Source organism: Pogona vitticeps, chromosome 3 (genome assembly GCF_051106095.1).
Source record: "Pogona vitticeps strain Pit_001003342236 chromosome 3, PviZW2.1, whole genome shotgun sequence".
Taxonomy (NCBI): Eukaryota; Metazoa; Chordata; class Lepidosauria; order Squamata; family Agamidae; genus Pogona; species Pogona vitticeps.
Window position 1 is genome coordinate 177,020,033 of NC_135785.1, and position 144,179 is coordinate 177,164,211.

Below are 144,179 nucleotides of genomic sequence, written 5' to 3' on the forward strand. Positions count from 1 at the left end.
TTGTTTCTAAGAGCTAAAATTTGACAAATTAAGATTTTTTTAAAAACCCAAATGTCAGCAAAAGTAAAACAGAGATTTATCCATTCAGGCAAAAGTCTTTGAGTACTTGGCTCTTAAAAACCTAGCTTAAGTATTTGTCTGTTGCGACATGTTAGTGGTGCTAAATGGGCCGGCCCCTAGAGTCGAACACGACTGGATTAAATATCAAGGGGAACCTTTACCTTCTACTTCAGCCACTTGAATTAGTCTTTCACAGGAAGAAAGAAAGGCTTGTAGTAAGTAGAATGAGCAGCAGCAGCCGCCAACAATGCATATCCATGTAAGCGTCATATGCTACTAATACAGGCTGGCCTTGATGCTCACACCTGCTTACAATGGCATAACACAACGGGTGTAACGTTTGGAGGCAAACTGCTTTAATTTAAGATTATCTTTCTCATGCTAAGTTTTGTATCTCAGTCTGCAACTGATAATGTCTATGGTGATTTCTTAACTTGAGGCCGTTTGCTTCCAAAAATTAGGCTATTTGTGTATCTATGTACAAGCATTTTGGCCTCCACTTTTGTTGGGCTGTAACTCATAGTATCCCTGGCCTACAAAGTAAATGGTGCTGGCTTTTGCAGCATCTGGAGGGCCACAGCTGCTACACTCTATGCCAAAGAATCATGAGTTCTTTGTTCTAATATGAAAGACTATCAAACCAGTGTTTTTTCTTTAAAATGTTTCATTAGAAAACCAAAACAGGTTCTATCCTTCACTAACAGGCAAACATACTTGGAGCGTTTTTTGTCCATTATACTTACATTTTATTGCATATTTCCTTTTCATATAGGTACTTAGACTTAAGAAACTGAGAGAGTGATTACAAGGGCTCTTTAGCTTCCTCCCAGGAGCATAGCAGGTGCACTCTTAAAGATGTGATCAGACGGCATCTTTGCTAGAATATGCCAGCCTGCCTCCAAAGCCTTCCTATCTGCGTCTTTCTGGCTCCTGTCAAGTGGCTTATATTTTTCTGTTGTGGGTAGGATCTCTTTGTTCCAACATTTATTTACTGGTTTTATTTTTTAAAAAATTTTTGTAGCACCCATCTGGCTAAAGGAACACAACAAAACCTAACTTAAACATTCAGAATAAACACAAAACAGACAATACATTTAGAAATACATAAAGGCCAACTTCCCCTCTAACTTAGTAGCCATTCAGCCCTGCAGCACTGCATCGGTGGTGCTCACCCACAGCCAATGTTGCTGCCTATTTGGTTCTGGTTACAACTGGAACCCCATGCATGAAGGGTGCGGCCCATGCCCAGCACTGGCAGAAAATTAGAGGGAACATTGGTAAAGATATTTAAAAGTAGGTGGTAATATCACAATCTCTTGGTGTTTCCACATCATTAGATGCTGCAGGGAGGGAAATGTATGACTTAATAATGCTAACTCATATGGTAATTGTTCTCACATTTTTTTAAAGACTGGAAAAGCACTTGACATTTGGAATGCCATGTTAGGGAAGTAGCAGCATATCTCATGTCATGTGGAGGTCTACCCATAGTGGACAAGCTGACTTGTTGTTTAAGGGGTTTAGATTGTCCAACGACTTCTTCTGTTGTCTAATATTCATCCCGTGGAGCACAAAGGAGTTTTTCCATCTCATTTGAACCGTGTGTTAAAAGACACTTTCATGCCTTTGCAAACTAGGCCTGAGAACATCCATCCCTTCCACGTGTCCACTTGACATGGATCTTGCCGACACCGTCCTGGCAGAGAACACGCTCCCCCTTCTGTTTTCCAAAGTGTCACTGATTGACACCTTCTGGCCTATCACCTGCTTGAACTTCTTATAAAATTCTGTGGATGCAAAATAGTAAATGAACGGATCTATGCAGTTATTGAGGCAGCTAAGACACAGGGTGAGTTTGTAAATGTGATAGAACCCTTCCTTCCCTCGGAGACGGCTGACTATGTGCCCCAGCAGGACAAAGTTGTTGGGAGCAAAACAGATGACGAAAACCAAGACGACTATTATGGCCAAGGAGATCGAACGGGTCTTCTGCCCATTGCCTTGTTGGTTAGAAGCTTGGATGAGTTTCCGAATGATACAGATGTAGCAGGCAACTGTCACTATGAAGGGAATCAAAAAGAAGAAAATAAATGGCATTAAGAGGAAAGCTGCCCATGCCTCTATAGTGGGAAGCATTTCCCATTTAAGGACATCAAAACAAGTCGTAATTTCCAATTCTTTCACTTCATAAGTCAGGTCTGTTGCGGCCAGTGGCCACAGGGATAATAGTATAAGAAGCCACATTACAAGGCAGATGGCAACTGCATATCTTTTTCTTCTCCATTTGTAGAACTTCATTGGATAGACGACTCCTAGGTAGCGGTCAAAACTGATGCAGGTCATAGTAACCAGGGAGGAATACGTGTTGGCGTAAAACATCACGGTGACAAAGCTACAGAGGTCCTTGCTGTAAGTCCAGTGGTTCTGCCGAGCATGATACATGATCTGGAAAGGGAGGCAGGAGGCCAACGCAAGGTCTGTGAGGCTAAGATTAATCATGAAGATCACCGATGGTACTTTGGGCTTGATGTGAAAAAACAGAACCCAAAGGGAGAACGTATTTCCAGGAATGCTGATAAGCGCTATCAACCCATAAACAAATGGCAATGTCATCATAATGGCTGGATTCCTGAGCATGTCCAGTGTTGCATTATCCAATCTTGACACATTTTTATACATTTTGTATATGTGATTCCTTGGCACTTGAAAGTCTGTAAGCTTGAACCATGAAGCTTAGATCTGTATCCTAGAAAATGAGTAGAGGGAAAAAAAACAGATGAGTAAAATAAATAAATAAAACAGATGACAATAATTATGTTGACATTTTTAATTCATTTATTTTATTGCAGTTGTGCAAGCCCTCCTCAGAAGAAGGCACATTTAATAATAAGCATTATAGCTTTTTTCCTTTCCTTTGCCTATCACTCGTTTTTCTTCCAAATATCTGAATGTATAGATCAGTGTTCTGCATTCTGGCACCTTCCAGATGTGTTCAATTATTTAGTGCTCATTCTGTCTAAGGATGTGAATTGTAAGGTAAAAACATCTGGAGGACATTAGGCTGGATAGGGGTGACAAGTATTCAGCTGACTAGATAAAGAAAATTAGTAAAATAAATTATTTTACTTTATTAATGTAGTATATATTGAAATATTGAACATGATTATTCCAGTATGAATACAAATACAGTAATACTTAATTGGTAGTGTGATGTACCAGGTCTGTATATCAGAGGTAATACAATATGATGGAGGATTTACTATTTTATTATGGTTTTGCTATTACTAATAAATCATTCCTGTAATTTGAAGGTCAGATGTATGTGTGCTCAAACAGATATTTACCATAAACTGGCCCATTCACTATAAAGAATGAGGAAGTTGTTTCAGATAAAGGTGGGATTCTGTGTGTGCATGTGAATGTATGCGTATGTTTTGTCCTATTTAAAAATAATTTCATACTGGCTTTCAATTGTGGATTTCCAGAGCAGCTTACTTCATATTATGAAGCAATTATCTTTATGTATAAAAATAAAAAGAGAAAAAAATGAGTGAGATAGAGTCTGCCTCTCTCCGTCTCAACTTCTACCATAGTTCTTAGCCTGTGAAATTTGAAAGTCTTAAAATTTGAAAGTTGCCCTACAGAATAAGGGGTGTAACATCAGAGTTATTTTGTTTTTAAAACATATACCGTATCTGGGTTTTTTAAAAAAATATTTATCTATGTAGGTATGAACTACATTTATGTTCTGCCACTAGACAGTACGCCAAAAGCAGATTACAGTCTTCACACAAGAATGAAAAAAAAATAAAGCCAAATTTAGCTACACAATCATAAAATCAAGTAATCCAAACCTACTGTAAAACTGTTAAAATCAACTAAATGCATAAAATCTTTAAAATCAATGAAGGGTTGAGTAAAAAAACAACACAGCAAAGTATGGTAACTATTGTATGCCAGTCTAAAAAGATATATTTTTGCATGAATCAGAGTGGAAACTGATTGCAGTCTGAAGGGAGTACAGTATACAATATTCCACCATTTGGGAGCCACAGATACAATTGTCATAAAATATGAATGTTTCTCTAACCTGAACATTGAGCCACTGGGTGGCAGAGAGGAGCTTGGATCTCTGTAATGACACTAGGAGTTCGTGCTACTTTCCCACCATATGAATTTTGAGTTGTTTCAGCAAATACATAGTGATTTACAGAGAGAAATCAAAGTGCTGTATAGATATAATTTATTTGTTGATATTTATTCACTCTTTCGATATGTGTTGTATTAGGAGCAGTACTAAGTTTAAGAAACATGCAGTCTACTTTCCCAAGGTTTTCTTTGGTTTACTGTCAGTGCTGCAAAAGACTTGGCCTTTAGTCAGATAAAGGTGATTGTTTCTCAAGGAAGTTACAAATGGTTTGGTGGACATCAATGATGTTTGATCAATGCTTTAAAAGACCCTGGAGTTGATCTACAGATTTTTAGCAGAGTTATTTTGTTTTTAAAACATATATCTGGGTTTTTTTAAAAAAATATTTACAGTATCTATGTAGCTAGAGTTGATCTACAGATTGTTAGCAGATTGCCGCATTCTACTGTTTCATTTTGAAGCATTCCTAGGCACCGAGGGAAAATAAATGCTATTTTATTTAATTAATTAATTTGATATATATACCGCCCATCTGGCAGCCAAGGCCATCCTGGGCAGTTTACAATGAGTAACATAAAACGACAAAGTAACAAAATTGCAAATAACAACAGGGGAGGTAAGGAAGATAATGGAGAGATGAAGAGGATGATAAAAGAAATAAAATAATGGGCTTTCTGTATTTTTCCTGGGGTTTGATTTTTGATCTACTGTACTGTAATTGTTTTAGAACACCCAGTGTGGTGTAGATAGAGTGATACACTAGGGCTCAGGTTTCGAATCCCTTCTCAGCCATGGAAACTCACTTTGGGGGTTGTAGAACCAGTAAAACCATTCCTTAAATATATCATTCCTCTTAAAAGCCCTATTAGGGTTGCCATAAAGTTAGTTCCACTTTGACAGTACATAACAACAATATTATTTTAATTACTGTATATGGTATGTTTCTGCGTGTCACTCATTTACCTGCAGTGAAAAGAATATTTTGTCGTGTTTTGTGGGGGTAAGTATGTGATATGGCATTTGGGGCACAGATTTTATCCCTAACCTTTAACAGGTTTATTTGGCAAGTTACTTCTGTGCAAGCCTTAGCACTTTGTTGTCTGTGAAATGAATGTTGGAACACCAAACATTGGATTCCAAATACTGCAATATTTCTCTGCTTTGCAGCTCATACGCCTGCAACAACAACAATCTGAAAACTGCAGAGCTGGAAGGGACCCTATAAATCATCAGGTCCAGTGCCTCTCAGGGAGGCACAGTGGGGGAATGGACCTCCCAAGCTCTAGCTCCGCAGCCGGACACATAAACCACTGAGCTATCCGGCAGTTATTCTTGAGAAAGGAAATTCTCACAAAGATGATTGCTGTCTGAATTCGGAGTTTTCCAGCCCTCCTTTGCTGCAAGGCCACTCTCTTGTAGAACTTGCCCCCTTTCCACTGCTGGGGGGGGGGTGTCTGCTGACCTGGTGTCTCGCTGCCATCGCTCTGCCATTTGAATAGGACAACTCCGGCAGTTATTCTTCAGCAGGTTACTATTGTTTTCACTTCATTGGTATGCCTTCTGGGAGGAAGGGGTGTTTTTTTTTGTAATTAGCTACATCTAGTCCATGACAACCACTGATGTATGGCAACTGTTTTATAAGACTCCCCCAACAATTTCAAAATTCCAAATGTGCCCATCACAGGAATTATTATAAAATCACAGAATCTCAGAACTTGAAGAGATCCAGTGGGTTATTCAGCTGGAGACGTAGAGTTCTTGCAATTACATTTGGGAATTTTTTTGTTTTTCAATTGCTCAGGTGTTCTAGTAAATGTTCAGCAGCTTCTCTTTTTTAAAGAAAAACAAAAGGAGCCCATATAACTAATATTGAAGATGCCAGTGACTGTAACTGTATGTTGTTAATTGTTGAGACAGGAAGAGATGGAAGATATTAGAAGCAGACATTTCCATTCTGTATGGCTGACTTCAGATGACATCTAGGTTGATAAAGGCAAAATAAATGAAATGGGGACAGCAGAATAAAACCAGTGACACTCTACATTATCTACTCTGAGTAAAGAATAAGATTAGTACCACAGAGTGGATCTCCCAAAAAGGCATCATGTTTTTCTGTTACAATTTAGGTCTCACAAATGTTGATGTTACTAGAAATTATTGGGAAGTTGATATAGTATTTATGCAAATGATAAATAATATGGGACTTGCTCCAATTATTAAAAAGGTGAATTCAAAGTGTTTCTCATTGCATGATGCAAAAGCTGATTTGAATCAGTCCAGACGTTTTTGCTCCCAAATAAGTTTCCTCCCCTTTGCTGCTGGGGGGGGGGGGGGGCTTCTAGATGGAACAATTCCAACAGGGAATTCCCCATGGGGTTAGTTGTGATAAATTATTGTACAGATGAGGGGTGTGTGTGTCTGTAGGTGGTGTTTTGGTGAGGTAGGCAGTTGGGAGTGAGATTTCAGGACTGGAACAACATCACCCACTTTCTTTCCTCTCCCCTGATCATCCTCAAACATTTTTAATTTAAAACAATTTCTTACTTTTATGAGATGAGTGCTAGATCACCCTCTTTATCACTGGAGTATTGTTATCATTATTTATCATATCTACCCCTCCCCCGTTAGATCAGCAGAGGCAGGACCAGTGGAAGGGAGGGAAGGAGGGAAGGCTGGCTGTGGATTGGAATGCAAATTGCCTTGTATCCAGTATTAACAATGAATTGCTGAATCAATTTGCAGCCTCTGTGTGAGTACTGACCATGATTTCAGATTAATACAAATGAAATACCCTAAATGTCAAACCTTACTGAGAACAGGAATTTTAAAAAGCAGCTAAAGGTTTAGGATTTTGAGCTTTAAAAGGAAACGATGGACAAAAAGATCCTAAGAGAGCTTTGTGGTGCTCTGGGGAGATAAAGTGACAGAGACTCCACCACTCCCAAAGGCCCTTTCAGTTTTTGCAGAGGGTAGCAGGAAGCTGTGAAGCTCTAAAATCAACGGTAGTATATCTTTGTTTTGAATCATTTTCACCGCCACCACAAAAACCAACGGGAAAACAATTAACGACACAAGCTACAGACTGGCATAATTGATAGACCTACTCCATTCCCTCAGTGGGTTCAAGACTGTCTCCGAGAGACACGAGAGGGCAGAAACACCACAGAAGGAGCTTTCTGCCATCATAAACAAGTAACTGGGGCCTCTGCAGAGGCTGTGCCATCTCCTTGATGGCAGAGCTTCTCTCCCCTGCCAGCTGGGCACTTCAGCCTCATCACCCACCCACCACACTCAGCATTAGACCTGCAGCCTAAGATTGCAAGGTGATCTTAGATACAAACATAGAATGGCAGAAGCAGGGTTTCAGGATACGAGAGGGAGAAGCCGCCAAAGCTACCACTTCCTGTTTCTCCATACTTCAGATATACAGTATGTAGGAATATTCCTGTTTAAACGCTAAACTTTGCCACTGAAGCCAAATGATATTTTGCAGATAACACATCGCTGACAGCTTGAAATCATGTTAGTGTTCCAGGTCCATGATTCTGCAGAAATTTCTGTCTCAGAAATCATATTTGCAAAGCCCATATTTACCTCCCAAAGACCGATCACAAAATGAAGCAAAAATTAATTCATTGTATAATTTCTGCATCACACGAGATTTCGAATGCTTTCAGCACTTAAGGAATTCCTTCTTCAAACAAGGTGCTCTCTGTAAGAGGCAGTTCCACTCTGAAAAAAATCATTTCATTGTCACTGCTCAATTTTCCAACCAGAAAAGACAAAACGAAGATATACACAAGCCACAATTCATCACTGTTTTCACACAATATTGAAGGTTGTTCTGAAGGAGTTGTTGTTAGGATATAAGGTCCACAAGTAAATAAAACAAACAAACCCTGAAAAAAATTAACTGGAAAAAAAGTATGCGTAAGGGTGCCGCAGGTTTCCCCCCCCTGCCTGTTTCTCTTCACATGACCAATTGCAGAGCTAGCTACAAGCCTGATTGTGCAACCTAATGCTGGATCCAGGCATAGGAACGTGAACTTGTGGGGGAAATACTTACACAATCACCTTCACACAGTGTCACAATAAAACACAACTGTAGTCATCGCAACTGTAGCAAACACAAGATAACCTGATTGTAACCCTGATTGTGATGTTGCTCTGGCAGATTTGCAATCCACACTTAGGGAGAACAATATTGAAATTGGTTTGGCCCTGTTCTGGAGGTTTTTCTTCCTAACATTTCGCCAGTCTCTGTGGCCGGCATCTTCAGAGGACAGGAGTCAGAACTCTGTCTGTGTTGAGATCTCCAGAACCTCCAGAACACGGCTGAACAGCCGGAAAAACCCACAACAACCATAGGAGCCCAGCCATGAAAACTTTAAGAACACAGTATTGAAGTTGTTTCTGCAAATGAATCAGACCTTGTTGTTTTATAGGTGAATCTGTGCACCATCTACAAGGATAACCAGAGGGAGATAGTTGAACTGTTTCCGGCCAGACCTACTGAGATGTACATATATTCTGCATGCTTCTGAGAAACGAACACACACACACACACACAACTTGTGAAGGAAAACTTTGATCTGGTTTCCTCCATGGCAGCACACCCTAACAAGCCACCCCTTTTTACAGAAGTTGTTCACTCTGTATTTTAACTGATTTGGAATCAATGCATTGCTTTTTGTTGCCAATTTCCTTATTTATTACATTTATCTTGTTAATTATATCCGGTCTGCAATATTACAGTGAAAGACTGATACAAGAAAAACAAAATAGGTCAATAAAATGCAATTCAGCATGAAAAAAAATTACAGTGACTGTAATAGCAGATTTTGAATTAATAAAAATAATAAAATAGTTAAAATACCAAAGCAAATGGAAAATCTGTGGCAGGAAAACAGCCCAGAAGACAACATTCTAAAGCAAGGGGCCAGCTTCAGAGTCTTAGCAGGGGAAGGAAGCACATGCTGGGACCACAAGAGAGATGCCTTTGTGCCTGGACCATGGAATGCCTGTGTTCCCAAGGGCAGGGGGCCACCACTGAGAAATCCATGTCGTTTGTTTTTACCTTCTGACCCTCAAGCAATTGCAGGATAAGAATGCAAATGGGTTGGAGATGAGTAGCCTGGGACATATAGAACAGCACTCATTTTCCCTAATGTTCCAGCATCCTGAGGAGAACAATCCAAGACTTGTTGAAGCAAAGGTAGAGGTTTCAGAGTTGGGGGATGTGTTGATCACCTCACAGACATGGCTGTAGATATGCAGCCTAGTACTAAAGATGTAAGAGGAAGAAGAAAGCTGAAATGAAAGTGCAGATAAGGGAGCAGCAGACAAAGAAGACAGTGGTCCCAAGAGACCAAGAAGACAAGGTCTAAGGAAGGAAAGGGGAGAAGAAGGAAAGCTAGCTTTGCACTCACCCACTTATTCAGCTACAGTCCATCTTTCTGGCCACATTCCCACTATTTGATGAGCAATGAGCTAGTATATAGTAGTATATTAAATAAAGTGTTTATATCCCTGCAACAGGAAATATTTCTAAAGAGCCATCCATGGATATCACAAGACAAAGAGAGTGCTTTGACTGCTCAGCATGTATTTAACTTCCTTTTTATAGATCATATCATGTGCAGACTGTCTGGTGTGCTAGTATTTTTTTAAAATCAAACTCATAAACACCTGCTCGGGTCTGGAAGCACAAGATAGTGCCAAAATATTTGCCTTTTCATCGCATGATTGGTGGTGCAAAAATGCCATTTTTTGTATGCGTTGATGAAATTAAATTTACTCCTCATGAGACACTCCAGTTCATGTTCTTCTTAAGTACAGAATTCTTGTGGAAACACCAGCTCTATCAGTTTTACTCTCTGGCCAAATGGGGACCTGTAGGGACATTTAACTCTCAAATCTAGAAGTGAGTTAAAGTCTCATACCTTCCATACACAGATACGTACCCTATGTATCTTGAAGAGGAAGATCACTTTGCAGATGATTCCAGAGTTGTATATTCTTCCCAAGACCTTCCCTTTTCCAACTAGTATTCACCTGTGTGTGGTGGGGGGAGAGCCTGTGGGGATAAAATGGAAAAGTATATACTGACCTGAGATCCATTAAGGAATAGAGAAAGAGAGACAAATGTTATAAACACATTCGTCGTGTTGAATTATACAGTATATAAGCTGTCTTGAAATAAATAGCTTTGATTCCTGCTTTGAACCAGTATTTTCTTCCTTTGGCTGCAAACATTTTCAGTGAAAATGCAAGATTTTGCAGGTGCATTGCTATTACTTTCAGTCAAAACTACCCTTAATTTTTTTTTTGGACAAAATACAAACATCCAAAAAAGAAAAAAACAGGTGTCATGTTTGAAATGCATGCAACACAGAAACTGCTGAAGATGTATTTCTCCAGCATATGCCAATAGAAATACTTGCTCTGTTAAAATACCCTGAACACACCTGAACTTGACTGAGTTTGGAAGCTAACCAGGGTCAGGCCTGGTTAGTACTTGGATGGGGGACAGCCAGAAATTTCCAGATAGGGCTGGGAAAGAATCCTGTGTGAAACCTTGGACAGCTGCTGCAAATCAAAGCTGACAGTATTGGATTATATCAGTGATCCCCAGCCTTGGGCCTCCAGATGTTCTTGGACTTCAACTCCCAGAAATCCTGGCCAGCAGAGATGGTGGTGAAGGCTTCTGGGAGTTGTAGTCCAAGAACATCTGGAAGCCCAAGGTTGGAGACCATTGGATTATATGGAAAAATCAGATTATTTGCTACACACGCTGGTATTCCCATTTCAGCAAGTGGGAGGGGGTTGATCACATATATCCCACTGGCATGGGGCTGCCATACCCAACTTCTGCCTTTGTTGGAAGGTGCAATATGCTTTATTTGGTGAGCTAATCAAACTGAGGCTTGTTTAAAGATGAAGGTCCCTAAGAAGGAGTCTTGATCTTACTTGTCAACCTCGATCACATGGGCAGGCGCATCCCACTATGTTGATATTGCACTGTAATGTATGTAAATAACAATAATTGACCATAGATCTGACACTTTCCATATAAATTGCCAAATGCAAATGTGGGTTATACGAGAGCAATGTCCTAGCTCTCTGTGTCAATGTGTGTGTAAGTCTAACTAAAAGAGATCCCCACAGTGGTAAATAGTAGCAGGGCTGGCCCTACCATGAGGCCCAGTGAGGTAGTCTTCCTTAAGAGGCAGGAGCTGCTCCTCTTCCTTATCTAGTGGTTGGAATGAGCAAAACGGCCACTAGAATCACTGTCTTCTTCTCTGGTGCAGTGTAGCAAGGGTTTCCTAGGGATATTCATGGTAACTGAAGTGATGTGGAGGCAGTAGCATCCCTCATACCATATCTGGGGTCACCTCTTAGTTTCCTACTTCAAGCAGCAGGGGAGCTTCAGCCATTCCTGATTGGTAGACCCTTGAACACAATTTCAGAAGATGAAGTGAGAGGAAATGATGCTTCCATTTAACAGTGCTTTCAGGGCTATCAGATGGCTTTGCTTTCTGTCAGTGAATATGTGCAGCCTGTTTTCAGAGACCTGTATTTGCACTAGTTGTTTTCTTTTAACTTAATTTTATTTTGAAGGGGGTTAGGTGGAAGGAATCCTGTTACTTTTTGCCACAAAAGTCATTTACTGAAAAGGGACAGGTTTTTGTTTTACCGAGTGGCATGTTTGCAAACGTAGGTGACAGAAATTGCGGTCAGTCTTAGTGTTACCAGCCAGAAAAGTGTGAACAAGGAAAAATGCATTTAAGCAGAAGTTCCATTTTAAACATGTGTTTTAAGCTTGCATTGCTAACTTGCAGGCTTTGACAATTCCTGAAGGGAGTGACGAGATGTGGAGTGGATGAGGACGCCTGGCAAAGCCATTTATGAGACCTGTTAAGACTGCTTTGCACAGACTGGCGCAACAACTGATGCTGATTTGTTGTCAGTGGGAAACAGAAAAGATTAGATCAATAAGAAAAGGCAAAGCATTTTTGAAGCAAAAATAGAACCTCTTTTTCTTCCCCCCTTCCCAAATATGTCAATCACAAGATTTCCTGTGTGCTTCAATTGTCTTTTATTTTCTGTACTTCATTCTTTGAATTACTTGTGCTCAGTTTTCTGGGCACCTTTTTTCAATTCCCCTTTTCCTTTCAAAACATATGTAGATACATATGCCAGGTTCTGGAAATGAAGAAGTGTTTTGTTGTTGTTGTTGTTGTCAGTTTTTCGGGCTGTTTGGCCCTGTTCTGAAGGTTTTTCTTCCTAGCGTTTCACCAGTCTCTGTAGCTGGCATCTTGAGAGGACAGGAGTTAGAATTCTGTTTTTCTGTTTTTTTGGTTTATTTTGTTTGTTTTTTAAAGACTAACTAGAATGGCAAACTGTTTATTTTATTTATTTGCATTCCAATTAATTACATTGATTTATTTACATTCCAATTAATTATGTAGATCAATATGAAAGAGAAGTAGAATAATAGGAATATGAACATGGGACTGGACACATCAAATTCTAGCCCACAATCAAGCTGATTGATTTCCATTGTGTCTAGAATAGGTGAGGAGCCTGTTCCTCCAAATATTGCTGTACCACAACTCCCATCATTCTCAACCATTGCCCATGCAGGATGGGGAATCCAGCCTCGGGAATCCAGCAGTATCAGAAAAGCCACCAGTTTCCAGCCTCTGGTTTAGAACATCAGTAGCATTTAGGCAAACAGACCAAGGGCTTTCCCACCCCCTCATGGGAAAAAGCTTGGTCTCTTTGTGAGCTGACAGGCACATTAAAGACTTAGTATGGTGCAAGCCACACCCACACCTCTGTGTGTACTCAAGGAAGGCTGCTTCATGTTCTCACCAAGGGCTAGATGCAATGCAGCCTGCCTAACTAAGGCACAAGACAATTCTGTGGGAACTCTGCCTTCCTTTCCTACAAGGGAGCATCTATAGGGAGGGTGACTGTCCTCTAAGAAAACAGAAACTGTATTGGGGAGAGAAAAAGCATACAAAACTGAGCACCTTAGTTGGTTGGGAGACTTTTTGGTGAAAAAGAAGGGAGAAGGGATGCTTAATCCTCTTCTCCATCTACTGCTTCAGCTCCATGCTGCTTTCTTCTCTTATCTCCCCAGTTTCTTTATTCAGAAATCCCTCTGAAAGAGTGTGTGTGTGTGTTCCTTACAAAATTAGCACCAGGGCTCCCTTACACTTGACTGCATATAGCACGTAGCTTGCCTCAAAGTTGCACGCCCCATGGTTGATGCTGAGCTGGAGAGTGGTGAAGAAAAATGTGCAACAGTGTTACAAAACAAAGAATGTTCACCAAAATGAATGAGCCAACCGCTGTTTCCCTGCCCCTGTTATTATTATCAATGGTTCTCCATATGCTTTCCCTTTTTGATATGTGGGGGGAAATGTCAACCTGTTTTTCAGATTGTGTGACTTAAGAACATTGTTTTAAAGCCAAAATTAGAGGAGAAAAATCAGAATTTTCATTCTGAAAGGAAAGCCATTATGCATCCTGTAGCCTCCATCTCTGTGCAGTGAACCTTTTCTGTGCAAAAGCTGAGATTATTTCCTCCATAAACACCTATTTAAAGTATAGGGACTGTGGTGGCCTGGAGGAAAATGACCTGAATTGTAGAGTAGAGGGCATCACCCCCCCCACACACACACACATCACCACACACACATCACCACACACACACACACACACACAAACTGCTTGCTATGTAAAAGGAAGCACATCTGGAGCTTAGAAAAGCTACTTTTTGGGAGGATGACAAGTTCTCGGAATCCTTCAGACAGCAAGGCCCTGCTAGTTATGGAATTCTAGGAACTGTAGTCTGAAAGAAGCAAGCTCTTCAGACATGGCCATCATGCAGCCAAGGCATGGGCTCTAGGCCTTCAAATGCTGCTGTTGTGAAGGAAACATTTAAGCTCTGGAACAGAAGCCAGGAGAAATAAGGAAGTGGTTGGAAATGATTTGCATCAAAGAGTAGTGCAAATCAGAAGGCACATTACTGAAACTTAAAACAACATACAAAACGTGTGTAGCAGAAAGTTGAAAGTAATAGTCAAACTTTTAAAGCCTGACAGTTAACGGACAGATGTGTGAAACAACGGCAGCCATAAACTATACATAGCAGGAGCAGCAGTCCCTTACAGACACTGAATATCCTGCATCTGAAGCCAGAAGCAAATTCCATTGTGATCAACGGAGCTTTTCCCAATTTAAAGAGCATAAGATTGTAATCTGTGTTTACCCTTCCAAGCGTGCATGTTTGAAAGGAAACACAAGTCAATCTCCTGGATTCATTTCAAATCCAGTTTCAGGCTTAACTTGCCTAAGAACTTACAAGCTTCTGAAACTAGAAAACTGCTGTAGATTTTTAGTTGCCGTTATATAATTTCCACAAGCAGCCAGAAATGATAATGAGAGACATTATGGGAAAGGACATTAATCAAGGCTGCTTCCCCCCCCCCCCCCCCCGCATTCTGGGGCAAGCCCTAGAAAACACGTATCACCCATCCATAAGTTGCAGCAAATAAGCCCTGCATATGTACTAAACCTTATTTAAAAGAGCAAACAGATAAAACAGATTACCATTTAAATATTAAAGTATGGCAATATAATGTCTTACTGAGAAAGTTTATTGCCTGGAACATACTTTTTTAATAACAGGAAGTGCACAGCTTCCTTGCACATGAGTACCCTGATGCTCCCCTCTACCATCTTCGGTGATTTCTGACACTTTTGAAATGTACATCCGTTTACAGAGATGAGACAGATGAACAGATAACTGACACGTAAATGTTGCTTGTGTCAGCTAGCAGCTCCAGCAAGTGTGAGGGCAGGAGGGACAATTCCTCAATAAACAGTGAATACGTTTTTATGCAACCACTTTCTGCACCACAGCCACCACTCCCCATGCACTTCCACAATTCCCAATCATTCTGATTCATCCTCTTTGGAAAAAGCATCCCCTAATAAGATTATGCCTAATTTTTGTTACCTTTTAGGTGGTCTCTAAACCGGTAAGGTGAAGCTGAAATCCAGAAATATTTTTCCATTCACCCACCCATTTAATGCAGTCTCACAGTGTCATGATATAAATGTAAAGTATAAATGACAAAATATACACAGATGTGAAGCAACTGTGCCTGTAAAACACAGCTGCATCTTTCTTTCTTTCTTTCTCTCTCTCTCTCTCTCTCTCTCTCTTTCTCTCTTTCTCTCTTTCTCTCTTTCTTGTCAATTTAACCACTTTGGTCATTCAACCACCACTAGTATTACAATTAAAGCATAAATACAGGTAGAAATATGTACACTTGCCAAGTGTGAGCTTTGCAAACATAATACAGTACTAGCAAAACTAAAAATATAGATACAGATACATACATTCACAAAATACTAGTTTAAAAACAAAGAACAAACAAATTAAAATGCACAAACATTTTTTTAAAAAATTAAGTCCTTTCAGTTAACTATATGAGTCTTTCCATATTTTCCCCTCAACTTTCGGTTAGCTGCTGAAAATCTTGGTACTCTGTTACTGCTTTATCAGCATCAGATAACAAACAGATAATTTTATTTTGGTCACTTTTATCTGGTATATCCTCTAGAAAATTTTGATATAAACTTTGTTCTAGGTTCAGAATATAAGGAACAATCCAGTAACATAGTGTTGTATGTCCTCTACTACTTGGGTTTCACATATACAAAAAAGCTGTGATCTTGGTTTCTGGGTTTAAAGCCCTTCCATATATTGGCATAGTTTGAAATCTTAGTGCCAAAAAGGCTTCCCTAAGGGAAGGGTTGAGAGATCCTGTAAATAATTCACAAATCTATGAGCTAATTGCTGCATTTGCTCTGTTTCTATGTTGGCATCTGATAGTACAATAAAATGGAAGATGTTGGAAGTTGGATAACTACAATAATCAAATGCGTGAAAGTCAGGAGAAAACACTTGAGGACATAACAGGATATACAACAGATATCCAAGCAATTGTTGTATTTCTTATGATTTTTTTCAGATGTACATTTGCTACTTTTAAAAACTTTAGAACATGATTCTAGACCAGAGATGGGAAATGCTATTTTTTGGGTGGCCACAGCTCTCAAAATTCTACAGCCAGCATGGACACTAACTCTGCTGGCTACAATATTCTGGGAGTTCTAGTTCAAAAAGTTGCTTTTGCACAGTTGTACCAGTTTCATTCCACTCTAACTGCCATAGCTCTAGCCCATGAAATCCTGGGCTTTGTAATTGGACGAGCTACGTATCATTCTGTGTTACAGAGCTCTTCTTCATTTCAACAGCTGAAAAATTCTGAGTACTTAGTATACTGAGTACTTAGTACTGAGTGTATGTATCTCTCTCACAGATTTCTGTGAAAGTTGTGTTGTTTGGTTAACATTCTGTTTCCCACAGCCCTTAGCATGCTGTGGTATAAGATAATTCCAGCACTTCCCCACTACCTGGCCTGCTTTAGTGTCCATACATCACCCTGATACACAATGATAGTTGCTTATGGGTTGGTGGTAGCATCAGAGGCTACATCAGCAGTGCTGCTGGCAGGGGTATTGGTGCCAGTTTAGAGAATCTTGAAGTCAGTTTGGCTGAAAGTGAGATGCATGGATAGGGAGCAGAGTGCCAGGTTATCGTACAAGGCTTTGTCCTGTACCATGCCTCCTACCTGCTTTCTACCTGAGTACACTATATTTTACTTATTTTTGAATTTGTCTTATTCTGTTCTAGCCTTTTTCCAAGGGGTTCACACTTTCTATCCCACCCCACCCCCATATAACCCTTCCAACAACCCTGTGAGGAAGGTTACACTGAGCGATGGTTACTGCCCAAGAAGAGTGTTCACAGTGAAGTAGAGATCTGAAAAGAGATCTCCCTGCCCCAACATCTTAAACACCACATACCAAAGAAATTATAGAATGACAATCATGTGAAAGGCAGACTAGAAAGGTAGGTAAATTCCAAAACAAAACAAATATACAGTATAAAGAAAACAAGCTTTCCAATACCTGAACATTTCTACGAAGCAGCAAGTTTACATTTCAGCAGACGTGCTGAAGAGATGACAGTTGAGGCTGTCTTCATAGACTTTCTTGCCTTGTATAAGAGACCACAAGCATGATTTGCTTTCATGCGCTATGATTTTTAAGAATTACCCTTTGAAGCTGGCATCGGCCAAGTTCTGCTTTCATAGTGAAAGGAAACTGAAAACATTTTCTGACAAACATACCTGTTACCCATTTTTACAGCTATGTGTGATTTATCATCCTTTTCTTTTCACTCTTTTGTCTCCTCTAGATCAACGATTAAAAAATTATTCCAAAACATTTTATCGTATCTCCATCTCAACTGTAGAAAGTTTACGAAGGTATTCATGTGTATTTTACCTAAAAGGCAGTGTCACTTTAAAATAGTCATCTTATACACTATATCAGAAAGTCAGCCATCATATTTATATTAATTGTATTTATGACTGCTTACTAAACATCTTCCCCTAATGAGTAGAAGTATAGGGGTTGCTGCTTACAAGCTGCTGCATCAAACACTTTCAAATGCTTTGCTAGTAACTTACAGGTGATTATCAGTGACATTGCATCAATTGTATAATATAACTAATGATAGCAACATTAAGAAACAAACAACAAACATTCAAAAAGACTCATTTTTCCTATTTTCATAATAAAAGATGACAAAGAAGTAATCAAATACCTGTTTGGGTGTGTGTAATTCATAGCATGCAGAAACCACATGTGTCGGGCAGTTAGTTAGAAGTCAGATCTTTTGGCACCACTTTGTAGCTCAGGAAGTGACCAAATACACAAATATATTTTGCAACCGTTAACTAATTCCTCACTTGTGCACTGATATACGCAACCTGAGGACACCCCCCCCCCCGAGGTCTGCTAAGTTTGTTATCAAACAGGACCCTTGCTCACACAGCACCGTCTGCCCATAAATGACTGAATTTTGATTATCAGAGGCTGCCCAGAGGGTTTGGTATCCTTTCAAGCTAGAAGGAAGGAAGCTGATGAATGGATTAATATACTCTTCCTGTGCAAGAGTGTTGGAGCAAACCACATGTTTGATTTAAGGTCTGATTTAGGGCGCCTTCAGACATATGTGCCTGATCATTTACAGTGCAATTTGAGGGTCAGAGATTGGGTGGCTGATGGAATTGGGTCAGCTCCACCCCCACCTCCCAATGTTCTACCTACATAAGTTTTATGGCATGCAAAGCTGCTGTCCCAATCACTGTAGGGCACAGTACCCTGGCCCTCTGCCTCTGGTAAGGAGATAGTCAGAAGTGGACAAGCCAGGTAGTGCGAGCTGCAGTGGGATTTGCCTTATTTGCCTTAATGGATCACAAGCTGAATATGAGCCAACAGTGTGATGTGGCTGCAAAAAAGGCAAATGCGATTCTAGGCTGCGTTAACAAGGAAAGACTGAAAGAACTCAGCATGTTTAGCCTTGAGAAAAGAAGACTGAGGGGAGATATCATAGCACTTTTCAGATACTTGAAAGGCTGTCATACAGAGGAGGGGCAGGATCTGTTCTCAGCCATCCCAGAGTGCAGGACACATAATCATGGGCCCAAGCAACAGGAAGCCAGATTTAGGCTGAATATCAAGAAAAAACTCTTAACTGTTAGAGCAGTATGACAGTGGAACCATTTACCTTGGGAGGTGGTGAGTGTTCCACTGCTGGAGGCATTCAAGAGAAAATTGGACATCCATCTGTCAGATGTGCTTTGATTTAGATTCTTGCATTGATCAAGGGGTTGGACCTGATGGGCTTATAGGCTCTTTCTAACTCAATTATTCTGTGTTTTTATGATAAAGTTTTTTTTTGTTTCAAGTAAAAGAAAGATGTAGGTCCTTCTCCAGGGCCTCTAGAACAACCCAACTTGGGGCAGCCTAGGTGTCCTTGGATGGTCATTCCCAGAAGCTTTCACCACCAGGTGTGCTGGCCAGGGTTTCTGGGAGTTGCAGTCCAATAAGACCTAGGCTGCCCAAGGTTGGGAATCACTGCTCTAGAAGATGTAAGAGATGGCGATGTTACAAACTGTGCTTACTTATAAGTTCCCTTCCATGCACATACACTCCTTTAGTCTTCCAGGCTGAGGTCTAGGTAGGAAAGATCGTATGTCTAGACAAGCAAGGATGTTCAATCTTGTCATTATCTGTTATTACTTTCTCAAGCATCTATTCCTCATTGCTTTGCTGGAGGATCCCCCTGTGAGAAACAAAAGGATAAGTTGTAAGAAATCCTAGTCTGTGACAATGGACCCTTTCCTTCCTGATTCTCTGGCACGTCCATTTGGGCATCTGTAGTAGCTGATTTATGAAACTTTAATGAGATCGCCTTGACTTTGGTCTTTAACTGGCAGGCTTTCTAAATAAATAAATCCCCCATTCCTTTTTTTAAAAAAAGAAAGATTGTCATTACACTTTATTAATGCAAATTAACAGAGAATTGGAGCCATTTCCAGCCAAAGAAAGACTACCAGGACTTGCTGTTTTTGAGTTTAGGAAAAAGAGAACTGAAGAAGCTGAGGTATGAAGTATGAAAAGTTATGAAAAATGCAGAAAGAATACATCGAAATAGCACTCTCCCTCTCTCTTATTAGAACTCTAGCTTATCCAGTGAAATTGATTAGCAATAGTTTTGTATTCCTGCAAACAAAAATAATATGTATTTATTGGGGGCTACAATTCCCAGGAGGGAAGACAGGAGGGCCTGGCGTGCTCTGGTCATGGGGTCATGAAGAGTTGGACATGACTAAACAACTCAACAACAACAACAATTCCCAGCCTGGTGTAGTGGAAACTGTGATGGACCAAGACCCTGGAAAACAGGGCCCAAATCCCCACTTGGCCATGGAAACTGACTGGGAAAATGGAACTGGTAAAACCACTGCTTCAATATCTCACTTACCTTGAAAACTCTATTAAGGTTGCTATAAATTGGTTCTTTCTTGACAGCACAGAACACACACACACTATTCCCGGACTCCAGCCTGCATGATCAATAGCCATATGGAGGGGTTCTGGGTATTGCAATGCAAAAAGGAGTCTCCACGCGCTGTATACCCCATAATTTATACTGTGATTCAATCACATAGTTACGACTGATAACAGCTTTCCATGTTTTGTGCCCCATAGAAAAGGATGGACACTCTTTCTTTCTTTTTTTCCTACTGCTATCATCTGTTGATGCTGCAGTTCTACTTGTCAATCCTGCTGCTTTCTAAAAGTTTGCCGTTTTTACCTGTACTTTATGCCCAAATGGACAATGTAGAGTGGCAATTGTGAGGTGAAAACTGCTTTTCTTGGGCATGACTAGCTTTTTGTGGAATGCTTCTTACCCTGGAACATGTTCCCTGGTGGAAAATTTTGAGTAGCACACAAGCATCCTATGGGGACAGATTTATAAATAATACCTTGAAGTATGCAAGAACTTTCTCTGTAAGGCTTCAGTGGCAATTTGTAAAATAATGTAGTGTCCTTACAGGTCCAGCTAGAATAGTGGTTCCCAACTGGTGGTTTTGTTTGTTTGTTTGTTTGTTTTGGGGGGTTGAGTCACAACACACTTTTATAACAGCCAACTACCCTGCAAACCCCCCTGTGACGTTTGCATCTCAGAAGTAAAGACTTATTTCTCCCCCAAAGGGCACATTTCTTATACATATATATATGCATGTTAGCTGAAATGTCAAGGCAGAAATTATTGAATAAGGGCTTCAACAAATATAAGATGATGTGCAGCCCCCTTGGGATTGTGACTGCCAGGTTGGGAAACATTGAGCTAGAACTAACTGGGAGACAGTGATCAAGATGGTTCAGTGAGTGTAAGATGACTGGGTTTTCCTTAGAAATTCTGACAGAAGTGGCTTGAGGAAGTTGATCTACTTTCTACAGTGAATCTAAGGTTTAATGCTGCTGAGCAATTGAATGTTGCAGGTGACAGTTGTGTTATTTATACAGTGACTTTTAATGTTTTCCATTACAGTATTTGTTTAGTGAGGACAAGCTATCTTTTCCCAATATTGATGTCTATGACTTCTACATTTCAAAAAGCAGATACATTCCCAAAAAGAGAAAACCCTTATGTTCAAAGTGAAAAGTTAAGCTTGACACCATATTCCCGCTCCCGTACCCCAAGCAAAGAGGTTTAGGCTACAGCTCACCCACAGACTCATACCCTCAACACATGGATACATTTATATACCTGTATGGGACCATCAGTTTCGGCTTTAGGTTATAATAAATAATTTAGGTTATAATAAATAATTTAGGTTATAATAAATAATTTAATAAATAATTAAATGAAAAACCACTTTTGTAAAGTATAAGATTTACTGTTCCCTCTTTAATGTGAATTGTGCCAGCGATTGATATTAAAATAATCACTTGTGTTTTGATTTAAAACATGAAATAATATTTACTATTTATAAACATCTGTAAGATATAACACAACTAATGGTGGTTAGACATTTGGTAGGACAGACATATTTTCTCTGATAAATTAGGAACTCACTCTCATCGTAACACTGTTATATTTGTTAACCTTAACTGGCCCTATCACATATTGTCAGTTACATCTTTATTCCTGTCTGAGGTACATATTGTTTGAGACTCTGTCTTAGTTGCATGTTTTCCCCCATCCCTTATTGGACTTTGTCAGCCCTGTCTTAGTCTCACATTGTCTGGGTCCCGATCAGTCCTATCTAACAGACTTTTAATTGATACCTGATTCATATACTTTTCAGAAGAATTTTAGGAAGATATAGTGGGATGGGAGCTGAACAAATGAAAAGGCATTCTGGGGCATGTATGAGCTAGGCCATTACCTGACTAATGTCATTGGTCCGTGTACTTGTCACTATGGTGTGCTATCTTGTCATGCCCTTTGCTGCCACTTTGCTGTCTTAGTTACCCCATGAATATTTGTAAGGCCAAGGTGAGGAATCTTTTGCCCTTCAGATTCTTTGGATGAAAGTTCCCATGGCCCCATACCATTGCCCATGCTTTTTGTGGCTATTGAGTGCTGTAGCCCAAAACATCGGGCAAACCAAAGTTTCCCCATCCTTGCCCTATTGAGTTATAACTGAACCATGAAGAAAAGCTTGCTTGCTCAAGTAGGAGTAGGAAGTGCTATTACGATCAAAGAAACAAGTCATGCATATTACAGCAGAGGACATGACAGGAGACTACAAATGCCCTGTCACACATGTTTATTTCCTGGTTGTGACTTTGTGGTTTATGAAGGAGGATTCTTACTGCCTTTCCCGTGCCATTGTTGCTGGCAGAGCTCCCAGACCTTCTCACAAGGGTGCCTTCTGTCTTGAGGGAGTCACATTTCCTTTTTTTTCAAGAGTAGGAACTGAGTGCCATCACCTGTTGTTCAGCTGCCTTCCTTTTTGCCACCAAGCAAATTGTGGGAAAATGGGTTTTTGGGTAACAACACTGAGAATCTCCCAACAGGCGTGCCCAGAGGGGGACGCAGATGTCATCCATAAAAATAACACCTCCGAGTTCTGCTACTGACCCACTGCCCAAATCAAACAATTGCCCCTTACAGATTTGCTTTTGCTGTTGAATGCAGTCAGTCATCCATATCTGCATGGCTCACTTCCTTAATTTTTGTTCCATTTCCACTGACACCCCATTTAAAACACATGATGTAGAGAGTATTCTGAACACTGACTGTGTGGAGGAAATGTCTGCTCAATACGTTCTTGTTCTGGGAAGGCTGTGGCCTATGAGTTCTGTACTGATTCTCTTGATCCCTGACATAAGAACTAAGAATCTTAGACCTTCAAAACTGGATGGGACCCTCTGGATCATTGAGTCCAGTCCCTGTGAAGGACATTCAGCTGGGAACCCCCACCACTGAGCTATCTAGCAGTTCAAAATAGGTTATGCTAAAATAGGCTAGATTGAACTAGGATGGCACTGTCAAAGTTGGGCAATTCCAGACAGACGCCTTCTTGAGGAATCCATTCCTCCATATGCCACTTCCAAATAAATATTCCAGATGGTATCACCTAATAAGGGGGAAAGTGCTTTGCTGATTTCGCTGCACTCATGTTATGTTTCTTGGATGTTTCTTTGATCATCAACTCCCCCTTCTCTATAGCACTATCCATTAAGGGCATCTACACACAGCGTTAACTGCAACTCAATCCCACTCTAACCCCCATGGCTGCATCCTATGGAATCCTGGGATTTTAAATTTGACTAGAATTATCTGCTGCCTGGTCCCTTCCCCATCAGAGAATATCAAGGACCTTACCAAACTACAAACCCCATGATTCTGTACAATGCAGCTGTGGCACCCAAGTGCTCTAATTTTATTATAGATGCTAATGAAGCACCACTTTGTTTTCTGCACAGCATTAAACACTGGTGTTTTAAAAGGAAGAACCAAGGTGCTCATGATTAGAAAACCAGCAGAACACAAACTTGAGAAATATTGTCAGTATTTCACAACTAGAGTAGGCCCACTGAATCAGTGGCTTTTGGTGAGTCAAGTCTTCTGCAAGTTCCGTTGAGTCAATGAGCCTACTGTAGCTGTAATGTGCTACACTAAGTAACAGGATTTCAGCCATAATATGTAAACAAGATATTATTACACACTCTGGAGTGTGCAGTGGGGAGAGGCAAAAGAGCAGTGCAATGCCACCAAAGCAGCCTGGCTTGGAATCACCCTTTTGATACTAGTCTTTTATGCAAGATGGAACAAGATTTAATAGAATGGATTCTGTGACACATCTGATTATTTGAGGCCTCTTATGTGCGGTACATTTGGGACCTTTGTCACTGAGCATCATCATGCTTCCACATTGTTTATGAAAACACTGTTGTATGTCTCCCTTTTGCTGTTGCTACGTATTTTTCTGTTGCTATTTTGCTGGTGGCGCTAGGTAGAGCATGCTGTTATATAGCTTAATTATAGGACTGACCTTCCGACCCATTGCTCCTGTCATTAGATTGCATAAAGAGTTACTTTTTTTCTTTCCAGTTTCTGAAAACTGTCCACATCTCTTTCCTCTCAAGAGATTTCAATTTTTCAGTCTTTTACTCAGTTAGCTGGGAATGAACTACACCAAATTTAAGGGGAGCCACTTCTGAACGGATTCCCATGGTATTGTACAGTACTCTTAAAAGTAAAATAAATAATGCATACATTTATATAATTTTATTTCATTCTGTTTATGTCATTATTTGTTTCATTCATTTTTTTGCCATACAGGCACAGAGAAAGCACTGGTACTGTTGAAACATTTCCAGATATTATTTATTTATTTATTTATTTATTTATTTATTTATTTATTTATTTATTTATTTCACAAAAATGTGGACTGCCCTGCTTCAAGGGAGCAGAAGTCTCTATATAGGCGTAGCTATGTCCCATTTCATAGGATAACAAAATACATCATTGGTTTATGCATCAGTTCCACGGCCAGATCTGAACACTGTGGCCAACACTGTATATATTTAATTATTAACACTACGGTTCTCCAAATCGGAACACTATCATTCAGTAAGATGTGCCGGAGAAGATTGTGGGTTAAGACCACACTTTGTCAAATTTTCAAACATCTTAACCAATAAATTTGAACTACTACACACCCCTTGTCCGACTTGTTTCTTAACAAATCTTTTATGCATAATTGGTGGAACAAGATGTAATAGACTTAAGAAAGACAAGTCTTTCTTAACAGTTGAACGCAGTTATCAAAGAGAAAAAAAATAAGCAAGAGGAAGGAAATGCTCCACCCAGTAACCTAGCTGAGATTTCAATGTTTAAACTGCGTTGTGTATGGATTTTTTAATGTTTTAAGCAATGCCATCATCTATTGAATATATGTTAGTCCTTTCATTTGCCTTCTCTATAGTAAAGTAGTTAATTTCAAATTTCTAAATTTGAATTTTTTTATCAAGTAAAAACTCTATCTGAAAGAAAGAAACCCAAATTTTGAGATTTTAATTGTACATCATGCACTACTTGCTATGTTATGCCCTTTACGTGTGAATCTAAGATGTGAATATTGCTTGTTTTCAGTTGGCAGGACTATATCAGAAGAGAAACTGTAAGCTCAGAATGCTTACACAATGTATTTACACAGATATCTTTCAAAAATACATAGCTCCTGGAAAACATGTATGAGAAAGGGCTTAGTATACATTTTCTAGAAGTGCCATATAGAATCCTGCTGATGCCACCTTTCCAAAATATAACCCAGTTTAAGCTAACTTTCCCATATGGTCTGGATTTAGCCTAATTTGCCGTGTGTGAATACTGGGCCCTGTCAGGGTAATAAGCCGCCTAGAGTGGTCCGTTGGGCCAAATAGGCGGGGTATAAATCAACTAAACTAAACTAAACTAAACTTCTCTCTTCCTACTTTGGGGAGTAATTATCTTCACACTCAAAACAGGTAGCATGCAAGTTCTCTGTTAGTGAATGCTGAGCACAGCACTCCAACCATTGACTTCAAAGTTTTAATGCTTACTTATAAGGCCCTAAACGGTTTAGGACCTCGATATTTGGCGGAATGCCTGCTCCCACCAAGGTCTACCCGGATCACCCGCGCGAGTCAGGAGGTGAGGCTGAGGAGCCTGACGCCGAGAGAGGCCCAGAAGGAGAAGACACAAAACTGGGCCTTCTCGGCGGTGGTTCCTCACCTCTGGAACAGTCTCCCTCCAGAGATTTGCACGGACCCTACGCTGGGCATCTTTAAAACCCAATTAAAAACATGGTTGTTCATTCAGGCCTTCCCTCCAGCCAACTCTTGATTTTTTTTCTTTTCTTTCTCTTACTTTCCTATTTTTTTTTATTTTACTGTAGCTGTTACTGAATCAGCATGTATTTTTCTGTGTTTTATTGTCTGTTTCTGTATGGAAGCCGCCTAGAGTGGACTGGTAGCCCAGATAGGCAGGGTATAAATCAAATAAATAAATAAATAAATAAATAAATAAATAAATAAATAAATAAATAAATAAATAAATAAATAAATAAATAAATAAATAAATAAACAAACAAACAAACAAACAAACAAACAAATAAATAAATAAATAAATAAATAAATAAATAAATAAATAAATAAATAAATAAATAAATAAATAGACACTGCTGGCCAAACACTCATGAGCATGGTTGCCTTGTAGGATCAGCACCTTAATGGATGAAGTAAAATAGGCAGCCACGCTCTGCACATCCAGGGTTTCATTACAACCTTTAAGAGCACAGTAGGCTTGATCATTGCAATTTCCCTCTCCCCACAAGGCAGGGAGGCCAAGGAAAAGGCCTACGTTGGGGGCACTGGCAGTTATGGGGATGCTCTCAGATGTTTCTCCATGAGATTTTCAGTCTCCGTGCTTCAGGCAGGTTCCTCTACATCTGTGTGCCCCATGACAGGTAGTTATGTAAGAAAGGTTTGCCTGAAGTGGCACTGGTATCATAAGGGATACTATTGTCATGCTTTTTGTTGAGTCCCTGTCCCAGAAGTGCGAACCTTGACACTCCTGTCTGTCTGTCTGTCTCCTTCTACCCCAGCGTTTCTTCCATCCTGGGACACTGTCCAACAAAAGGCTCCTCTGACTTTCTTGAATATGTTGTGTTTCTTGTTGCTTTCTTATGATTACCTTTTATCCCAAACAAGGTCTGGCTCCCAGTGGCCTGAATCCAATGAACTGAGAGAACTGCATGGGCTTGCAGTGGTGGCCTCCCCTCACCCCCAAGTTTACTTGGGTTTCCTGCAAAGAAGTGGCAGGATTCTCGTGGTATACATGTGAGATAGGATCACTGCCAGATATGAGGAACTCAATCGGAAATGGCATAAAATGGTGGTGGTGGTGGTGGTGCTGAGAGGATGGGATAGGGAAGTAGATGGAATAGAGGAAATGAGTGCTGCTGAGATACTTCTTTATGCAGGCCTGGAGGGAGATATGTTGCATGATTTCCAAGGAACCAAAGGCCAGAAGGGCTGGTTGGCTGATGCAGTGAGTGAAGCCTATTGGTTCTTTGATGGATAGCTCAGTATCTGGCTGCAGAGCCAGAGGTTGGAGTTTGATTTCCCCACTGTGCCTCTTTTACCAGAGCTGGACTCAGTGACACATAGGGTCCTTTCCACCTCTGCAGTTCTAAAATTCTATGTTTCTGCCACTTTGCTCAGTTATGCCTGGATCTGGGGGTTCTTTCTGCATGGTGAATCTCTTACTCTCGTCCAAATCAGGCTGGATAGAGGAAGGTTCTTCTTTGTGGCCTCTGTGAATGCACACAATTGGGTTGTTCTGTGCCTGCACAGGACGTTTCGGAAGTTTCTAGAGCTTAAAAATATTTGACAATGAGACATCCCCCATGGAGCGCATACGCCGCCCTCCAAATGTCCCCTCAGTTGCTTTTTTCCGCCACGTTGGTAGGACGTATAGGAACACCTAGAGTGAGAAACAGCGAATATTAGATATCAAAATTATCTAATTCCTCAATTGATTCTCTTAGTCTTTAGTATAATTATTATGTTTTTACATCCCCCTGTGAATAGCCTTTGATTTTTCCCCAGCAACAACCTTTTTCCTGGTTCCTGCGTTTTTTTTTAACCCTTTTCCCCCACAATGGCGGTTTCTCATTTTCCCAGTTTTATGGCCCCTCAGGGACTGTTTAAGTGGTGCGTTCTCTGTGCGAGCAAAATTCCGCTTACAGATGGGCACGACAAATGCCTATTTTGTCTTGGGGACGAACACCAAACCCAATTGTGCCCTGAATGTAAGAAACTTACAAAACTAGCGATAAAACAAAAACTACAGTGTTTAAGATCACATTTGTGGGAAATATCTCTTCGCCTGGCTATGGAAACACTTACACCTTCAACATCCAAGGACTCAGCGTGTCCTGAACTAGCTCGAACCATATTGAGCCCGACAGCTCATTCGATGTTGAGCCCGATGCCAACTCCAACTAGTCAAAAAGAATCATCTAAGGCTCCATCAAGGTCACACTCAACGTCTGTATCAAAGACCGGGACTCACTCTGACGAATCCACTAAAAAGAAAATGGACAAAATTAAATCATCAAAATCGAAGAAACTATCAAAATAGACACATATTGAGTGGTCAAAAGCTATGCCTCCATCCCCAATCCTAGAGGAATCATCAAGAGATGCTCCTTTCTCTATATCAGACAAGGACGACCATACTCCAACTTCAGCTCAGGCTGCACTTTCAGTAGCTAGTCTTTTGCCCACCACATGCCATTCACAGGCTGAGATCCACTCCAGCCTGGCCTCAGCCCACTCTAGCCCTTGTTTATCAGGGTGGGCATTACTTGTGCAAGAATCAGAATCGGAGTGCTCCCAACACTCTCCACATAAACAAAAAGAAAAGAGACGGCACATTTCTCTGCCTCAATATATCCATCAACACAGAGAGAGGTATTATTACCCTGACCAACACCAATCCTTTAATAGGCATGACTATCATTACAGGCAGCAATATTATGACCCATATTATCCAGGAATGTATGCTGATGTATTACGATGAATCTAGGAGAGTACAGTATGCCTCTCCATCATGGCACTTGGCATCGAGAGCACCATCTCTTTCAAGGCTGCAACAAAGTTCAGCTCATATGTATCAACCACCGACTCATCTACCATCGAGATCTGTTCTTAAAAGACCTACCTCGATGCCAGAAGCACTGATACCGACCAAACGAACAAAACAATCAAAACACTCTTCTTTGCATGTATCCATGACCTATGCAGGTCCTCCTTTACACTCCGATATGAACTGCAACCGGCACCAACCAATTTATCCTGAGAACCAATACCAGTATCATCAACCTCCAGGTCACGTTGTTCACCTTCCACTTCTTACTCATCATCTGAAGATTCTGGCTCCATTGTATCCAAAGAATCACCTACTGTTACATACAGCACTGATGGTACCTGTCTGTCATGGGTTTGGAGGGAAAGTTCCATCCTATGGGGAGTGGAAGGCGGGACATCAGGGGGAGGAGCTGTACTGTATATATACTTGGAGCTTGTGTGGAGAAGGAGGAGTTGGAGTCTGTGTGTCAGACTGAGTACAACTGTGTGTCAGTTAGTACCTACCTGATAGGTTCAGGTTTCTTTATAGGTAGCCAGAACTGATAGGTTCAGGGTCTGTGCTTTACTTTAAAGGGTTCTGTGTGAACCAATCTGATGTATGTATGATTGAGACTAAGCCACGTTACAGTATCTTCTTTACCTGATCATTTTATTTTCCCTGTTTGTTATTTAAATAAACCTTGTTCTTTTGTTTGTTAAAAATCCATTCCTGGTCTGTGTGACTCCTTATAGGGAATGGTTGGTGGCAGCATAATTAGAGTGGGGCATACTCCAGTAGGTCTGGGGTTGTCACATTGATTGGTGGCAGCGGTGGGATACGACTAGTCCAGTTGTCCAGTGGTCCAGCAAAGCCTTGGCAAGTGTGCCCAGAGCAAGGGGGGTCTAGTCAGGGAAAATCTGAGAGCGCGTAGGTAATCTTCTAGGCTTACCTCACGGGGAGGTACGCTAGTGGAAGAACGTGCCAACTCAGATTGGGGACTAGATTAGGGAGCTCTGAGGCAACCCGTTTTGGCGGGAAAGAGCTGAGGCAAAGCTGTGTGAAGTAACAGTGATCTAGCCTGTCTGCTGAGAGGCCTAGCAGAGGGGGTGAATTCTGCCTGGCAACAGTTGCAAGTTAGTGCTGAAGGAACAGCAGCAATCTATAGAAGGCTGTTCCTGAGGCAAAAGAAAAAAAGTCGTCGCTTTATTTTGAGGCTTGACTTTTGAAGGCAGCCTGTTCTGGGGGGGGATTATGCCCTTGACTCGAAGCCAAATGGCAGAAATGGGGGAAGTAAGAGACCCACAGGTAGACCAAGGTTCTGAGGAGGAATTTGGCTCAGTGCAGGATGAGAGCACGGGAGAACAGAACCCAGAACTCAGAAAAATGCTCCTAGCCCAACAGCATGAACTGAGGGTGAGGGAAATGGAGGAAAGATTAGAGAGAGAAAGAAGGGAGGAAAGGGAGAAACAAAGACAATTTGAATTAGAGAGAGAGAGAGAGAGAATGGAAAGAGAAGAAAGATTGGAGAGAGAGAAAATTGCTCTGGAAAAAGAAAGGATGGCGTTTGAGTTAAGAAAATTGGAAATGATGAACCAGAATAATAATAACAATAGAGATTCTGAGGTGGGCCAATTGTCTAAAACTGACTTGAAGAAATTCCCTGTGTACCACAAGGGAGATTGCCCTGAGGTGTTCTTTTCCCTCGTGGAAAGAGCGTTTGTGGACTTCTCAGTAAGGGAAACTGAGAAGATGACTATTATGCGATCTTTGATCAGTGGCAGCCTGGCAGAAGTCTATGCGGAGATGCCAGTGGAACTGTTGAAAGACTTCGCTGAGTTTAAAAAACTGGTGTTTGCCAGACATGGGATAAATGCTGAACAGCTGAGGCAAAGATTCAGGTCACTCACAAAGAAACCAGAGCAGACTTTTACCCAAGTGGGGGCCCAACTGGTGAGGCTGCTAGAGAAATGGCTGTCTCAGGAGGGGACAGAGACCTTCCAGCAGCTCAAAGACCTGATAGCGCTGGAACAGTTTTATTCAGTCCTGCATGGGGAACTGAAGTTCCAGGTGAGGGAGAGGAAACCGAAATCTGTGACAGAGGCGGCAGAGATCGCAGATTTTATTTACCAAATAAGAAAGCCCTTAGGTGCTGAGGGGAAATCTGTAGGTAAACCCAAAGAAACCTACAGCAGGTACTCTCAGGGACCAGGGAAAAACCAGCAAGGGGGAGGGGCCCATGTTGAAGGGAAGCCCTCAGACATGAAACCACAAAGACCTCAGATTTTGGAGGGAAAACCAAAACCAGATGAGAAAGACTCAAAATACAGCAGAAAATGTTATTTCTGTCAAGGAAAGGGCCATCTAATCTCAGAGTGTGAGAAATTAAAGCAGCTAAAGGGAAATTTGCCTCATGATTTGAGTGGAACCAAGCCAAAAGCTGTGTTCTGTGTCCAGAAAGAGCAAAGCTCCTTGCCACTGAGGGAGCCTGTTGCCATGGCTACTCAGTCTGGAACAGTTACATCTGCTGATCAGGCTGGGGAAAATGGTCCTCTTGTAGAGGTCAAGCGCTGCTTACTAGTGAGGACAGATTCGCAATTGTTTGAGACCGCAGGGGTGGACGTAGGAATACTTGACCATCAGTATAGGGGGCTAAGGGATACTTGTTCCCAGGTGACCCTGTGCCATCCAGACATTATTCCTAGGGAGTATATAATCCCAAATGAGAGCCTGAAGGTGGCAGGGATTGAGGGACAGGTGATCTCACTGCCAGTAGCTGAGGTACCTGTTAGCTTTCAAGGCTGGAGGGGAGTTTGGCGGCTAGCGATTTCATCGACTCTGCCAGCAGCCGTGCTCGTGGGAAATGACCTGGCTGAACATGTGAAACGGGTGCTAGTGATTACACGCTCACAAGCCACCACGGGGACAGTTCAGGGGGGTACTGAAGGGCCCGAGGCTGGAGCAGATGAGGATAGTCCCGAAGCTGTGGTAGAAACCTTAACCACAGACAGCAAATTTGGCCAAGAGCAAAAGGCAGATGCCACTTCCGAAAGTGTTTTGAACAGGTGACAGACACCCAGCTAACACCTGAAACCACAGCGAGATTTCGTGAGAAAAAGGGAATTTTATATAGAGAGACTCTGATGAATATCTCAAAAGGGGGAGATGAGATCAGAAGTCAGCTAGTGGTACCTGAAAAGTATCACCCCATGATCTTACAAAGGGGGCACTCTGACATGTTTGCTGCGCACTTAGGGGTGAACAAAACACAGCAGAGAATCACACAGAATTTTTACTGGCCTGAAATAGGGAAGCAGATCAATGAGTTCAGTAAACAATGTGATGTGTGTCAGAGGCAGGGGAATAACCGTGACAGGACCAAAGCGAAGTTGTGCCCTTTGCCTGTGATTGACACCCCGTTCAAATGTATAGGAGTGGATATTGTGGGACCTTTGCCCAAGGCCACAAAGAGGGGGAACCGGTTCATTCTCACCATTGTGGACCATGCCACGAGGTACCCCGAAGCCATTCCCTTGACTAACATTGAAACTAACACAGTGGCAGATGCCTTGGTGGGGTATATGTCCAGGATGGGATTTGCCTCAGAAATAATCACAGATTTGGGCACATCGTTTACATCAAAGCTCATGAAACGGTTATGGCAAATCTGTGGAATTAAACACAAGGAAACCACTGCCTATCACCCCGAAAGTAATGGGTTAACGGAGAAGTTCAATGGGACTCTGATGCGCATGATTAGGGCTTACTTGGCAGAGAATCCAAACAATTGGGACCAGAAGCTGCAATCCCTTTTGTTTGCTTATCGATCAGTGCCACAAGCCAGTACCGGGTTCAGTCCGTTTGAACTTTTGTTTGGGAGAAGGGTGAAAGGGCCACTTGATTTAATCAAACAAAATTGGGAACAGATCACCCAGGATGACCCACAAGATGTTGTGACGTATATAGACACCTTAATGATTGACCTAAAGAGAAACCTAGAGCTAGCAGCAGAAAACCTGCAAGCTCAGAAGGTCAGACAGAGGGCCTGGTGTGGCCAGAAAGCCAGGGAGAGGCGCTTTGACCCAGGGGAGGAAGTGCTTTGGCCTAGGCCCTGCAAAGAGAACAAACTGCAGCTGGGTAGCCCAGAAATAAAATACTTGGGTCACATAGTAGGGGGAGGAGTGATCAGACCCCTAGAGGCCAAGATAGAAGCCGTTCGTGATTGGCCCAGACCCAACACCAAGAAAAAAGTCAAATCATTTCTTGGGTTGGTGGGCTACTACAGGAAGTTCATCCCGAGGTTTAGCGAGTTGGCGACTCCGCTGACCGATCTGACGCGGAAGAAGACTGATGACCGCATCCCGTGGACCAGCGACTGTGAGGAGGCGTTCCGGAGGTTGAAGGAGGCGCTCATCAATTATCCAGTGCTGCGTGCTCCCGACTTCGACCGGGAGTTCATCATCTACACCGATGCGTCTAACAGCGGGGTAGGAGCAGTTCTTTGCCAGGAGGATGAAAATGGTGACCAGCATCCAGTGTCCTACCTGAGTAGGAAACTCCAGAAAGGTGAGAGACATTTGGCAACCGTGGAAAAGGAGTGCCTGGCCATAGTATACGCGATCCAGAAGGCCAAGCCTTACATCTGGGGAAGACATTTTGTTCTGTGCACTGACCACTCACCACTGCAGTGGTTAAAGACAATGAAAACCCATAATAGTAAGCTTATGAGGTGGGCTTTAAACCTGCAAGATTATGACTTTGAAGTGAAGGTGGTCAGAGGGTCAATGAACTGTGTTGCTGATGCCTTGTCAAGAAGACCCGAAGAGTGAAGACGGCGAAGAAACATGGACTATGTATATGTTGGTGACCAAAAGTTAATTGTACCTGTTTATTAAACATGCTTGGTTTGTATTAATAAAGGTAACTTAATGTATTGTAAATATTATGTTTAAATGCATAAATGATATGTTTAACCTAGAGTGTAAGTATGGGATTGTGTTATTGTATAACTGTTTATGTATTTTGATCCTGGTTGTTTTTTTGGAGAAAAGCACTTTAGCTTTTCCCCTGCAAAACAACTTATAAAGAGGGGAGGTGTTACATACAGCACTGATGGTAGCTGTCTGTCATGGGTTTGGAGGGAAAGTTCCATCCTATGGGGAGTGGAAGGCGGGACATCAGGGGGGAGGAGCTGTACTGTATATATACTTGGAGCTTGTGTGGAGAAGGAGGAGTTGGAGTCTGTGTGTCAGACTGAGTACAACTGTGTGTCAGTTAGTACCTACCTGATAGGTTCAGGTTTCTTTATAGGTAGCCAGAACTGATAGGTTCAGGGTCTGTGCTTTACTTTAAAGGGTTCTGTGTGAACCAATCTGATGTATGTATGATTGAGACTAAGCCACGTTACAGTATCTTTTTTACCTGATCATTTTATTTTCCCTGTTTGTTATTTAAATAAACCTTGTTCTTTTGTTTGTTAAAAATCCATTCCTGGTCTGTGTGACTCCTTATAGGGAATGGTTGGTGGCAGCATAATTAGAGTGGGGCATACTCCAGTAGGTCTGGGGTTGTCACACCTACTAACCTCCCTTCCCCTACATCTGATGTTGGAGAAAACCACCCTTTCTCGCCCTCAGAGAACTTTACTTCATATTCTCAATTAATCCTTAGGATGGCTAAGTCATTAAAGTTGGACATTCAAGAACCACCCACCCAGAAAACAGACTTAGTTTTTGATTATCTAAATCAAGATAAAACCCCTCCACTGAGTTTTGCAATCTGTTTGCATCAAGGCACAACACCAAATGTCAGAGGTACTGCTCTCAAGCTGGCATCGACTCCAAGTCACTGGGAGATGTTTTCATGGTAGACTGGATCAGAGAGTTACTATACCTGTTCCCTCCGATTCCCTTGATTCAGAGATCAATCATTTGAATTCGCCAATTCCAAACCGATGTCATATTCATCGCTCCATGGCGGCCATGACAACCCTGGTTCACCCACCTGAGTTCAATGTCAATGGATGTATTCCATCTACCATCGATACCCAACCCCCTGTCTCAGGACAACGGAGCGATCCTTCATCCCAACATCCAGTCTCTGAATTTGACAGCTTGGAGGATACTCTCACATTTTGAACCATCTTAGAACAAGCTAGAAAACCATCTACACAGAAGCTCTACCAAAACAAATGGAAATCCTTCATTTCCTTCACTGAATCACAAAACCTGATTGCAGCTCCAACTTTCCTTAGAACAATACTTACCTTCATTCTACACCTCTTTGATCTGGGACTCTCACATTCAACCTTGAAAGTCTATATATCAGCTATCATGGCCCATCAACCTCCTCATTCACAATCAGCGAAACCTTTTTCACACCCAACTTTAAAAAGGTTCCTTAAAGGACTTCAAAATATTTGACCTCCAAGACAACAAATTGTACCCCAATGGACATTACAATTAGTACTAAATACCCTCACTAAACCACCTTTCGAACCAATGGCTACTTGTAATGAAAAACTGTTATCCCTGAAGACAGCTTTTCTGGTGGTAATAACATCTGCCAAACGTGCCAGCAAATTAGCAGCTCTTTGATCAGACCCACCATACCTGCAATTCCATCCAGACAAAGTCACCATGTATTTTGATGTGTCATTTCTGCCTAAGATTGTCTCTGATTTCCACCTGAATCAACCTTTAATTTTACCAACTTTATTCCCTTCTCCTTCTACATCCATTGAGTGCATGCCCCATATGCTGGACGTCCGAAGGTCTTTAACCTTTTATATCAACAGGACAAATGCATTTAGGAAGTCTCCCAGACTTTTCCTATGTTTCCAAGGTCCTCACAAGGGTGCTCCAGCATCAGCTCAGAGCATCTCTCGTTGGATGTTGTTGTTTTTGTTTAGTCATTTAGTCATGTCCGACTCTTCGTGACCCCATGGACCAGAGCACGCCAGGCCCTCCTATCTTCCACTGCGTCCCAAAGTTGTGTCAAATTCATGTTGGTTGCTTTGATGACACTGTCCAACCATCTCATCCTCTGTCATGCCCTTCTCGTTGGATAGTTCAGACTATCTCACTGGCCTATGAACTTTCAGGCAAATCACCCACTGAACATTTAAAGGCTCATTCCACCAGAACATTATCAACATCCACGGCTCTCCACCGTTGAATAGAACTACCAGATATCTGCCAAACAGCGACTTGGTCCAATCCATCAACCTTTGTCAAGCATTATCACCTTGATGTCAGGGCAAAGAATGATGCTGCATTTGGCAGAGCAATCCTGACATCCCTTCTACTGTGACATCCCACAATCCAGTAAGTGAGCTTGTCATTCACCCAATTGTGTGCATTCACAGAGGCCACGAAGAAGAAAGACAAGTTACCTACGTGTTACACATCCCTCCCATCCTCCCCTCCATCCGTCACATTGTCTTTTATATATACTACCTTGACAGCGGTGGGCTATGGAAGGAACTGAGGAGACATTTGGAGGGCGGAGCATGCACTCCATGGAGGGATGTCTCATTGTCAAATGTTTTTTGAGCTCTAGAAACTTCTGAAACATCCTGCGCAGGCGCAAAACAACCCAATTGTGTGAATTTACAGAGGACCAGTAGAAGAATCATGGTTACAGGTAGGTAACCTGTTCATGTTCCTGCCACAACTCCACTCATATTCCCAATGTGCTTGGGGCTACAGCAGCTGAAAAACAGGCAGAAAAGATCGTGGACACTGCTGTTGAGAAATTTGTGGCTAGCTGACCTATGGATGATCAGTTTTTTGTATTCTTCATATAAATCTTTCTCTGGGAACAGTTAGTGCATCACAGACAATGCTTTTTGATTGCCTGAACCAGTAAAAAGCAAAGAACAGACAAGACTGATAATGATGCAAGACTGTTTCAGTACAGTTATACATCTGAAGGAGTAGGGATGGTACCTATTTATCTACTCGCATTTGCATGCTTTCGAACTGCTAGGTTGGCGAGGCAAGATAACATAGGAACATATAAAGAATAACATGGGATAAGATACAGCTCTTTTCCCAATAGAGACCAGCCAGATGCCTGTGGGAAAGCATCAGACTTTAACATTCATGGTTCTAAACACAGAGGCCTAAATCCAGCATGTACTCCTAACTAGAGATGGGCACGAGCCTCAGTTCAGAGGTTCATCCTGGTTTGTATGCATGGCTCCTGTGGTTCCTTTCCTCCGCCAACGTTCCACTCACCAGCCAGAGCACATTCCTGTATCTTTCTCTTCATCTGTTCAACCAGTCCATGGCAGGAGCACAGGCTTCCTTGTCCCGCCTTCTTGTCTGAGTGGGCAATTAGACAATGAGGTGGGGCAGGGGAGCCCATGCTCCTACAGGAGGAGGAGAGAAGCACACACCAGCTGGTGAGTGGGGGATCCAACGAAGAAGGTGAGGGAAGGGAGTGTGTTGCACCTGTGGCCCCGTGTGCATAAATCGGCACGAACCTCTAAAGTGAGACCCATTGAATCAATCTTGTCAGCACTTCTCTGGCTGCAAAATTTAGATTCGACTTGCAGCCAGAGAATCAACCTACAGACCAGAAAAAAAACAAAATGCAACAAAAATGGAACAAAAATGGCCAGTTATGGGATTAATCGGTTTTCAATGCATTGTAGGTCAATGGAGACTTGACCTACAGACTTTTCGACTTGCAGCCACCCGTTCCAATATGGATTAATTCCGTAAGTAGAGGGTCCACTGTACAGACCACAGATCAGTCCTCTCCTGCCTCAATCAAACATGGGTATACTGATGATCTTATCGTGTACCCTAATTTCTACCTGAAATAAACACTAGAGCTTAAACCTCATAGCCAAGACAGAGTTGATTCAACTATCATGCAGCTTAACCTGTATAAATAATAGCTGCAAATGAATACTATCATATAGAATGATGCAGTTGGAAGAGGCTTAAAGCTTAAAAGAGTTGAAGGCTAAAACTAACCACAGTGTAGGATACAATGCCACATGTGCATATTGCCTCAATATAGTATCTTTTAAGGAGATCACTATTTAACATGCCACAACATCTTAAACTGAAAAAGATTTTTATTAATTGAGCCATACAAATGAATATTAAATTAACTTCATGTAAGATCAGAACAAAGGAACAGTATATAAAGCTTTCTTAGAAGTGTATGTTTGTAGATTTGTACCTGCCATGTCATTCTAAGAATAATGGTTACATCTGATATAACCTTCTTGTCAGATATTCTTCACACCATAGAGTACAGCTTACGTATGGCTAGCTTTTTCAGACCATCAACAACGTTAAAGTATAGGAGTTGTTCAAGATCCTAGTCTTCCAAGAGTCTACACCCAAAGGTAACTGAGCATTTAGGGTAATTTAAAATAGTCTAGGGCCATGGTTTCTGAAGTGTGTGCTGTAGTGCCCTGTGGTGCTGCCAAACCCAGCCAGGAGCACTGTGGAATCCTCTCATCCTTCCCTTCTTCTCTGCCTCACCCAAAGTATCATATTGGGGAGACATGGCCATTTGCCAGTAAATCAGGGGAGCCACGAGTTCAAAATATTTGGGAACCACTTGTCTAGGAAGATGAGATCAGTAGATGTCTACTTCCAGTCAACCACGGTTTTTTCGACATTTGTTCTATGCATTATGGACAATCAACAGTGTGTGTCTATGGTTGCTCATAATATCTTTGTATGAACCACAATCTAGAGAAACAATCTAGACCAGTCTAGCCAAGTTTTGCAATCTGCTGTTGAGGTTCTCCATGTGTCCTAAACTTTCTTCATGGCAATTCAGTGTAATGACAAAGTTTATTATAAGGCAGAGTAGATGCAGCCTATATCTTTGGTAAATTTTGTATTGGTTTTACTTGCAGAACATACTCTGAAAAAATAGGGGTATCTTCATTTAAACCAACAACTACACACCTGCAGAGTTTCTTCTGTATCTTTTGCCGAAACTCTTTGGAGCCAAAATAGTAAACCAATGGATCAAAGCAGCAATTAAAGCTGGCTACTGCAAGTGATACTTTATATGCTTTATAAAATGAACTGCCTTGGAAAGTGAGGACATAATGAATGACAGATATGACAATATGAGGCAGGTACCAAATAGTGACCACCAACAGCAATGCTATTATCAAATAAACAGTTTGCTTCTTGGTTTCTCTGCGTTGTGCTGAAGAATGAAGAAGTGTGAAGATGATGGAGATATAACAAAATCCCATGACAAGCAAAGGTAGGAAAAAGAAGAAAAACATCAGAGAACCAAAGTAAATGATGAAGTCTGTTCGTGTTTTAAACATCTCTTTTGGCAAAACGTCAAAGCAGGTGGTCATTGGCAGCTGTAGCACATGTATGGTTAGATTGTTCTGCATGAGAGGCATGAGTGTCAATAAGACAAGCATCCAAATGATTATGCATGTCAGGACAGATGTTCTAATGGGCCTTATGGCCTTATAGTGCAAAGGGTGAACAATTCCCAGATAGCGCTCGATGCTGATGCTCATCATTGTTAAAATGGAACAGTGCATGTTTCCATAGGCTAGCACAGTGACAATGCGACACAGATCCTCCCCGAAAGGCCAAACATTTCTCTTTAGATGGTAGACTATTTGGAAAGGGAGGGTCATGCTGTAGACCAAGTCCGCAATGGTTAGATTAATGCAGAACACAATGGTGGGAGTCCAAGGCCTTGAATATCGGCAAAGGAACCACAAGGAAATGGAATTGAGTGGAATGCTGATGGGGAAGATAACCAAATATATGGCAGGCAAGATGACCTGGAACACAGAACTCTGGAGCATCTCCGCTGTGACATTTGACACCGATCTTGTATTATTTAGGAGAGGCGATGACTCTGACAACTTTGATGCCAAGGCAATCTGAATATCTTGAATCATCCTTCTGTAGGAAAGGACTTGAGGCCGGTGGAGACTTAGTCCTATATTTAAGAATGAAGAAATATATGTTGGAGAAATGATGCTTCAGTGTAAACAGTACAACAATCATATTGATTTTCTAGCTATTATCTATTAGGCAAGTGTTTAGTTAAAATGATTGTAAGCAAAGCTGTGCATAAAATCTTTGTATTTGTTCTCAGCTGTTCAGCTGCTCATCAGAATAAGGCTTCCAATTAAAACATCTAAAATGCCAACTGTGCAAATGCTCATAGACATCCCTAACACAGATGGATTATATTGTTAGGACAAGGAGGGGCACACCTGACAATGAAACTGGATGTGGATTGTCCCAAAATGCAAGTTTAGGAGAATAGATTGCTAATATGAAAAGTTAGTAGACCTAAACAGCAATGGGAGGACTAATGAGCATCTTCCAGTAACAGATGATAGTCATGAGGCAGCACGAAACCAGAAGAAGGGAAAGAGATCTGTGCAGAGAGTACGAGTGTCAATGTAATGTAGGTGGCATACTCAGCACCATTAAAGGAATGGTGGGGGATTATGTTGTAGCAAAATATGTAGGTGGGAGGGATATGGCCCATATAAAAGTAGAATACAATGTGCATGTAATTATCATTACGTCTTCTGGCTCTGCATTGATATCCAGTGTGATGGCGTGGACAGATCATCAAATTAGGAATCAGGACCCTGGGCTAAAACCACATACTCTGGACAAAGTCTGGGTGGAATCTGCAGTGTGGCTGCAAATGACACAAGCCCTCCTGTGGTTTGAAAATGATGCCCATTTTAACAACTGCAGTAGGGCTTGCATAGCTTGTTGGCATGGCAAGGAAGGGTTAGAACTGGACTCCCAGGGGAAACTCTTTTATCTATAGATTGTCCAGGCCATCACCAAGGTAAGGAGGACTGCAGTAGCATACACTTTCTTCCTGTCGATAGTGTCTGTTGTGAGACTTGCTGCCTCCTCTATGATCCCAGCTGCACCTACAATGGTGATTTCAGTCCTGGCTACAGCTATTGGTTGTTTCAAAGTGAATAATCACATTAAACAAGTGCAGGTGTTGGGAGCGGTTTCATACCTATTTGTAGCTAACCTGTGTAAAAACCTTTGTTGCAAATTATTGCAAAGATGTAGTTCTGGCCCCAGATTTAAATGCCTAATTAGCCATATATACTCACAGGGGTATAGAGATGATAAAGCTTTCTCTGAATATTTAAAACAACTTGAAAACCTTATTAATGTCATGATAAGTCAGAAGGGAAATGATGGCACATAGCAGCAATAAAGATACTTATTTTTAATACCCCAATGCACATGAACATTTATGCCTCCATACTGTAAATGGAAAAAATCTTATTGACATATTGCTGCTCATTAACAAGGTATTGTTTGCATTGCTGGGTGTTCACCTTAGTTTATGATTGGATGTGCACAACCAGCACCTCATTAATTAGTGGCAATTTGATGCCAAGACTTAAACAATTTCACTTACACAAGCATAAATCACCAAGAGGATTCTGGCCAATACAAATTATACTTCACCTGGTACCCCGTCCCCCTCCTTCTTCCCATGTGCCTGATGAATTTGTATTTATAATTCCTGGTATAATTATGCATACCATGAAAGGAAGAACATTTGTAATTACCTTGAAAATTACAGATAATGGAAAAAATCTGGGAGACAGGAAAATTCAAACTTTTACAATAATAGTACGATCAAATAAAATTTGCAGGAATATGCATATTGCATCATTTTGCCTGTAATATGGTGCAGAGTAGTTCAGCCTGTGGAGAGTTAGCACCCTTGTCTCTCTGCATCTTGGCTTAAGAGAAGCCCTATTCAGCATTCAGTTTGAAAATGTGGGGATCAAAGGATGATTGGAACAGATGTGCACATGTGAACCCATCCTCCACATTCCCACTCCACCCAAAAGTGGAACATACAAAACTATGGAAGACCTCCAGCTGAGGTGGTAAGCTGAAGGGTGGGTCTTAGCTGTATCCCCACATCATCAGAATCTTTTGAGCCCAACGCTTTCTCAGGCTAATCCTCTAAATACGTATGGCTATGGATTGTCTTAGAATTCAGCAACACATCTACCAAAAAGTATCAGCAACCAAAAATGATTTTAAAAAATCACACAATGTATGTCAAAATTTCTGAAACAATTTCAAATTAAAATTTTAGGATATGTCAACAATTAATAACATGACTTAATACACAATAATTAAGAAGAATATTAATTGCAAGTTCTGCCTTTAATGTAGGCCCAGCCTGTCAAATCTCCAAGTGAAGAAAGAGCGCGAGAGAGATGTAGCAAACTGCTTTTTTAGAAGGCTATCTTTTGTAATTTATTCATTATTAACAGTTCAAGGACTGAAGTTGGCTTCTGACATGATCATGTTACAAAATGTTTCCATTTTTTTCTGGTTCTGTGTCACTTACAAAATCAAAGGAAGCAGGAACTGACTTCTTGTGACATACCCTTTATGGCATGATCTTTCCTCATCACTGTTTCATAACTGAAAAAGGAAGAGTGTTCCATGTTTTCACAAAATTGTTCTTCAGGGGTTTGAAAACTCTTACAGAGCAGTTTGAAAATGCTCTTGATATGCTCACCTCACTTCCTATTAAACAGTGATTTTCCTTGCATGCTTAGTGTTGCTTCTCTTATTGGTGTTGGTTGTTTTGCTTTCTTCTTGTTGTTTCTATTAGTGATGCTGCAGCAGCGGCTGGTGCTACTACTTGTATTATTTTAAACTTTCCCTGAATTGTGCTTACATGTGCTTTCACAGATGGGATTTTCCAAAACCTACATTGAATCAGTAGCCATCTGCAAGCAATGCAGAAGATGGCAACTCTTGCATTGATTGCTAACAGTAAAAAATTAGAAGTGTGCAGACTTGTGTTTTTGGACTACAGCTCACAGAATTCCTCAGGGAAGATGCAAGGTGGCAGAACGTTTCAATGTTAGGCTGCAACCCTGTCCGTGTGCATTCATTGTACAATCTAATACGCAGATCTGATCTTTTCCCATGTTAGGCCAGCAGAGCTTGTGTGTTTCTGTAGCATTTCCATTTGATTTATTTTTCTTGCCTTTAGCATGTTTGATTGCCCATTTCGGTCCTCAACTGCTGTTGTTGGTGTATCCAGATGACATCACTGATGATGCATGGAGCAGGCATAGTGTGGGAGTGAACCATATTGATTTTGTTTGTTTTCTGCTCTCACAGGTAAAGATTGCAACTGCAATTCAATTTGCAAATTGTATTTAAAAAATACATCCCCCCTAGTTTAGCACTATAGCTGAACTTAGCACTATAGCACTAAACTGATACAGCAGTAATTCAAATGCCTTTTCAGTTGAGCACTACTTTACTTGCTAAACATTTAAAAAGGGGGGTTCTGAATACTGGCAAAAGGGATGGGTAAGAGGATGGTGATAATGGCACAGATAATTATACATTGTTGTGCAAACAACAGTAGCAATTTAAATGCCGAAGTTCAATATGGAGATATTTGCATCAGCCTGACATAAACTTCCATTTGGTCATACCCTGTGCTGAATCAAAACCCATCCCAGCCTGAGAAGGTTGGAAATTGCTTAGTACAGTTTTGACTCTGACCAAACTTTGTGCTGACATTGTAGATGGACTTAGTTGGAAGAGGTTTGGATCTGGAGTATCTCGGCTCCTCCCTCATCCTGCCCCCTCTATTATATCTTTTCAGATTCTGCCGGAAGATTGGAGCTAGCAGAGAGTAATTATGGCAGCCACTGCTACTACAAACACAGACAGATGCACTATGAAAATGATAGTTAAATCATGTGAACATAATAATTCATCTTCCATAAATATCCACTACATGCATTCATACATTTTTAAATGTCCATTTAAATTCCAGAGCAGCTTGCCAAAACAAGAGAACTGGGCTTCACAATTAATTTTATCCTAAATGAAAGTTTAGCAATTGAAGGCAATACTGCAGAATAAAACAAATACAATTGTTAAAAGAAAGATTCCACTCCCAAATCATAAAAAGTTGTAGTTTACCTCTTTATTCATCACCATCTGACGAGCTGATCTTTTGTTGATGAAATGTATTCATCTTTCTCTGTCTGAAAGTATACTGCTTATTATATTTCAAAAGACTTCCTTTGCTGTTGTATGCTTAGACCACTAAAAAAGGCTGAAAACAGGAACTCGGTTTCCTCCAATAATTGTTTTTCTGTCACATAGGCTGGCCCATCTGGTGGCAAAGGTTGTGAGTGCTTCTTTGAAAGACGGTTGTGTATCAATTCCAATAAATGTTATGGTACTTTATCCTTTCACCACCATTTAGTATTATTGCTCATACTATCATTTTTGGGCATCTTTGCCTGGCAGGTTTAGGGGTGCTATTTTGCAATGGTTCTGGTCTTATCTGCATGAGAGTTCCTAGCAGCTGGTGCTGGGGAATATTACTTAGCCTCATGGAGGCTCCATACTGTTCCCTTCGCTTTTCAACATCTACATGAAGCTTCTGGGGCAGATCATCCAGAGTTTGATGTCACATATTGATGAATAATACTGTTAGAATTCTTTACTCTTCTAGCACATTGTAGCAGGCATTCTCCAGATGGAAGTTTTGAAGATGACTTGCTGCATCCTTGCTGACTTTTGTGGATCCCCATTTCATGCACTGTATGTAGCTGGGCCAGACCAGGTTCCTCTCCTGTCACATTAATTTAGAACACACACACACCCTTTGGCCTCCAGTTACAGTATCAGACATCAAAAGCCTAATGGCTCAACTCAAGTTAAGAAAGGCCCCTGGGATCTGCTTCCACCAGAACTGATTAAAACAAATGCTGCCTGTTGGCAGTGCTCTTCACACTGATCAGACAGACAGACCAGATCCCTATGGATTGATGCACAGCAGCTATCATCCCAATATACCAAAAGGGACAGTGTTCGTCCCCTCCATTACCAATCAATCAGCTTGCTCAGTGTAATGAGTAAAATCTAGGCCAAAAATTTATGGTGGAAGTTTTGTGACTAATCCAACTGGGGAAAAATATCTTAGTGGAACAGCTAGTAAGTTTCAGGGACAGTTGTTGTATCATTGATCAACGCTTAGGCCTACAGAGAAATACAGCTCCAGGGATCAGTCTTTATCAAGTACTGACCTTCATCTACATAAACCTGCAGACAGGCTCTGCCTTATGGCATGCTGGTGGTACAGTCATTCTAGCCTTCTCACAAGCAGGACTTAGAAGAGGCCCCCTCAGGCTTGTACAACATACAGTACTCCCCTGAGAAGCAGAGTGTAATAAACCAGCAAAAGACTGAAATTCTTCACCAAAATATTCATTAAATGAAATGGGCATGACATCAAACAAAGTTAAGATTTACAAATATTTGGACATAGTCTTTCTTCCAAACAACTGGACAGTGTAGTGCTCAGATCACCTGTGTCACTAAGAATGTTCCAAGAATGTTTACTACTGTTATGAGATTATTATTTTTTCCTTGATAGGGAGCTCACATATATCATCTATATTAAAAGTGTTCCAGGACAGTGCAGTGCTCAACTTATTTATGGGGCAGAGCTATACATATATAAAGACTTCTGCCACCTTGAAGTAGTATGGGTCCACACTGTATCCCTCATGCCCTACATGGCATAAAATCTGAGATGGTGGCATTTAAAGCACATGCCTGGTATGAAATAACTAGTTTTTGGCCCAAGTTAAACTTTAAGGGCCTCTGGCTAACATTCTTTAACGGATAACCACCCTTCAGGCTGGGTAAGAGTTATTTATGAGAAGCTAGGTATCTATGGGTTTTCATTTTCCCAGATCTGTCGTAACTTGGGCTTTTGACAGCCAAAGAAACCATCACAGAATAGATCTGTTATGTAGCCTTCCAGGTAGACTGAACCCAAGTTTCACAAAATCTAGCATCTGGGAAAACTTTGCCCCAGGATATTATGTTTGCAGCCTATCATAGATTTTCCACCCTGGCACATTTCAGTGCATCCCCACCAACATGGAGGAAGATATTAGCATACACCATATTTGCCCCTGCTATTCCAGTGTGGTTGAGACTGTGAAACATAGTTTATTAAATGGTTTATTTTATGAGGATACCCAAAGTTTTCCCATTAAAGAAAATCCCAGTCACTATTACTATATTTTATATCTCTATCCTCCTCTCTAACTCTTCAAGCAAAGTGACAGCTAAAGTAGCAATATTCTGTGCAATGTTTTGTTTAACTCTAAAGTAATTGGCAAACCACTCCATTAATCATTGTTGACTCCTAACAGAGCATAGCTGAGGAATAAAGTGAGAAGGGAGCTCGTGACCAGAGCAAGCAAACAGGGAGTGCTCACAAGAGTTTCACTGGGAAAAGACAGGAAGGAAAGGGCTACTGGAGGTGGTTAGTGCTCCATTGTTGGAGGCATTCAAGTGAAATTTAGACAACCACCTGGCAGATATCCTTTGATTTGAATTCCTGCATTGAGCAGGGGGTTAGACTCAATATCCTTATAGGCCCCTTCCAACTTCTATGATCTATGATTCTGTTTAGTTACAGTAATAGCAAGATTTTAGGTATATGTGTATATATACTGTATACACATAAAGTGTGCTGCTGCTTATATACACAAATATTTTATATATATGCTTTTTATATTGTATATTTTATGTATATGTATTTTTGATATTGGTCTTTGACTGTAATAAAGTATCTATCTGTTTATCTACCATACTAGAAATAATGCAGAATTATTAATGAGGATTCAAATTTGTTCTCTGTATATAATTCTTACATATAATTCTTATATGGCTTTCTTGTACTGATAAGCAGTATCAATTTGGTTTCTTTGTTTTGTGGCTGATTGTAATAATTAATAATATATTGATGATACCCAGCTCTATCTCTATTTCTCAACTGATGCTAAAAGAGGTTCTGGAAGTTCTTAGTCATCATCTGGATGCAGTAACGATGCAGACTATTATCTGGCATGTGCTATAGAGATGATAATGTTACCAATCTTGAACCAACTAGCTTCCAGGTTTTTTGAGATGAATCCATTCTGCCGGTTGTGAGCTAAATTACTTGGGACCAGGATGTGTGAAAGATTTGTTCCTCCCATATAACTCACATCATGTAACTGAGAGGGTAGTTACACTATGGAAATGAATTGGTAGTTGGATTGGGGGTTTTGACATTGGGTTAAAGCCACATGGTAGTCACATAGTATTTGGGTTGGTATGTGTGCCCTCTTGAGAAAAAAACCAATCCATTTTTCAGCTGTATCGTATATAAGTTGAGGGGGCTGCATGCGATTTTAAAATCATTGCAATTGAAGCTTTATCCACCCACTCTCGAGCTGGTCACTGCGGTGATGAGAGAGAGTCTGCTGGCAAAGCCACTTGTCCCTTTAGAAAGCTTGGCTACTTCTGTCCCGTTAAGATCTCCAGCTGTTCCCTGGGAGGCAGAAAGAAGCACATTTAGGAAAACAGGTATGCAGAAAGAGAGAGCTGTCAAAGGCCAGAAGGAGAAAGAAGCCAGCGTATGGCTCCTGAAAATATATTGTCCCTTTTTGGTTCCAAAGAACATCAACCAGGGATGGACTGCGGATATTTGCAAAGAGGCAAGGAAGAGGCCCATATGGCAATCGAATCCACTCCCCTGCTCATTGTTATTCTATGCCAGAGGTTCCTACATCTTTTACAGCACAAACTTGAATGGAATATATCTGTATATCAAACAGGCTATCACTCAGCTGTTAAATAACCATTGACTTGCTTACCAACCAACCATGATTTGTATTTTGATGCCATATATAAATATTTGCCATTTTATATATTACTCTTAAGTCTGAAGAATTAGGCTTGTCCATGAAAGCTCACATTAAATTACAAAAGTTAAGTCTTTAAACTGCTACCACATTTTGTTCTTTTTATTTGTTCTTTTATTTTTACTTTTATTTTGTTTTTACCTATGATGCTTGCACAGACTAACATGGCTACCTCTATGGGATTGACATGAATTGTTATTCAAAGATTCTGAGTTTTATCTCATATGTCTGAAGAAATCATAAAATAATTGAGTTGGAAGGGGCCTATATGGCCATCAAATCTAACTCCCTTGCTCAGTGCAGGAATCCAAATCAGAGGTTGTCCAATTTTCTCTTTAATACCTCCGTCAATGGAGCACTCACCATCTCCCAAGGTAAATGTTTCCATTGTCATACTGCTCTAGCACTTAAGAAGTTTTTCTGGATATTCCGCCAAAATCTGGCTTCCTGTAACTTGAGCCCATTATTACATGTCCTGCACTCTGGGATGGTCAAGGACAGATCCTGCCCCTCCTTTGTATGACCCCTGTGTCAACAGTGTTATTGTTAATAGAGGTGCCACATGCTTCCCTCTCCTGCCTCCTCTGGATGATCACACACTTGTTAGCAGCACTGCATATCCTTCCTCTGCCTCCTCCAGCAGCTACCCACTCAGACAAGGGCAGGGAAGCCCGCCGTGCTGCTTCTGAGTGGGTGGTTGCCCAGAGGAGCCAGAAAAGAGAAGCACACTGCTGCCAGTGAGTTGGTGATCAGCTAGAAAAGGTGAGGGAGGGAAGTGTACTATTGCTGGTGACTGAGTGATCGCCCAGAGGAGGCAGAGATGGAAGTGCACAACACCTGTGGAACACCTGCGAGGGTGTCACGCGAACTGGCCAAATCGCCAGACCATAGTTCATGCCCATCTCTAATTGTTACCTTGTAGTCTTACAGATTTTTAATTTTAAACTCAGCATCTTGTTTATTTTCACCCAAAAGCAGAGTGGATCTAAGGTTACAGAACAGCTCCAGGAAGTTACAATTGTTGTTAATGAACTTAGTATAGCTGAAGTTTTTTCTTAGCACAACAGCTTCCTCTAGTGGAGTTCTACAGTATGCTTTATTTTAATTGATGTTGTTTAGTAATAAGCAGCACAATCTTGCCAGTGCTTACTTGGAAGTAAGTTCCATTTTCCCCTTTGGGCCCCTCCCAGTATGTTTACAACAGCAGCCACATATTTTTTAAAAAGAGTCAAAACACAAAGCAATGATCCCAAACCATTTTCAGACAGTGGGCAGGCCCATAGGAAAAGTCAGCTCTCAAAACATACACCAGTGGACATACACATCTCTACATTCAGTTACTCAAAATAATTAAACAATTAATTCAAAATGTTGTGTTACGGGCTTTTCATGTTTGCTCAAGTGCCAGATTGCTAGGATTGGCATTCCAAGGCTCACTTCCTTAAACAGATGTGTTATTTGGGCAATATGAATATGGTGTGGCGTTCTATGTTGCAGCCAGTTCTTACTTCACAAGTATCTTGGGGATAAATGGCCGTCAGTGGAAGAATGACAGGCTCATGAATGAGCTTTGCCCATTGAAACAGAGACGTGAAATCTATGCAATTGAAAATGTCAAGCAACTGACACTACCATGCTGTGTGACTTATAAGTTCTCAACTGGCAGCTAATAATATCAATGAGAATGGCAGAGCTGGAGGAGACACGGCCAAATATCTAATCTACACCTCTGCATGCCACAGCAGAGATATTTTTTAAAGCCTTTTTCTTTTTAGCTAATTAAGAGGGAGAATGGACAGGATGGACTCTAATGTGCTAATTTAGAGCCTGGGAAGTTGCTTTTAAAAATCATTACTGTAATTATATACTATTGTACCTACCTGTTTTACTGAGATTTAAAATGGGTTCTTTTAGAATCAGAGGCAGTGAACGTATCAATGGAGGGAAAATTACAAAGCTCTATTAAAGACAGAGTAAAACAGAAAGCCTAAGTGATGAAGTAGTAGAGAGAAACCTTAAGCCCTGTATTCTTATCTGGAACCCCTGAAGAACAACAGCAGCCAACCTCTAAAATGAATTGCACAGCATCTTTCACAATCCAAGTCTACAAGAAAGCTTGTAGGCACACGAGTTTACCACACATATTCTGGTGCTGCCAACTTCATTGATGTTTACATTTAACTAATTAGCAGAATTATAGAACAGAGGATAGCCAGATCAAACACCAGAGCTTAAACATCTGGAAAACCTGTCTAGCCTGTGTGCTTCTTCTTGTAAAACTTATCACTTGAGAACATCTGGGGAAACATCTCATACTTTCTCAGATGACCTGTGGTCAAGGTTGGCCTGACGATGGGGCTGCTTTCTATCGGTTTCTAGCAGCTGGTGCCTTCCTCCAAGTAATCTCCAATTATCTCTGGTATCTACAGTATCTCTGTTTAGCAGCAGCTCCAGTTCTGGGCATAGAGGGAAATATTCATGCATACCGCACTAACCCTCTTCACCATGGCAAAAGTCTTCCTCATGGACACCACCCCACCCCTATCTGGATAGAATAGCACAATGTTCTGCAACAAGCTGCAACGGATACTATGAATGGCTTCTGTATAGAACTGCTAGATAGTTCAGGGGCTTACTGCAGAGCCACAGGTTGGGAGTTCAGTTCCCCACGATGTCTCCTTGACAAGGGTTGGACTCAGTGATCTATAAGGTACAAGTAGAAGTCATTACAGCCATTCTTAGAGATAATTCTATGCCTTACCACCAGCACAGTATCACACAATAAGCTACTTGTCACACAAGTCTCTCCTATGCTATCAAGTTTTACCTCATTCTATTGAACATTTTTCTGAATGCAAGCCATACACTGTATTTTTCCCTACATACATGCAAGGTGGAATATAGTAGATTCTATTCAGCTTTAATACATCATGAATATGGCCATATATGTGATGGGCCTGCTTTTGCTGCCATACACATAAGTAATGGAAGCAACCCAGTTTTGCAATATCTCAAAGATGAACAAAGAGGTTTTCCTGGATGGCAGCTTGTTTTATTGAACACAAGACTCTTGGAGTTTTTACTGAAATATGGTTACACAGCTATCCTCCCATTGGCAACAGATATTCCACTGCCATGACAGATGTGGATCACGTTATTCCCACCAACCAGAAAAACATCAGCCTCTGTATTTTGAATCCCAACCCTCTTAATTTCTACCAACTCTATTGTTTTGTCCTGTCAATTTAGGGTGACCCAAAAGGAGGCGGGGCTTTGTCACAATGAGATTGGTCAGGTTTCAAGAGGTTCCTGAAACTGACCGAGACCACTTGGTTTCGACCCCTCCAAACTTGGGGTGTGTGTGTGACTTTTACTAGGAGAAGTGAAATTCCGAAGCAACAGAATCTGACTGAGAAGGGAGGTGGCCCGGGAGATTCCTGGACTGGCCTGTCTTTGAAGTGGCAATCTGGAAGCAGAACTGAGTGGGCGCCATCTTTGGCACAGAGCTGTGAATGCTCCAAAGGCAGAGAGCGGAAAAGAACAGAAGGATTTTGGAAAAATAATCTTGACCAAACTTGAAGTGGTTTGTTTTACATATGGAACTGTTAAGAACCTAAACAATGAAGAGATTGGGTATAATCTGTCAGACCAAGTGACTAGACCTATATCTGGCCAGACCGGCAAACACCCCCCCCCCGCCTTCATCTGAGGCTTGGCTGAGAGAAACAGAAAGAAAGGAGTCGAAAGTGGGGGGGGGGGAACTAACTTGCTCCCGCAGGACAATATAACTATAAACTACTGATGGATTTAAATCTGTGAAGCAGCTATAAACAGTCTTGGGAAAAGCCCTTCCTCATGTCAACCTTCTGCCCCAAGCTACTATTGTGAGTAACTATTGTGGTCACTACCTGCTGGAAAGAAACCCAGATAATACCTCCAATTATGGGACAAGAAGACGTCCTCAAGAATATTCAGAACATTATACTTAATGGACTGCACCAGATGGAAACAGAGATGGATCAGCCATTTGAACAAATTAAAGATGTGGGGACAGAAATGGAATTTACAGCGAAGACGGAGAAAGAAGTGAAACTATGACAGGGAATCAATTTTTTAAAACCACAAACAGAGACAGACAATTTTATTCTTAAACCCCAGAAGGTTCTAGAAGAAAAAGTTGAAGATACAATGCAGCGGAGAGCCAATTTGTTAATCCCGCTTATGGAGAAGTCAACAGTGGAAGTGCAACAAATGGCAAAGTTTACTATGAACTTTGATATGAAAGGGAGAAGAGTAGAGATGATGGGACACATGCTGTGACAGATGAAAAAAAGGAGACAATACCTGGAGTGGATGAAGCTCTTGAGAATGGATCTGTGGTCCATAAGATGGAAAACTAAAGAAGACAGGATAAGAGGGGCACAAAATATTGGTTAGAATAAGGAGATAGAGCAGCGGAGATAGACGTTGTTAAATCTAAGAAGGTATTTGTGGTGAAAGAATATATGATAAAATAAACACAAATTAATGGTTATAACAGTGATTGAAAGCAATAGAGCAATTTAGAATAATAAATATAAGATGACAGAATAATATTACACCTATAAAACTAGTAAACTTAAAGATAAAAAGAGAAAGTCCATGAAAATGGAAGATTAGTAATGATAAATATTATAGAAAATTGTTATAATGTTTTTTCTCTCTCTTTGTATGATTTCCATCTTTAATACAATTTTATAAGCGGATGTAAGAATACTTTTAGCTTTCTGGAATTTTACCCTTTCTTACCCTTCCCCCCCTTACCTGGCCCTCTATTTGTACCATAACCCTTATTCCTATGAAAATGAAGCAAAAATATGTTACAAGTCAATTTAGGGTGACTCCATGAATAAGCGATCTCCGAAATGCCCTATCCTCAACAGCCCTGCTTGTGTATATGTTCAAAGTATATTGAAAATTGCCAGTCTGTTGGCCATTGTGTTGTTTTCCATATTTGTTGGCATATTCTTGTTAGTATTGTGACAGATTTAGTCTGTGTTTTGAAATAGATAGTCATGTGTAACTGCTTTGACTGTGTTTTAGGATTACTTGGGTTTCCCATTTCTAAGAGTGGTATTTATTTGTTCCTTTTTTATATTTCTATACAGTGGAACCTCTACTTACGAACGTCCCTAGCTACAAATGATCCAACTTATGAACAGCTCTGTTCGCAAAATATTGCTTCTGCTTGCGAATGGAGCTTCAAAATACAAACAAAAAATTGCGGGAGAGGTGGGGAAAGCGCAGAATTTGAACTTTCAGTTGACTGTAATATTAAATTAAAATTAAATGTGAAAATTAGACTGTAATTTAAAAATGTAAAATTTATTTATTTATTTTTGCATTCTGTGGCTTCTGGAGTTTGTGTACTGTGATCTCTCTGTTGTTTTAAAATGTGTGGGTTTCAAATGTGACTCCAAAGTTTTTTTTTCTTTGGGGATCTGTTTGCTGTAATAAGGGTTGCTGGTTGTAGATGCACGCAGGCTGTAAAATGCAGTTTAGACTCCACAGTTTTTTTTCTTAAAATCAGAAAATATTCTGTGAGGGGCTGTGCTGGCTGTTGATGCAGGCAGGCTATAAAATGCAGTTTAGACTCTCTTTTTGTGATGAGTTCTGTGCTGATATAATGCATTCTGGATTCTGTGGCTTCTAGGGTTTGTGTACTGTGACCTCTCTTTTGTTTTAAAATGTGTGTTTAAAATGTGGCTCCAAGGTCTGTCTCTTTTAAAATCAGAAAACTGTGGTGCTTGTTGATGCAGGCAGGCAGGCTTTAAAATGGAGTTTAAAATGGAGTTTTAAAATGGAGTCTTCTGTAGACTCAAGCCCCCCCCCCTTGTCTTCTCTCTCTCTCTCTCTTCTTGTCTGAGGGGTCTGTGTGCCCCAGTGATGACCTTCTTTCTTTCTTTCCTCTTTTCCCCATTGTTCCTTCCCTCTCCCCCCTCCTGCCTTCCTTTCCTGCCCTTTTTTTAAGCTAAAAGGTACTTGGCTTGGCTTACTTTGGTTTAAAAGCTGCTTGTTTTTAAAGGTGTTCTGTTTAGCTGTTCCCTCCCCCCTCCCTCCTTTCCTGCCCTTTTTTGGACCTAGGTTCGTCTTAGGTGAAAAGAAGAAAAATTCTCCCCCTAGTGGTAGAGGACGGATTAACCGGCTTTGCATTCATTCCTATGGGAACTAATGCTTCGACTTAAGAACGGCGCCTCTAGATAAGAACAAAAAATAGCAGGAATTGATTAAATGGTTTTCAATGCATTCCTATGAGAATTTTTGCTTCTACTTATGAATGTTTCAACTAACGAACATTTTCTGGGATGGATTAAGCTCGTAAGTAGAGGTTCTACTGTGCTTAGTGTTATCAGCTTCAAATATTGCCTTTTAATGATTTACTGTATGCCATCTTTGTATACTTATTGTTTTGTTCTTAAATGTCTTTTAATGTTGCAAGCCACCTTGGGACCTTTTCTAAGGAGAAAGACAGGGTAAAATATTTGTTGGTATTTGTGGTTGATTTCCTTTTAGTGCTTTCAGAGCAGCTTTCACTTCATTTTCTAGAACTGTAGGTTTTTCATTATAAGAGTCTTCCTCAAAGAAGTCTATGATCCTTTTATCTCTTCTATATAGGTCTTCAATACACTGTTAACACATTCTCTTTCATTTCTCCTGGTCATAGAGCATACTCCCCTGTTGGTACTTCAGCATTCCTAATCTAGGCTTAAATTTTTCTTCGATTTTTTGGATCACCTGGAAGATATCTCTTGTTTTTCCTCTTTTTTCCTGTTTCCGTGCACTCTTATTGTAATAGTTCTCTGTCTCTGTGTGACAGTTGCTGAAATATTGTATTCAGGGTTCTGATACTGTTTCTATCACTTTTCACTTTTCACCTGCACTTTAAAAATTTAGGTATTTCTTCCATCATCCATCTAGGTTTTCCTTTTCTTTTTATTGCCGGAATTATCTTTTTTTGCTTTCTTCTCTAATAATTTCTCTGGTTTCAGTCCCCAGTTCATCTGGTTCAGGGTCCCTTGAGTTCACTAATACAAAGCTGTTCTTTATTTGGATTTTAAATTCACAGGAATGTTGTTTAAATTATGGTTTGGCACTATGATTATCTTAGTGTTCTTTTTCAGCTTTACTCTGATATTGGCTATTAACCATTCATGATGGGTTCTGACAATCTGCTCCTGGTCTTGGTCTGGCTGAGAGGACACTCCTTCTCCATTTCCTGCTTCCAATGGCAGGGTCCATTTGATTTCCATATTGACCATCTGGTGATGTCCATGTGTACAGCCCTCTGTTTCGTTGCTTGAAGTATGTATATGCTCCTTAGCACAAAAAAGGTTTAACACTTTTTTTTAAAAGCCAGTGAAATTATGTGCTTGATCCAAATTTATGCAAAAATAGACTGCTGCAGAACAAAGGTGGGGCTAAGGCTGGTTTGCCTCGCCAGGACGAAAGCTAGACGATTACTGCAGCAACCGTCCACCTGTTCAATCGTTTCCTCCGTAGTGACCTCTTTCCCCCTTAAGCTTGTTTTCCTTCGACTCGCGAGTTGACAAGCTCCACTTCAGTATGTTTCCAAGGCTGTATTTAAAAGAAAATAATGAAAAATGTCCCCATGAAATTACAAGCCGCACAAACTCCTGCTTTGATTGCCGACCTGGGTGGGGTGGGGATGCTACTGTCAAACCACAAGGACGATGAAATTTAGAATGGATTTCTAAAAGGCAGTTTTCAGTGTCACTGCAACGCAAGGGAGGAAAACAGCCAGCTATCGAAAAGAAACATACAGTACATCTATCTCAGGGTATCATGCAATTTCTTCCCTCCGTCAACTGTGTGAAGGAGCGTATACATCTGCATTCCTAGGTCTATGGGTCCGCCCACCTCATCCGGGTGCCCCGTAAGTTGCTTCCTCTTCCTGGCGAGAAAGCGGAAGTTCTTTTGTTTTGGTGGCGCTGGGCATTGTGGGAAGGCCGGTCTCCTCCGCGCGCCTTAGCTTGGAGGTGAAAGAGGCCTGAAAGGAAGCGAAGAGGCGCTGCTGGCAACGGAGGGGGGGCTGCCTCCTCCTCCTCTTCCTTCGCTTTCATTACTCGGGCAGGTAACCGGGAAGCGGGGCCACGGCGGACCGGGTGCGCGTCCTCCTCTCCTCTCTCTCCCCCCTTTGGTTTTCATCGGCTGGGCGTCCTGCAATGTGGCAGAACGAGTATGTGTGAACGCCTGTGTCTTATCTGCGGCTCCCCCCTCGTGCGTAGGATGTTGCTCTGACTCTGGGGGCAGGGGTGCGGCTGTGACACAGCATCATCATCATCATCATCTGAGTTTTTCAGAGCTGGAAGGGACCCTCTGGACCATCGAGTCCAGCCTTTGTCGAGGCGGCTCAGTGGGGAATCGAACTCCCAGCCTCCGCACCCAGAGACCAAAGCTACTGAGCTATCTGTGTCTTCTCCCCCCTTTTACTTTCCCGAGAAATTGAAACCATTTGTCACCGAGCCCCTCCTTTTCTTCTCTCCCCCCCAAAAAAAATTAGGAGCCTCTAATTAGTAAGAGACACCTCCACCCCCATCAGGGCTTCATCTGTTGTGCTTTTTCTTCCCCAGGCTCACGAGGCTGCTTTCCTTGTGGTGGGGAAGAAGGTTGGCAGTGATTGGTAGGTCGATTTGCATAGCCCATGAAGAGGCTCCAGTTTTTCACCTTTTTTAACAGTACTTTTTTAAAAGAAGTTCTAAATGTAATCTCATAGATCCTCATCCTTTTAGGACTACAGAGCTGGAAGGGACCCTATGGATCATTGAGTCCATCTCCTCTCAAGGAGGCGTAGTGTGGAATTGAACTCCCAACCTCTGGCTCCCCAGCCAGAGACCTAAACCACTGAGCTGTTTGTTGTTCTGATTGTCATATATTCTTGTAGCAGCCTTTATGTATCTAGCTTGTGTGGATTGGCTTTTGAGGTTCTAAAGGGCAAATTAGGTCAGGCAAAAGGAAAGTCTGTTCTTGAAGAACAATTAATATTTATGGTATACTTGTGTTTTTCTTCTTTGTGGACAGCTGATAAGGTTTCTTCTTTCTTCCCTCATTATCCCCGTTTTGTTTTCAGTCCTGTAAAGTAGGGTTGATTGAGAGTGTGTGACTGCTTTAATGGCTCATTGGGCTTTTGAACATCTGTTATTTGGTTTTATGTCAGCACTGATAACTACACCATGCTGAGTGCCATGCATATGAACTGCTACATAGTTCAGTGGTCAGGAGTTCATTTCCCCACTGTGCCTCCTTGACAGGGGCTGGACTCCATAGGGCCCCTTGCATCACTGCATTTCTTTGATTAGGATTATTTTATTCTCAGTTTCTTCAGATTTTTCGTAGCCTCTTTAACATCAGTCTGCTTGTAGAAAATACTTTTAAGTTTCTTACTATAGATTTTGTCATTTCTTTTTCTTCTCAGTTATCTTTGATGAACGTGTCAGCATCAAAGCTGGGAGCTAAATGGAAACAGTTGTCACTTTCTGTCCTGCTTCTGAACTCCCCAGAGGCATCTGGCAGGCCACTGTTTGAAACAAACTGCTTGGCCAGATGGACAGTTTGCCTTATTTTATTTCTATATTCCACATTGTGCTTTTTTTCTTTTGGAAAAAAGAGCTGTAACAATAGAAGAAAATAAGCAATAGTCTAGTGTAACTTAGATCAGGTTGTGACTGAATTGTGCACTGCATTGCTTGAGCAATGGCAAAAGAAATATTTAAGTTTGTCACCTTTTGACTTAGTGCATAATGGACAGTTAAGATACTCACAGTTTCTGTGGGAAAATTATCTAGAGTCTCTGAGACTGGTGTATCCACAGTGTAGTCTTGTGTCTAGTTGTCCAACTTCATCAGTAAAAATGAAGATGAAACAATAGCCAGCATGTAGTGTTCAATGTGTATCTTGTTCACTTATTTAATCCCACCTTTCTGGTGTGGAATGACAAAACAATGTGATATGTTATGCATTTGCAAACTAGCTTACAGTGGACCCTCGACTTACAGACTTTTCGAGTTACAGACTTCTCTGGCTGCAAAATTTAGGTTCGACTTGCAGCCAGAGAATTGACTTACAGTCCAGAAAAAAACCCAACATGGAACAAAAACGGCCGTTTACAGATTAATCGGTTTTCAATGCATTGTAGATCAATGGCGACTCAACCTACAGACTTTTCGACCTGCAGCCACCATTCCAATACGGATTAATTCCGTAAGTAGAGGGTCCACTGTATTTCTTTTTTTGAGTTCCATCCAGAAGCACACCTGTGTTTTTTCTCAAACAAGTTTTAGAATGTACTGTTTTGCCTTTCCAAAAATGATGGATGATGTCTGCAATAAGAGATTTAGTATGAGTAGTGTGTTTATTGTGTATATTTTGATGCATCAAAATTATGGATTGTTGGCAACAGTAGTTCGTGTTGTACTCTAGTCATTATTTATATCATGTTTTTAGTTTTTCAAAGAACTATACAATCTTTAGTGTGTTTGCATCTGATATGCTATAGGATAGAAAAATTTTAGTCAGATTTTTCAAAAGGCAAAATATACTTGAGATAATACGTTTTAGTGGCACTTTTAAAAACATGCAGTTAATTTATGGATCATTTTTGTTGTGGCTGTAATGTAGTGTGCAGTTCTGCTCACAAAAGGTTTTGCAAATTAGTAACCAAGATGAGTGAGTGCCAGCTGAGACCATGCTAAGTCCATACCTCTTGAATTTAGGAAGTTTGAATTAATTTAGGACAAGACTTAATTCATGCCAGCATATTGGTCTGCAGGATCTGAAGAACTCAGCTCCTGTGGGCTTCTGACCTTTCTCAACCCTTTCTGTGGCCAGACTTTTAATTGGCCAGCAGAAGTGATTTCTGTGAGCTTAAAGCAGTTTCTGCTATATGAAGACACTTCTGCCTGTTCAGTCAGTACATATTTGAGGACCTGCAGGCTATTTATTGATCATGCAATACAAATATGTTATGTAAATGCTGTTATTGCAAATGTAGCTTAAATTCCAAGGTCATGATCTATGCGCATTTGCTTAGAAATAAATTCCATTAAGCAAAGCAGGGTTTGTTTTTGAGTTAATAAACATAAATTTGTTCTGTAAATTATATTACACTTACTTAGGCGCCTAGATGTTCACACAGTTTAATTATTATTATTTTTTTGGACAAACAGTGTCGTGTCTGCCTTGATGGAATTAAATTATGCAAAAGTCTAATATATTTACTTTTTTTTCCACACAGAACTGTATTTTTCCTGATTTCTGCAAAGCCTGGAATTCCTCTTGTGGTTGTAATGCATGATAGGATCTGCAGCCAGTTTAAACAGCACTTTCAGAAGACAGTTTCTCCTCCTAAATCTTTAATTTCTTCTCTATTAACGAAGTCTTCACTCTTAGTACTCTTTTCACAATTGTATAATTTATTTGCAAACACAAATCACTGAACTATCCAGCGGTTCTCCTTAATTTTCTTCACTGCAGCTGGAGTGTACAAGTACAGAGTGGCCAGGAACACCAGCTTTTTTGTTTACTTCCTTGTTGACGCATTTTAACAGGCCTTGGAACAGAAAAGACTTGTTCAAAATCCTTGAATGCTTTTTTAAGGAAACGAATAAAATGACCATCGATTCAAAGAAAGGAATCACTTTTTCTCATTGTTTGCAAGGCACATAAACATACAATCTTCTCTTGCAAGCTTTATTCCCTTTTTGTAGCCATGGCAGCTGCCACAATAGTACATGATACTTCTGAAGCTGTAGACCTCTGTGCTCCGTATGGGTTATACCTTAAGCCCATTACAAAAATGACAATCAGTGTGGCACTTCCTCAGTTAAAGCAGCCTGGGAAGTCCATTTCTAACTGGGAGGTGATGGAAAGGCTCAAAGGAATGGTGCAGACCCATCAGTTCTCAACGTTACGAATTTCCAAAAGCACCATGGACTTCATTCGCTTTGAAGGAGAGGTGGAAAATAAGAGTCTGGTTAAATCCTTCCTTGCATGCCTGGATGGCAAAACTATTAAACTTAGTGGCTTTTCAGACATTTTAAAAGTGCGTGCTGCAGAATACAAAATTGATTTTCCCACAAGACATGACTGGGATTCCTTTTTTCGTGATGCAAAGGATATGAATGAAACTCTGCCGGGGGAAAGGCCAGATACTATTCATTTGGAAGGCTTACCGTGTAAATGGTTTGCCTTGAAAGACTCCGGCTCAGAAAAACCAAGTGAAGAAGTGCTTATCAAGGTGTTCAGCAAATTTGGGGAAATACGTAATGTGGACATACCCATGTTGGACCCATACAGAGAAGAAATGACTGGGCGAAACTTTCATACGTTCAGTTTTGGAGGCCACTTGAATTTTGAAGCTTATGTTCAGTATGAGGAATATGCAGGTTTCATCAAGGCTATGAATGCTTTGCGAGGGATGAAGCTGATGTACAAAGGCGAAGATGGCAAAGCAGTGGCTTGTAATTTAAAGGTAGGTTACCACTGAGTTTTTGGTATATATTTTTAAAATGCTGCATGCTCTTTTTCTGTATGGTTTAAAGAAGTGGTTCTGAATTGCCCATTTCAAGCAAACTTCTACTGTCAGACGCCTGTTTGTTCGGGGTGGGGGCATAGTAGAAGCTTTTTTCCTTGTAATATCTCATTTGACTCTGTTGGAAGTATTTATTTTAAATGTTTGTGTATCACTTTTTCACAGTTAATTCATATGGCATCATAAGTCACAGTAAATACCCTGTTTCCCTGAAAATAAGAACCTGAAAATAAGCCCTAGTCTGATTTTTCAGGATGCTCGTAATAAGCCCTACCCCAAAAATAAGCCCTAGTTAAGTGAAACCCCGCCTTCCACCATTGTGCAGCAACCAGAAGATGACATGACTGTATTTGAATAAATATAGATGGTTGTACATTTAAAAAATCCCCTGAAAATCCCTAGTGCCTTTTTTCAACAAAAATTAAGACCCTGTCTTATTTTCGGGGAAACATGGTAGAAATGAGGGAAATGTACTTTAATCCAGTTCAAACTACAATATAGATTTTCAGTCCATAAGAAGTTCCAAAATATAACTCCCAGCTATTACTGCCAATGCATCCTGTGATTCTTAAAGAAATAAATGGGGAAGAGCCTATTTTTAAAGAAAGAAAAGCAAAAAGAGGATGATGGCAGGTTTAAAAAGACGATGGTGATCACTGAAGTTTTTCAGTTGTTTTCCCTAATCAGTATATAATTTATTGAGTAATGTATAAATTAGAATATGTTGATAGATATCTGAGGATAATTCATTGGTTTTTTTATTTGGATTAATTATGGGGAAGGGACATACACTTTAACAAGAGTCAGTGCAATTCTGGAAGTGGATTGGGGCTCCACAAAAGGGGGGAAATGACTGCAGCTCCCAAACAATCGCAGTGGGAGGGACACGTTTTTGTACAGCATAATTTTTTGAAAAATTGAGGCAATTCCACTGATCAATGGGTTCAAAGACTTTTTTTTCTCCTGTCTCTATGAAAGGTGTCATTTGATTCAACAAAACACCTGAGTGATGCTTCAATTAAGAAACGTCAGCTTGAAAGGCAGAAGCTTCAAGAGCTGGAAAAGCAAAGAGAAGAACAAAAACGCAAAGAAAAAGAAGCAGAGGAAAGACAAAAAGAAGAGGAAAGGTAGCTCTTGCTTCTTCATAGGAGCTGTTAAGCTTTTTTTTCCCAGCTTTTCTATGCTTGCAAAATGTAGTATATTAGTCTGTCTTGTATATCTAAGGAAAATGGTCTTCCAAATCTATTTGGGCCTTTTAAATGAATTTGTATCACTGGACTTTATGAACAAGCACATTTTAAAGAGCTATGTACTGGCCAGTAAAATGGGAACTTATCATTCTGTGTATATTCTGACTATTCCTTTTATCAGGTAGAAAGCACAGTGAAATACTGTTGGTATTTGCTTTTGATGATAAAATAAATATTGGCAAACCAGCAGTTTGTGAGCAAGGCCTTTCCATATATAGCTAGCATGTAAAAACTGCCCTGTCATAGGTAGCTAGATATCTGTTAATAATATATTTAAGAAAGATGCTGGAAAGCTTCTTTATGTCTGTGAGCAACCTGCCTGAGATGGCTGTAGCTTGTAATCTTCTTATTAGTGTTGTGCTCCTGTAAGTGGCATTTAGTAAATGCCATTTAGTAAATTTCTTGTGCTGTCTTAATTGTCAAACTACTAGTACTATTATACACAAGATGCTTAAAACAGTAATTTTGATATAACTGTTGTTGGGATGCTGGTTGAGAGGTGATCAATACAAAAAGAAAATTTTGGCCGCTGTTTTAGGCTGTTTTATTCATGTCAGTTTTCTTTAACAGGAGTTCAGCTATTTCATCACAGAACTGTTACGTTCAATATTCTTTGCACGTTAGTTAAAATGCAAATTAATGGTTTTGCTTACAAAAAAACTGATCCAGACATATTGCTTCTGACAATGTATCTTGGAAGATAATGCTGTTTGGTACACTAATTTAATTTTTATGTGAAACAGAATGCATGAGCTCTTTTATCCATGGTTTAGCAAAGATGCCAATCCATGTTTTCCACATTTTTAGTGTAGCTTTTCAGGATAATATTCATATACTGGACAAAAAATAAGGTTATGGATTGTAATGGATTTGTCATCTTGTGTTTCACCTTTATATATTTTATTCACAGTTGCTAGAAGTTCTATGTTACGTTTTTGTTTAGTGCTGGAGAAATACTGCTTTCTGTCCAAGGTGGCTTGGTTCCCTACTTTCCAGTATATTTTGGAAGGTTGCTGCCTTAATTGATATTATTGAGGCTTAGTCTTCAAATAAGGGTGGTCTGCTATTTGAATGTGAAGCTGTTACTGGCAGTTAATTTAATATCAACTTTTGACATTATTGCAATTGAGATTGATGTAATGTGCTTTCTTAGGAAACAGAAGGAATTTGAGGAATTAGAAAGAGAGAGAAAGAGAGAAGAGAAACTGCGGAAGAGGGAGCAGAAACAAAAGGATCGTGAAATGCGTAAAAACAAGAAAAAACTTGAAAAAATTCAAGCTGAAGAACAAAAAAAGTTGCAAGAAAAAATAAAACTAGAGGAGAGGAAACTTCTATTAGCTCAGAGAAACCTTCAGTCCATTCGGTTGATTGCTGAACTGCTGAGCAAAGCCAAGGTAACTGATTTTAGGGAGCATATTTCTGTGGAAAAACAATTTTATTTTTAACTCCAAGTGTTAAAGGTGGGTTTTTAAAATATACTCAAGAAATTTGTAGTAGCTAACTATTATGTCTCCACAGTTCTGTAATTTGACAGTTCTGTTCTTTTTTTACTTGCTTAAATAAGTAATAGCATCATCGCTGATAAGAGTTACCAGTACTTGGGGAAAAGAGGTCATATCTATGTTCTGGTTTCATTTTGGCTGTGTCAGTATATTCTTTGCTCAGTGGGACTGTTAGAGTCAATACAGAGATTTAATATATAAACTACTTGTATTTTCCAGACCTGCCGAGAATTTTATTGTTTTCCCAGCTCAACTGCCCAAAAGCCAATCCGTATACACCCTTAATATGTCATTTCTACTACACATTTTTGCCCCGGCGTCTTTCACTGGATGTGAACAAATAATAATAATAATAATAAAACACCCAATGGCAGAATGCATTAGATTTGTGGGAACAATTTCAATCCCAGGTTTTTTTTTGTCTGTTAAAATATAAGAATTTGGTGACGTTATTTACAGCCCTTTCAGTCACAGAATGCTTATAGTTTATGTCTACTTCTGTGTTAATTTCACGACAAAACATTATGCTGGGGAACCAAAACATCCTGTCTTGATCATGAGAATTAAAGTCAGTTCAGATACCTAAGCTGGTACTAGATGTTGTTCTTTGAGTCTTAGTAGGTAGTAGATGATGAGACGGGTGACATTTACATTATTCCAGCTTCACTGGTTTTTAAGGCATTTCCTGATAATAATTATTTGTTGTCAACTTGCTTGTAATTTATGGTGTCCTTCCCAGGATTTTCTAATTATAAATTACTAAGAAAGGACTTGCCACCTCCTCCTTCTAATGACACTCTGGGACCATGCAGCATATACAAGGCTGCACTGGTGGCGAGGCACATAACCTCATGTACCTTTGCCCTTAGCTGGGCTGCATAGTAGGGTTTTGAGCTTCTGACCCTTTGCTCCAGAGCCAGGCTTCCTAACCCACTGAGCTATACAAGCTCAAATAATTGTATTCCATCAATTTGAATGTGACTCACTGTAACTGGCACAGGCTTTTTAGGTATGAAGCAGTCAGAATGGAATGTAGTGGTGGCACTCTGGAACTAAGCAGAAAAGATTAAGAAAAGTTAAGAAAAGATTGGTTGTTGTGGGTTTTTCGGGCTCTTTGGCCGTGTTCTGAAGATTGTTCTTCCTAACATTGCGCCAGTCTCTGTGGTCGGCATTTTTAGAGAACAGCACTCTAAGAAAAGGTGTTTTAAGTATGTCAACTGGCTTGTCCTTCTGGATAACACAAAAGTAACTATTTTGGCATTGGCATTATTAAATTTAGTTTATTTCTAAGATCTGGTTGATAAGTATATACAAGTGTGTGTTCAGATAGTGGCTGAAATCCTGTTCAGTAAGTTATGCTGTGTAAGACTGATGACATCATTTGCCTTGTTAATTTTTCAGAAATAAAACTGTCCACTGTGAAGGTCACAATGCTCCCACAGGATACCATTTGGGACCTGCAGGATGGAAGGGAGACTTTAATTTCCAGTAGTAAAGCCATCCTAGCTATGATTTTGGAAATTGACAACTTACCCTGTGCTGTGGCCCCCAATGGCTTCCTCACAGTGAAAGAGATTCCATAGGAGCTTCAGGACCTTTGGGGGCGGAATCAGATATTGCCATCAGAAATTGCCATCACTGAGGATGATCAGTGTAGCTGCACAAACAGGATTTCAGCCATTGAGCAACATATATGGTTTGGGACCTAATTATTTGAAGAACTGCTTCTATCCTGTATCTTACTTAGTCATTAAAACCTGTTGGGAAAGCTCCTCCATGTTCCACCTGCATAGAAATGCAGGAGAAGGTTTTTTTAGCTGTGGCATCCTAGCTGTGGAATGCCTTCTCCTTGAAGACCTGACCGGCACAGACATTGTCTTTATTTTGAAGCCTCACTGTTCCCCAGTGTTAAGAATCTAGTGAGATTGTGGATTGGTTTCCATCTTTTAGTGTCATGGTTTTTGCTTTCGTTGAATTGCTAATTTTTTGTCCCCCCAGTTTCAGTTTCCCTGCCCTGTAGAGTGTTTTTCCCCCTGAAATTCTGGCCATTTTAGCAGTTCTCTTAAGTAAGACTTCATTGTAGGATAAACATTTTCATATAGTTGCAAGAATTGAGTAAATCTCCTCTTCCCTCAATGTTTGTAGGCAATAAAGCTTCTGGAGCAGGAGCACAACAAGGAAAAAGTCCGCCTTCAACAATTGGAAGAAAGAAGAAAGCTGCAAGAAGCTGAACTCCGTCGTGTTGAGGAGGAGAAAGAGAGAGCTCTTGAATTGCAAAGAAAAGAGAGAGAATTGAGAGAGAAGCTGTTATGCAATCTCTTAAATAAAAAAATGGAAGCAACTCATCTGAAAAAAATTGAACCTATTGTACTGCAGACTATCCCTTTGAAACCTCCAGGAGGTGTTCATCCTTATGTCATATCTACCTCGCCTCAGTCCACCTTGGCAAAACCAAGTCACCTCTGTCAAAGCAGCACAATAGCTAGTGAGACTCTAGGTTCTCAGCCAAAGTATTTAAATGGGAGCCTTCATGAGGAAGTTCTGATTAAAGACCCTAAAATTACTATCAGTAACAAGGGTACAATTTCTGGTGAAAGTGGTTCAGGTGTGCTTTCGTGCATCCCTGCAAATCAACAACACAAGAGTCCTCCAAACCATGAGCAGAACTGCCACAGGAAGGATTTGTTGTCTGAACCAGGCAAATGCAACAGAGAGCCAAGCAAGGGAAAAAGTCACACCTACAGAGACACGCAGAACCATCATAATAAAGATAAAGCTGAAAAAAGCAGGCACAGAAGAGACTGGAGTAGCGATGATGAAAAAGGAAAAAAAGAAAGGCGCCTCCATAAAAAATATTCTACCAAGAGTAGCAGTACTCCCCAGAGGAGTTCAAGTCGAGAACATGCACGCCATAGACGGTCCTTTAGTACTGACAGAGAGCGAGATAGAAGGGGAAGCAGCCATGGTCATAAAAGCACGGGCAGGAAGCAGAAACACCAGAAGAGATCTCTGAGCAGCCAAAGAAACTCTTGGAGTAGGTAATAGAGGACTCTTGAGTTCCATAAGGGCTATCTAACAAATGGAGGAGAGTGGATCTGTCTTTCTGCCCAGGGAGAGGTGGGGCGAGCTGATGGGGAATTTTACTTGAATGTGGTTTGTGGAGTCAAGAAACATATACCCACAGTCTCCCAGGCTCTTTTCTTAACCTTTTTCTGTCATCTCTGTGTTGGTTTACTTATAGTACCAGAAATTTTGATCATTTTTGTGCTCACATCTTTCCCTGTAATAACTAGCCTAGTTAGGTGTACATAATTTTTTACACACACACACACACACACACACACACACACACACACACACACACACACACACACACACACACACACACACACACACACACACACACACACACACACACACACACACACACACACACACACACACACACACACACACTTTCATAGGAAATGTAAGCTTGACAAGTAGCTTCATACTTGATTCGTAGGAACTCAATAATTCCATGCAGGGTTTTCTTGCTATTTGAATTGGTGCTAGATGCAACCATATGTTTCTACAGTGCTGTGATGCTGCCTTTGCTATTTTTGACAATTGCATTCTTGATAAGACTTCAACAGGGCTTGAATAGTCATGATGTTTGCTCAGTTACATGTTTCAGAGTTCTGTTCCATTTCAAGGAAAATATGTTAGGAATTTGGAGCATCCGAAGAGGCTGCTGTTGAATTCATATTTGACTTGTGAAAATTGTTGGCTGTTCTTTACATGCAGCAGGTAGCTCTGTTTTTCAGAGGGACTTTTTTGAGTTACTTTTATGTGAAATGTTAAAGTTCAGAGTTCAGTTTTCTCTTTTTGTAACATCTTTGCTTCTGGGAATGGAGCTCAGGAATTCTTCTCCAAATATTACATCAATGCAAACCTGCTTTCTGTAAAAATAAATCCAGCTAATGATAAAACCACAGAAGCCATTGCCAGTGTATTCAAACTGTTTCATGTTTTGGTACATTAAAGATCTGTCTATATATATTTTTTAAAAAAACTAAATCTGTTTCATTTTGTTTGAAATTACTGATTGTTCAGATTGCTTAATGTGAAGTGGGCCTATTTTAATATCTTTCACCATATGAGAAAACATTGATTTTAAAAAAAATCATCTGCTGTTTCCTGTAGCTTTTGTCAGGGTCAGAAATGAACAAGCATATCTTGTATTGTTGAAGAGTCAGGGTCAGAAATGAACAAGCATATCTTGTATTGTTGAAGAGTGTCTGTTCTTTTTCTCCTTAATGAAAATGGGACATACAGGTCACAATTGACATACAGTTAAAAATAATCTTTGTGGGTTTTTTTTTTTCAATCATGCCTTGAGACTATTCTGCATAATCACTTCCTGTAGGTTTGTAAATTCAATATAGATGCTTCTTTTGAAACAAGATCTCGCCTAAAATACAGAGGCAAAGGTTGTCAAGTATGCAATGCCCCAATCTTTTAAGGTCTGTGAAATCTGATGCTTTGCAGAGGTCAGAATTTAAAATGCCTAAAACAGTTTACCGCTGCTACACATTGCTATCTAGTGTTTCTTTCCCAAGACATTTAACACAGACATGTTTAGTGCTGCACATGAAAAAGCCTTGACCCTTGCTTTTCAGTGGTACACGGGTGGCTGGAGGAAGCAGGAGCCTGGGAAAGTCCTCAGTCTCATTCGTAGTTTGCATTTGCAACATGCTCCAAAGTACCAGGCTCCTCAATTTAAACTATTAATAAAGTGTACCCTACAGCTTTTTGTCAACTTTTCTGGTAATGCTCTTGTTTCAGATAATACGGTATGTGCATATGCATTTCTTAAAATGGCTAAAAGATAAAAAGTTACTAGCAGCATTCTTTACACTGTCCTTTTTTGTGTGCTACAAATATAAACAGTTTTAAAGTTTTTTTTCCAGTGGGGGGACAGTCATTACTAAACTGGTGGCTTTTCAGAAATTTGAACCTTGAAGAAATAATTTACTGTTATGCGGTATAAAGACTTCCGCCTTTTTCCCTTCTCCATTTCTGGCTTTAAAATAAAGGTTTCTATTAATGCAAACGTATCATCTGTGGCTTCCTAGCTTTTAATGCAGATTGAGCCTGATTTCGTAGAAGAGTCAGCATATTTGTTACTTTCACACAGCTGAAGATAAAGGAATAACACTGGTTCTTCCTGAAGCAATCGTAACGTACAGTATCCTATCCTGACTGTAGGAAGGAAATTTCTTAAGACAAAGGAGACATGGTTACAAGTTAAGACCTACACAGTCCACCACAAAGTGCAAGTCCACAACGTGGCCTAACCAGATGCAGTTTTGTATGGCACACTTGCTTATAAAATGACACTAGGGGTGAAAGACATTTCTGCAAATAAAAATAAGAGTTGTTGCCATTGGAGAAAAACAGGATGCTTCTGTCAATCAGACCACCCATTACCTGCATTTGCATCACTCTTTGTAAGAGCTTTTTCTGATGAAAAATGCAGAAGAAAGGTTGCAGTGGGAGATTAAGATCGAAAGTAGGCTAGCAGTGATGCGTTTGTGAGGTCCTGAAAATACTTAAGAGACTATTTTGTTGATCTTGATTGTAGTTGTCATACTTCAGTTTTCTCCTTTCCTTCCAAATACATTGGCTGGAATCTACTCTGGATTTGTGCTAATGTTAAGTGCAGTTGCATACATTATGGCAGTGGATTGGTCATCTGCCACTTAAATGTTTGGTTGCACACCAAGTTGTATGATTGGCACTTTGATATGGGAATGCAAACAGCAGCTTGTGAATTGATGACAATTCACTATCAGTTTAGACAGTACTGTATTTTTCACAAAAGGAGAAAGCAGGAATCAAAGCCATCCTGCAGCACTTTGATCCTTTTTACCCTACATTTGCTAAGCCCCACTTAAGATTTCTTAATTTTGGGTTAGAAAAGTGGGGGCGTCTTATACATGGGGGCATCTTATACACGGAAAAATACGGTAAGTTTTCAGAGTGGTAGCCATGTTAGTTTTCTTGAACAAGAAGAACAAAACAAAAGCAAAAAAAGACATTTGGTACCTTAAAGACTAACTGCTATATTTTAATACAAGCTTTAGTAGAACGTGCACTTCGTTAGACATAAGAGTCAGAATACAGAAATTACATGGTAAAACACAGAAGGTTGTAAATAAAAGGACAATTGTGTTGCATTTCACACCTAGTAATGGTTTAAGACCAGTTTGGTTTTCAGTTACTTTGAAGCTTGATTCTATAAACAGATTCTGTCTTGGTAGATTGAAGTGATTATTAACATGTTTTCTTTCCAATAGTGGGATTTCCTCAGAAAATGTACCTGTAATGAGGCTATTAAGAGAAGCCTGTGCTTACCTTCCACTGAGGAGTCACAAAACAAAGCAATCTAAATGTTAACCTAGCTCTGACCTCAGAACATCTGTTAAGAAATCCTAACAAATTCTGACGATAAGCTAGGGCCTAGTTCATGGCAAGTGGGTGTTGAATGATTTAGATCTGTGACATTAGGTTATCTTTACTGCTTTAAAGATGACTGACCCTTAGAAGCCTATGCTTTTGGTCCGTGGTCCAGGCATAACAACATTAAATTCAAAATGACTATCACTATGATGGACTATGCAAAAGCCTTTGACTGTGTGGACCACAGTCAAAAGAAATGGGAGGGCCAGACCACCTTATCTCCTGAGAAACCTTTACGTGGGACAGGAAGCAACAGTTAGAACTGGATATGGAACAACTTATTGGTTCAAAATTGGGAAAGGAGTACGACAAGGCTGTATATTGTCCCCCTGCTTATTCAGCTTATATGCAGAATACATGCGAAAGGCTGGACTGGAGGAATCCCAAGCTGGAATCAAGATTGCCGGAAGAAATATCAACAGTCTCCAATATGCAGATGATACCACTCTGATGGCAGATAGTGAGGAGGAATTAGGAACCTTGTAATGAGGGTAAAAGAGGAGAGTGGGAAAAATGGTCTGAAGCTCAACATCAAAAAAACTAACATCATGGCCACTGGTCCCATCACCTCCTGGGAAATAGAAGGGGAAGATATGGAGGCAGTGACAGATTTTACTTTCTTGGGCTCCATGATCACTGTAGATGGAGATAGCAGCCATGAAATTGAAAGATGCCTGCTTCTTGGGAGGAATGCGATGACAAACCTTCACAGCATCCTAAAAAGCAGAGACATCACCTTGCCAACAAAAGTCCGAATAGTCAAAGCTATGGTTTTCCCTGTCGCGATGTATGGAAGTGAGAACTGGACCGTAAAGAAAACTGACCGCCAAAGAATTGATGCTTTTGAATTGTGCTGGAGGAGGCTCTTGAGTGTCCCCTGGACTGCAAGGAGAACAAACCTATCAATTCTAAAGGAAATCAACCCTGAGTGCTGACTGGAAGGACAGATCCTGAAAATGAGGCTCCAATACTTTGGCCATCTCATGAGAAGAGAAGACTCTTTGGAAAAGACCTTGCTGTTAGGAAAGTGTGAAAGCAAGAGGAGAAGGGGACGACAGAGGATGAGATGGTTGGACAGTGTCATCGAAGCTACCAGAATGAATCTGACTAAACTCCAGGAGGCAGTGGAAGATAGGAGGGCCTGGCGTGCTCTGTTCCATGGGGTCACGAAGAGTCAGACACGACTAAACGATGATGATGATGGATGAGATATATGGAGAAAGGGTACAAAAGCCAAGAAGTGAGTGCAGTGTAAATACTTAAAAATGAAGAACCAAGCTACTGTACATTGATCCAAAAGCCTACCTATTTGTTCTAAGGCCTGAACTCAGATTTTTATGTGAATACTGTATATTATTATCATCTCTTGACTTGACAACTATTATGTTTTCAAAGAAAGAAAGACTCCTGTAGGTGTAAAAGAAATATATTTTCATAATAAGTACCTTCAGGGCTTTAGGCTTGCAACATTTTGAAAGCAATCCCAGTTTTCTCCTCCTCAGGTTCTAGTAAGCATCAATAACAAAATACCATCTTTGTGCAGAGCTTGCAATGTGTCTAATTAAGTTAAACACACTGGGTTTTACAATCCTCTTCTGATGCAATCTTTGAATAAATCTTTTTAGCTGCTTATCTCAGTTATCCTCAAGAGATAGCTGCTATCTCATCTGCATTAGAAAGGTATTTATTGTATCTAGTTTTAATCAATGCTTTTCTAAATGTAGGATCTGATTTCAAAATTGCAGCTATATTTTGCTTTTTTTCCTGGAAAGATGGGGTTATTTGCCCCTATGTGTTTGTGTACATCAAGTGGGCAGTTTCCACAAGTTGGAAAGCAGTTCTCTGTCTTTAGAACATAATCTGCATAGCTCAATGGTTTAGCTCTCTTGCTGTGGAGCCAGAGTTTTGGAGTTTGATTCCCCGCTGTGCCTCCTTGACAAGGGCTGGCTGGACTTGATCCATAGGGTCCCTGCCAGCTCTGCAGTTCTATGAGTGATGGGCTGTACTTTGCCACTGCTGCCAGTTCTGCTACGGGAGATCAGCAGAGCAATGCAAAATAAGCCTTAATTCCACTTTGAAAGTGTCATTATTTTAAAGCAAGGCATATGATCTCATATGTTATTGAGAACTAGATTCACAGTCTTGAAGGCTTCCCTGACAAAATGCCTGTATTCGTGAACGAGGTGTGGAGGTGAAGGTATGTGATTTCCTTGAAACCAAAAGATGTTCCTTTAAAAATGAGAATAGTTCCCATTTGTTGCTTTTCTCCCAGATTTCAGAGGCAGAATTGGCAGTGTTGATAGGGCTTCTTTAAGCTCTTTGCTAGGCTGCAAAAACAGGTTCCACATGGCCCACCCTTGTTTATATACACCAGCCCTAAGCCACTAGAAGAACAACTAATAATGTTTACCATTTGTACAGTATTTTCATATTTCACAAGCACTTTACATGCATTATTTTGCAAAACACTTCACATGCATGCTATCCTTACAACAACCTTCTAAAGGTTATTAATACTAAGGATCTGAAGCTAAGAGAAGATGGTATGACTAAGGCAACTAAGAGTTCATGGCAAAAGGAAACTGCCCTGAGAAACGCTAGGTTTCTAGCTTAGGACCAAACTATACATGACAAATAAGTTTTAATTAGAACTGAAATTGAGTTAGGGTTCTGGAGATTAGTTAGGCCGAGCTAGGCCACAAAGTTTCCAACGTAGGCCTTTCTCCCAGGTGAGATACTTTCCGGTGTCAATATGTCAGATGTGTGATTCTGCTTTGGCTGCATCATGGGGAGAGTTCCTTTTGCCCCTTTTGGTTCCTTTTCAGAGAGAGCCAGGGTTTGCTGGAAGAAGGAACAGCAGAGAGGCGGCAGCCATTTTGGAGAGGCAGCAGCCATGTGGTCGCATCTCAAAATGGCTGCCGCCTCTCTGCTGTTCCGACAGTCAGCTGTTCAGCGCTAGAGTCAGGCTGTTCCCAGGCTAGGAGCGGGGCTCTACTCGGTCTTACTACCAGGTAAGTTACTTCGCTGGGAGAGAGGGAGGGTTTGCTAGACATGCACCCGGCGTACAAGATGACCCCCCCCACTTGGAGGCATGTTTTTCAGGGCCAAAAAGTCATCTTGTATGCCGGCAAATATGGTTGACGGTTGTAATGTGCCGTATCTTTCCATGTATAAGACTATATTTTTGTCTAAAATCTTTCAACTAAAAATTGAATGTCATCTTATACACGGATGTAAGCTGAGGAGAAAAAAACAAGTGGAGAGGAAAGCAGGGATCAAAGTGATCCTGCAGGGGTTTGATCCCTGCTTTCCCCTCCACTTGCTAAACCTTAGCAAAAGGAAAGCAGGGATCAAAGTGCTGCAGAATCGCTTTGATCCCTGCTTTCCCCTCTGCTTGCTAAGGCCCATGGGGCTTAGCAAAAGAAGGGGGGAAAGATCAAAGCAATCCCATGGCTGTATAAGGGGGGAAAGGATCAAAATGATTGTGCAGTTGTGGAGTTGCTTTGATTGCTTTCCCCCTCCTTTCTCCCTCCACAAAGGGAGAAAGCAGGGATCAAAGCCACCCTGTAGCACTTTGATCCTTTTTACCCTACATTTGCTAAGCCCCACTTAGAGTTCTTAATTTTGGGTTAGAAAAGTGGGGGGGGGGGTCTTATCGGGCTGTTCTTGAAGATGACACTGATGTAAGTGCAAGTAGAATATTTTTAGAAGGGGTAGCATATCAGGAAAAAACAAAATAAAAATAAGAAAGAAGACGATGGGATCTTTCATGGACAAATCCACTTCCTCAGTCATAAAAGTGGGATTACATAGCAAATATTTATACATTTATATATGGCCTCAAATCAGAGACTGTATTTGGACACAAGTTGTTGATGTGGCAATGACTTTTAAAACCCCTATTGATATTCAGTTCCCCTCACAGACAGCATTGTTCTGTAAACAATGACAATGATTATTTGCTAAATTAATCCCAGATTATATATCACCAATGGAGCTTGTGAGGTGGCACTCGTAGATAGTCAGGAAGTATAACTTGGAATTTCATCAGATATAATATAATATTTTACATTTTATAATGACCTACGTAAGAAACCTTGGCTTATAGAGTCCATTGAAACATGTATTAAACATGTGAAGATATTTTATCTCCGCGGTCTCTCTCTCGATTTTTGTTTTATAATTTGTAGCTGTTAGATCACTAGCAGGAACACCTTTAAGAGTCTGTATGACACAACTTCTGAATGAATTGCACTGGCTGCCAACTGTGTTTCCGGTCTGAGTTCAAGGTCTGCATGGTAACCTATAAAGCTGCTAACAGCTTGGGACCCTGGATCCTGGAGGGAGCACTTTCCCCCATATATTCCTCCGTAATCACTAAGATCTGCTGGGGATGCCTCTTTTGTGTTACTCCCATGGAGAATGGGGTAGGGCCATGTGCAATTATGGAACACTTTCCTCTTAAAAGACTCAGCTGGCACATGCCGTTAAAATATGGCTGTTCACCAAAGCTGTCAGGGATTAAAGATCATGGCTTTAATTCACTGTTAAGGTTCCTGTACTATTGTTGTTTTTAATGCATGGAGTTTTTAATGTTTTATATCATTGTTTATTGTTCTATTCTATCATGAGATCTCAAGATACAAAATGAAATATAAGTGCCCTAAATTAAATAAATAATTAAGCTATTTCAAGGGACTCCGCAAGGAAGTTTGTGGTTTGATTTCAGAAATGCAGAAAACGGAGGCTCCCCCAGCCTGTCTCATTATGGCTATCACTGAAGTAGAGTACTAGCCATGCCAGTCAGGAAAAACCAAAACTATCATTCAAACAGCACCTGTTAGTATCTCCTTATTCCTCTTTTAATAAAACAAAATCCTGAAGAAAAAAAATCTCTCACCATCCCAGCACACTGCTGGAAAAGGGAGAGCATATATTTTCATTGCCAAGTTAATAACTTAATCAAAGGGTGGGCAAAATGGAACCTATTAAATATTGCTGGATTACAATCCCTGTTCTCTTGAATCAAATAATGTCGACGAACGCTGCAAATTCTGATCCAGAAAGCACCTGGAGGAGTGTCTTGTGCCTGCCTCTCCCTAACTCATCCAAAGCCCTTGATAACATAGGTTGTATACACAAATAATAGAAAATGCCATTTCCATGTAATACTCAATTTATCTGGAAGACTTGGGATTGCACTGGGGTAGCATTTCGTTTTAGGTCCATTTTAGTTTGAGCTCATAAGCCCAGAGCAGCGTGTTTTTTTAAGAAAGAGAAGCAAAGAAAAGAAAGAAAAGGACAGCCTGTATCAGCATTATCAGTGGGAATACTGCGCATATGTTCTGAACGGTATTAAGACAGTTAAACAGGACTGCGCGGAGTCATCTGTCCTACAGGCAAAAGAGGCTTATTTAAAGGAAGTGGCAAAGAGGATTTCTCAGCGAGCACGGCAGAAAAATGAACTCTGGAGAAGAACTTGAGTATCCTCGAATCCTAATTCAATATCAAAATGGATTTTTAATATCAAAGGTAAGACTTGCAAAAAATATATATTCAGAAACACTAGAAATAGGGAAAGATGCTTGTTATTCTAGCTGGGTAACTGACATGAGCATAAACCTATAGTATCTACAGGGGCAAAGCTTTTAACTCACTAATGTAACAGTTTTAATCTGAATTGGAACAGTGAACATTAGCAGCGTGGATTGAAATGTATGGCAATTTGAGATGTTGGACCTGCACTAAAATCGTTGGTCTGAGACTCCTGACTACTGTGACTATGAGAAAGACACAAGATCAAATCAAATCAGATTGGGGCTGAACATTTTCCTAAATTATAATCAAATTACAATCTATTTCCCTGTGTAATCACACCTGAATTGGTTTATTTTCTCTCGCTTTTTTCATCGTCCAGCGTTCCCTTTGTGCAGAAAAATTAGTGACATCAAAGACCTTGGTAGTAAGTTTACTGTATAGCCTTCTTACCACTTCTACTTTTGCATTGTGAAAGAAAATGGTTGCCTAGTGCGCAACCAGCTTAGAAGACGGGACTGCCTGGTTGTGCAGCCAAAAGTTGGGAGTTCACACGCACACTGTGCTGCCCAGGACAGCGTTGGTGACATCAACCTGAGGGTGTGTGGTTGATGGGGTTAAAGGCCCTGCCACTTCTGGGGCCTTGGGCAACCCTAAGGTTCTGAGAGGACCTGCAGAAGGAGAGACAGGTAAACTACTTCTGAGTAGTTTATACTTAGAAAATCCCAGGAGGGTTACCATAAATCAGAATCAATTTGAATACATATAATTATTGTGAGTAGTAGCATTCGACAATTTGTGCCCTAATTTGAACTTGTTTCTTTTCTAGCATGAAGCTTTAGCGACAGAACCATTCTAGTTTGGTGTTCTTTTTCATCACGCCACAACAGATATGTTGACCACCCGCATAGTACCATTGCTTTGCATGATTTTTCACTAGGGTGAAATGAGAAGCCCTTAAGTGTGCATCAACTAAATAAAACCTCCCATGAAACTGTAAGGTCCAGGCTACAGAAAAATACGACGATTTTGCATGCCCAGATAGAAGCTGGGAACGGCTCTTAAAAACACTTTTTTCATATTTGCTAGGAAATAATAGGCATAAATTATGTTAGTAATGCCTGCAAGTGCAATACAGGTATAAGCAAATTGCCGCAGGTTAAAAAAATATATCAGTGTTTGTGCTGTGCATGTAACTCATCACATAACAGATAATATTTACACATTGAGGAAATTTACCTCAAAATTATGCCACTTGTATTATGCTAGTGTAAATTGCAATGTATTTTTGACAAATGATAAATAATTTATCACTAATTTTAAATGGGGTATAAATCATGCCTAAAATATCTATGGTGAAGGAAAATGTGACAGGGCTTGGGTCCTGGATACTTGAAGGACCACCTCCTTCCATATGAGCCTACCCGGCAGTTAAGATCTAGCCAGGGGGCCCTTTTGAAAGAGCCGTCCCTTAAGGAGGTAAGAGGGATGGCTTGTAGACAAAGGGCCTTCTCGGCAGCTGCCCCCAGACTATGGAACGCCCTTCCAACTGAAATTCGTCTGGCGCCAACGTTGATGACATTTTGGCACCAGGTCAAAACCTTCCTGTTCCAGAAGGCTTTTAATTAAAATAACATCAACTGTGGGTCCTGATGATGGCAATTTTAATTGTATTTTAATTGTATTTTAATCATTTTATTTTTATTGTATTGAATTTTAATTATTGTAAGCCGCCCAGAGACCTCTGGGTAGAGTGGGTGGCATATAAATAAATAAATAAATAAATAAATAAATAAATAAATAAATAAATAAATAATGATTTCATGGCTATCTTGATAGAATTATCATCATGAAAGGGAGAAGTCTGTTGCCAGGAGAAAATAACCAAAATACTGTAATCTACAGCTTCTTTTCATCTTCAACCTCCCTCACAAACCTGTGCCTTCTCAGCCTGTATCCTGCTCTTTCTGTTGCTTCTAGGTGATGTTTGCTGCCTGTGAGTTGGGAATATTTGACCTCTTGAGAGAGTCAGCAGAGAGCCTATCCTCGAAGGTCATTGCGGAAAGACTGGGGAGTAGCCTTCATGGGATGGAGCGGCTTCTGGATGCCTGTGTGGGTTTAAAGCTTCTGAGCATAGAAGTGAAACAGGAAGGAGGTAATAGTGTAGTTAGTCAGTGTTCCAGCCCAAAGCAGTCAATGACCATTTTAGTAAAAATTTAAAAGAAAAGGTAATACTTGGTATTCAGAAGTAACTAAAACTATTGCCTCTTTACTGACTTAAAAACACAGGAGTGCTGCTCGGTCTGTGGTATGAAAGACATTTCAGTGGTGGAACTGACCACATCCCATAGCTTTAAGTAACTTTTACAGTTACTTAAAAGTTACCCCTCATTAAACTACCTCAAAGTAACTTAACTACATTAGAAAAAAGGAACTTATTACAAGTAACTTAAAATGAGAGTTACTTCCAAACTTTGGACCAGTATGCACAGCTTGAAAAGACCATTCAAAGTTGCACTTGACAATGGCCCTCTTGGTAAAGGCCACAAATACTACAAGATAAAATGTAGTCTAGGCCACTGGTTCTTAACCTTGGGTTACTCAGGAGTTTTGGACTGCAACTCCCAGAAGCCTTCACCACCAACTGTGCTGGCTGGGGTTTCTGGGAGTTGCAGTTCAAAAACATCCGAGTAACAAAGGTTAAGAACCACTGGTCTAGGCTCAGTATTTGCCTTGATTTTTTTAAAAGCTGAGTTCAAGGGGAAAGGACAAGAGCGTTCAAGATTGTGGAACTATTCGGAGAATGAGGACAAGGGCTGGAGCATGAGGGTTTTGCCGGAGGGCAAAGTGGCACTTGCCACGCCTCAAATCCTAAATGTTAATGTATTGATTATATTAACATGTACAGACAAACACACTGTGTGAAAAGAAGGATGCCAGAGTTGAGAATGGATGTTGTTGTTGTTTAGTCGCTAAGTTGTGTCCGACTCTTCGTGACCCCATGGACCAGAGCACGCCACGCCCTCCTGTCTTCCACTGCCTCCTGGGGTTGGGTCAAATCCAAATGGATACTTTACTCTTTTGTCCCAATTATTCCTATTGACCACATAAATAGGGCTATAGTTAAATTATGGAATTTGCTTCCACAAAATGATAGTGACCATGACCAATAATGGGATGGCTTCAAAAGGCAATCAGAGAGCTGAATGGGGAAGAAAAGGCTATCGCTGGCTACTAGTCATAGCGGCTACATAATACCTCTGCCAGGGGAGGCAGCAGACTTCTCTATACTGTACTCATTTGTGGAAAACAGAAGCAGGAGGGGGACTACCAGTCCTCCTGGTAGGCTTCCTATGGCCATCTGGCTGACCACTGTGGAGACAAATGGCCAAACTCCATAGTCCTTTGGTCTGGCCTGCTAAGGTTCTTACATTTTCTAAATGAGTGCTATGCACTTTATTTTCTTTGTGCAAGAACCTGTTCACAAAGAGTTGTCTCTTTTCACTTTACAGTTTGTTCCCATTTAGCTTTTGGGAGTATTTTAAAGATCATCTGCAACATGTTCTTTTGAATGGAATCCAACTGCTGCCATAACAAATGGGATCAGAAATGATAAAACCATTCTTCACAAGATATATAATAAAGCTGTCAGTTGAACTGGCATTCCAAACTTGGTGTTGATGAATAGTTTCAATCCTAGATGTCTCTTGAGAGGATGTCATAAAAAATGACTATGACCCAGGGAAAAGAACAGAGTAGATATTTTTTTTCTTGCTATTAAGCTGAAAATGACTGACAGAAATGTTGTTATTGCTGTATAAATCATTGATTTCCCTCCTTTCCCTTTTTTTTTTTTTTTTAAAGCTTTTTACAGAAACACGGATATATCTAATCTCTACCTCACAAAATCTGGTCCAAAGTCTCAGTATTACAATTTGATGTACTACTCCAAAACCATCTATCTGTGCTGGCACTACCTGGCAGATGCTGTAAGGTGAGGCAGATGAGGGAGCTGAGGTTGCTAACCGGAAAAAAGTGTTGTTCGTATGTGCTGTCAAGTCATATCAAATATACAGTGACCCTACCGGGCTTTTCAAGGAACATGAGGTATTTAAGGAGTGGTTCTCCCATGATCACCCCTCAACTATGTTTTTATAGAGAAGCAAGGATTTAAATCCAAATTTCCTGAAGCCTAGTCCAACATGCTGTTCACTACACCACATTGGCCTTCAAGTCTAGAGGCCTGTGGAAAATTCATTACGGTGAAGGTGAGCTTAGGAATATTTGGAAAAAGATTTCCCACCTTATTTATTTATTTATTTATTTATTTATTTATTTATTTATTTATTTATTTATTTATTTATTTATTTATTTATTTATTTGACTTATATACCGCCTCATAGCACTACAAGCACTCTCCGGGCGGTTTACAATTTTTAATTATACAGGCTACACATTGCCCCCCCATCAAGCTGGGTACTCATTTTACCGACCTCGGAAGGATGGAAGGCTGAGTCAACCTTGAGCCGGCTACCTGGGATTTGAACCCCAGGTCGTGAGCACAGTTTTAGCTGCAGTTTTATGCAGTGAACGACGGCATCCCCTCTGCCTTTATCTTTCTCTTCAGGAAAAACTGGGGGAATATAATTGTTTTTACTGTTAATTATGTAGGGAAGAATACAAGTGTTTACTTTTTCCCCGAAGACCGCTACAGAATTCATACTGGTGTATTGTTACTTGTATCTGTTTTCTTCTGCATACAGACTATTGAAATTGCAAAACTGCTAAGTCTCAGAAGGTAACCTATTGCAGGTGTGAGGAAACCACCTAGGGAATGCATAGTCATGGCAACGCTATTTGTGGAGACAATTCGCAGGGGGATACTAGATAGAAGGAATTGGCAATGTAGGTGTTGAGATAACAGTCAACTCTGTTGTGTGAGAAGGAACAAAACAAAGATGAATCAGGCTAGATTTTTTCCCTCTCATGGGAAACACCATATGGTTCCACATATGGCTTTCTGTGATGTTATTATTATGAGCAGCACAATTATGAATCCCTCCTGCTCAATCCATAACGAGACAGAGAAGAGCTGTGCAGTTGTGGGCATTTTGATGCATATAGATATTTATACAGATACGCAGGATCTAGGATCACATTTGCCTTGTTTTTCAGACTATGCTTTTATAAAAGAAACACAACATTTAACATTTACAAGTTAATATGCTGGAAAGTTGGTTATTGGTAATCTAGAGGAAGTAATAAAGAATGATGAGGTAATGAAATTTGGGGGAAAGCAGAAGGAGGAAACCTCAAGGAGCAGAGAAATTTATGTATGAAATTGTCACCTTTTTTCATAAAAGGCAATAAAATTATAAAAATAAGACTGGTTAATTAGATTTAGTGTATCAACATTTGTTCAAAATGTACAAAGTACAGTACCTCACTTGGTGTGAACATGGTAGACCCATTTCATATCTATTGGTTCTAAAATAGCTTTATACTACTTATACTGAAGAAGTTAGCTAAAATATGCCAGGGTTGACAAATAATTTTTTTTTGCTTTTGGAAGCTTTCTCTCTCTGTGTCCTCAGGGAACAATTGCCTGGATACAAAACACAGCACAGGTACATACTCTGCTTTCGTGATCACAACTTCCATCACCTAACCACAAACCACCATCTAACCCTTTCATGGATTTGAGAATATAGCCAACTTTTAGGGATGTAAAGGAGTGATAAATGGCCTCAATGGTCTTACAGGCCTCTTCCAACTCAACTTTCTTTTTTTTAAACTCCTGTACAGTTCACTGGCACATGTAGCTCTGTCAGCTGAATGATGAAAAGAGCTTCGTGTGCAGCTGCCGCTTGCACTATTGGGGAAAGAATTCCCTCTAGCTCACTTAAGACTCAGCTTGGTAGTCGCAGAATCTCTTTCAGCACTTGCTATGGGAAATCAAAATGCACCTGTTCTCCAAGAGTTCTCACCAGTGTTGACATGCTGGTATGCGTGCAGTGAGGGTGCTAGCATCACAAGCCACCTCTCTTATTTATAATGTGGAAGACTATAGCCCGGGAAAGGAACTCTGTTCCTCCTTCTTTCCCACCAACCAAATTTCAGGCTAGTTCCAGACATGAGTTCTTCATTTTTGCTATTGATTTCACGACGTGCAACTAGCATAGCAAGGCTATTTCCTTTTTGTATTCGCGAAGGCGAATATTTCCTTTTTCTTTTTACAGGTTTATTTCACTTTATCCCATCTTCTCCGGTGGTCAGGGCATTATGGCATATCATGGTATCCCATTTGGCTTACCCACCAACTTACCCCTTCCCTCCTCCTCTATTTGTCCAGATATCAACACTTACAACACAAACCAACACAATGTAAATTTTAATTGCCATGCATTCAATGTCAGATTCTTCATAGGTGGAACAGCAGTTTTATATAAAAATAAAGATATATTGAAAGATAAGTTGACAGCTAATTTATGCTCCTCTTTTAATTTTTTTTTATTCTTAAGGGAAGGGAAAAACCAATATGAAAGAGCATTTGGTATTTCACCAAAAGATGTCTTTGACGCTCTTTACAGGTAAGGCTTCCAGTCAATACATTAATACCAGAAATTGCTGTTGTCTTTGAAAAACTGTTTTTGAAGATTACCATTCTCAGTTTCATATGATCAAATATTGATCATTTCATATTTTCTTAAATGTGACTTTTTCTCATAACGGCTTATCTACAGTTAAGTTCCTTGATGGCAATATAATATGCAAAATATAACGTTTTATAATGTACCCTGATGGGTTAGTTTTTATATGGTTTTCAGGTGTGTAAAACTACACACATCCTGCAGGTAAAAGAAATAAATGCTTTGATATGTACTGTAATTCCATGATTTCTTCTGGGTGTAGATACAACAGTTCATGTATGAATTCTTCTGCCTAAAGGAGATTTTTGAAGATTGCTATTCTCAGTTTCATATTTCTGCCTAAAAGAGATGCTTTGTCTATGCAACAGATGTGACAAACACATGCCTCTGTTAGTTCTCAGATCTGCCCTTCCCTTAAATGAGTGGGACAGTGGACCCTCGACTTACGCAGGGCTCCACCTGCAGACTTTTCGAGTTATAGACTTCTCCGGCTGCAAAATTTGGCTTGTGGCCAGAGAATCGACCTATGGACCAGAAGGAGGAGGCGGGAAAGTGCCAAATTCAAATTTGGCACTTCGCCCGCCTCCCCCTTCTGGTCCGTAGGCTGCTGATCGTGCCTCTGGATGCCTTCCAGGGCTTCTCCGCCACCATGGGAGGCATCTCAGAGGTCCCCCCCTGCCGCCGCCAGGTAGTAGGCCCAGTCTACCAGGCTTTCCCGAGGAGTAGACTGGGCCTACCGGGGGAAGCCCTCCCCTGGTAGGCCCAGTGTATCCTGGGAAAGCTGTCGCCGCCGCCGGATGACCTCCAAGAGGCCTCCCATGGCAGTGGAGAAGCCCTTGGAAGGCTTTGCCAGTGGCGACAGCCGGGGACCCCCGTGAGGGCTCCGGCAGTGGCGGGGAAGCCCTTGGAGGGCTTTGGCAGTGGCGAGAGATCCCTTCGGACTGGTAAGGTGCTGCTTTTTGCATTTCTTTTCCTTTTTTGGTGGGTGGGTATTTTTTTTCTTTAGCCGGTTATGGATTAATGGGTTTTCAATGCATTCCTATGGGAAATGGACCCTTGACCTACGGAGTTTTCGACCTGCAGTCACCGTTCCAATACGGATTAATTCCGTCAGTCGAGGGTCCACTATATGTGCAAGAGCCTTATGCATTCATGCATGGAAAAACAGACAGTCTATTTATTTATTTATTTATTTATTTATTTATTTATTTATTTATATCCTGCCTATCTGGTCTTGCGACCACTCTAGGCGGCTTACAAATACAACAATAAATATAAAAAAAGCATTTTTAACTAGAATAGCAATATTTAAAGTGTCACTTAAGATATATCTCAAAATATTAATCTATGTGTATATCGGTCTATGTCTATATCTGCCATAATCTTATTGGTTAAAGTATTTCAAATTTTTAGATCAGAGGAAGAAATGACAATGTTCATGCATGGATTGAATGCAGTTTGGAGCATATGTGGCAGAGATGTGGTCACTGCATTTGATCTTTCTCCATTCATGGTAATTTATGATCTTGGAGGTAAGTTCCTAGAGAATTTTTTAAAGGTGTCTTCATGGTTTGCTATGGACTACTGAGCTCCAAGCTATCTTGCATTCAGCAGCCCACAGTTTTAGGCACGGAAGCTACTGTGCAGAAGCTTCTAAAAATGTGAGTAGCAGATCTTACAGACTTGCTGGCTTCGGTTCCAGAGTTTTAGTCTCTGTATCAAGTAGAATACATTGCTGGAGATCACAGCAGAGCCAGTCTCAGCCTTACTACAGTGGCTGGCATGTTGGCTCACAGTTTCAGCAATGTCTACAGGCACAGAAGATCCATTTTATAGCATCAAAAACAATGTGGCTTGAAGTGGGGCTCTTTGTTCCTTCACTACCACATGGAAACCATTTCCATGTGTACCTCAATTTCCTCCTAGGCCAGGCCTGTTATAAGGAAGCATTTCAAATCAAGCAGGCATCATTGTCTCCACAGGGGCCGGTGTTAATGGAATGCCTGTAAGCAGGTCAAAGTTCTACCTTCTGTGACCAAATATTCCCAAAGACCAGAGATTCCCCATTTCTCATATAAACCTTTTTATCAAGAACCAGTTTCCCCACCCTAAATTGGCACAAGTGGAAGACCCATTTCTTTTTTCAAACTCCCTGGGGGTGAATGGGGGAGAGCAGCCATGAGGAAACAATTTAAACATCTCAGACACTGTGGTCCCAATATGGATGAAGAGTCATGTAATTATGTCTAGCTAAAAAAGAAAGGAGCTTCAGCAGCAGAGCCTAGATGTATTGCACCACAGAGTTCAGAATTTTGTACAGCCTGGCATTACTATGTGCCTTAGTGATGTTAGAATACCCTCCCCCTTCTCTTGTTGTCCTCCATTTAGGTCTCCTCAGTGGCCTTAGCTGTAGCCATCAGCTTTATTTTTCTAGAAATTCCATTTTGAAGAATTTTCTATTCTTAACACATTGGCTGGCCTTGCACTGGTGTGGGGCCACTGAATCAGTGAGGATTTGATGAGTCAACTCCTCTTCATGATCTGTTGATTGATTCAGATGGGCCTACTCTAGTTGCATACTTAATCGGCCCATTTGAATCAATAGGTTTTACAGAGGAGTTGACTCCCCAAATTCCCATTAAGTCAATGGCTCTACTGTTGCTACGCAACAGGATTTCAGCCAGTGTCAGTAAACAAACAAAAACCTAAAGCCAAAAAAAAAAAAAACACAACAACCTCTATCCCTCTCTAAATCAAGGCACTGGCATGCACAAAATTATGGTAATATGCAAATAACAATTCTACAATGCATACTGTCACATATAACAACAATGCATTTCTGTTTGTATTTTGGAGAATAAATAATAATGGCCAGTATCCTATAGTGAAGTTCTGCCTGCACAACAGGAGTGAGGTCACCATCCACAGTGGATTGCCACTGATTTCTTGATTGGGCGATGTGTATGACTCACATAATACAAAATTATGTGTAGTTCTAAACTGAAGAATTAGAAGTGGTAACCATGTTAGTCTGCGCTTTGGCTATCAGGCCAAAAAACAAAAGCAAAATAAAAAATACAGAAGATAAAAACATAGTGGTATCTTAAAGACTAACTGCTATATTTTAATGTCAGCTTTCTTGAACAAGTCCACTTTCTCAGACATAATAGTTGGGACTGAATGGGACTACAGCTTGCTGATGGTGTGTCATCCCATATCTGGTAACGATCTTTTTCTTACCAGGTGTGAAATGCCACACTGTCAACAACTTGCACCCAGGGAACAGTCTCTTTGTTTTAAGGCCATGTATAAATGTGTAAATATATGCGATGTCGTCTGAGTGGATTTATCCACGAAAGCTCACATTAAAATATAGCAGTCTTTAAGGTGCCACAACATTTTTCTTGTATTTTTGTTTCTGATATGATAAATTGAAGAAGTAACTCTTCAATCAGTGGTAGTTTGTTGTGGAACAAGGCAACAAGATAGTAATTTTTTTTTAATAATAATAATAATAATAATAATAATAATAATAATAATAATAATAATAATAATAATAATAATAATAATAATAATGATAATGATAATGATAATGATAATGATAATAATAATAATAATAATAATAATAATAATAATAATAATAATAATAATAATAATAATAATAATAATAATAATAATAATAATAATAATAATAATAATAATAATATATTAAAGTGCAAAGACTTTTTGATATAGCCTTGCAGTTCATACCGCTGTTATGCCTGCGTAGTTGAGGTCCTTACACAGACTGTGAGAGACCAGAGAGTGCTACATGAGTATGGATTTTGTATGCCCAAAATCACGCTTTATTTTCTCTGCAAAGGAGGAGGAGGCGCCTTGGCTCAGGAATGTGTTTCACAGTATCCAAACTGTACAGTTACAATTTTTGACCTTCCTAAAGTGATAGAAACAGCAAAGAAGCATTTTGTGTCTTCAGAAGAACAACGGATTACTTTTCATGAAGGTATACATGGAGTTCATATTTCCATTAAATCCTATTTCAACCAGAAATTTTCCCTCTGTAAATTTATTTATTTATTTATTTATTTATTTATTTATTTATTTATTTATTTATTTATTTATTTATTTATTTATTTATTTATTTAATACCCCGCCTATCTGGTCAATTGTGACCACTCTAGGTGGCTTACAACTAAATTCTTCTCCCCCTCTGTAGAAAGTAGGTCCAGGAGTAGTCATAGTTTCTTCATCTGAATTTCGCTTGTATGAATGAATATAACTTGATGTGTTAAATGTTATAAAAGCTTAAACATTCATTTAAATTAGAGGTGGACAAATAGAAGCCTGGGGGCCACATATGGCCCTCCAGGGCTGTGCTTGCACTCTCCAGCTGCCACTGCAAAAGATTTTCCACCAATAAAATGAAGTGAAATGAAACTATCGTATCCTGCCCTTGGGAGGTTCCAGAAATTGTGCTTTTGCAAAAGTGTGGGGGTGCATCAGCTGGTTTCCCATCTTCTCTCTTGATAATGGACAACCCATAAAAATGAAACCAGAAGTGGACTTCCAGTAACAGTCTGATTTTTAAAAACAAATTTTAAATATATACACACCCAATATATACAGCATTCCTTGTAGCTAAAATATGTTTCATATTTTTATGTGATAAAAAAATAAGTCCTTAACTGTGGATCTACAAAGGGTCTGTGAAGTATATCTCAAAATGTTGCAGGATGCAATATCACTTGTTAATCATAAATAAATGGGTTCTCTCATTTTTCCCTCCACATTTGAATACAGGGGACTTTTTTAAAGATCCAATTCCAGAAGCTGACCTGTACATTTTAGCAAGGATCCTCCATGACTGGACAGATGAGAAATGTGTACATCTTCTCACAAAAGTGCAGAATGTCTGCAAACCTGGTATGTTTGTGTCTACAATACGTAAAAGACTGCCTGTATTAAACTCATCATGTCAAAAGTCAAGTCCTATTATTTCTGCATGTCCACTGTTTTCCAGTAATTCCAGATTTCATATTCCACTCTTGGAAATACAGGGACTGAACAATATATTTTGGTAGCTGTCTACACAAATATGATTCCCAACAGGTTTTGAAGAAATCCTTTATCAAGGGAAAATGCTTATGAAACCTGCAGTGAATATGGTACATTGCACCAAGCAGCTTTCATTAAGCAGCATGAAACATGCTGTGTATCTTGATAAGGATTTTTGCTGAATTATACCTAAGCAACTGGTTTTATTGATCCTTTTTCATCTCAAAGCAAAAATTATCTTTAATAGTTGTTCAAAGATGGGGCAAGACTAAGGGAAGAGGAGAAGGGAAGCAGGGAGTGGGGAAGGGAGAAAATGGAATAGAAGGGGCAGAGGGAGAGAGGAGCAATGTAAAAAGTACTTTTGCTTCCCCTTACCCTCTGCAGACAATAAGGGAAAGTTCTTAATAGCTAGCTGATCGGACTACAAGGTGTTGTTTGTGCAACAGACCTTTTGTAGCCTGATCCACTCCACAGCCAAAAGGACCAGTATGGACAGGCCCATAGAATAGTCGAGTTGGTAGGGGACTATAAGGCCATTGAGTCCAACCCCCTGTTCAATGCTATCTAGCATTGTAGGCCTTTTTAGGAACTTAGAGGAAAGGTATAGGCCAGGGGGTAGGCAGAACGCCATCAGTAACTGGCTTTACACTCCAGGGACTCTTGACAAATCTTCTAATGAAACACATCAAAAAAGATGTCTCCTATAAAAAGGTAATTTTTATATTTTCCACTCCACATGTTTCTTCAACTGGAAAGGGCTGCAGTTATTCTCTTATAGCAACAACGGTCATCCTGTAATGCACGGGTAGGCAACTGGGGGGCTCCAGATGTTCTTGGCTTACGACCCTCCATCAACCCTAGCCAACACAACCAAGGAGGACAGATTATGAGAGTAACAGTCCAACAACATCTGGAGGGCCACACTTCCTCCTTTTCCAGTTTAATGCCCCAAAGGTTTAATTTACAGCAGATGCAAATGGCTTATAGCCCTCTAGATCAGGGTCTCCAAGCTTTATACAGTGAGGGCCACACCATATATTTTCAAAGTTTTTGAGGCCAAAGGAACAGGAATGTGTGTGTGCGTGCACGTATGCACGGCTGCCCGCCTGCACAAACTCATCCACCTACATGCACCCCCCCCCCGCATGCACGGGTTGAACGGAGCAAGCTGAACAAAAGAGTAACATGGGCCGATGTGGCCCGCAGGCGATAGAGACACCTGCTCTACATGTAGTTCTCATCAGCCTAAGCCATGATGACCCATCATGATGGGATTTTGACAGCTTAGTTCAATGATTAGAAAAATCTGTTGTCACCCTTGTATAATAACCTACCATTAGTTTCTTTCCAAGTAGAGATTTACTTTATAGGGACAGTATAAAAATACATGCCTCCATTCAAAGTCAGGTGGTGATTTTGCATCATGTAATTCTGTGTTGCTGTTATTGCTGGTTAAACATAAGCCTCATTTTACTGAATTACTGAGTGGGTGATAGAGGCCACATGGGTCCAACATGTGTCAAAATGCTGACTTCATGAATCTTCTATGTTACATCTCAACATAGGTGGTGGAGTTTTACTGGTTGAAACACTTCTGAATGAAGACAAAAGCGGGCCATTGGAAAGCCAGCTCTACTCTGTTAACATGCTGGTTCAAACAGAAGGAAAAGAACGGACCCCAACAGAGTACAGCAATCTACTTACAGCAGCTGGTTTCAAGGAGGTTGAAATCAAGAAGACTGGAAAGCTCTATGATGCCATTTTAGGAAGGAAATAATATAATCTGTACTGTTTAGATCATAACATGCAAATAAAGTACGAATAATAATAGAGTTTGATTCAAGTGGGGAGAAATGCAATTCACTTCAATAGTTCAGAATAGCAATTATAATATCAATGGCGAACGAACAGCTAAAACGTGTTACAGTACTTATTTATTTAATTACAGTCTAATTAGCTTAAAACACCACCTACCTGGCCTTTTCTCTTTAGAGTCTCATCCTAAGCTTGCCTTACATTTTGCATAGTACATAATTTTAAAAGTAACCCCCCCCTCAGCTTTTGTCTAGGGAAAGTGTATTGTTGTGAAGTGCTAAAACCACACCAAAGGTGAAAGATCAGTAATGGAGCAGTGGCTAACAGTTCAGTGGGAGCACAATATTAAAAACCCTACATGGGTGGCAGGCAACGTTCTCAAGAGGACACTTGCAGCAAAGAAGGCAATGGACCCAATTTGGTCCTAGCTTGGACAATGTGAATATGTTGTAAAGCATAGATGGACGACTTTTGACCCTCCAGGTATCGTTAGTCTGCAACTTTTTCGTTCACTGCTGGCTGTGCTTGCTAAGGCTGATGGGAACTGTAGTCCAGCAACATCAAGAGGGCCACAGTTTGCCCACCTCTGTTATAGTCCAAAATTAAAACTGTTGTGGTACAATTTGTGTGTTTCTGTATTAATGTTTCACAGGAAGGAATAAAAAAAATCCCTTCAGTTTAAAACAAAACATTTATGTTTGAAGTCTTGAATTTGTAAAGCCAGGACGACTCAGATCGCACATCATCCTCCTTACCATGTTAAGAACTGGGAACATTCAGAAGTCCCGTGGCAACGCAAGTCCACGTGTGGAACTTGGAGGGCTATGCTCCCTATGTACCCCATCTCCTTTGGCTTCTTCCCCTCAAGAAAAGCCCCGTCACATACTCTAGTCAAGTGGATGTGGAAGGTAATTTTTTCAGGACATCCCGTCTCCACCCAGTTGTTTTGGGTGCCTGAGAGGGTTTCCCCTCCAAAAACCTGAAACTTTTGAAGAACAGACCTTGTGGGGACAAATACCTGGTGAAATTGCTTCACATGCCACTAAAGAGCAAGAGAAAGTGTTTCTGAATGTTGCTTTTCCTCCACCCCCACCCACCATTTTTTAGGTAGTGATCATTAGGAGGTAAGAAAATGCATTTGGATGCAAGGGGGTGCTGTCGGGCCTCTGGGTGATGCACACAGTTCACAGGTTGCACTTTGCCCTCTCTGTTGTAACTTGAGGAACCTACCATTTAATAACCACATGCTGTCAAACCATGTCTGACTTATGGTGACTCTTTTCAGGGTTTTCCAGGCAGAGAATACTCAGAAGTGGTTTACTATTCTCTTTTTTTCTGGGGGTATCCATGGACTGTGCAGCTTGCTCAAGGCCACACAGGCTGGCTATACTCACAGGAGGTATTGTGGAGAATTGGACCCCCAACCTCCGACTCCACAGCCAGATACCTAAACCACCGAGCTAGCCAGCCTTTCTTAAAGAGACAGTGGCTGAATACTACTCACAAATCTCACCTTCTGAACAGTTGCTGTGCTGATCAATTCATTCCCCACAGAAAAACACATTCCAAGTTTAGGCATGTTCAACCAGAAGCTTGTTTTGCCCATTTACAATGGGAATACTAGAAAACCACAATGTTCACTCTACGATTGTTATGGTAATTTCTCAGTTTGGGAAAAAAGGCAAAAACAAAGATTTCAAGCTTTCAGAATGTGGCATGATTAAAAGGCAGAATTGGGGACTCAGTGAATAATAATGAGAGTAAGAAAGTAGCCAAAAATCAAAAAGCAGCATCTCCAACATTAGTTTCTACAAGACATGCAGCCTGGAAATGTCTAATTAAACACAGCTACATGGTAACTAGTTACAATCACTTTATAGTATGTCCAGTTGAGCAGACATCTGGTGAAAACAGCAAAATCACATTTTCTCAAACATGATTTTAAGGCCTTCTCTTGCCAAGAACTGGACATACATCCAAAGGACTCAGTGAATATCACAGTGTGTCTGAACAAGATGGAACAAAAGGAGGACATGTTAGATGGTAACCGCTTTTTGATGTCTTTTAATAAAATCTTAACAAATTCCTTTCTAAGTAGCAACTTAGTGATAGTGACAACAACATTTTGATTCTTGGTTTAATTGGCTGAAATCCTGTTGCTTAGCGTAGTAAGTTGCATCTAGGGTAAGCCCATCAAATCAGTGGCACTTACAGTGAAGTTGGCTCACCAAATCCACAGTGATTCAGTGAGCTTACTCTTGTGGCTTACAAAGCTAAGCCACAGGATTTCAGCCACTGAATAAGTAGGATTTATTTAAATGCAAAACATTCTGAGAAAACCTCTTTACATGCTTTTCTTCATGTAGATTTCCAGAGGGTATCCCTTGCGGACAATAAACACAAATGTTAACATTTCAAAGGACTAGAGTATTAGCTTGGATAATGGAGTGTTTTCCTGACCTGATGGGTATATAAACACATGGTTGTAGAAGGAGCAAAGGTCAAATGGGGAAGGAGTCAAATGAAAGAGAAAAAAATACAGAGAAAATTGTATAGCGATTTGGTGGGCCAGATTGTTTTTTAAAAAATACGTCAGTGGCATTTCAACAGAACATTATCCATTAGATGGTGCTGCTGGGCTACACTTCCACTCCAGATGGCATAGTTGCTTTGAAATCTGTACGCCTGCCCACTTCATTTTTCCACTAGTTTCTCAGGCTGAGGCAAACTGAGATCAAGTTGTTTAAACCTTCCTAATGGTGATTTACTGTACATGTGCATAAGTGAAGGTGCATAATTCACAGTGATGAATTGCCACTAAGCAACAAGATGCCAGCCGTGTCTCTGGTTGGCTGCCAGTCACGTGACCAGGACCACAATCAGCATCTCATTCATTAATGGTCATTTGTTGCCCTGACGTACGTGATTCCACTTATATATGTATAAATTACCTTGGTATACATTTTAGGTGAAAAGCCCGGCTGCCCATAGTTGTGCACAACAAAAATTCCATTACTTTGGAACATTTTCTTGTGAAGTATATATGACATGCCTAGCTTAAGCATTCCAAGTTAAAATTCAGCAATATTGCATTGCAATTTGTTGAGAAAGGATGGCCCTTCAGCCCAGCCCCTGTTCACTGGCTGGAGATTGAATAAAACAGGATTGAATCTCAGTAACAAAATAATAAAACTTTATTGCCTTCAAAAATGGAGAGTTACCAGCACACAGTCTAAGTGTGAAATACTTCTCTCCAAATAGCCAGACGACTTACTTACATTTCTATAGCTCTAAATGGAAATTCTAAAAGCTCAGTTATCATGCCCTTACTGCCAGCAATAAAAGCATGCTGAGCTCTACATAGCAAAGGACAGCCTGAATGTTGACAATACCAATGTCAGCAGTCAAAATGGGCTACAGGATTACCCTCTTGTGCTCACTATCATTCAGAAAGAGACACCAAGCAAGGAAACATCCTTAACTCTTTTTTCCCCCAACCAAACTAAGCAAGCATATATCAAATCAAAAGTACGTATATATATTGAATGAATAAAGTAAGACCATGTTTGATTTCCATGTATGATTGAACTGTTATCCTATAAATAAACCTTGTTAATGGTGACAGCTGTGATTCCTTATTACAATATGGTAGATTGAGGAAAATCCTCTGGTGGCAGCATATACAAGGGGGGAAACTGGCAGTAGCACCCAACGGCAATTCTGGGAGTTAAGAAAAACAAACAGAGGAGCTGGAAGGTTGCTACAGGCACAAACCACTGGTTCAGCCTGGTTAGTTTACTAGCTGAACAGGTAGGTGTCCAGCTCTTTCAAACCCCACCTCCTCCAGTGGGCACCCACTCAGAGACAATGCCAAGAGGAGGTAGAGCAGGAAAACCTGGGTGCTGTCTCCGAGCAGGTGCCCACTGTAGGAGGCGGAGTGCTGAACCACGGAACGTCTATTGGGCCAGTAAACAAACTGGGGCAAACCACGGTTTCGTGCCCATCTATGCCTATACCACATGGAGCTAAAGAAAAAGAGCTGGAATTTGTATGAAGCAGAAGCCAAGGAAGGACCAAGAACTCTTGCACAACAATGAATGCTTCCCGAGTCTGTGTGAATTTAAAAAGAAAAGCCTACTCCAGACAGCAGGCCTAATCATATAAACAGAGCTTTGAAATTTAGTGTCTTGAACTGCAGCACTCAGAAAACTCCAGCCATCATGGTTGGTCACCATGCTGGCCATACAGTTCTGGTAAACCATAGCTTTGACTATGCAGACATTTGTTGGCAAGGTGATGTCTCTGCTTTTTAAGATGTTGTCTAGGTTTGTCATCACTTTCTTTTAATTTTGTGGCTGCTGTCACCATCTGCAGTGATCATGGAGCCCAGGAAAGCAAAATCTGTCACTGCCTCCATATCTTCCCTTTCTATTTGCCAGGAGGTGATGGGACCAGTGGAGATGGTCTTAGGGTTTTTTTTGTTTTTTGTTTTTGATGTTGAGCTTCAGACCATTTTTTGCACTCTCCTCTTTCACCCTCATTAAGAGGTTCTTTAATTCCTCTTCACTTTCTGCCATCAGAGTGGTATCGTCTGCGTATCTGAGGTTATTGATATTTCTTCTGGCAATCTTAATTCCGGTTTAGAATTCATCCAGTCCTGCCTTTCGCATGATGTATTCTGCATATAAGTTAAATAAGCAGGGAGACAATATAAAGCCTTGTCGTACTCCTTTCCCAATTTTGAACCAATCAAATGGAGCATAATGCCATGTGCTATTTGGGGACATCACATATGATGCTTACCACCTTGCCCAGTAGTCTTAAAGCTCTACAAATCTATACTGTGAAGTGGTACTGGGAATGAAAGATTTTAATTTTTTCTGCTTCCTCCCCACTTTTTTTTTTACAGCATTCAGCTCTGAAAATTGGTGACGGCACTTGAGAGTTATGATACATCAAGGTGACCTTGCCCTTAGCTTCTGTTCTTTCTTCTAAGTAATTCATTCAGAGTGCCCATGCTTCTATTTCCATAACCAATAAAGCAACCTTTTTGTAGCAAACACAGGAAAACATTGAAATGGCACTAAAAATGAATCACGCAGAAATGAGTGACAGGTTATAAGAGGAAGTGACTCATAGGTTTTAATCCATGGCAGCCTGACAGAAGCCACTTTGCGTACATCGAGGGAATAGCATGTATGTTCTTTAGGAAAGACGAAGAGGCCTTGTCTCAGACAGCGTTTCCCAAGTTTGTACTGCTGAATCATACTGTGTTGTTTTTTTTCTTGAAATAAAACAGAATTAATTTTCCTCTCGCAGGGTTAGAGAACAAGAAATACTGTTCAACCAAGGCTATTCACCGAGCTTCAAGCAACAGCTGGAGTTTGAACATGTGACTCCTGTGTTTATATCCAGCATTTCATCTACCAGTATCCTACTCTTCGTGGTGCTCAGTGATTGCCAAAAGTAATCAATTTAATCCTATATGATCATGAACAAAATATTTAACATATCAAATAATTGAAAGTAGAAGAAAAAGGCAGCTAGTTCAAGTGGAAAATCTAGCTCTGGTCCAGTATGTAGGCAGGAAGAAAGAAAAGAGGGTTGCAGAAGAAAGCTATAGAAAGAGACTGGAACAACAGCAGCAGCCACAAAGCTCACATATTTTTAAATATAGGCTTTATATTAGTGTGTATGAGCATTTTCCCTGCAAGTATATCCCGTGGGAATTAAGAAGGAGGAGGCGCGACACCAAGTACACACAGTCTGTTGGCCAAGGAACTACTGTGCATGTTTCACATGATATGCTGCCCTGTCCCACTCCTCTCAAATACCCTGCTGTTCCCAAGTATGAGGAAGGATGCTGTTCCATTGTCAGTCAGAACTAACACTTGAGTGTTAGTCTGATCCAAAGTGAATGCACTACAGTGCATTTTGCCTCTGGCAACAAGATGTTTTGTCTCAGCCCTTGCAGTTACATTTCTGTGTGCAGAGTGGGGAATGGCTAGAGTTAATTTCTCCTCTCCTAGCATCTGTACGCTCCAGGATGGCAAACATGTGCATCATTAGGAAAAGAACAGTTCTGCATAATATTTGCATATGTCAAATTGTAAATATGGATACAAGCTATATTTTAAACAACCTGCAACAGCAGGGAAGACTGCAATGTGTGTATGCTCCGTCTGTTGTCTTGAGGCTAACTCTTAACAGGCAGGTTCAAGGCCCCTCATCTCCCTCCTCAGTTTTTATTCTGGCTCAGATTGGAGACAGCCCTCCAGACTGAAACAGGGAGCAGTCCATTACCATGCAGGACAGATAGCTACTGCTATGTGCTCCTTTTTAAAACAGTCCCACTTCGCATAAGTAGGCCTAAGTAGACCTGATTCTAAGCTCAGTTAACTGAACTATTTTTTTCTGAAGGGAGGACACTTGACATTGAAGGTGCAACTGTAGTAGCAGTTTGATTCCACTGGCAATGTCCAATGGAATCTTGAGACATGCAGTTTGCTGAGGTGCTTTGGTGTCTCTGCTGTAACAGCATTCTGAGTACCTTGCCAAACTACACATCCCAGGATTCCATAGGACAAAGCCGTGGCAGTTAAAATAGCATCCAATGATATAACTATAACCCTCTAATGCAGATACAGCCTGAGAAACATTTACAGAACTGCAAATGATGGGGAGGGAGGCCACAGCTACACTGGGGTAGCAAACAGGTGAGGAGCATCCCCCATCCAGCCTGCATCCATGCTTACAAAATGCTTCCTCAAAACAATACCTCCTTTTGAGGCTAGTAACATACTGGCTGTTGCTAACCCTTTGTATCTGCTCACTTATGCCAGTGACTTTTTCTCTGAGGGTCATCAATGTAGTCTGGCTTTCTCTTAATTGATGGAAAGGTAAGAAAGGTATCACACTGAGTGGTCCTTATAAGTGGTGGAAAATATGATGTGACCAAAACCTGAAATAAAAATGATTTCTTTGTTCTGGCTTTGTTCTCTGAAAATTAAACTTGCATTGTTCCCTAGTTGTTTTCTCAGATGTCAGCCTCTGTGTGCTCACCCCCAAAAGGGGGCCATCCCCACACTGTCCCTTTGACTGGAGCTGTAAGTACAGCTTCCATCTGACTTTCCATTCACACGTGAGGTGTAAACAGTGCTTTCATGCAGGAAAGCCTTAATAGAGGTGTGGATGTACACTGCACTATTTTGTTGTAGAACACCCGCAGCTCTCATAATGTTAAATGAATGAGAGAGAGAAAGAATTGTTCACTGTACTATTGTGAAGAGGTCAAGAAGCAACAATGAGGCAACGTTTGGTGTAGGCAACACATACTCACTGGCCCATTTTGCAAATCCCAGAATGGTTCCCTAATGCCATTTTTGCAGAATAAAGTATGTTGCTGGGGGGGGGGGGGAGGAAAAGGTGTTTTAAAAGTGACCTTCCCTTGCTTAAAACAAGACACTCACTCCCTGTGCAGCTTGTTTATAGAAGAAATGCAGATCTTTATGTAAAAATATGCGCAACTTTGTTTTAAAGAGGAGGGAAAACTCATTTAAAGGCAAAATAAATATGCATTTCTGCTGAATTGGCTGGAGCTTCCACTTGTGGTTTCAGGGAGTGAGTCAAAGCAACCTCATGTCTCCCACATGTTACTCAGCATAGTGTAAAGCCACCGTGTGTACATGACTGGGACTGTCCTCCAACATATTTGGAAGGCAGCATGCTTTAAAAGGCTGAAATTGATTAAAGAGTGAACGAACAAAATGGTCAATTCTTGCTTCTAACAGTAATTATACATTAAATAAACATTAAACATAATAAAAGAAGGTGGTGGACTTCTTCATTAGCAGTGTTATAATAATAAAATAATAACAATAACAATAATAATATGTCATCAAGTTAGTTTTGACTTATTGCAATGTTTTCGGGGGATTTCTAGGTAAAGTGTACTCAGAAGGTGTTTATTATTCCCTTCTTCTGGGGGCATCCTAGAAAAGTACAGGTTGCATGTATGCATAGTGGGGAATCGAACTCCCAATGTCTGGCTCGACAGCCAGATACCTAATTCAACAAAGACTAAATGGTTACTTATCTGCCACGATGTAGCAACAACCTGCTGGCATCAACAGGGAAATGGACTTGATTACTTTATAAATTCCTTCCAATAAAATGATTGTTGTAACACTTGCCAAAATCTTGTTGCTTAGAATAGTAAATTGCACTGACATAGGCTCATTGAATCAATGGGCATTTAGTGAATGAGCTCCTCTGTAAGTTCAAATTTATTCAAATAGGCCTACTCTAACTACAGCTTACTTTAGCACAGTAAGTCATAGAGTAAGCCCATTTAAATTAATGGTACTTATGAGAAATGGACTCACTATATCCCCACTGATTCAATGGGCCCAACTTTAGTGCAATTACTATGCTAAGCAACAGGATTTTGGCCCCTGTGCTATGTGCTGTCGACTTGTTGAATTATGGTAATCTTAATAAGGTGATCAAGGTATGTCAGATATTTAAGGAATATTCTCACCATTGCTGAGGCTATAATTTTCATGGCCAAGCAGGATCTTTTTTATTATTATTTTAGCCAAGGAGGAATTTGAACTCAGATCTCTTGAGTTCTCGTCCATCATTGTATCCTCTGCACCAGTGGTCCCCAACCTTGGGCCTCCAGATGTTCTTGGACTACAACTCCCAGAAGCCTTCACCACCACCACTGTTGACCAGGATTTCTGGGAGTTGAAGTCCAAGAACATCTAGAGGCCCAAGGATGGGGACCACTGCTCTACACCACACCAGCTCTCATTTTGACCCTACAAAAGAAATGTTGTTATTGTTCAGACAATGCAATGATCACATTTGCCAGTGGGGGTAGCTATTGTATCTATTCTGTTACTGAATGTCAATGTTATTTGTTGAAGGACTGGAACAGAAGAACTGTACCTTTTCGGGGAAAACAGAAATCCCGCTAATTATTTGAAATGCTCAACAGTGGAAAACAAACCATATTCAATGACACATGGACAAGGGCCCTGTTTTAATCACTAGCTTTTTACACAGAGAGAGCTTAACAGGATGAAATTCAGCATCTTTTTGTATGAGATATTAAAAATATTAGATTTTAAATATTTATCTAAACACTCATAATCACTAACTGACAGTGAGCCGCCTTGAATCTTGTGTGTGTGTGTGTGCGTGTATGTGTGTGTGTGTGTGTGTGTGTGAGAGAGAGAGAGAGAGAGTACACACACATACACAGTTTTTTTCAAAACAGCTCTGTTTTATAAATGTGGGGTATTGTGCTTCTGTATCCATGATTCAAAAAGCCAGGAAATGTCCCAGTATTGCTGGCTCAGGATCATGTCTGCTTTGCAGTGGAGAGGGGAGGAAAGGAGCATCAGGAATTGTTTGACGGGAAGGCCTGCCGGAACATCCATGTCTTCAATTGATTCTTGAAGATACCCAGCGAGGGAACCCCGCGAATCCCAGGAGGTAGATTGTTCCAGAGGCGAGGAGCCACCGCCGAGAAGGCCCGATTTCTTGTCCTTTCTTTCCGGGCCTCCCTCGGCGTTAGGCTCCTCAGCCTCACCTCCTGGCTCGCACGAGTGACATGGGTAGATCTTGGTGGGAGTAGGCATTCCGCCAGATAACGCGGCCCTAAACCATTTAGGGCTTTATACGTAAGCATCAACACTTTGAAGTCGATGTGGAAACGGATGGGCAGCCAATGCAATGCGGCCAGAGTGGGCGAAATATATTGGAATTTTTTCACTCCACTGAGTAATCTGGCCGCCGCATTCTGCACCACCTGCAGTTTCCGCAGCAGCCTCAAAGGAAGCCCCATGTAGAGCGTGGCTTTGCAAAAGGCAGTGAAAAGTGGCGGTCATTTTGAGTTAAGTAAAAGCCAGGTACTTGCATGCTGATTGCCAGGGTCAAAAGTTCCGACCCCAATCTGGAGCGGATTCCCCCTTTGAAACTTTATGTGAGGAAAGTGGTCTCAGAAATCCTGACAGAATGTTTACTGTAGATATATGGGAAAATAGCACCCTTTGGGAAAAATATCACTTCATTACTTTCTGTAAAGCAAACCTGGGCTTTTTTTAATGTTCAAAGAAAATTTATTTATTTATTTATTTATTTATTTATTTATTTATTTATTTATTTATTTATTTATTTATTTATTTGATTTATATCCCGCCCATCTGGTATATTTATACCACTTACTTACTTACTTACTTACTTACTTACTTACTTACTTACTTACTTACTTACTTACTTACTTACTTACTTACTTCTGTCTTTTTAGTCTGTTTCTGTGACCTTTCTCTCTAAATATCTCTCTTCTCCCTCTATGAATGTATACAATATTTCATTTTATGAAGCTCCTGCTCCTAAGCCTATACCACACATGTTCAGTCTTAAACACGAGTCTTTCCAAATAAAAAGGGCAGCTGAGATCAACCACTGTCTTTCAAAATAAGAAAGGTTGTTTTTTTCAATGCATGTCATCTGTTTTAAATATTGAGATATGTAGGGTCATTTATGAACTGAGGTGGGGGGATGGGAACAGTTCTAATTGTAAAAAGTCATAACTTGAAAACCTTTTGCCCAAAGTTCCTTGACTTTGGCACAATACAAGAACAGACTTTCTGTTACAAATGTGCTATACAGTATTTGGTACTGATCTGAAGCCCATTTTGAAGTTGTAATTTTTTGTTTGTTTAGAATTGCCTTATGGAAGTTGATTTAGTCTGCCAGCATAAGATCTTTTCTGCACTCTTATGTAGCAATGATATAAGCCAGATTAATTCCACACACAAGAACAAACAAAATATTACAACTGCTGTATGCAGAATTAGCCACCAAACACTGAATGAATATAAATGAATAAGACAAGTGAGAACAGTTGGGAATAGCAACAAAATCAGATGCTTCACAGGAGAAATAAATACCAGGGATCCTCAAACTTTTCAGCTCATGGGTACATAAAGAATTTTCAGACCAAATTCTGGGTACAATCACAAAATGGTTGTCATGGGGACAATCATTGCTTTACACACAAACCCAGGCTTTTTGGGGGGGGTGTAAAGAGAATGGCACAAATACACAGTCTCAGAAGAGGACCAGATAAACTACAAAAGCAGACTCAGAAAGGCAATGGAGTGGGACTACAAGCCTAGAGAGGTGATGGAGTTGGGAGGGGAGTGACACTCTTCTCACCTTCTCTCTTACTTCTAGCTACTTTTTCAGGCTAGGTTCTGGATGCCAAAGCTGATTTGAGAAACAGTGATATTGGTTGTTGTGGGTTTTTCAGGCTATTTGGCCATGTTCTGAAGGTTGTTCTTCCTAACGTTTCGACAGTCTCTGTGGCCGGCATCTTCAGAGGACAGCACTCTGTGCTCTGGTGTAGTTTGCTTGGACTGGAGTATTTATGGCTGTGAGATAGGCTTTTGTCCTATTCAGGAGATGGGTGATTATTGTATCTTGTTGTGGGTGTATTCTTGTGATAAGGAGAAGAGATTATCTGTCACTGTGATTGATGGGTGACATTAGCTGGTCTTTTATGTGTAGTGATCCCCAGTCCTTGCGGCTGGGTAGAGGTCGTTGACCTTTTGCACACTGTATTTTTCAGAGCTGGAAGCCAAGTTTTGTTGAGTTTCAAACTTTCCTCTTTTCTGTTGAAGTTCTGCTGGTGCTTGTGGATTTCAATGGCTTCCCTGTGCAGTTTGACGTAATGACTGCTGGTGTTGTCCAGTATTTCAGCCTATCTCACAGCCATAAATCACTCCCAAGCAAACTACACCAGAGCACAGAGTGCTGTCCTCTGAAGATGCCAGCCACAAAGACTGGCAAAACGTTAGGAAGAACAACCTTCAGAACATGGCCAAAGAGCCCCAAAAACCCAGAACAACCATTAGATCCCGGCCGTGAAAGCCTTGGCGGAAACAGTGATATTATTTGCATTTCCTTCATCATCTCTAAAAAAGTGATATTATTTGCATTTCCTTCATCATCTTTGAAAACTGGGCATCATTCCTTTCCACTTTCTGAACTGGAGGGCACAGAGACTTTGCAGGTGTCAGAACAGGGGTTCATAGGTGTATATGTCTTTGTTTATTTTGTTGTTAACCACCCAGAGTGGCCTGGTTGCCAGATGGTGAGGGGTATAAATCCAATAAATTAAATAAATAAATGGGCAGTTGTGTCTGCACTCTGCCAGTACGATCACTCAGTGTATTGGTAGCTATTAGGTACTTGATGAGAAGGCAAAGGAAGTGGATGTCTTACATCTATTAGAGTAGCAAGTGATCTGGGGAGAAAGTCAGTGCTGTCAACAGAAGCTGCTTAATAAGGGTGAGGAAGACAGAACCATTCTGGCATTCAGCTCCTATTGAAGTAAAAACAACAGTAGTTAGAGTTCATGTGGGCAATTGAAGGTTTATTAGGAAGGGCCTCGTGGCATCCGATATGGGAAGAAAATATGGATTTCTCTTATCCGTTGTGATTTTTCTCCACTGTCACAAGTATACAGGGTGCTTGATGAAATGTCAGCTGTGAATTGTTTTGTGGTTTCCTAATGGCTCATGGCAGGTGGAAGCATCAGTAGCTAAAGCCCACAAGTAAATCAGTCTAGCAATGAGATACATTTATTTACTCTTGGGTCATCTCGTCAAGGTACTGGAAATATTTTGACACACAACAGGAGTGCATAAATCATGTCTTTGCATGGCATATCGGTGGTGTTCCTTTGTGATGGTTTAATTAATGGAAAGATCTTTGATGAGCCAGTAATTTGTCTCTGAGGCAGTATCTCAGGGAAGGAAGTATGGGAGCAAGTTGAAATTGTTTGTGGGAGAATCTCTAGAGTGAAACATGAAGCTTTGTGTTTTTGCTTTTTGTCCAACCAGAGTTAAGCCTCCAGATCACTGGATGTTTTGACTTTTTCAGAACGATACTGTTTATTGTGGGCAAACTTTCATTAGTGACTCAGAAGGAGTAACTCTATGTAATGTATGTAATTAGAGGATTTACAAAGAATGAGTCATACCTGAATGTACGTCATTCAGTGCAGCATTTCTGTGATCTGGTACCCTCCAGAGAAGGGCTGGACCTACTCTTTGGTAGAATGAAGTAACTGCAGCAGGTGTTAAAAGGTCAGAGTGGGGAATATTGGGCAGGTGGAGGTGTCAGCCTCCTAACTGATTCCCTGGAACTCCCCAGCTGATCTCCTCTATTGCAAGACAGAATTGTGTATGTTATATAACCTGTACTGGGCTCCCTAAGCTGGCCTGCTGCTTCAGGTGCTAGCACTGAAGTAAGCATCCAGTGGCCAGTCCAATGAGATTTTGTAGAGGAACTGAGGAAGGGTCTCTATCTGGTCCTTCATTACAGGAAGCAAAATGGCTTGGGCTACCCATGCATCCCACTCTATTGGATCACAACTAGACATGGAGAAGAATACAAAAATGGATCACGATATTTGTCAGAAATCGCTGATTTGTTAAATATTCGTCCCTAAATATTTGTGGGTTCCAGAGACCCCCACGAATACGAAGGGATGAATATTTCCCTATTTTTATTCATCCCCCTCCCTCTCTTCCTATGGCTTTCCCATTCTGCCTACCGGCCCGCTGATCAACTGATTAGTGAGCTGATAGGCAGCCACCCCCTCTGCCTATCCCCTGCCCCTTCCTCTCCCTACCTTAGCCACCACCCCCACTGTGCCACCCTGTCTCCACCACCACCCCCGCCAACACCCCCCACCGTAATCAATGGTGATGACGCCATCTCCAGCAGGAGAGTAAACCCCACCCCCACAAATTGATGAAGAAATTCGTGCTTCGTCAGTCCATGGGGGCAGTTTTGTTTTTCATGAGTTGTCAACTTTTGATGACTCACAAAACAGGATGAGTTGCCAAAATGGTGAGTCATCCCCATCTCTAATCACAATGTCCAGCACTCTCTGCAGGCATCACCAATGTCTCTGCTGCCTATGAATGGAAATGGCTCAGGGTCCAACATCTCTGTAAAGCATTATATTGAGACATCTTTAGATTTCTCACTGGCACTTGCAGCTGAGTTTCCTCATCAAAAAGTACTTTGTCTCAGGTTAGATTGAGCCAAGTTTTTTTAAAACAGCAGCTTTGTCTACACAATATTTGATCTTTGGTGAGAGATTAATACTTGTAAGTCATGGTCTGATTACTGCCATAAAGCAAAAGCTTATGTTTTGTAGGGGAAATAAATAATAGAGTCATCTAAACTGTAGTCACATAAAATCAGTTCTGGATTGGAACAAATAAAATATGTCACTGCAGTTTTTTGTTTTGCCTTATTTTAAATTTATTTCCAGTGTTCACAGCAGACATTTACATTACAACACTAAGCTATGGAACATGTAAAATACTGGAGCAGGGAGACGTGAGAGATATCTCCATGTTACATCTGATCACTGATGAGATGTAACAAGGGGATTCCATCCTATTCACCCTTCCAGTCGAGGGGCCAGGCAAAGCACGTTACACATAGTGATAGCCTCCTTCTCTACTTGCTTCGTGTAATGATTCTGGCCATTCTGAGCTGCTGCGATAATATTTATAATTAACATTACCAAGTTAGTATATGTATAGCTTTGAATGCCTGAGCAGTGTTTAGCATAGTGTATAGTGCATATGTGACTGGCAGCTGAATGATTAAATGAAAGTTTTAATGCTTACTTATAAGGCCCTAAACGGTTTAGGACCCTGATATTTGGCAGAACGCCTGCTCCCACGAAGATCTACCCGGATCACCCATGCGAGTCAGGAGGTGAGGCTGAGGGGCCTGATGCCAAGAGAGGCCTGGAAGGAAAAGACACGAAACTGGGCCTTCTCAGCTGTGGCTCCTCGCCTCTGGAACAACCTCCTTCCAGAGATTCGCGCGGCCCCTACACTAGGCACCTTTAAAAGTCAATTTAAAACATGGCTGTACATTCAGGCCTTCCCTCCAGCCAATATCTGATCTTTCTTTTCATTTTTATTTTATTTATTTCTTATTCTGACTTTGTATTGTATTTGTTATTGTATGATTTATGTAATTTTTTGTGTTATTTACTGTTCTATGTGATATTGGAAGCTGCCTAGAGTGGTCTTATAGACCAGATGGGCCGGGTACAAATCAAATCAAACCAATCAATCAATCAATCAATCAATCAATCAATCAATCAATCAATGGTTGGTGTCACTGGAATGCAGCTGGGAGATGTCTGGAATAGTAGGATAGCACGGCATCTGTAAAATTCCTTGACCCCGGAGCAGAAGTCCAACTTCTAAGACACACCCTCCAGGGGAGAGGGCAAGTGCTTCTCTCTAAGGGGCAGTGAGGTCACCGCGGACCTATAGGTAGAGGTTTCGGATCCCCAGGGTCTTTGTGGCATGATGGCCTGGCCCTGAAATAGGAAGTTATTTGGCTTCCCCAGGGAAATGCTGGGAAAACTGTTGAGAGTTGAAACTATTTGCAGGACCAGACACAATCTAAGAAAACAAGATGGAGGTTCCAAGCACCCTACAGACCACAGAGAGACCAGTCCCATCCCTGAAAACACAACCCAGGAAGGTAGAAAGGCCCCAGCTAAAAAGTGTCTGTATCCCCATAGTTCTATGGGGTTTTCCAAGTCCCTTGCCTCACCTAAAGAGATATCCCAGCTAGAATGGGTGCTGACTGAAGTTCCCAAAGCTGTAAGAAGAAAGTCTTTGCCTGCAGACAGTCTATATGTATTTACAGCAAAGCCAACTCTGGATCCCAATACCACAAGGTAGACTGGAATGATGACTGCACCCAGTGGTGGTCTGATGTCCAGTGTGACAGAGGACAGATGGTAAGGCTTCAGCTGGTATTCTGTAGATATACATTGCTCAATAATATAATGTAAAATCCACAATCACCTATTTGCTTCTTCACCCTTCTATATAAAATCACATACTTCAGAAGCAGGCACCCAGCTGTACAACTTGCTAGGCCAGCTCAACCATTTCACCAAGTGAAACGTTTGTGTCCAAAACCTTTTCAGTCCTGTACTCTCTGTCTTCTCTGGCATTAACCTTCTGCAGTTCTTCAGGATAGAAAGTATCAACAATGGCATCCCCTTCATAATCCACTATAAATATCTCAGTGGTGAAATTCTGCCCATACCTCTTGGCAAACACCCTTTGTTTTAGAAATCCTCCCATGATCTCCTTTGGATTGACTGCTGACAGCCTCCCTTGTTTACACTCCCACATCTTTGCACTAGTCCTCACATAAAGTATGAAAACTTTAACATGCTTTTAAACATAACAAAGTGTGAAAGAATGGTTTGATATTCCTGCCTCTCTTGATGGATGTTCTGATTGGTTGTTGGGAGCCCTCACTGATCGTACCCCCACAAGTCTTTGCAGTAGCCCTCACACTGCTTCTAAATATATCAGGCAATTCTACATACAAAGGTGAAAGAAAAGGTTCCATGAAAGAACATGAGACTTTCACATTCCCTTCTTTCATTGATACATGTCATTCATGTGTCAGAGGCTCTGTTCTTGGAATCAATGACATGGATATTAAAAAGAAAGCCTCTTTTGTGATTGTCATCTTTCATCAAAATACATAAGGCCCATCTCTAACCAATATGTCAGGAGTCTATATATGCTATTTTTAATCACTGCCGCTGCCATAAACATCTCTTATGCAGATGCTGGTAGCTTCCTACTTCTGGCACAGCAGTAGCAGATCAGAAGCTGCTATTAGAACCTCCTTATATGTAATTCTTTACTTTGGAGGAATTCTCTGTTGTAGCCTATGGATCTTCAGCTGGCCCTACTGAGCTTCCTGGCTCCTCCTGGCACTGGCCAACTTAGGACAATAAATTATACGTTAAGGCAATTAATTAAAAGATTATGGAAGCAAGATCAGGTCATCCTCATTCCAAAAGTCTTTGGTTACCAATTTAAAGCAGTTGCTAGAAGCTGCTAATTTGCTTCCTGAAATTTTAAAAATTGTGTTTTGCACACATAAAACATTGCCTAGAAACTTTTAGGATCCAACTGCTGATTTTTATGGCAATTCGTTGTGATTCGTGATTCGTCAAGGTTACTGAATCAATGATATGAATAGAATAGAATATTGTTGAATATTTTTCAACAAATTGATGATTGATTTGTCAGTTCATTGAAGAATATTCATAAATTCATATTCGTTGATTTGGTAGCATTGATGAATCATGAATCACAATGAATCACCACTGAATTGGCGATTCAAACAATGGAAACTTTTTAGGACTCATTGAACTGCTCACCAGGTGGGACCCCATCGTTCTGAACTATATTCCAGGCATAAGCTTTCATAGGCAGATGCAACATGGTGGCTATCAATAATGACCCAAAGGGGCAACACAGACTGACCTCTTAGCCTTCTAGAACCGATGGTAGTAGCTTCTTCTCTTTGCCTCCAGGCTCATGTTCATCCTTTTTTGGCTGAGCCTCTCCTTTATCATCTGGAGTCCTCCAAACAAAGTCTTCACACCTTTTCAGCAGGCTGGGCTCTGTCAACTCTCTCCTGCTTCCCCAGACCTTCTACTTCTGTCTTCTTTCCCCTTCCAGCTTCTTCAACAGCAGTGTTTATTTATTTTTTTATTTTTTTCTAAAAACAAGGTGCATTAACTCTCTCATATCTTGCCTTCCCCCGGGGCCCCCTCTGGAGCCACCTTTGATTATGCCTCTACCTTTCCCAAGAGTATATAAAATTACGGACCATAATTTTTATGAATTACTATATATAAAACTATGTAGGCTTACGCAAAATGTGAATGCTAGTCTTAATCACACAATATATGCAAACATTTTCTGAGATCTCAGGAAATGTCTGGCTCCCCTCCTTTGGTTCCTGGGCCCCTTTCTGACCCTGGGCCCAGGTACGGCGTGCCCCCTGCACACACCCTCATGGGCCCTGGTTGTTCATATAGATAGGAGCATATTTCATTGCTCAGCTCCTACACCCTAAGTAGGGAGTTACCGAGAGAAAGCCATTGAGAACTGCTGTAAAACAAGAGGCATGAGTGGTTGGCAACCATGTCATCACACATCATAGGTGTTCTCCTGCCAGTGCTTCTCTGTTTATTATGCAAATAACATTAGGTGCTTCAGACTGTATGTGAACTTGAAGACCTTGGTATCATCCTTTCATTGAATGACCCCCATCTGTACAAAGTTCAGCACATTTCTCCCTGTCAATCTGATTCTGTGTCATAAAATCATCCACAACCTGAAACAAGGCTTCACCTGTAGTTCCGCCTCTCATTTCTTCACAGATCAACAAATTCTCAACAATGTTATTTTTGTTAACAAACTGTACACAACAAATAAGATGGGTATCTTTTTGGTGGTCTGATGCTTCGTCCAACTGGGGTGCAAAATCCTTGCCTTTTAAATTACAAATGAGCTGATCGTTTACATCTTCTGCCATATAATTAATCCTCTGGCTGATAGTATTATTAGAAAGAGACACTTTGAGCAGCTGTTTAGCCGCATCTTTGCCAAGCATGGTTGTTACCATATGAAGAGCAGCAGGCAAAATCAGTTCCTCTGCAATTGTGTGGGGTTTTTTTGCACTGTGCCATATAATAGGCTACATTATAAGAAGACAGAAACGCTTTACTATTAAAAGCAAAAGTGTGCTGCTTCTATATCGCAAAGTGTGCTGCTCTCTGGGTGGTTTACAAGTTAATTATGCAGGCTACACATTGCCCCCCCCCCAGCAAGCTGGGTACTCGTTTTACCAACCTCGGAAGGCTAGAAGCCTGAGTCAACCTTAAGCTGGCTACCTGGGATTTGAACCCCAGGTCGTGAGCACAGTTTTAGCTGCAGTACAGCGATTTAACTACTGCACCACAAAACTTTGGATAGTTTTGAAAAACTTTGTAGTTTGGCTTCCATAAGCATCCTTTTAGAAAATTGCCTTGGCTTTTCTACCACATTTGAGTGAAGACTTTCAAGATGACGCTTTAGTTTACTTGGAAGCTTTCATTCTATAGACGAAACTTTTAAACAGGTTACATATTGAGGATGCTCCTCATTATTAACCTCTACACTTGTGAAACCATTATATAGTGGTGCCCCGCAAGATGATGTTAATTTGTTCAGTGAAAATCGCTGTCTTGTGCCATGTGCTTAAAGGAGTCACAGAAAAGGAGTGAGCAGCTTCAAGTTCATTATCTGCCCCCTGCCTCACAAAATGAATTTATTGCAGATAAAACACTGGATTTTGCTTGAGAGGCCATCTGCAAATTACTTTGCAATCATAGTAGATTCTACATCAGATTCTTCCCATAATGAAGAAACAACATTTATTTTGAGATATGTACTTTTAAAAGAAATGAGAGTCAGGAAAGATTCAAGTTTGCAGATTGTAGCAACAAAAGAGGGGAAGTAATTGCTCAGTTGATAAGTTATACATTGAAAGAACATGCTATTTCTCTTAGTGATTGTAGAGCACAAGCCTACAATAATGGAGCAAATACAGCCAGAAAACAAAGAGACGCACAAGCAAAAATACTGCAACAATGCTGCACAGCAATTTTTCACCTCGAGGTTGTCACACACTCAACATATGTGGAAATGCTGCTACTGAATGCCTACCTGGCGCAATAAGCTTTTTCGGAACAGTTCAAACAGCATACCACCTGTTCAGCTCCAGTCCTAAGTGACGGGAATTATTACAAAACCGTAGTGGTTGTTCTCTTCATGGTATGTCTGAAACAAGATGGTCAGATCGTGTTGAACGTATAAAGCCTTTTGCAGACCAGTTGCTTAGCATTAAATTAGCACTGGAAAACCTCCTAGAACTAAATTTGATGGCCCAAACAAGAGATTAGGTCCATGGAGTTATATTATATGTGACATATTTTGTCTCTATGTTAATGTCAGCCATGTGGGACAAAATATTAGCTGGCATTGTTATTTGCAACAAGGTAATCCAAGCAAGAGATGCCACACTGGATGCTGAGGTAGCAAACAGAAACTCTCCTCACTAACAAAACTTTGAAACAACTGGAAATGCATCGGAATGAAGCCATATTGATTGCATCAAACCTACATATAGAAATAAAACCCTTCTGTAGATGTGATGGAGTTAGGCACAAGAGAGTAAGGCCACATGATGACTTGGAAGAAACGAATGATGCAGATGATACTCCAGAAGACGCCTACTTCAGAAAGTCTGTTTTTAAATGTTTTGGTAGTCAATGTTATAGCAAGATTAACTCTCTGTTTCAATGCTGTTAGGCATTTGGTTTCTTGTGGAAATATTTCACCATGTCCAAAAGTGACGTGGAGAGAAAAGCTTTCCCTTTATCAGAGAAATATCTTGCTGACCTTAATAGTGATGATTTTGAAAAAGAAATATGACCTTCACCCTCAGTACATAAAGCAAATTGTGTGAATGCAGTTAAAGTCATTAGATCTGTTAAACCTGTTAACAGAGTACAGACGTGGTGACCTGTTTCCAAATTTTTGTGTTAGCTGAAGAATACTATTAACAATTCCAGCAACAGTAGCTTCTGGAGAGAGGTCATTCAGCAAACCTAAGCTAATTAAGAATTATTTAAGGTCTACAATGTCTCAGGAACATCTTGTGGATTTGGCCAGGCTATGTCTTAATGGAAACATCACCAAAACACTTAATTTTCATGCTGTGATTCAAACTTTTTCACAAAAGAAAGCCAGGAAAGCTCTTTTTCAAAAGTAAAGATTTCACACTCTACCAAAAATGTTATGCTTCCATGAATAGACACCTGTACATATGTGCCTGCTAAAAAGAAGCAGAAACCATGTTTAGCCATGACTTGGTGGGAAGACAGTGTGCGTCCCCAGAGTTCATTCCCCAAACTGGGGTTAAGAAAAAAGAAGTGAACATGCAGTGATTTCTAGAAAACCATGTTTAATTTTACCAGTAAAAGGCAGATGCATGTACAAGTATAGACAAATGCAACTCTCTAGTCTCTCTGACTGCCAATTATAGTTGACTTCTTTACCACGTAATAACCATCTCTGCATCTTATAGGTTAGATTCTTGTTCTATAATATATTATATGTGCTAAATGACTTAACTTCTTTAATTCCCTAAGTATTTTCGTGGTTTCAGCGTGCCTGGTGCAATTCTCAGATATTCTATTTCTGTTAGTCTGGCATGAATCAGCATATCCTCTCCATCTGAGTTAATAACTGAACAATATTGTTTTTACTTTTTTTAGACAATAAGGCTTGTCCTTAAGAACAAATCTATTTTATTAAGCTTTGAGCCTTGTCTGTCTTTTTTAATCAATAGCTGCTCTTTTTTAATCAATATCCTTCTGTCTTAATCAACAGCCTGCTTTATATTTGCCTTCTCAGAAGCCTTGTGCAAGTGCCAAACAATGTAGTAACACACCCATGTGCCTTTAGCCTCTAGCATCCTTAATACAAGCTTACATCATGTTGGTATTGCTGTGGGCAGCCACTGCTTTTCTGCTAAGGTCTCACGTGCAAGGAGACACATGGACCCTCAAATCCAATTTGAGGTGTTCAGAACACACAAGAGTCCATCCCAGTTAAGTACCTACAGGCATGCAGGCCCACCAAGGACATCTTCCATGATCAGGGTGTGCACGTCTCATTTTCTGTTGATTCTCAGCAGCTGTTAATTTTTCCACATGCAAGACAACCAAAAGCTTTTAAAAAAAAAAAAAACTGGTAGAACTTCTCAGTCAACATGAGCATACTCTGAGCAAAGGTCTGTAAGGTAGGCCTATGAATAACCAGACTCATTACAGCAGTACCTGTAGAAATAACTCTTGTTTTTTTGGGGATACTTATGTTCACTGCAGTCTTGGCATGCAGTTGCTAATCACACCTTTCACCTGACTGCAGTGCGTCTTTCTGTGATCCACAGGTATGGACTGAACACAGCTACATCCCCAGTTATAAGGGGGTTTGCACACAGATGCAACCATATTATTTCAGTTTTTTATTTTTACTTCCCTCCACCTAAAAGATTTCAGTTTGCTGTTCAACTGAGTTGTACAGTTCATAGGTCTCATTAAAGGTGGAAAAAGTTCTGAAATGACTTATCTTTGTCTCATTTTTTTTCACATCACAGACACTTGACATTTTAAAAGGGGTGTGTAAACTTTTTATATCCAATGTATCTGAGAATACCTGAGGCTGAAGACAACCATTCCAGGACAAGTGGACTACAAATGCCACCAGCTTAAGTTACAGTTTTATTATCACGTACTGTTCGAAATGATATGCGGTCCCAGTAGACATGTCATGGCATACTAGCTTTGCACTGGTATAAGACAATGCTTGCAGGATTAACATCTATGATGGCTAGCAGCTATACAAAATGTCTAGACAAAAAACATGCTTTGCTAGTGGCCAATATCACATTTACCTGGGCAGGAGAAAAGGGGAAACTATCAGCCTCAGTGTTTCCAATTATTTCTCATCCTTGTCTTCCATGGGCCAAATGCAGTCTTGGAACTGTGCACCTATTTAGCTGTGCTTACAATGGGGCAGGAAACAAGTGACAGACAAAGTCAGAAGACATACAGTACCCTAAATGCCAATGTAATCTGCCATTTGCTTTGCAAACAGTGAACTTTACCTCAAAACACACATTTTACAGCATTCCATTCATAGTATGCCTTCTCATATTCTGCATGACAAAGCAACTAAGGCTGCACAAAATATATCGAAAACGAAAGAATATGAATACAGAAAAGACAGCACAAGCTCAAGATGGCTCTACTGTGTTATGTCAAGGTTTATGACATGGGCTAGAATATGTCCTGTGGAAACCAAGTATTAAAATACAACACTTATTCTCCTGTAAAAAAGTTACATTACAAAATTTTCCATTAAGCAGAAATAATCTAAAGTCTGAAGAAAAGACTCATCAGAGTCACAGTTCAAGGGAGCGGACAAGTAATGCCTGCTGAGATACTTCAGGCTACATAACACTGTAATGCTACAGTGTTAAGACATAATAAGAAAAGGAGTCTCAGATGAATTACATATTGTTGGAATCTGCCACATTTCCCATTTTTAAGAAAAAAAGAATACCAATGAGGAATTAAATGCAAGTTGTTTATCATACCAGGAAAAAAATATTACTGCTACTAATTCACAGTTACAATAAATCAGTTTTAAGAAGGATATGTACTCTCAATTTTTAAAAGATAAAGAATCTTATTATAGTGCAGTAATCCTGTAAACCATCCAGTGTGGGCTAGAGGCATCAACAATAAAGAAAAACACTTCTTGTTGAAAGTTGCTTCCATCAAGGTGAAGTATCGCATAAGTTTAACACGTGAATGCTGGGAACATGTGGGCTTGAACCCACTAGATTCCATTTTGGACAAAGCAGCTATTGTGTGTATAAGCAACCAAAGTCTGAGGCCTACACAGGCAGAACATTTTTTGTGAGCACATGTGCATGTACAAGGTTCTTCTACCTTTTAATTTTTTCTTCATAATGGATACAAAAGGGGGGGAGCATAGATGAATGGATTCACATTTACCAAACAAGCCAAGAAAATCCCATCAAGGGTGAAGCCATTAAATGGATTAGGAAATTATAGACAAGTATATGTTCCAGGCCAAATTTTAGTATTAAGTGCCATTGATTTAAAGGGAGAAGAGTTGCGCAAGTGCATACTTTTTACATTTTTCCTGTTTAACCCTCCCTCCCGTCAATAGTAACAGCAACAAAAACACAAATACTTAGTAAGATTTGCAATCATTCGTTGATACCTGATGTTACCATCATGACAGTGTCTTGGAAATGTAAATATTCCATGCTGCATCATTTAAAACTGCCAGCTTCCTCCAAAGCCTTTTGAGAAGTACTTTGTTTTTACTAATTCCCTTATTTCTTCTACAGCAGCCTTCTAAGCCCTAACTCATTGTTTACGACAACCTCACCAAGGTTCCAGGGACAGGATGCGAAGGAGATGGCAAAATCTCCTCCTATCAACTTTCTCAAGTTAACTTGTCTTAAAGTTAGGCATGTTGTGCAGGTCAGGCCAAGAACCTGTGGGTTGAAGTCCAGGGTCCCAGCAAACATAAACAGCAGCAAGACAGGAATGGCAGAACTGGCTTATCCATCCTGAATTGAAATAATTCATATTATCAACTAAGGAGTGCCCCACTCACCAACCAAGTAAAATCATTAGAGTACAAAACTAACCAACTGCACTTCTGAGGTACGAGTTCGTAGAGTATTTGGAAGCAGTTTTAAAAAAATGTGTTTTGTTTTTTTGGATGCTCTCTAGTCTTGTCCCATGTCAGCAATGGTGATCTGGATGCATGGGTTTTATGTTATGCCTGCATATCGGTCAGTTACCAGATGAGGTCTGCTGCATGAAGATGACCCTGTCTGCAATTTTGTACCATTCAGAAACTGGTTCCATGTGTGATGCTCTGTACTGTTTTGGTGCTGTGCATGAATATCAGACAGATGGCTTGGCACATTTTGTTGTGGAAGACCGAATGAAGAGTCGGATTCAGTCCTTCCATCTCCAGCATTAGCAATCTGTTCAGTGAGCAAGTGAATTTCCATGTTTCATGTGCAACTCAACACAATTATCTGTGTAACAGGGTCTTGATCCTTTTATTTCTCATCAGAGAACATGTATTTAATGCATCAACTGCAAATGTATGAATATACACTGTATTATATAGCATGAATCCAATAATAGGCATTTAAGCAAAATTCTTAACACAACATGTATAGCAGGCCTGGAGAAACTTCTGTCAATTCTATCTCTACCATAATTGGAGTGTGTGTGTGGCAGTGTTCAAGGCCAACCTCATCTTCTCCATCTCTTCTGTCTCATCCCCCCCCCCCCAAAAAAAAAGCAGCTAGGGACAGGCAGATCCCTCTTGTTCTTAGTTTAATTTGATTTGCTTGCAGAGGACTTTAGAAATTAGGTTGAAGGCCAGAGACTGCCCATGATTTGGTTAATTTTGTGAATCAAGCCACTATGCATTATTTAGTGGATAGGATAGCCTGATCTTATTTGGCAAGTGAGTTCAGTGGCCAGAGCCTGAAACAGTAGAAATAGTCACTTAGCTGTACAGTAAGACTGTTCCAAGTATGCTAATTGCTGATCATTCAATGTTAACCAACAGTGCCATATACGTGAAACTTTTTGGAAATTCAGAGAAGGATAAAGATCCAAGATGTCTCATCACATGGATGGAGAGTATATAAAGAATATGGAAGAAAGCTCTCAATAGCTCTGTTGAAGCAGAAAGTGAGATGACTCTCCCAGAGAAAATGCGGTAGCTAATCTTTTATTGAATGTTAGCTCTCTTTCCTTTCAACCCACAAAGAACCATAATTTTGTCATGCCACATGTACCTGTCATCTTTAGTTCAATAATTAACATTAAGTTATCTAAAGCCCTACAGACAAGTATTGCTGAAATATACTGAAATAAATTATTAATGCAGTTAAGCAGCAGTTTTAATTGCTACCAATGTGTCTTATTACATGTGACCCCAGGTCCATTTAATTGTTCCCACAGCAGAGTGGAGGCTTTGTGACACATATTCAGGCTTGCTAAAAAGAATTCCAAAATGATTCACCATTCATCTTCTGCCAGACATACTTCGAGGGTAAGGTAAATTCAAGGCTGCGTTATCGCTTTGTCAGAGCTGGGTTTGAATTTCTAATTACATGTCCATTACAGGGTATGTTTTTGCAAATTCCTGTTTCTCATTCACCTCACCTGACCCAAAACAATAAACTCTTGCTGCACCTTAAAGTCTAACACCTTTTATTTGGCATAAGATTGATCAGATGTCATATGCATCCACTGGCATTATTTCAAAAATTTTTAAAAAATCCTTACTGTTAAAAACCAATGTAGCATCTCTTTCTTGCACAGATACTAAATATATGGGATTCATAATATTCCTCACAATTAGCCATTTAGATTTCTTTCTGTTTTGCTTCAGTTGTCATTCTCATACTGCTATGGCAACATAACTTGATGCAATACAGTGCATTGCTGCCCTTATCAGTCGGTTGCTTTCTATTCCATCTAATTCATCTCCAATCCCTACCCATCAGTGAATTTCCATTGCCAAATGGGGATTTCAACCCAGACCTCCTGTATCCTAATCCAGGTCTATTCACTGTACCATACTGGCTCTGACACTACAATTTATCCCATTTTATTCTTGATTTTATTTCCTTTATTACTGCTGGAAGGCTAGCATGTAAACCCAAGGTAGCTGAGATACAATTTCATACATATCCACTTTTGCTGTTCTATTTGCTGATGTAAGACCAAGATTAAGCTGATTTGAAGCTGCCAATGCTGTATCTTTTTTAAAATGCACACAGTTATGTTATGTCTCATAATACCAAGTCTTCGCTTTTCATAGTTACACTATCTGGTTGGTAAGTATACCAGAAGTTTCCCTTTGCTCCAGGCATTTTCTCTTAAATGTTTTTATTTCATTTACAAAAACATGTCTCTCCATCATTAGCAAATGCTTTTGACAGTGAAAGGCAGACTGGACAGAATGTCATCTGCAGTGTCCGTCAGTACAAAAATGAGAGCATTTACTTGGTGCTCCTTATGGTTTCTATATCAGAAGCCATCTGAGGTCTTTCAGATCTCCTAATCCAATGAGGCCAGTAGCTTGAATTCTTAAAATAACATTTTTGAAAATTATGTTTGCTTTTTTTAATATTAAAACACACCACGTAGCCCTGGACTATCAGGGCCTACGGCATTTGTTTTTGGAGTAACTTCAGTATCTATTCACAAACACCTTGCTGTTATGACTGCTGTCAACACTCACGCAGCTAACAGATGTTTTGAAAAATTTACAATGGCATTCTCTTCTAGAGAACATCAACATCTGTTTTGCATCCATTATTTATTAAATGCCCTTTAAAAATAACATCACCTAAAATAACACTTTCCAAGCAATGTTGTACAATAATACCATTTATACCCATCCGTCTTTCTGTTAATCAATTCAGCAATCACACCATACAGATGTATGGTTTCCTTTACAAAGTGAAGAAAGAATGATAGTCACAATCTAACAGGATCAGAAGGACATATTGGGCCTTGGTTCTGACAGGCTTCTCATGTTCTTATCTCTGTGGGTGGTGTTAAGTCACATCCAACCTATAACAATTCTAAGAGGATTTTTAAGGTAAGTGAGATATCTTAGGAGTGGTTTTCCCAATGCCACCCTGCCAATTGAATTTACATGGCCAAGCTGGTATTCAAACCCATATCTTTGGAGTCCCAACTCTATCCCCCACACTACAGTGGGTTCTCAAATTTTTCAACAATATAGACCAGCTGGCTCTGTGACATTTTTCTGAGAATATGTGTAAACTATTATCTGTTATTTTTAATTTAGGAGAAGAGCCTGCCATGGATACCAGCATTTCAAATAACCTCGTCAAGGTTTTTGCATAATTGGTGCATTTATAGGATTCTCCTCATTCCCATGTGCAGAAATGTTGTTCTTTTCCAGCTATCTTACTGTAGCTTCAAGGACAATCTGCACTTTATGGCTTGTTTCAACTTCTGTCCCAGAAAAAATGATTTGATGACCAAGACTATGTCTGTGGCACAAAATATCTGCTTCAGCTGAAACCAGAGACATGTGCTGCTAAGGATAAACACAAGCTTGGTCCTCAACTGAATATGTAGTAGTGGGCATTCCCCGCCTGCTCCATACCCACCATATATGCAGAGTTAGGGAGCAGAAGTCATAAATCAGGAATAGCTGAACAGGGAATAGACTTGGATCTCCACAAATTTCTGCATAATTTCAATAGATAAGCTAGGATTTCTGAATTTCACTTGTGCCAACAATAAAAAAACTCCTGTCTCCACATAGCATAGGCATCCTTCAGTCTCGAGAGACTATGGTAACATGCTCTGAATCGAGGAGTGTCCTCTCCAGAGCATGAAGCCCGGGTAAGGTAATATGGAGGATAGGCTGTTACCCAAGCAGCAGATCCCCCCTCTCCACATTGCTGAAATGGTCCAATGGAAAGGCAAGAGCCAATACAACTGGTTCCAGCAATGTCGCAGGAGTTGGCAGAACGACACGAGCTGCCTTCAGGACTCCAGCTCCGGATTTTGCCTCGAGGTTAACTCCTGAAGCCTTTTCCATGAGTGAATATAGCCACAAGGCAGTGGAGGTTTGAAATTGGAGTTTTCCTTCTCCTAGATGGGCTGCCTTCCATGGCTGACGAGCCCCACCTACCCGGCAATATTTACAATGATATATCTCAGCATTTTCAGATCTGCTGTCCACCTTTAAGCGAATCCTGAAACTAGGTTACATTTTCTCTCTTAACTATATTGCCAAACATGTGACAATCAGTGGGCCCTGAAATGTGGTACAAGCGTGTTTTCCATTTAGAAATGCTTGCACCTGTTGCAGTCAGTCTATGGTGAAAATGAGCCACCACATATACAAGCTATATTTGCTTCCTACATGGAAACTGATCATTGTGCAAAAAACTGTAACATCTGAAGTCGACTGCATTCACAAGATGCTGTTGCATTGTCATGCCTTATGTGTGTTTCCACTGAGAAACCTAGCAATGACTTTTAGTGGGTCCCTCAATTGGGAGGAGGAACAGAAATGAATCAAATAAGATAAAATAACAGGTATTCATCCAATATTAATGTTTTGTGTTCTTAGAAATGCGATGTGTCCACTGCCTTCCCACTGCTGAATGGCCTGCATCCAAGGTTCTCTCTCAGGCGCATGCACGTCTGCGCGTGTGCAACTCAACCCCCTCCACAGTCTTCCTCCTCCTCCATGAATTGACAGCAATTGTTTTCAGTCCCCTTTGATCCAGTCATGACTGAAACCCATGTGCGGGGAGAATTGTGTGTGCGAGGGTGAAACCACATGGGTGAGGGGTGGAGCACTGAAAATTAGAGGGACCGTTGTCTGCATCACAAGAAAAAGGCTCTGTTAACAGCCCAGGATTGCAATTATTCACATTGCTATAAAACTCTAAATGTTCACTGTGGCTTTTCAGGCCCCAGAATGCAACCACCACAAGCTGCTTGCTTATCATTAAAAAGCTACTCCCCCCTCAATAGGGGGCAAAGGGCATGCTACAGAGACACTGTTCCTGGCCAAAAAAGAGTCTTTCTGGAAAACAATGTTATCATCTATCTACTAACGAGGGCGCAGAATAAGGACAATCAAACTCCACGCAACTTAGCTGAAGTAGAATTAGCCAGTACAGAATGCCAGGAGCTCTTCCAGAAAATACAGTATTCCCTACCCACAATCAACTAAACCTTTTACCTCCGCTCTAGTCTAGCATACCTTCCTTTGGGTACTGATGGAGGTAAGTTTATGTTTTTAAACTTTGGTAAATAAAAAAAAGCTTGTCTCCAAATCAATACATCTAACACGGAGAAGCAACTCTGGAATGTACAGGACAATGTTAAAAATTGAAGTCTTTCTCTTATTATTACCTAAACCCCCTTCCCTTTTTTTAAAATAATTCACAGTAGCTGGCTCTTACATCATCTTAACGTACTAAAGACAGAACAATTCACCTTAGCGTATTAAAGAGGGGACTACTCATTATAAGCATCCTCCTCTTCTTTTACACTTCCTCTTATTTCATCTGTTCTATCCCTCTTGCCCTCCCAGCCAATATTAGCAGCTCTTCTTGTACATAGATAGCTTTACTTTATTTTATAACTCATTTTATGTAAGTTATTTTATTTACATTTTGCGTTATGTATTGTATTTCGATGCCACCTTGCTCCCAATTACAGGACCCAAGCGAAGTCCATGGTTTAAGGACACAAGAGACCGCAACCAGTTACAATCTGTGGTTAAGGACCCATCTACCTAGCCCACCCTGAGTGAGGGTTCTGCTTTCCAGGGAGCAATCTTCCCTGCTCTGGAGATCTCTAGAATTCCTTCGCATTAAAGCAGGCCTGGGCCAGCTTAACTTTCCAAAATTACACAAGAACAGGTCTGCTCAGAGTAGTATGGTGGCACAACGTTAATCCTTGCTCCAGAGCACAATTGTGTCTGAACACCTTTCAAAGTCTTTCGAAACCATGCGCGCCTCTGCCCCATCAAGCAGCGCAGGAAGAAGGCAGAACGGAAAGAACTTACTGCTGGATAGCTCAGTGATTTAGCTCTCTGCCCCCCACTCCCATGTTTTACTAATACATAAATGAAAGTTCACACTGGTACTTAAGGAGATTTTCTTCCCCTAAACCTCCTCCCACATGCTGTTGCCATATACAACAGGAATTTATAACCAGAATTGACCACTCCCATGCCAAGAAACTTGTAGGGTCATGCCAACATTCTCTTACAACAGTAAAATCAGGATTTCCACAGTCATTTGAATAATTGGCTTATTACTTAAGCCATTCACAGGCCCGCCCAGTTCATAAAATAAATGCACTCACAACTCACAAGCAAGCTAAAGATTACAACTGTTACTGTGGAAATACGTTTAAGCTTTTGAACTACACATATGGTAGCTTATAAAATGAGAGGGAAAGAGACATGATGATAACCGGATGCACACCAACAAGCTGCCAATTTTGGCCGAAATCCATTAATACGTTTCGCAACTAGAGTAGGCCCACTGAATCAATGGAACTTATGAAAGAGATGACCCAGCAAATCCCCACTGGTTCAACGGGCCTGCTCCAGTTACAGCTTACTACTAGATTGCAAACTTTGGCACTGAATCTGATGTCGCTGTATGAAGCCTGCCACCCTCGCCTCTGGCAGAACCATTTGCCCCTGGAGTCTCCCACCAGTAAATCCATCAGCTCCAGGTTGCTGCAACAGGGAGCTCTTTACTAGACCAGGTGCTTTCCACAGTGGTTCTCCATCACGGCCCTCCCAGACCCCAGGGGACTGAGTTGTCAACACTACTGCCCTGGATACAGCTAGTTCGGTCCTAACCTCAGTTCCTGCCACTGAAGCCAGGGACATCTTTCCAAGAAACAAGCCCAGTTCTGGACCATGTTTGGTGCCTTTCCAGGAGGGCTGGTAGAAGCTGCTCGGAAGTGCTGGTAGTCCTGATCTTCTGTGAGCAGCCTCCTCCTCCTCCTCTCGTGCTGGCATTTATGTCACCAGCTTCTTAGCTGAGTGGGGGGGGGTGAGATCTGAATTCAAGGGGCTTAATTTTAAATCTCCCTGCCAAAACATGCACCTACCTCAGTCCAGCCCCCCAAGCAGGCTGGCATTAGCTTCAACAGGAGACACCACTGACCAACAGCAGATTAGACAGCAGGCCAAGTCTCCACAATTATATTGCTAAATAAAGTAAACACAAGTGGATTTTTATAGAAGAAAACATATTTCAGTTGTGCTACTCAAAAAAAAAAAAAATTCCTGGGCCCATCAAATCCCTTTTAACTATGTTCCTTTTGGAACAAGCTCCAGTTGGTAGATCTTGAGATGCCGGTCAAAAACAAAAACAAACTTGCAAATTCACTTGGAAATCAGAAACCCTTGGATTCCTTCAAATCAGTCAGCCCTCCTTTATGGTTTTTTTCCAGCCCTCCTTTATGGTGGTTTTTTTCTTCCAGTTTTTAACTTGATTCAGTCAGATCTTGTGTCACTTTGACTTCAGAAAGGGACACTGGTGTTTGGTTCCTGATCATCTTTCCACACTGCCACTGAAAATATGTCATAAATACACTTTAGCCATTTCGTTAAGGATGCAAAACTTCAAGCCAGTCGCATTCTGCATGCCATGATTATTCGTTGGTTTCTCAGCATTTCTGTATGGTTAAAATGAAGAAAAGCCTTGCCTGAGGCCAACATAATCCCAATACTGAGTTTAAGGAAAAAGAGTCTTATGTTTGTCCCCCACCTGCCCTTGCCTCCACCTACCACTAGAATGTAACATTGGGGAATGTCAATGAAATTGAAAGAGTTCTCCAGCCCTGAATTTGTGGAAGTTACAAGTTACTTTTCAGGAGCACTTCTGAGCTACTTCATCCATATATTACAAAGCAGTTGGAGGACTCCTGCAGTTGAAGGGGTTTGGAGGGACAGCCGCCCAGTTGTTGGTTGGTTGAAAAATAACAGTCAGATGTGTGCATAATTGGAGTGCACAGATGCCCACCTAGGGAAGGCATCACCCCTCTCACATTAAATCACAAAAAATGGCTGCATCATCTGCGAAGAGGAAGTCCCGCATGCATTTCAGTTGGACTTTGGTCTTCACTCTCAATCTAGAGAGATTAAAGAGCTTTCCGTCTGATCTAGTCCGGAGATAGACACCCTCGGTTGCAGTTCCAAAGGCATGCTTCAGCATGACAGCAAAAAAGATCCCAAAAAGTGTTGGTGTGAGGACACAGCCCTGTTTCATTCCACTTCGGATGTCAAAGGGGTCTGATGTTGAGCGGTCAAAAACTACAGTGCCTTTCATTCCCTCATGGAAAGATATGATGTTAAGGAGATGAGGTGGACATCCAATCTTGGGACGTATTTTAAAAAGACCATCCCTGCTAACCAGATCAAATGCTTTTGTAAGGTCTATGAAGGCCACTAAGAGTGGCTGCTGTTGTTCCCTGCATTTCTCCTGCAGCTGTCGGAGGGAGAATACCATGTCAGTGGTGGATCTATTAGCTCGAAATCTGCACTGTGATTCTGGATAGACTCTGTCTGCAAGCACCTGGAGCCTCTTCAGCACAACATGGGCAAGCAGCTTCCCTACAATGCTAAGAAGAGAGATGCCACGGTAGTTATTGCAGTCGCCCCTGTCTCCTTTGTTCTTGTACAATGTGACGATGTTTGCATCCTTCATGTCCTATGGTACTCCACCTTCCCTCCAGAAGAGACAAAAGACTTCATACAGTTCAGTGGTGATGATCTCCTTACAGCATTTCAGCACTTCAGCAGGGATGTTATCCTTTCCAGGTGCCTTGCCAGAGGCGAGGGAATCCAAGGCCGCTTTTATTTCTGCTATGGTTGGTTCGCTGTCCAGCTCTTCCAAGGCAGGCAGGCACTCGATGTTATTTAATGCTTCTTCAGTTACTACATTCTCTCTGGAATATAGCTCAGAGTAGTGCTGTACCCAGCTTTCCATCTGCTGTGCTCGGTCCTGGATGGGCACAACTGTAGCAGACTTCAAGGGAGCAGATTTCTTCTGTATTGGCCTGCTTGATACCGTCATACATTCCTTTGATGTTACATGTGTCCGCTGCTATCTGTATTTGAGAGCAGAGCTGGAGCCAATAATCATCAGAGCATCTCCTGGCAGCCTGTTGGACTTGGCTACGAGCAGCTCGAAGAGCTTGCAAGTTGTACTCGCTAGGACAGGCTTTGTATGCTGCTAGAGCTCTTCTCTTATCCTCGATGGTTGGCATTAACTCCTCTGAATGAGCTTCGAACCAGTCAGCCATCTTTTTGGTCTTCTTGCAAAGGTGGACAAGGCGGTGTTATAGACAGTGTTCTTGAAGTGTTCCCATCGTTCAGGTGCATTTGCATTAACCGGACCTGGAAGGGCTTCCTCAAGTGCTTGGGCGAATTCCTTCACTTTTCTTTGATTGCAAGGCTTGCTGATGTCGATACATGGTCTTCCTTCCTTTTTCGTGTGATATACTCTCTTTGTTTGCAGTTTTACTCTACTACACACCAGGGAGTGATCAGTATCACAATCAGCACTCTGGTAACTGTGTGTGATCGTAATACTAGGAAGGCTAGAACATCTAATGAGGATTAGATCGAGCTGATGCCAATGCTTGGATCTTGGATGTCTCCAGGAAACTCTGTGTTGCAGCTTCGTATTAAAGAATGTGTTGCTGACACAAAGACCATAATAGCAGCAAAACTCCAGCAAGCATTGGCCATTTTCATTCATCTTTCCAATGCCAAAACGGCCTAGACAAGTGGGCCAAGAATTATGATCAGCATCAACTCTAGCGTTAGTCTCCAAGAATGAACAGTGCTTCTCTTTCAGGGACTTTTTTGATAATAGCTGCCAGATCGTTATAGAATTTGTCTTTCACTTCTGGAGTGGATGACAGTGTTGGTGCATATGCACTAATGAGGGTTACTGGTCCTGCTGATGAGTGGAGCTGCAGAGACAGGATTCTTTCACTCCCCACAGTAGGTGGAACAATGCATCTCAGAAGAGTATTTCTGACTGCAAAGCCAACACTATATTCCCTGGTCTCATTCAATGGTTTTCCCTGCCAGAAGAATGAGAAGTTTTTTTTTTTTGACAGATCCTGAGTCTGGCAATCTTGTCTCTTGCAGGGCAACAATGTCCATCTGCAGTCTACTCAGCTGAGCATAGCATCCTAAAACCTAGATTAATTTACCTAAATGACCACAAAATCACATTTGAATTTTCACAAATTTAGTGTAGGTTACAGATTTTTGCATAAATGTTTACTACTGGCCAGGGCTGCACAAAATCCTGGCCCTGGGCAGCCCTTTTATCTTTTCAAATGTCAATGACTCTAGCTGGTAAAGAAAACTAATTAACAGAAATTTATTCCCTATTTTTGAACTTGCAAATTCACTTGGAAATCAGAAACCCTTGGATTCCTCCAAATCAGTCAGAGGCCTTTACCATTTGCCTTGCTTAGGTATATGTCTCTCATCATATTACCCAATTAGTTCAATAGGGCTTTCTTCCAGATAAAACATATAAACTGTGGCAGAAATTAAAATTTCTCTTAATAGTTTTCTGTTTTAGTGTGCTTCCCAGCTAAGTAGCTAAAGTAGTATTTTCAAATATGCAAGTCTATTCCCTGCTAATGGTCTTTGGCTTCAACTTAGAACTAACAATGCCGATCAACTTCAAACCGTTCGTTTAGTTAAAAAATGCTGCAGAGCCCCCAGACCCCAACCTACACCCGGCCATCTTGAGAGCAAAAATGAAGAACAAGTTCTTCTTCTTCCCCCTTGCTCCTTGAAGGCAGATGCCCCCAGCCTAGAAATGTTAACTCTTTATTCCTCAGATGGCTTTTTATGCACTTTACCATAACCCATACCTTTAATGGTAAGCAGGATTCAGAAAATAAATCTGAGGCAGTGAAACAAAATGTTGTGGAATCAGCAGTAACTACATCAGAGACTACACAGTATGTCTGTCCCTATGTGTCCTCGCGCCGATCCTGTTTGGGATCTTTTTTGCTTTCATGCTGAAGCACGCCTTTGGAACTGCAACAGAAGGTGTCTCTCTCCGGACTAGATCACATGGAAAGCACTTTAATCTCTCTAGACTGAGAGCAAAGACCAAAGTCCAACTGAAATGCATGTGGGACTTCCTCTTCACTGATGATGCAGCCATTTTGCCCACTCTGCTGAAGACCTCCAACAACTCATGAATCGTTTTAGCAAGGCCTGCCAAGACTTTGGACTAACGATCAGCCTGAAGAAAACACAAGTCATGAGCCAGGGCATGGACTCACCTCCCTCTATTACCATCTCCACGCAAGAATTGGAGGTTGTTCATGACTTTGTGTACCTTGGCTCAACAATCTCTGACACTCTCTCCCTAGATGTCGAGCATTGGGAAAACAGCTACTATGTTCTCTAGACTCACACAGAGAGTATGGCTGAATAAGAAGTTGACGGCATATACCAAGATCCAGGTCTATAGAGCCTGTGTCCTGAGCATACTCCTGTACTGCAGTAAGTCCTGGACCCTTTGTGCATGGCAGGAGAAGTTGAACATGTTCCATATGCGTTGTCTCCGACGCATTTTTGGTATCACCTGGCAGGACGAAGTTCCAAATAGAGTAGTCCTAGATCGAGCTGGAATTTTCAACATGTATACATTACTGAAACAGTGACATCTACATTGGCATGAGCATGTCATGAGAATGGCTGATGGTTGGATTCCAAAAGATCTCCTGTATGGAGAATTAATGCAGGGAAATTGCCCCAGAGGGAGACCACAGCTGTGATACAAGGACATCTGCAAGCAGGATCTGAAGGCCTTAGGAATATACCTCAACAGATGGGAAACCTTGACATCTGAGCATTCAGCCTGGAGGCAGGCGGTGCATCACGGCCTCTCCCAATTTGAAAAGACCTTTGTCCTGCAGGCCGAGGCAAAGAGGAAGTCCCGGAAGCAGCAAAATCAGGGGGCTGGACAGGGGACAGATTGGATCTGTCTTCAATGTGAAAGGGATTGTCACTCTTGAATTGGCCTTTTCAGCCACTCTAGATGCTGTTCCAAGTCCTCCATACAGAGCACATTACCATAGTCTCTCAAGACTGAAGGATGCCTAAAGGATGTGTCTTCTCCAGAACTTGGGGGTGGGGAAATCCTTTTTTGGATAATGGTTTCCAGAAATTGGGAACTCAAGTCCAAAAATGTAAGATGGCCAGATGAAAACAAGGAGGATTGGCTTCCTATACAGTACTGTAGTTCTTTAGAAGAGGAAATTTCACTAAGTGCAGGTTTTAATGGAAGCTACACCTCCTGAAATGTCCTCACAACTATTAAAGGTAGACAAACTTGGTCTTCTTTTTCATCAGGTCACCCTACAACAAGAAAGTAGCTTTTCCAAGCCACAATCTTTGCCTAGAGAACATACTACTCCTTAAGCTAGAAGGCATGTTGAAATCATGCACTACTTCAGTCTTTTCCCCCTTGCTTTCCCCTCTGCTTCCCACCACCACCACCACTCCCCAGTGCATTTGGCAAGGTTGGGAGCAGCTATTAAGCAACAAGGTTTAAACTAACTTATCCTGACTGCTGTCATAAAACACAGCACACTAATAATTATAGCTCAGTGCTGCAAGAGGCCTGAATGTGGCATTGCTAAATAACCTCTTTGGATCATAAGCACCGAAAGGAAGAAATTAATCATATTTTTAACAACTCATTTCCAGCAAACGGCCATTTTTCTATAGCTGTGTAGCTCTAAGATTATGATCAATCTACTGAGGTTCTTTATTATTTAATATTTTATTTTAGAGTCATGGAGTGCAGCTCCTTGTTGAACCAGAGCATAATTACCAGACACATCGGTGCACACAATATATTAGGCAGAAATACCATTGGCATATTTGGAAGCAGGACTCGTAGAGGGCAGCCAGGGTAACTTCTGCATAAATGTGCATTATATTACACAGCTGGGCTTTACAGTAGGCAAGCAGAAAGAAAGAATTGTCCAGCATGCTGTTCCTGCTCCTGACCTCCATGATCACACCAATGATCTTAATAGAGTTCAGTAAGCATGCAGACTCCATGGTCAAGAACTCTGCTACAGATACATTTTCTGATCAAAGACAGCCTAATACCTATATGCCTTCACACACACTTAAAATATTTGTTTGCTGATTTTATTTTTATATTGTCTTACAATATTTATTCAAACTGACTTTTCAACTTGTTAAGAGTACCTTAGTGGTACTAGAGATGTTTGCTCCTTCTTACTTAAGTAATTCACGTTTAATTTTTAAATGACTGAATAGGGGCAATCTTAGCAAAGGGAAGTTCAAAGGTTTTATTACTAGATGTCTGTCAAGGACAAATGACCCTTAGGTGCACCCTGTAGTACTTAAGACACTCGAGTACCTTTCCTGTTAGTAGTGACTTGTTAGTAGATGTTTTTATTTTTATTTTTGGTTCAGTGCAAGAGAAAAACATACGTGTTATGATTTAGGGTATACATTGGGTTGTACCGCTAGACCTTCAACAAAAGACTGGTATTTTAAATATAGTAAAGATTACAGATAGTGATCCAATTTTCCTACCCTGTTAAAAGTCTAAGCAATACTAGTACCGTACTTCTTTAGGCAGAGACCGAGAACCTCCATCAATCACTTTCTACTGTAGCCTGCCTTCGGATGAATTATAATTTATCACTTTTGCTGCCTAGTTAGGACCCTGAGGAAAGAGGTGGAGAGCTCCTACAGAGAACTCACACCAGAATTAAATACAATATTCCATAATGCCTCTACCTGTGTCCCAGTCTGCAAGTGATCTATTCTCATTAAAGGTAAAGGTAAAGGTCCCCTTGACATTTTTAGTCCAGTCGTGTCCGACTCTAGGGGACAGCACTCATCCTGCTTTTCAAACCATAGAGCCAGAGCCTGTCAAAAGACAGTTTCCGTTGTCACGTGGTCAGCGTGACTAGGGAACACTATTTTACCTTCCCACCGAGATGGTACCTATTTATCTACTCGCATTTACATGCTTTTGAACTGCTAGGCTGGCGAGGAGCTGGGACAAAGCGATGGGAGCTCACTCCGTTGCGTGGATTTGATCTTACGACTGCTGGTCTTCTGACCCTGCAGCACACAAAGGCTTCTGCGGTTTAGCCCACAGCGTCACCACGTCCCTATATCTATTGTCATTAGGAGACAGCAATAGTGCCATGATGGGTCATATGGAAACAGTTCCTGATCCAGTCCCCAGTATGTCCTGGGTAGCTTCTGCCAGTACTGTTGACAGTATTAGTATTAGGCTAGATAAATAGTCTAATGCAATGTAAGGCAACTTCCCAATCTGTTATTTAATTCTCCTTTAATTAGCTTTTCTCACTCATTGTATCTTTGTCAGATTCTATTCCCACAGAAGCAGAAGGTTTTAACTGCTGGGTTTCCTCTTCATTTTTCTTTTGAGTTTTTGTCAGAAATATTGCAGTATAAAAAATGAAACCAAGGAGTAATAAGAGATAGAGAGAACTGATGCCGGAAGTAGCTAAAGGCAAATGAGCAACTGAAAGCCTCAGTGGTCCGTTGGCCTGCCCACCATAGGCACTCCATTTTACCACCAAAAATGTGCAGCAAATCAATCTGAAAAAAATCATGTGTGGGGGAAATGCAGGTGAGTCTAAAGAGACTGAACACAGCATTGTCTAGAGATGCCTGATGAAAAATGAATGGTGGAGGTTGATGATTTCAGAGAGCTCGTGGACAAGCAATATCAAGCTCTCCAAGTACCGCTCTTTTGGTTGAGAATTGCCAGTGATGTCATCCTTGGTGCATCTGCCACTAAGTATATTTTCCACACTGCTTTGTTTACTGGGGTGGGGAGTAAACGGCATTGGCCTCAGTGAGTATCATTCTTAAATGCATATGTATAGGCCTATAAAATTAATACATCTCTATACCCTTGAAAAAAAGTTCCTTTGAATCCATTCTACATAACACTGATGGCAGGCTTTTCTTGCTACTGCCTGAAAGTTGTTGTCAACACCAGCTCTACCACCACTGCCATAATCACGGATTGGGGTCTTTTATCTATACTGATGTTTTACAGACCATGCTGTGAATATGCTAGACTTCAATGGATGGCAGGCTCTTTCTCCAATTTGCTTAATAACGGAAGGATTATAACAGGTAGGACTAGTGATAAGTAGATCCCATTAAGTAAAGTAAACAGTAAATAAATCATCTCTCTGCAAAAGATAATTGAATTTGCACATGCTGAGTTTTTATTACATAGCCAGACAGGAACTCAGCACATCCTACAAAGTCTCAGAAGGCGAAGTCAAATGAAAAACATGTTGGGATGAAATTGATGTGTGTATACATCCTCAGAAAAGCCAATGAACACCGGAAACTTACTTATTTTTGAAATGTAATAGATGAGTGTTGTAAAATATTGTAAAATCATGCTGATTTGCAACCCCTCTGCAAACCCATGTCCCCTGTCCCCTATTCCTACACCTAATCTATAAAATATTTTAAAGCCAATGGATATATGATGTTATGGGATGTGGAGGGAAATGTACTTTGAATACTTGCAATATTGATGTAGAATGGGCATACATTTGAAAATGAATGGCACTCACCTGCCTATTATGAATCAGTAGATATGATATTGAGAGCTAATGCAGTGCAATGAATACAGAGTTGGACCCCGACTGATCATGAAAACTCACAGGTGTGGGAGGTGGCACTAGTAAAATCACTCCTTAAATATGTCACATATCTCAAAAACCATTTTATGATTGCCATAAGTTGCATGCAACTTGGCAACACATAACCACACAGATATTGTGTTAGACTTATACCTGGAAGGCCAAGGTTCAAGTATTTAGCTATAGAATCACTAGGTGGACTTGGGTAACTTCATATGCTTCAACTTTCAGTGGTGAAATAAGTGTGAGGGGTACTGTAGGTATATTGCCATCCCCAATGAGGGTAAGTTACTGCTCCATCCAGCACAGTCAGTGGTGAGAGATCATGGAAGTTGTGATTCAACACCACCCTGGAGGTCTACACATTTTTTCAAGTTTTGATGGATTTTTGTGGGGCCAAGAGGAGCAGAAAGCAGAGGCTCATTTGAGCAATAGTTTCATGCCAATCATTACACCTTTGGACTCTACTATAAGGTAAAAGACGTGAAGAATACAGAAGTGTGTTTGATAGGAACCTGTTTTTCCTGATTATGTTCGAATTCGCCTAGCCAGGGCATGTATACAGCAAATAAAAAGAAAAGAAGCATAAATGATTTATCTTTAACATCTGGTGGGTTGGAAGATAGGTTTCTCTGGATCAGTGCTTTGAACGTTGTGAGTGTCCTTTGGGGACCTTAGCTCCGTAGTAGTCATGCCTTGTCAGCGTTCCATCATGCAGGGACTTTTCTAAAGGAAACACAGAATACAAAAGGGCTGCAGTCATCTCCGCAGACTACACATACCACTGTAAGACACTTCCACGTTTTCCACGTTTTTAATGCCCAAATAAGAAAATTTGATCCCCGCGGGACTTGGGAAGTGGGTAACGCAGCTGTGAAAGGGCTGCATGATCACACCTCGCCATGGTCGACCAAAGAAGTTGAGTGCCCATGCTCAGCGTCATATCCAGAGGTTGGCTTTGGGAAACAGATGTATGAGTGCTGCCAGCATTGCTGCTGAGGTTGAAAGGGTGGGGGTGGGGGTCAGCCTGTCAGTGCTCAGACCATACGCCACACACTGCATCAAATTGGTCTCCAGGGCTGTCGTCCCAGAAGGAAGCCTCTTCTAAAGATGATGCACAAGAAAGCCCACATACGATTTGCTGCAGACAAGCAGACTAAGGACATGGATTTCTGGAACCATGTCCTGTGGTCTGATGAAACCAAGATAAACTTATTTAGTTCAGATGGTGTCAAGCATGTGTGGCGGCAACCAGGTGAGGAGTACAAAGACAAGTGTGTCGTGCCTACAGTCAAGCATGGTGGTGGGAGTGTCATGGTCTGGGGCTGCATAAGTGCTGCCAACACAGGGGAGCAATAGTTCATTGAGGGAACCATGAATGCCAACATGTATTGTGACATACTGAAGCAGAGCATGATCCCCTCTCTTTGGAGACTGGGCCACAGGGCAGTATTCCAACATGATAAGGACACCAAACACACCTCCAAAACGACCACTGCCTTGCTAAAGAACCTGAGGGTAAAGATGATGGACTGGCCAAGCATGTCTCCAGACCTAAGCCCTACTGAGCATCTGTGGGGCATCCTGAAGGTGCGCAAGGTCTCTAACATCCACCAGCTCTGTGATGTCATCATGGAGGAGTAGAAGAGGACTCCAGTGGCAACCTGTGAAGCTCTGGTGAACTCTATTCCCAAGAGGGTTAAGGCAGTGCTGGAAAATAATGGTGGCCACACAAAATATTGGCACTTTGTGCCCAATTTGGTCTTTGTCACGTAGGGGTATACTCACGTTTGTTGCCAGCATTTTAGACATTAATGGCTGTGTGTTGCGTTATTTTGAGGGGACAGCACATTAATGCTGTTATACAAGCTGTATACTCACTGCTTTACATTGTAGCCAAGTATCAGTGTTGTCACATGAAAAGATATACTAAAATATTTATGAAAAATGAGGGGGTGTACTTACTTCTGTGATATACTGTATATGCTGATTTGGACTCCCTGTAGGCAGAGTTCCATGGATGGGATGTTCCCATGGATGGAAATAGGAAGGAGATTCTTACTGATTCACTTTATGCCTTCTCGAAATCTGCCGTAGAAAGTTCATCCTGAACAGTATGGGATGTGGTTGTGGGGTCGTACAACCAGCGGCAGTTTGCATTAGACCAGCATCCTTTCTGTGAATGAAAAAGGTCTTTCTGGTTGGAGGAGGGCAATTCTGGATTCCAGCAAGCATTTTCAAAGCTTATTCAAACATTTTCTCTGGGTTTTTGATGTGCAGTTTTAGAACTATAATAAAATCTTTCTGTAGGCTAAAATTACTCAGTTCCTTCATGGTCTGGTTGCACAACTGCACTGTAATGCCAGTCATTTGTAACAGTTGCTAGTGCTTTCTGTTCCTGTTTGTTCATGTGTCCCACTTCCAGGCACGAAAAGGCAGGTGCCAGACATCAAAATTAAACATACAAAATGGTCTGAAATCATCTCAGGTGAGATGATGCCTTGGTTGTGAATAGATTTCATATTGTGGATGATGTTGCTTCAAAAAAGAAAAAAGAAAAAAGGAATAACACAGAAGTATGCCACTGTATTTTGTTTTGCTCTTTGGGTGACTTTTACGTTCTTTTCTGCTTGCTAATGCCAAATTCCTAGAACATTTCCTGGCAGAAATTAATGGAATAGATTGCTTTCAGCAAAATTCACAGATTTGTTTCAAGAAGAAAATATGAGAAAAGCCCTTTAGGATTACTTGGAAAGGGTAGTGACTGTTAACAGTGTAAGTCAAAGTATTTAACACTTTTTGTACCTTTCCAGCATCCATAATTGAGAAGATTATTTTCAACATAGATTTCACTGTATACATACTATTATGATAGCCCTTTGCACTCTCCGCCTCTATTTTTCTGGATGTGCAAGGGATTTTTAAAATTTATATTTATATTTATATAGAGCGGATAATATGGCATTTCTGTGTTACAGTGTTTCGTTTCTGCTTTATTTTTTTTTCTTTCCATAAATATTAGGGCATTCTCAGCACTAATACTCCAACATTTACCACCATCTATCAGAATTCTAGGGGAAATTAGGATTTCCTGCAGAGAGTGAAGTCAAAATTTTAATTCCTTTTAAAACCCAGTTCTACAACAAGCCAACTTCTTGCTACATAAATAAATAATAAAACTATTTAATAAAATTAATAATGTGCTGTTCCACATAGTGGAATATTCAGAAGTGGTTTACCCCCAACTTCTTCTGAGGGGCACGCTGGTACTGTGCAGCTTGCCCAAAAACACACAGGCTGGTTCTATTTATAGGAGGCACAATAGGGAATCAAACTCCCAACCTCTGGATCTGCAGCCAGATATCTGAACCACCAAGATGCCAGCCATAGACTCAATTGACCCAATTCCTTTCTTTACTACAAAGGGGCAAATGATCTTTGCTCATTATTATTGCAAGGCATGAGTCACTTGCTCGCTATTTTTGTATGCTTCCCATTGTCCCTGGTGCTATCACTGCTGGATTTTCCAGACTGGCAAAACTTAACCAAACCAAACTACTTTTCCTGTGGTGCTACCCCTTTTCTTGGGTAGCGCCACAGAAAAATCCTCTTTAAAACTGAATTTTTCAATTTAAAAAAGGCATCTTGTCTAATAATCATATGCAGTCGATTCTGACTTAGGACAACACTTTTCCAGGTAGATAATACTGAGAAGTAGTTTACCATTTGCTTCTTCTGGAGGCGACTTCAGATTATGCAGCTTGCCTAAGACCACACAGGCTGGCCGTACTTACTGGAAGCACGGGGGGGGGGGGCGGAATCAAACTCCCAATCTCAGGCTCTGTAACGAGGTACCTAAACCATTTAGCTATCCAGCCAACACACCTTGTTTAGAAGCCAATTAAACTCAGAAGCACCAGTCTTATTCAAAACAAGCAATACATGCTCCACATCCTTGTTGTAAAGTGGAAGTGCTTATTAAAAGAAGCAGGGTTGGGTTGGGTTTGTTATAGCTGCTGTGCCACCAAATATCAGCAATAAAATGGTGGTTCATGGGGTTTGTTGTTATGTGCCGTCAAATCACCAACAACAAATGGCAACCTCATGAATGAGGTCTCTCCAAAATGTCCTGTCCTCAGTCGCCCTGCCCTTTTCTGCTGCCTTCCACCATTTCCAGTATTGTTGTCTTTTCTAGGGAATCCTGCCTTCTCACGATGTGCCCAAAGTAGGACAGCCTCAGTTTCAACATTTTTGCCTCCAGAGATAGTTCAGGTTTGTTTTGATCTAGGGCCCATTTATTTGTCTTTCTGATAATCCAAATTTTCCACAAAGATCTCCTATAGCACCACATTTGAAACAAATAATTTTTTCCTGTTCACTTTCTCTACTGTTAAACTTTCACACCCATACATGGTGATCAGAAATACAAGAGTATGGATTATCTTGGTTTTGGTCTGCAATGACACATCCTTACTCCTGATGATCTTGTCTTTGTCTTCTGATTTCTTGCTTGAAGTCTCCATTTGGATTGATGATTGAATCAAGGTATACAAAATCTCTATTTCAATGTTGTCATTGCCAACATTAAAGTTGTGTAGTCCTTTTGTAGTCAGGATTTTTGTCTTCTTAACATTCAGCTGCAATCCTGCTTTGGCACTTTCTTCTTTCACTTTCCCTAACAGTTGTTTCAAGTCATTGCTGCATTCTGCCAGTAAGACAATGTTATCTGCGTATCTTAAAATTTTGGTGTTTTTGGTGTTTTTTCACCATTTTTTCACTCTTCTTTCATCTGTAGCCAGTCTAACTTTCCATATGATATGCTCTGCATACGTGTTGAACAGATAAGGGGATAAAATGAACCTTTATCTGACAGCTTTGCCTATGGGAAACCATTCTGTCTCTTCATATTCTGTCCGAATGATAGCTTCTTGTCCACAGTAAAAGTTATGTATCAGGACACTCAAGTACTGAGGCACTCGTATTTCTTTCAGAATAAAGAATAGTTTCTCATGATCTACACAGTCAAAGGCTTTGCTGTAGTCTATAAAGGAATGACTGATCTTATGAAATTCTTTAGTGCTCCCCAGTAGCCAGGGCATAGTTGCAATGTGATCTCAAATGCCTCTTCCTTTTCAAAATCCATCTTGAACATCAGGCATTTCTCATTCCACATATGGTAAAAGCCTCTGCTGCAACACTTTGAGCATCACTTTGTTTGCATGAGAAATTAAAGCAATGGTCCTATAATTACTGTGATTCTTGTCAACTCCTTTCTTAGAGATTGGAATGTATATTGAGCATTTCCAGCACAAGAGGGATGGTGCCTCTGGGAGACTTCCCACGGACAATTGGTCAGCCATTATGCAAACAGAATGCTGGACTAGACAGGTTTTTGGTGTGATCCTGCAAAGCTCTTATGATCCCTAATAAGACTATTTTAGATGGGCAATAAAAATTACACAGGACCTTTGATAGGTGTTAGTACTTTTCGTGGGTCATCTTAAAGAAGGTCCATTTCTGTGTTTCTTTTATTGCTATGGCTTTATTGAGTTCTTGTTATTAAAAGTGTACATCACTAAGTGGCAAGAACTGGTTAATGAATATCCTGATTTTGTGTTGTTGTTTTTTAAAATCAGAGTTATATGTAGATGTCTTGATTCACTATATTGTACTATAGTGTGCCATGGGCTCTTGTTTACTATTACATCCAAAATTGCTCTATATAGCCAAAAGATGAGTGTGAGAACATGTATTTTGAATGTTTATTCTTAAGTTTAATTTGTTCATATAATTTAATACACTAATTATGCCACAGTTGTTTTTGTTATTATTATTGTCTGTAAAGCACCCAGAGTGACCACTGGTCAGATGGGTGGGTGGGTGGATAAATAAATAATCATCATTTAAATTTGAATAAATGTAACAAATGCATGGTTCAAGACATATAAAACTCTTGAATCTAGATGTGTTCACCTCTCAGTGTGGAGTAAGTGGTTGCATTATGATGATCTGTTTCATGGAGCATAAAAGGTACAAATCATCAAACCATGCATATATTCCCATGTACTCCTTGCCATGGCCAGTGGGAACTGACAGTGAGCAAGTACAGATAATCTTCATTCATCCCAGACCCACTCTTTTGTTCATAGCTGCAGGGACACTTTCTCTGTCGTTATTTTGATGCCAAACCTAAAAGCAGGATAAGGAGAAACTGCATATTGGGGCTGGCTAGGACATGACATTCATACAATTTTCATAGAAGATGCTTTCCCTTTGAAAATGCTACTCTTGCTTTGGCCGCTTTGAAATGAAAAAGTACAAATAGCCGTGTGTGTTTTTCAAGTATGTTTCGGTTTTAAGGTCATAGTATAAACAGTTGTAAGGTCAAACTCACTGCCAGAAGCAACATACAGTAGTGGTTTTCAAGTGAAAGAGCTGTGTAGAAGAATGCTAACCATATGGCACAGAAGACAAGTCTATATAAAAATCATGTTCCATCGTGTCAATTCTGACTCACAGCAACCCTTTTAAAGGTTTTCTGGGCACACGGACAGTACTCAGATGAAGTTTTCCTTTCCCTTTTTCTCAGAGTGCTTAGCTTGCCCAAAGTCAAACAGGTTGGCTCTTCTCCCTGGAGGCAAAGTGGGGAATCAAACTCCCAACCTCTTGTTCCGCAGCCAGCTATCTAACCCACTGAGCTACGCAGCCAGCTTCATATGTACACTGGCATTTCAGAGTCAGCCAAATCAATTTGCCATTTAAGATGAAGGACAACTTGTGTCCATTTCCCTTTCCATGTGGAGAACCTGGCATGACTAGCCCGGTTCCATATTACTTCAATAACACTAAGAGAACAACAATTTCCAATTCAATTGAGAGCAATAGGCTAGCGTAGGAGTGCAGGATAAGTGCACGCAGTTCCATTTTCCATTATCTTGATACTGCTCCTGCCCCCCACATCCGCCATCTGAACTGACAGATAGACCTTCTGTCCAATGTTAGAGCTAGCCCTGTGGCAACAGAATCTTTCTTCAACATAAGCTGCAAGATAGGGTCCTCCATCACACCTGGGTAACAGGAAGTTTGAGACAGGATTTATAATAACCCACAGCTCTGTACCTCAGCATAGAACAGCCAGCTGTGGGAGTCAAGCCCAGAAAGACCAGCCAACAAAGCAACTGTGGCTACCACCACTTGCTCCATGGTTGACCCATTCTCCTAGCATATATTATTTTAGGTAGCTAGCCAACTTGCTCTCCCTAATGGGACTGCCAACCTTGAGTGATGAAGAATATTAGAGAAGCTGTATCTCTTGTGTGTTGTCCCTCTTCCTCTATCTACATTTACAATTATTCCTCATGCTACTGTAATTCACCCAAACTGACTCCTATTATTTCTGGGGAAATGTTGGGTAATTTCTCCATTCATTAGTGCTTAAACTGTCTGTGAGCATTAATCCCGGCATAGCAAGTATTCTCCTGATGGAAACCTCTAGCAAAAACAAACCTAAATACCAACAGTCAGTCAAGAGTGAATATTTTATTTGTATTTGTATGGATGTTGTACATTTTTATCAGTACGCCTAATGAGCTATCAGTACACCCTTATTGTGCCTGGTCAGCCTTCTCTGTGAGTGAAAAGGACACATCAATTTAGAATGAAAGCACATTTTCATCTCTTCAGGAACTGAAATGAAAGACTGCCTCAGAAATGATGAATCTTCATCTTCTGTGATTTGTGCTTGTAAGACAACAGACTCAGCTACTCCAGAGAATCATAAATTGGCATAGCCAGAATGTCTAGATGTCAGGAAGGGAGTGGGAAAAAGAAATTGAAAAGTTACAATAGGCTGAGTAAAGTCTGATAAATCATGTAGGGGTGCTAGTTTGAGAAGTAGGTGAAAATGCCCGTGTTTGCTGACATACAGTACAGTAACTGTATGTTGCTACCATGACAAGTAGGTTTTTAAGCTAGTGCTTTGATATCAAGCAGGTACAGAGCATTTGAAGTGACCATAATAACTAAGTCCTAAAATATAGCTCTGTAGGTTCAGTTCAGCAACAGCAAACCAACTGGCTGTGGATGGTCCTGTATCTCAGGCTGGAACTTTTGCTATGCGTGAAAATAACACCATTGTTTTTACTGATTCGACACAGGAAAGAATAAGCATTCTATACTGAGTTTATGTAGAAAATATCTCTGCTTGCATGCAGTCCCACACCAGTCTTTTGCTGCTGGCATTTTTTCTATACATGTAAACCTCACTTTTGTTTTTAAGATTTGACACAGCAAAGAATAAGAGTTCTACACCAATTTTATTTTGAAAATATTTGTGTCTGCTCAAGTGCAGGACCATAACAGTTCCATAGATGAGCAAACACTGTCTGCTCTGGGCCAAAATGCTGCAACCAAAGAGCACATCATCTGGGAATTTGGTTTCCCTCAACATATTTTTTTTTTTAGCCTTGTAGCAAAATGATGTACTTTCAGGTGTTTCCCAAACTCTCTGATTCTTCACCTTAGGCTTTGAATAACACTTGCAATTTTATTCTTCTTGCTGGAAATTCTTCTGGATTCTCACTGATTTCAGCTTTCAGACTAAGCATTAAAATGTTGGCATTGTGGAAAACAAGTTTTCAGCAATTCTTTGTTTTTGTTCACTTTCTTCGAGGACAGCAGAGATTCAGGAATTTTCTGAAGTGTCTGACGGTGCCCTTCTTCCAATAAATATTGGGAGCTTTGCTCAGGATTCCAAAGAAGCTAATTATTTACTCATACTGCCACTCTTCCACTTATCAGCTGGCACTGTGTTCTTTGCAGACAGACAGTTTGCAGAGAAAGACAACAGAGCCCTTTATGTAATCTCTCTGTATCATCTCTACATGATAGCAAGATCGGTACCAGCATGTTGCTCAGTCTTTATTCTTTTGTGCTACAGTATATGAATGCCTCTGCAGGAGCTGAAGTGCTACAAAGAAAGAAAAGGTAAGAAATAACAATAATAATAACACTAGCTTCTGAAGTTCAGGAAAACGTTGAACAATGTCACTAGAAATGGTGAGAAAATAATGTATTATAACTGCCAGGTATAAAAAGTATTTTATAACTTTTTAGAACACAAATCATTGACCAGTTACCTCTCAATTGTGGCTTTTAAAATATGCACTCAATATTTTCTATGCAGCTTACAAACATGGACTGAAGAAAATTCTACTATTGATGAAAAGAAAGCTAGATTTCAGAAAGGGAGAAGGACAACTCATGATTTATGGTTTTTCATGCTAGACTTCTAAACATATTAAAAGTCCAAAATGTCTGCATGTTCTGTGTGTGTACAGCTTTTAGTGATTCTCCTCTATTTTCATTCCAAAGTTTGGGATGTCTTCAGGTAAAAATAAATTACATATAAAAGGGTGGAGAGGGTTTGTCAACAAGTACAGGTTATAATGAGAACGACCCACATTAGTAACAGATGGCTATGATTTATTTTCAAACTATATTAGTATACTGGCTCTGAGGTAAGAATTAACATACAAATCCTGATTTCTATCCACAGAGGGGTGAAAGGGAGCTGCATTTTTGTTTATAATGTATATCTTTATGCATAGCATGTTGCCACGAGCATGTTGTCACCTTTTCTTGTAGTTCCTCACATCAGAGACCTAAGTTGTCAGTAAAACTTACTGTTGATGGTTTGAGTTTGGACGCAAGTTTAAACAGCTTGGGCCCAAGCCATCTCAAGGGCTGCATCTCACTTCATGAGCCTATCCGGGTGTTCAGCTCATCAGGGGAGGCCTTTCTCTCAGTCCCACCACCACAGGTGGCAAATGGGAGAGGGCCTTCTCCACTGCTGCTGCCAGACTTTGGAACTCCCTCCCACAGGAGGCCAGGCTGGCCCCATCTTTGCTGTCTTGCAAGCTGGTAAAGATCTTTCTCTTCAGGCAGGCTTTCCCTTAGTGACTGGTTGTCTGAGGTTTTTTTTTTAATAGTTTGGTCTGCCTTGTTGCTTTTAAATGTGTTTTTAGTATTGATTTTATCTGCCATTTTAAAATAAAATATTTGCTTAGTTCTTTTAAATATTTGTAAACGCAGCGATTTTAGCTTTTAAATATTGTCTTTTTAATGAAATGAGGTGCCTTGGGGCCTATTTAAGAAGAAAAAACAAAATAAAAAAACCAAAACGAAAACTAGACAATAGTTTGAATCATCTAACTGGTTTACAGTTGGTTTCTGAAACAACTTTTAAGATAATAAATGTACATTGTTCACTCAGAGTCTAAATTTGACAGTTTTTAGAAATAGGTCCAACAGAACCATAATTGGACACTTGATGGACAATCTTTAGAGAAAGTATGGTTCTTTGAAAGGGATAGATTTGCTTTTTATACCGGAGGTAAACACTGACAGTTGATAAATTCTACCTTTGAAGAGTACATAGGCAAGGCTATTTATTGTTCAGATATTGTGTGGGGCTGAAATCAAGAGCAAAGGAGCAAATTAGATTTAGAGATTCCACTTATTGTGGTCAGGATCTTGGCTGTCTTGTCTATGGGTTGTAGGTTGAATGAATGAATGATTGATAACAACAACAACAACAACAACAACAACAACAACAACAACAACAACAACAACAATTCTATATTGTGCAGTACACCAGAGTGCATTCCAATAAAATGGATAATGTACAAACATGCAACACAACATTTAGCAACAATCTTAATATATCTCACTAATAAACAGATGTAGTGTCCATGCTAAATCATGTTGGCTGGTGAAGCTGCGAAATCTGGTGTGTGCAAAGAAATAACAAGACAAATTATGAGAAACTGTAATTTATCTGTGTAAAGTTATGTTAGTATTGATCTCTATGCCTTGACAAACTTGGCTTTTAACTGAAATTCAAGTGAAGGTAGAATGGTGATAAACACATTTTCCCATTTTTGAGTGAGCCTCTGTCACCAGGGTGACCACTTAGTACCTTAATTTTTAGACAACCGAGAAAGTGCAGAATGTTTTTTGTGTAAGTTGATGTTCTTAAGCAGTGGCTCATTTAACCTAATTTTCTTCTCCATTTCCCACGGAAATTGTCAAGATTTCCATGAGGCATGCATGGTTTGACAAAAGAAAGTAAACACAATAACTTTAAAAAACAAAGACAAATTTTCATACATTGACATGTTTTGATTTGTTTTTAATTGTGATGTTTTAAATTTCAGAGGGGAGATTTTTTAATACTGATCAAATGGGAGCATGGTTTGATTTAAAAAGACTGAGAAGCAGTGGTGTAAACAGGCAATTTTGTTTCAAAACATAATGATGTTATTGTTCCATTCTCTCTCTCTTTCTTAATCTTTCTATCTCTGCCGTGATGCCTCATGAACTAGTTTAGAAGACTACTCCTTGCTTTGCCTCCCTTTATCTGGGGTAGAAAGCTACATGTCACCTTTCTCAATATGCATCTTTGCTGTTTGCCCTGTTGAAAATCCAAAAATAATTGGATGGGTGGCAACATCAATGAGCTGACAATTTTATTCTGTAAACAAAAGGATCTTAACTTGCAGAGAGAGCTGACAGTATGCAGCAGTTGTTTTTTAAAGGTAGACATTGCTGTAATTTAGACCATGTGAAAATGACTGATTGTGCCATTTTATTTTCTAACAAGGGGTAAAGTCACATTGACTTATGCCTTCTAGGAAACACCTGGCAGTACATCACAGTTCAAGTTGTTTATTTTTCAAAAGGATAAATAAAAGCTTACATTTCTTAAGGACGAATCTCAGGATTGTTGTGGCGTAGAGCATCAACAAGGAGATTTCTTGGTAACGATGGTGAAATAAACCATAAGTTCAGTGTTTTCATTCGATGATTCTACTTGTCAAATATCCAGGAATTCCATTCTCCGCCTATGAAATAGTGGTGCAAACAAGACAACTTACTAGCGGAAGTAAAAGTATATCGTGTAAGTTGTCCTGGCAGAATGATTGGAACTAATTAAGTGCAATGTCTCTGCAAATTTGGAGAAGCAATAATTAAACTGTAATGCCTTCAAATATATTACTTTTGAAAGTCTGGGCTATACATCAATTGATTGGTGATGAATCTTTAAATTTGTAGTTCCTTCAGATGTGGTCAAACTGCAAAGCCCTTTAAGTTTAGCCTGCTGAGCCAAATGTAAGTGTGAATCTCTTCTTGTTTCATTTTCACATGTGAGAAGTGAAAGATCTGAAGAATTTTTTCACAGCTGGGTAAGATTTTGGTTTTGTGGGGTTTTTTGCACATTTTGAAATTTTGATATTTGTGCAGAATACAAGATCTTTGGTAATCTTCCCACATGTTTTTGCGAATGCTGCTGAAAGAATAAAAAATTTCAAGTCCTTTCACTTCTTATTCAAGTCCTTACACAGGAGCAAAAAATCTCACAGCCATTGACAATTTTTTCAGTGAGGATTATGCATCTAAGAAGATTTTTTTAAAAAACCTTTTGTTAAGGACGAGAAAATCTCTTTTTTTCCTTTTTCCTATTTTGCCTCCTTATAGACAATGGTGAGTTGCCACCCCAACCCCGGAATAAAGACACGAGACATTAGCTTGGGTTAATGCGGGCCACGCTTTTATTAACTTAATAAATTCTGGTAATTTGCCTTTCGGCCAAACAGGATATATGGGGGCCTGCTGTAGTGCGGAAAACCGTTAAACTGGGGTATTATCATACCCCTTGACCAACAAAGGGCGAGTCCCCGGCCGCCAAGCTCCTTCGGTCAAACAACCGTCGGATCTTGTATAGCCGCTAATAAACACCCCCAGACCTCAAGACATCTTTGACTGATGCCTGTTGGCCCAGGAGTGGCCCAGCGCATCCTCCCCCCACAGGCACCGTGATCGCACGATCCGCAATGCCGGAAGGTCAGATGCGCTGTTAGCTTATTGATTTAACCCTTGGGACACACCGAAATACCGGTTATTTCCGCACTACCCGCCACAGCATGCGCACTAGCCCAGCTATGTCGCATGCCCGCCACAGAGCCCACGGAGCTCACAAAGCAGGCCCCCTTTTATATCCTCCAAGAAAATTTCCAGACCCGCCAGCGACAGGTGTACGCCGTCACTGCGGAATAATTCAGACTTTGAAACATGGATTCGCGGATGGTATATCACCGATCCGAGGCCGCCGCCGCAGACGCCTTTCCGAACCTCCTTATTCACGCCCCGCCGGGCCTTATTCACCGCATCAGTCCTCCCTGAGCCTCGCCAGGCCAACCGAGGAGTGATATTAGACCACAGAATCCGCAGTGACGGATACCTGCCTTTCAGCCAATTCAAATCCCGCAGAATGTCTATTATCAGTGCCTTGCCGGCAAATCTAGGTAGGTCATTACCACCCAAATGCACCACCAGTATGTCCGGCGGCGAAGGACCGAAGGCCGTCGTCCTGTTGAACTGTATCCACTGCATTCCGCGGGTTCCCTTCCACGTAACATGCACCAAAGCGCCCAGACCTAAATCACTCCCCCAAGGGGAGGTGGCAGCGTACCGTTCTGCCCAATAAATGTAACTATGACCGACGATCCAAACTTCTTTCCGGCGTCCGTGAACCCTTGAACCTGAAAAACACAACCACACCCTACCTATTCGTTAGATAGAGTCCTAATATACCTTTTGTAACTAGCTGATGACCAGCGACCAATGTGCCTGATTTCCTCCGGGCTGTAGCCCAGGGCAGCTGCCGTGGAAGCCGCCCCGATCCGAAAGGAATGTGTACCAAAACGTAGGCCTTTCACTCCCACCTTCTGCAACGCCATGTCTGTCAGTCTCCAAAACTGGTACTTTGTTAGGGGAGACTTGTCCACGTGCCTAAGGAAGTACCCTTCCTCCTGCCCTCTCTTTTCCATATACGCCCTTGCTGCCCTCACAGGACATATATCTACTATACTACATTGCCCCAACACCAGGCGCTTCCCTTTTCCCGCTTGGTCAGTTTTGGAACGCCTGATAAACAATTCTAACCCGTTATCCCCTAACAAAACGTCCCTTTGTTGTAGGGCCAGACCTGATTTGTCTTCCTTACCTGTTGCTACCAACTCGCTAACCCGCAACGCGCCAAAAAATGCAATTAACGCTGCAACTTTAAACAATGCACTTTCATAGTCATCCTTGCACAAACTCCCCCATTGCTCGCACAACTGTTGCAATAACGCTGGAGAAATGGGCGACCTGGAATCCTGCACCTTCCCTCTCTTCCTTGTCCACCCTTCGAGCATTTTTCCAATCCTATAATCCTTCGAGTAATCCCTATAGCCTTGAACCTTGGAATAAAACGCCAACGCCGACAATTTTCCTTTTATAGTCCCTGGCGTGAGCCCCTTCCTGTGCAAATAAACCATAAACTGCTGCAGGTGTTCTACTGGCAACGGCCAAACCTGCTCTAACTTTACCATACGACGAAAGTCTATAAATTCTTTACTCACAGCCGAGTATCCCTTCTGAGTCCTTACCGCCAAAGCCAAACCTATTGCTTCGGATGCGTCATGCCGCCAATTTGCCAGACCTCCTGTGGCAGCTCCTCCGGAAACTCACTGGCCTCCGGCGCCAGATGCCGGAAACGATCCATCTGCCGACGTGATAAAGCATCGGCAATGCTATTATCCAAACCGGGAATATGCCTAGCGTGTACTAAAATGTTATGCTGAAGTGCCTTCAATGTAAAAGCCCTGACTAACCGCATCACGCGCTCTGACTGCGACGTAAGGTTATTGATAATGCACACGACCGCCTCGTTATCACACCAGAAGCGCACTACCGAGTCAGCCCATTCTTCTGCCCACAACCAAAGGGCCCCCACGATGGGGAAAAATTCCAAAAATGTCAGGTCCCTAGTGATGCCTTCCTCCTGCCATGCCTCCGGCCACGAACCTGCACACCATTTTCCTCTATGGTAAATGCCAAAACCATGGGCACCGGCTGCATCTGAGTGAACCTGAAACTCAACCTGTACACTCCTCTCTGACCTCCAAAAAGAAATTCCGTTAAATCCTGTCAGGAACTGCATCCAGACCTTAAGGTCTTCTTTCATGCCCTGCGTCACCCTAACCCGATGCAACGGGCGTTTAAGACCAGCCATGGCCGCGATAATGCGCCTGATAAAGGCCCTACCTGGCGCCACTACTCTGCAGGCGAAATTAAGGTGACCCACTATCTCCTGCAGTTCCCTAAGGGTCGCCTTTGACTTCCCCAACAAGGCTCCTATTTTGGCCATCAAAACCTCCAACTTCTCCGCCGGCAGCCTTGACGTCTGCCGCTCGGTATCCATCTCTATGCCTAAAAACGTCAACACCGTAGATGGCCCCTCTGTTTTCTCCTCGGCTAATGGCAGAGCCAGTTCCTTAGCTAATTCCTTAAAAGTATTCAAAATAAACTGGCACCTACCTGAATTCCTTTCACCACAAAAAAGAAAATCATCCAGGTAATGCGCGGTAGACGTACAGCGCACAACCTGCCTAACCTTCCATTCCAAAAACGTACTAAACTTTTCAAAAGCCGCACAAGATACTGAGCAACCCATAGGCAACGCTCTATCTACGTAATAAAGGCCTTCAAATTGAAACCCCAACAAATTAAAATCCCTAGGGTGAACTGGCAAAATCCGAAATGCCGATTTCACATCACATTTTGCCAGCTCCGCCCCAATCCCGCATTTTTTACCATATCCACAGCCTCATCAAATGACGTGTACCTAACTGTGCACAACTCTGATGG

General features: G+C 40.8%; 4 protein-coding genes across 12 annotated transcripts; 2 read left to right on the top strand and 2 right to left on the bottom strand.

The window, feature by feature from the left end:
* Positions 1 to 1,070: 1,070 nt before the first annotated feature.
* P2RY8 (P2Y receptor family member 8) lies at positions 1,071 to 24,399 on the bottom strand. Of its 6 annotated transcripts, none has more exons than XM_072994412.2 (4): positions 17,967 to 24,399; positions 10,174 to 10,286; positions 7,805 to 7,942; positions 1,071 to 2,806 (listed from the first exon to the last, which is right to left on the bottom strand). In XM_072994412.2, the coding sequence occupies exon 4, from the start codon at positions 2,737 to 2,739 to the stop codon at positions 1,666 to 1,668; it is 1,074 nt and encodes a 357-aa protein (XP_072850513.2). In that variant the 5' UTR covers positions 2,740 to 2,806; positions 7,805 to 7,942; positions 10,174 to 10,286; positions 17,967 to 24,399; the 3' UTR covers positions 1,071 to 1,665. The 6 variants fall into 6 exon arrangements, with proteins under 6 accessions (XP_072850513.2, XP_020668693.3, XP_020668694.3 ...); XM_020813034.3 differs by lacking the exon at positions 17,967 to 24,399 and adding an exon at positions 17,267 to 17,776; XM_020813035.3 differs by lacking the exon at positions 7,805 to 7,942.
* A 13,518-nt stretch (positions 24,400 to 37,917) lies between these two features.
* On the bottom strand, positions 37,918 to 43,972 carry LOC110070986 (P2Y purinoceptor 8). The gene is made up of 2 exons (XM_020778723.3): positions 43,835 to 43,972; positions 37,918 to 39,800 (listed from the first exon to the last, which is right to left on the bottom strand). Exon 2 carries the CDS (start codon positions 39,757 to 39,759, stop codon positions 38,695 to 38,697), a length of 1,065 nt encoding a protein of 354 aa, XP_020634382.3. The 5' UTR covers positions 39,760 to 39,800; positions 43,835 to 43,972; the 3' UTR covers positions 37,918 to 38,694.
* Positions 43,973 to 55,604: 11,632 nt separating this feature from the next.
* Positions 55,605 to 67,025, top strand: AKAP17A (A-kinase anchoring protein 17A). 4 transcript variants are annotated; one of them, XM_020778724.3, is made up of 5 exons: positions 55,605 to 55,759; positions 58,919 to 60,154; positions 61,193 to 61,341; positions 62,618 to 62,858; positions 65,112 to 67,025. In XM_020778724.3, exons 2-5 carry the CDS (start codon positions 59,393 to 59,395, stop codon positions 66,006 to 66,008), a joined length of 2,049 nt encoding a protein of 682 aa, XP_020634383.3. In that variant the 5' UTR covers positions 55,605 to 55,759; positions 58,919 to 59,392; the 3' UTR covers positions 66,009 to 67,025. The 4 variants fall into 4 exon arrangements, with proteins under 4 accessions (XP_020634383.3, XP_078246480.1, XP_078246481.1 ...); XM_078390354.1 differs by lacking the exon at positions 55,605 to 55,759 and adding an exon at positions 55,778 to 55,864; XM_078390355.1 differs by lacking the exon at positions 55,605 to 55,759 and adding an exon at positions 56,264 to 56,308.
* Positions 67,026 to 74,734: 7,709 nt separating this feature from the next.
* On the top strand, positions 74,735 to 89,214 carry ASMT (acetylserotonin O-methyltransferase). Its single transcript, XM_072994411.2, has 8 exons — positions 74,735 to 75,002; positions 76,986 to 77,160; positions 78,870 to 78,999; positions 81,527 to 81,595; positions 83,069 to 83,187; positions 85,518 to 85,658; positions 86,456 to 86,578; positions 88,276 to 89,214. The coding sequence occupies exons 1-8, from the start codon at positions 74,931 to 74,933 to the stop codon at positions 88,485 to 88,487; spliced, it is 1,041 nt and encodes a 346-aa protein (XP_072850512.2). The 5' UTR covers positions 74,735 to 74,930; the 3' UTR covers positions 88,488 to 89,214.
* Positions 89,215 to 144,179: the final 54,965 nt, after the last annotated feature.

What these genes read in the sequence shown, in the direction of transcription:
- P2RY8 (XM_020813035.3), bottom strand. Translation starts at nt 2,739, where the DNA reads ATGTATAAAAATGTGTCAAGATTGGATAATGCAACACTGGACATGCTC.
- AKAP17A (XM_020778724.3), top strand. Translation starts at nt 59,393, where the DNA reads ATGGCAGCTGCCACAATAGTACATGATACTTCTGAAGCTGTAGACCTC. An exon ending in AGACAAAAAGAAGAGGAAAG is followed by an intron (nt 61,342 to 62,617) that starts GTAGCTCTTGCT and finishes GTGCTTTCTTAG; the next exon opens with GAAACAGAAGGAATTTGAGG. An exon ending in AACTGCTGAGCAAAGCCAAG is followed by an intron (nt 62,859 to 65,111) that starts GTAACTGATTTT and finishes CAATGTTTGTAG; the next exon opens with GCAATAAAGCTTCTGGAGCA.
- ASMT (XM_072994411.2), top strand. Translation starts at nt 74,931, where the DNA reads ATGAACTCTGGAGAAGAACTTGAGTATCCTCGAATCCTAATTCAATAT. An exon ending in AGAAGTGAAACAGGAAGGAG is followed by an intron (nt 77,161 to 78,869) that starts GTAATAGTGTAG and finishes TTTTTTTTAAAG; the next exon opens with CTTTTTACAGAAACACGGAT. An exon ending in GCAGAATGTCTGCAAACCTG is followed by an intron (nt 86,579 to 88,275) that starts GTATGTTTGTGT and finishes ATCTCAACATAG; the next exon opens with GTGGTGGAGTTTTACTGGTT.
- LOC110070986 (XM_020778723.3), bottom strand. Translation starts at nt 39,759, where the DNA reads ATGATTCAAGATATTCAGATTGCCTTGGCATCAAAGTTGTCAGAGTCA.